The following is a 120,665-nucleotide window of genomic DNA, read 5'->3' on the forward strand; positions in this document are numbered from 1 at the left end:
CATCCCCCCATTTTCCCTTTCACATGCATAAATATATGCAAAGTGAGATGACATGTGGGCTCTGGGCAGTAAGGAGGCGTATCATATGGAGTGGCAGCTGAGGATGTGAGACTAATCTGACAGGTGCAGGCTGAGAGAGTGACAGCATGGGAAGAGGGGGGGGGGTCACTATACTCCAAACAGGACGACTAAGGAGATTAATGGCTCTCTCACTTTATCAGCAGACAGGCTCAGGCAGTACATCATCAATACCATCCTTGTTCTCGTCATCTTTGTTATCAGCAGGGAGAGATTGTGTACAGAAAAGGCAAAATCATTACCCTATCACACATAAGTAATCTCAACAAATTAATTTGGAAGAACGTCACCTCACCAGTGAATTTACGAGGTGTATTTACATGAAGGTTGGGCCGAATTACTGAATGTGGAGCTTTGAAGATACATTTCACATTTTGAGATTTTGGTAAATTCACTTTTTCTGTTTCCTACTGAGAGTTAAATTAGTAGTAGTTAATTAGTAGTTAAAACATGACTACCAGCACCTCTAAACCTCACTAATTAAAGTGGCAGTATATTTTTGGCATCATTAGGCAAAAATTCCATAATAACCTTTCAGCATATTGTAATTCAAGTGTTCTGAGAGAAAACTACACTTCTGCACCTCCTCATGGCTCTGTTTTCAGGCTTTAAAAAATCTAGCCTGTGACGGAAGACTTTGACCAATCACAGGTCATTTTATTGAGAGAGCGGCGGCATCACAAACTTTCTCCTTTTACAGCTAAACCGTGCACTACAAGATGATTCTGAAAACATTTGAGGAGAGAAATAGGCATTAACGTAACATGATATTGATTCATATTTGATCAGCGCTGCCTAGTTTAACAGGTTCATGAAATAAGTCATAGTATAGTATGCCGAAAAATTTCATGTAAAAAAAAGTCATTGTATAGTATGTCGAAGTATTTCATGAAAAAAAGTTGTAGTATATTATGTCGAAAAAATTCATGAAAAAAAGTTTTAGTATAGTATGTCGTAAAATTTCATAAAAAAGTCATAGTCATAGTCATAGTATTTCGAAAAATGTAATGAAGAAAGTCTCAGTATGTCGAAAATATTTTTGAAAAAAAGGTCATGTATGTCTAAATATTCCATGAAAACAAATTGGATGAAAAGAGTCAGTTTTTTCAAGAATGTTTTCGATATACTATGACTTTTTTTCACGTAACATTTTTCGACATACTACGACTGTTTTTCATGAAATTTTTCAAAATACTATACTGCGACTTTTTTTCATGAAATTTTTAGGCATACTATACTATGACTTTTTTCATGAAATTTCTCGACATGCTATACTATGATTTTTTTTCTACAGGAAATTTTTCGACATACTATACTACGACTTTTTTTCATGAAATTTTTAGGCATACTATACTATGATTTTTTTCATAAAATTTTTCGACATACCATATTACGACTTTTTTTCATAACATTTTTTGACATACTATACTTTTACTTTTTTCATGAAATTTTTTGAAATACTATAATATGATTTTTTTCATGAAATTTGTAACACATACTATTCTATGACTTTTTTCATGAAATTTTTACCACATACTATACTTTTACTTTTTTCATGAAATTTCTCGACATAATATACTATGACTTTTTTTCATGAAATTTTTCGACAAACTATACTACGACTTTTTTTTTACATGAAATTTTTCGACATACTATACTATTACTTTTTGTCATGAAATTTTTCGACATAATATACTATGACTTTTTTTTCATGAAATGTTTTGACATAATATACTATGACATTTTTACATACAATTTTTCGACATTCTATACTATGACTTTTTTTAATGAAATTTTACAACATACTATATTATGACTTTTTTTTTACATGAACAGCGGGTGACGTATCCTGTACAGATTGTAAAGCCCCTTGAGGCAAATTTGTGATTTTGGGTTATACACATAAAATTGACTTGACTTGACTAGTATGTCGAAAAAATTTATGAAAAAAGTCATAGTATAGTATGTCGAAATATTTCATGAAAAAAAAGTCATAGTATAGTATGTCGAAAAAAAGTCTGATCTCAATTAGACTTCCTGAATAAATCAAGTTTACCAACTTCCCTAACAAAGCCTGCAAGCTGAAGCATGTGTTTTGGTCACTGAATTCCTACTTTTTTGTGGTAAATATTCTTGACGTTTATCAAGCTCAGTGGTGGCGCAGCAGCGTTTTAACAGATTGTTCCACTGCATGTATTCATTCATATCTATGATCATCAGATAAAAGCAGACAGCGGAGAACTCCTGCTTCAATATTTATAGAGGGTGACAAGTTACCTCTGTATCAGTATGATCATGAGTGGGACTCAGTAGCTGACTAATATAGCTTTACAGACAGGCAGCAGACTAACTTTGGCTCTGCCTGGTGAGTTATTGTCCTTTAATGAGGAGAGCACATGCTCTTAAGGTGTCATGTGTCTACAGGAACAACAGTGTCACAGGCACTGTCATGTTTCCTATGGTTTATGCACTATATATGCATGTAAAGACTTTTTCTATGTTAAGTCTCTGTTCCCCGCCATAGATTGGTCTCTGTTTATGTTCTTTCTTTCCTCTCTCTCATCCTTCCCTCATTACATGCCCCCCCCCCGTGCTGCCCGGAGGTTGACTCACCTTGTTAAGAGCTGAAACACAATGAACCACAGAGCGACAGCAGGGTGGCCGACATACAGGCCGCACGCTGCATCTGTTTCCAGTGACAAGCATCAGGATGAGAGCTTATGACCTCACAGGATGTATTAACTATGCCAGGATGCAGGTGTCCAAAATTAGCAGGAAGAGTCTAATTTTAAAGAGCACTTTGTTTCCAGACACACATCCCATTTTAAACTCACCGGAGGTGGAGGATGTGAAGCGCGATGGAGCTGAACAAGTATTTCGATGTATAAATACAACAAATACTAGTGAAATGTGTCGACTTAAGGTTGTGTGTTTAGTGGGATAATCCTGAACTCATCTGTTCATCACATTGACTTAAACCCTCCGCCTGTCACCGGCCGCCCAGAATACTGAAAACCTGCAGAGGTCGTGACCTTTCGAAGTAGCACAGCCCCACAGAAGGACGGTAGATAATAAAGGTCATGTATGCAACCTTGTCGGGTGAATTTACAACAACCTATAGCTATGTAGATTTGCATGTTCTGTATCTGCAGGACAGGACACATGCACCCACAGAGGTCTTATCTGACCACTTCAAAGACCGCCACATGGTAGCGTAGGGCACTCGTTTTTTATTCAGCGAACCTTGGAGACCTTTTCTGTCTGTCAGCTCCTCGGGTTTCTCAATGGCTCTAAACAGGATTTAACCCTTGGAGGGTCAGGGTGAGGTCAGTGGAATAAAGGCAGCTCCAGGATTTACCTTCCACCTCTGTCATCCATGTCCGCATGCTTAAAGTGACATGTTGTTTTTAAAGCCCGTCTCAAGGACAGAGGTGGATAGAGGTTGCTCTCTTTTATCGGCAGAGCAGACATGTCACCTAATACAGAAACGATGAAAGGGGGGAAACAGGAAAGTCATCGGAGATCAAGGGCCTGTACTACGAAGTGAGTTCAACATAACCAGTGTATCTTCTCATTATCTGGCTTAACGAACCCTAACAAACGAGATCCTGCTAAATGGTCCTACGATGGTGGTTATCAACTCGGTAAGTCAACCCCAGGGTTTCTCAATCTGGCTACGAGCGGGTTCACATGAAAGGGGCGGTGTTTGCAGCACATGACCAATCACAAACATGGACAAGTCTACTGACTTGCAGACAGACAGGCAGAGCAGCACATTTTACAAACCAAGAGCAGACCATATTAGACAAATACGAAGAAGTTAAACACATAATCCAGACTAAAATTAACACAGTTGAAGCTGCCAGATGCAGGAAGTACAGCTGGCAAAAGAAAAAATTGCAGATGTGTGAATGTGAAAATTAACAGACTCAGGATGAATAGATTACACTTTATTATGCTTTTTGTAATAAGACAACGTGTATAAGTATTTCAGCCTTCTTTCAGCTGAGTCCCCGACTCCGGCGGTGTGAAACAGACTTCAGAGCAAATATAAAAATAAATATAACAACATAATTGAAAGCGGTAAACACCCACAGCATACAGCCATCTGTCCTTCCTGCATTTGTCAGTTTAAACTGTGTTGTTTTTAGCCTGGATTATGACTTAACTTCTTCATATTTGTGTAATATTATCATAGCGCACCGAGCTCTGATTGGTCAGTAGGAGGTGCTTTTATACGAGTTGATCTCTTATCTGGAACATAACCTGCTCCGGAGCAGGTTAGCTGTTCAGCATCAGTTACCATGGCGATCTATCCCGGTAAGAAGTGTACCACCGTCGTAGGACGGAAACCCTGAAGGGTTAACCCTGAAGTTACCTCGCTAACCTCAAATCCTGTGTGCCCATGTATGCATTTATGCAGGTGTTTTCATCAGGATGGGGATATTTATTTCAGCGCTTAGCAGACCTACCGAGTGCACCTTTCAACACCATGGACAGCTCCTCAGCAGACGAAAAACTAAATGTTTTGTCTCCCAAAATCCACTAAACTAAACTAGCTGAATTAATTCAATTAGTGTTCATTTAGTGTATATTTTTAAGTAAATACTAATGGCTTCTGTAGTGTCACCAAGTGGGACTTATTGTTGGCAGATATTCCTGATATTTCAACCCAGAATTACAAGTTGTTTTCTTCTTACTCGACTCTAATTAGAGGAGTTAGCATGACTGTAGACTCTTAGTCTTGTCAAACAACTAATTTAAGGGGGGAATTCGACTACAGCTGAGTTATATAAAAGTCTACAGCCTGTCTCTCTCTTTCTCCTGCAGCCACTTCATCTCAGTCCAGGCCCTAACCTCTCGAGGTCCTGCGTTACCTCCACCCTCCTGCACAATTACCCAACCGAGTGGAAGCTGCTCTGGCGTGGGGCAGCGTTTGAGACGGGGTGGGGTGACTGCAGAGCCCTGAGTCCGTGGAGTCCTGAAGGGAGAAAAAAGATTGGGGGATTTTTGGGGAATTATTGGGACAAGATCACAGGCGTGCCTTCACAGATACTGGAGCGCTCATGACACACATTGCACGAGACTTTAACTCCGTCAATCTGCCTTCCACGCTCAGACATACTGCCAACCCCCTGCGTGGAATCAGACACCACACAGACAGATAATCCCTCCCAAAATCTCTCATTTGATGTCCCCCCCCTCAAAGACACAAATAAGCATACTATGCATACAAGCACGGATGCACACACTCACACACAGAGTAGGGAGGATTTGCAATCACAGCATGCAACTACTTTTTGGGGGGTTTTGGGAGAGTAAAGGATTATTGATTTAGTAGGACACTGGCCAGATGTACCCCACACATCGTAGTAAAATTCAACTATTCGCAGCAATCTTGTCCAGAAATACAAGTATCATTTGATTTGTGATGAGTGAAAGGGGTTTTTGCATTGAGTGCTTTCACTTCCCACCGTCAGTAATGGCCTCGCTAATGTTTCTCTCCAGGGCCTTTTCATTCATGTCTAATATACTGTAGGTCCATCAATCCGTCCACACAATGACGGACTCCTTTTCTGCGTCAACATCGCAAATCCCAGATCTCTCGCTCTGTCCCTGCTCTTCATCTACAAGCCATTTTCCATCTCATCATCTCTTTCTCTGCCTGTCAAACATCTCTCACTCTGTCCCTCTTTACCCCCTCTCCTGCTATATTTATTTCCCTCTCAGCATTCACGTCACAGCCTTATCTCCCTATTTTAGGTTTAATTCAGGGAATAGAATCAATCGTATGCAGCTGATCTTTGATATTTAAGTGATACATTAACACAGCCTGAATTCAGCAGCTCAGAGCGCACAGTTTAGCTGCTACCTTGCTCAGAGTGTGTTTATGTGTGTCTCCGTGTATATGTAAGCTTGAGCATATAAATGGAGCTGGCAGGACCAGAGAGCAGCACCAGACTCAGGAAGGAAGGAGCTCCTCTCAAATTAATCTCCACTGGACGGCCCAGCAAAAGGAGCACAGCCATTTTTGGGAGAAAGGAGCCATCTCCTAGGTGAGCGCCATGGCAACAGCCAACGTGGGCCCCAGCTTTCAGAGCTGTCCTTTTCAAGCGCCCGATCAGAAGTGGCAGGCCAGGTTTTTTTTTGTTATGTGGCGTCTCTTACTCTCTCTATCTCTCTCTCTCTCTCGCTCTCTCTCTCTTGCCCATTCTTCTGCCTCTCCTTTTCTCTTCCTGCATGACACGGTCCTGGCCTTGTTCACCAGGGAGGCTGTGAGAAGACTGCAGAGGGCGAGTGTCTGTGGGAAAATGTTGCCAGACAACACGGCGGTATGTGGCGGTGAAGGCAAGCTAATATCGTCTGGGACACAAAGGGACTAGTTGAGATACATTTTCAACTAGTTATATTAAGCTTATGAGAGCTGCAAGTCTGCACGTTTTAACACATCATCCACTCAAAACTTTAATCCCGCCAATACTTCGGTTTATGACACAGTGTTAATTAGAAAATGTTAGCATGCAAACACACTAAATGAAGAAGTAAACATGCTGTGTATTCCAATACCCATATGACCATACTTAGTATGCCAGAAAAAGATTTAGTATGTCCCAATACATAGCATGATTGCATGCGAAATTCCACACTAACAAGCTATTTAGTACACTAAAACAGTATGTGAGATATTTTAGTATGTCCGAAACCTTAGTATGAAACAAAGAGTACACTAATTGCATACTATTTCCAGTGAAATATTACAGTATACAACCACAACGCTGGACACTACAGTAAATATCTCACAATGCAATGCAGTATGGACGACAACATTCATAACGGACGTTGACGGACAGCTCTGTAACATCAATAATGCTTCAATTTAACTGTAAGTATAAGATTTCACTTTGCTAGTGCGTAGTATATATTTTTAATTAATTCAGAATTTGATTCTCACAAATCATCTTTTTGGTCTCACATGAGGTTGTCACAGGTTACCATGGTTACACGTCTCCAACCGGCAAGGAGGCCCTCAGGAAGAGACGACGTAAATTACAGTTCAGTGCGTCCGAAAAGATACATACTACTATTTATTCACACAAAGGTATGTTGAACGATAGTACACATATTGAGTATGTGATGCATAGTATGTGATTTCGGACGAAGTATGCAGTATGCCAAAAATACCAGGATGTCCTACTACATCCGGTCGCATTTTGCAGTATGCAAGCCAGCATGCTTTTCTGGCTATTCTGACCCACAATCCTCTGTGAAGTGGATATACCGTATGAGCAGGAGGGTCAAAGTTCAAGGCGCAATATGAAGAAGTAGTATATCCTAATTGTATGCATATACTGCATGCAACAGTACTTTGTAAGGACAGCTGCAGTACGTACTAAAAGTAAATGATACGAAAAAGTATGCGATGTGGATCATAGCCATGGTAAACATTATACCTGCTTAAGATCAGCATGTTAGCATTGTCGTTGTGAGCATGTAGCATGCTGACATAAGCACTGGATCAAAGCACCGCTGTGCAGCCTCGCAGCTGCATGAATGTACGTCTTGTTTTCTCTACATTTGGAAGAATATAGGTTTAATTTCTATTTGTATCACTATTGACATTATTTTACTTAGTGTGATAGTTATTCATTCCTTTTACATCTTAGTTTCATGCAGATGATGCTTGTGATGAGGCTGTAGTGAGTGAGCCCTTTTGTTTTTAAATATTAGTTTTGATTCTTTGTTCTGTTGTTTATTTGTTATAGATTATTTATTGTCTGCTAATGGCATGTTTTTGACCATAAATCCCTCAAAAACACAATGGTGCATCTCAAGGGGCCCACAACTCAAATTTTATAAATAAAAAGTTAAAATAAAATAAGTCTTATGAGCCCTGTGACATCTACTTATAATATCTCCTGATATTTCCAAATTATTCCTTAACATCTTCCAAGAAAAACTACTGTATTCCTCCTGAAACAATGACAGAACTGACATTAGGTGTGTTGTTAGGGTTTATTACATTCATAGAACAGTGATTACCAGTGTTACAGTGCACAAGTGTTAAAGTAGTCGCTAAATAGCACATCAAATAAAGGTTATTAAAAAGATATGTCCACGTTACAAAACACATGCTAAATAATTCACTGCATTTCTTGCTGCTTGTGATCCTCTGGTTCATAGATAAACGTACAGAAAGTGCTTCTCTGTTTGTGTTAACAGAGCGCCACCTTGTGGATAAATGAGGAAGTGCACAGAGACAGATGGGAAGCAATAACCTACATAGAGACTATATGGCTACTGTAGTTTTTCCATTAGGAGATTATTAAAAGACAGAAAGACAAAAGGTTGAGCTAGAAGCCCTCAATGAAAACGTTTATCTGATTCCCTGTTTTTAATATGTATTCACCTGCATTATAATATATTTTCCATAACCAATAACCTCCTTGTTCTCCCTGACTACCCCTCCTAACGTGAACCCATGAGAGGTCGCAGCCAGCCGAGGTAGCGCGACACTTTCTGGAAGACGTAACCTTGGCTGCAGTTGGCCCCCAGCGGCCGGCTGACGACCCCAGTGAGGAAGAACACCTTCCTGTACAGGGTGAGCAGGGGGCTGCCGGAGCTCATGGTGCAGTCGGCGTTGGCCCGGGGAGTGGTGCAGCCCATTTTATTGGTCATCAGGGTTGGGTGAGTCTCCACACACTGAGGCAGGCGGTTGTACGCGAGCTGGTTAAGTTTGAGCGAGCCCTCGAAAGCAGATCCCGAGCTGGGTTCCTTCCAGCCGGTGACGATGGTCGGGAGCTCTCCTGTCATCAGGATGCTCTCTGCAAAGTCTTTTTCTGGCACACAAGCAGCACTCACTTCCCTCGCAAAGGTGATGCGGTCGCGGAGCTCAATCACAGCCACGTCGTATTCGGGGCGATCTGCCACATAGCGCGGGTGGACGTGAACTAGTTTTACATACAGCGTCCGCTCTCCAACTTCAGACCTCACAGCGTCGCTCCTGCCTGAGGAGGTGCAGGTAAGACAAGACATTCAGGATGATGATGGTTCTCAAGCTCATGCACACATACTGACATGTAGAGCTGTAGAGTTGTAGCAGTAATAGTGGTAAAAGAATGATTTAATGTTTCTTCACTACTCACCGACCACCACCTGGAAGGAGCTGTATTTGTTGGCACACTGAGCTGAAGTCAAGACCAGGTTCTCCTTCAGAATGACACCACTACAGTAACCATCCTGGGACTCTGAGTTCTTCAGAAGAGCCTGCAAACAACACAATGACATGCAGAAATAAGATCCTGGTTTATTGTGACATGTAATGCGTAACAGTGTTGAGTGTGTTTGTGGTCCTACCTGCCAGGGACACTCCGTAGAAGTACAGCTAAGTCCTTCAAAGTTGCTGCGGACGTTGCTGGCCAGTCTGTTATCCCACTGACTCTGAGAGCTCACCTGACCGCAGGGATATCTGCCTGAAAGACGAATGTTTTTGCAGTCAAAAATAATGTAAAATTTGTGTTTTTAAATGCATTGTTAATAGTGTTTTATCATTTAAAGGAAGAAAGAAAAGGGAAATATCAGAAATGCTCCTTTTCGTCTCAGCCGGCTGAAGGGCGTGTCTGTGTTTGACTGACAGCTGCCGACAGTCTGAGCTCCAGTGTTGTGTCGGAGACGGTTTCCCCGTCGGTAAGTGTTTCCCTTTACCTAAATCTGAAACAATCCTTATCCATAACCCCAATCAGTTGTCTTCTGAGATGCTTAACCTGACCCCAACCTTACCCTAACCATAACCAGCCATCCCCGCTAACCTCCCCTAAGACCTAACCCCAACTGCAGAAAAGGGAACGGACTTCAACACAAGACGTGCGATGGCAACGGAACAAGAGAAAACGTAAAACAACTTTCGCTGTATCTTACAAGTTATGAGCAAGTAACATGCTGTTTAATATGCTGCAGCTAAATAGCCTGCAAATTGAAGGTAGCAGAGCACTTTTCCCGGTGGTGAATGTGGCTCGTTCTAGCCCCAGTTTGTACCTCTCATGTATTAGCATACATTTAGGTCAGAAAGGCTGTTTAAAAACACTTAATGCTGTTCTAATGGTAGTATCAGAATCCTCAAAGACTCTTCTAACCATCTGGATGAAAAAAATATTACGTCCACTGCACGTTAATAAAGATTTTTTTACCCATTTCCCAAGTTGTGTCTCCGTTTGGATCGTGTCAAGACCCCACAATTTGTGAAACTCTCGCCAGATGGTTAAAGGGTCACTTCGGTATTTTTCAACCTGGACCCTATTTTCCCATGTTTTTGTGTCTAAGTGACTAATGAGGACAACACTTTTTGAAATTGGTCCAGTATTGAGCCAGAACGCTGCAGCAGCCAGCCGCTGAACAAGCTGTAATGTAATCATTTAGGGGCAACCTGGTACCATCAGTTTACGTTCACTAAAAGTGCTTGTTTTTGCCACTGAAGCTCAGATTGTTATCATAAGTGTCTGACGACATTACGGAAAGGACCCTACAGAGAAATGAAACGTTTCATTGTTTCCAAATCAAAAACAAAGATGGCAGCCCAGATAGGCTACCTAGATAGGTAACAGATTCATTAAAGGCACAAACAGACTCGTTCAACAAGCTACTGTGCAGGACAAGACTTCATGTTTGTAAGATAAGAAGGAGACTATAGCAGGAAAGCTATTGTGGGTTGCTGTCCAAAGTCTGTGGCTCTTGTGTTGTGTAGCAGGCTGTTAGTCAGTGCGAACGTCTGCTCAGCGTCTGATAGAACGCTGACGTTACCGCTTTATGCAAAGATGAGATTGGCTGTATGGACACAAGCTCTCCGTCCACGTATACGGAGAACATGTGATTTACAGAGCAGATGTGTATGCTGTAGCATAAAAACACATTTGATTGGCAGTTGGACTCAAACACCGGAAACAGACGTACCTACAGGGTCACACTTATTCTTGTCTGTGCGGCTGAGCTTCCATCCGATGGCGCAGGAGCACTCGTAGGACGTGTAGCCCGGTTTGCAGAACTGTGAGCAGCCCTTGTCCTTTTCCAGGGGGCACAGAGTCTGGTCTGCATCGTGGAAACAGAAAGAGGAAGTTTTGCAGCACTCACACACCAAATGAGAAGTGAATTAACGACAACGATCACGCGGCAACTTGCCGACACCTCCTCCTCCTCACCTTGTTCACAGTGGACCCCTGTGAAACCAGACTTGCAGACGCAGTCGTAGCCTCCCACGCTGTCAGAACACATGGCTCCATTCTTGCAGGGGTTCTCTGCACACTGGTCTCCGTCTAAACACAGACAGCAGGTCTATGAGAAGATGTAATGTACTGCTAATGATGGAAAATCATTTTAACGCAGCACTTACCAACGTAGACGGCCCAGAAGATATCCTGCGGGAGAAAATATGCATGATAAGTGCACAGTCGAAGCTGCACAAGCCTGCACGTCATTTCCACAGTGCATTCATGAAATAGAGGGAAAATATAGACAAAGCAAAGAGGAGGTTTGAGGTGAGAAAGAAACAGGGAGGGAGTTGACAGTGAAGTCCTGGAGCTCACCGTGCGGTACGAGTCCTGGAAGAGCTTTCTGGCCTCCTCGTAGGTGCACAGTTTCTCCATGCAAACCTGCTCCACGTTGGCAGACGGGTTACTGCCGTCGACGTTCCTCTTCTGACGGGAGATCAGCGAGCTCGCCTGCTGCTTGTCCAAGAACACTGGAGGAACCGTTAATATCTCAGCTGGCTCATCCACAACAGACTGAACTACAGTGTGAAGTCTATAAAGAGGCTTGAAGCTGCACAGATCTTGTGTGATTGATTAGCAACTACAGTTTTTGAGAGTTTTATAAAATAGTAGCATTGACATTCTCACCATTTTGCTGATTTACAGATACAAAGATTTGTTTGCTTATTTCCATTTCATAGCATTAGAAAATGAATTATTTGCCACGGTTACCGTTTTACTTGGTCTCTGGAACTTTTGATGGGCATACAGTATATTCACATTGAGCTTTTTTTTACCAGAAATTTAGATTCAGATTTATTGGTTTAAAGCTATTAAATATTGATTGATCGGCAGAAAAAAACTAATAGCTAACTATTTTGATAACACAACAATCACTTTTTCACAATTTCTCAAGTAAAAATGCCCTAAATCCTCTAGTTCCTGCTTCTCACGTGTGAGTATTTGAAGCTTTTCTGTTTTACTTCATTGTAAACTGAATATCTTTGGGTTTTGGACTATAAACCAAACAATGAATTGAGAAAATAACAAATTTATTATGAAAATAATCATCACTTGCTGTCCTACATTTATTTATTTATTTATTTGATAGGGCTATTACATGTAGGCATTGTTGCACTTCTTTAAAGTACAACCGATGCAATGTATATAGGACTACTAGCCGTAGCTAATTTGCAGACCTTGTCCCTGGTTTGATTTTTAAGAAAAAATAAAAACATCTAATACCACATCGTACATTACAATCAATTTACACATGCATGTTCCCAATCAATAATCAGTGATCAAAGGTTTGGTTTGATTTCAGCCAGTGTTTCACCTTCTCATTAAACGTTTTTAGGTCAGGTCGTATTTTAAACCTAAGCTTTACTATCCAACAACATAAGAAAAGGTTGTGCCGTGAAACAAGACAAAAATAAACAAATCTGCAACCAATAATCAGAACTAAACCAAATCTCATCCACTGATGTTAAAGCTCCTATTTGATAAAGCCACCACCAACACAGCAGAGAGACTCTGACATGTCATTTACTCAGCACGCTGCCATCTTGACCTCCTTTTAATTCCTCACTTCTCTTTCCTCTCTCTAGAGCTCAGATTACACCGCTGTCGAGCTCTGCAGCCCCATCTGGCTCCACGTCGACTCTCTCACCTGAGTTGGGGGTCAGAACGGCTGCCGCGGCCGCCGCCAGCAGACACAGCAGAGCGCCAGATGTGGTCCAGGAGCTCATGGTGACACTGAAGCGTGATCTGAGTCAAGATGACGGTGCAGCAGAGATCAATGTGTTCTCCTGCAAATATAACAAACAGAAGAGATGTTTTTTTTACACATAAAAGAATGATCAGTCACTTCCACAGTGAGGCATACAGCTTATTAATTAAACACTGGTGTCGGATTGGTACTCGGTATCAGCAGATACCCAAAGCCCAGGTATCGGTATCGGGACTGAAAAAGTTGGATCAGTGCATCCCTAGTTTTAATCCTCCTGAATCTATATGTTTTTTATGTAAAGTATGTATGTTGTTGTCTTTAAGGCCGCAACTAATGATTATTTTCATTGTCAATTAATCTGTTGAATATTTTCTCGATTAATCGATTAGTTGTTTGGTCTATAAAATGTCAGAAAATAGTGAAAAAGTGTTTCCCAAAGCCCTAGATGACGTCCTCAAATGTCTCCTTTTGTCCACAAATCAAAGATATTCAGTTTACTGTCACAGAGGAGTAAAGAAACCAGAAAATATTCACATTTAAGAAGCTGGAAAAAAAAAAAATGTCCTTCTTTTTTTTTTTACACAAACCGATTCATTGATTATCAAATTAGTCAGCGATTAACATAATAGTTGACAACTAATCGATTAATCTTTGCAGCTCTAATTTTAGTTATTATTTTGGTATTATTTTGGTATTATTTTTTAAACACATTAAAAATCGAGTGTTTGAAGCCGACGTTATAGGGGAAAATATTCAGATCTAGTTGCCATACTTTGTTTCTGAAGCAAAAAAATAAGACATTTGTTTTTCTAATAGATTATCGTGCGATTATACTATGATATAAATTATCATAAAGATATATTTATTATTGAATGGCATAGTCACGATACTTTAAGCCAAGCATCAAACATATATTGTAGGCAAAAGCCATTTTAAGAAAACAAATAAATCTGTCTCAATTAAACACTGGTATTGGATCGGTACTCAGTATATTGGCCGATACCCAAAGCCCAGGTATCGCTTTCAGTATCGGGACTGAAAAAGTTGGATTGGTGCATCCCTAAAAAAATGTTTGCAGAAGGTCTGACATTCATCACTTTACTTCAAAACATCTAGAAACACATTATCTCTATTTTTCATTTTAAAGAATCTGCCTAACATGCTCAGGTTTATGGAGGACAGAACCTGCCAAAATAAAAAATAAATGAATAAATTACTTGATAAATAAATAAATAAATAAATAAATATATCATTAAATGCAGCAAAAATAATATTAAAAAATAAATGTGCTAAAGCTACCAGCTATATGAGTCAGTATCGGCCCAATATAGGATCCAGTATCTGAATGGGTAATACTAATATAAAATAATAAATAATATTAATTAAAATGTAAGCCAATTCACACCGCCCAGCCCCAATGACATGTAATACCATGTTGTAAATGTGACTAAATCCTCATTATTATTATTATTATTATTATTATAGTGTTTTATTTCATTAATAATATATGAGTACCCAGTAGATGACCTCATGCTGTTTTATCATCAGTGATTGTGCAGTTTTTTTCTGCAGCTGCCATATTGAATGGGCCTTTTATTTGTTTACACATTGTAAACAAACACAGAAAACCAATTAAAGAATCTAATTAACGATTTCAGTATCGGAATGGGTAATATTAATATAAATAATAAATAATATTAATTCAAATTTAAGCCAATTCCCACCGCCTACCCCCAATGACATGTAATATCATGTTGTAAATGTGACTAAATCCTTAATATTATTATTTTTTATTTCTGCAGCTGTCATATTGAAATGGCCTTTTATTTGTTTACACATTGTAAACAAACACTTGAAGAGCAATTAAAGAATCTAATTAACGTTTTCAGTGCAGACAGTCAGCAGATCAGCACAATGTGTTCATTAGATGCTTTCTGTCTATCTGCGTAGCTCAGCCTGGTAGCATCTAGCTTAGCTCATGTTGGGCTGCAGATCAGAGGAGACAGAATCCTCTGTGTGATGATCAGAATGTTGCTTCTCTACAATCTGCAACAATGTTTCATCATGAAAGCGACAAAAGATACATTTAAATATTTACATATGCGACTCTGTTTTCAGGGCGGGTCCAACATGTTTATGAGTAACGGTACAAAACAATAACAACAATAACAATAAGAGGTGCTCGGTACCTACTGGATCAAGGTACCGGTCTGGTTCTGGTTCTGGTTCTGGTCCCTCTCTGCCTACAGCCTCCTGCACGGATCCGGCCAAAGATGCTGTCTCTTGAACGGGCCTATCGATCCAGAATAATAAAGGATGATGATGATGACCACATCCGAGGCTGCTAACTGTTTGTACTGACTGAGAGGAGCCATCAGAGGGAGCTGTAACACTGAGCTGAGGGTCACTGTGCAGGACAGGATGTTGACCAGTGGAGGAAGGAACCTGATCAAATAAAACATTAATTAATACATCAATTAATTAATCGATAAATAAATAAGTCATTATGTATAGCAAAAATAATATTAAAAAAATAAATTAATAGATAAATAAATTACTCGATAAATAAATAAATATGTCAAAGCAGGTGGCAAAATCATATTAAAAATTAATATAGCTATTAATTAATTGATAACATTTGACATAAACTGATATTTCTGTTTTAATTTGATTCTTTAATTAATTAAATAAATTTATCATTGTATTAATTCTCTTATTTATTTACTCTTCTGTTTAATTTTCCCTTTTATTTATGTATGTGTTTATTTTTATTAACTTTTAATTTTATTTATTTATTTTTGCATTTATTCTTTATATATATATAAAAATATGATAAAAAAAAGTTATTTTATAAAACGGTCGCTATACATGAGACAGGTAATCTGATAAAAATAATCATTGCCAACTGATGCTTTAATTCCATTATTTATATATGTATATATATATATATATATATACATATACATATATATGTATATGTATATATATATATATATATATACATATACATATATATATATTAAACGTAATGCACAGGACATGAACAGCAGTCTCCTGGATGAAAGCCTTGTGTTTGTTGGACCCAACCCCCTCCCCTCCCACCTGCCATGTGTGTCTCTTTTGCTCTTTAAACTACGTCACCACAGCACTTTCCCAGAGCGTTTAATATTGACGCGGATGGGTTTACATTGTAGTTAATGGAAAGCCTACTGCGTCTCATACCGACGCAAAAGGGTGTCTTGTGCGTTGGTATCTAACGCCGACGGCCGTGACAAAGCGTCGGTATTTGACGCCCTGGGAATGAGCTGTGGGGTTCGAAGGGATCCCAATATAAATCTGAGGGGTCACCAAGTGATTACAGGAATTATTTTTTATAAAATATTTTTTCTTGTGAAATATGGATACTTTCACCTCTTCGGACATTTGAAAAACCTCGTCATCTGTATTGAAAAACTCTGGTTGAACTACTCATGACTTCACCCACATAGAGGCCATAAACTGTGATGAGGAGTAGGCTATTAGTTTGGAAGCTGCTTCATAATCTTTAGCTTTGGTTTAGCATATGTTTTTTGCAGAAATATACGCATATTTGCTGTAAAACCATTGCTAAATTCCTCCACACTGTGATCAGAATCAGGAACTCCTCTGATGTGCACACTTGATCAAACAAAATGGGATGCTATCTGCTGTGATCAATAGCTTAATCTTAAATGCAAACAAACACACTCAAGTCTAGACAACTGCAAACAGCCAGCGACCAGATTGGAGCTCTACACAAATCAGCTAAAGCAGACAAAGTGGACCTGAGGATTAGATGGAAACTGTTGAGAAACTGAGGGCAGAGAGGATGAGAAGTTTTTGGCACAATGAAGAAGAGTCTCACATCGACTATAAAAGCTAGACGATTTATAAAAAGGAGTTACGACTCAGTATTTAGAGTTGTTGCATATTTAATGTCAAACTTTGTGATTAGCGATTCTTGGTGATCAAACACACAAATGATGAGAGCTGCAGAAACTAGGCCATCAAGGCGCCGCTTTCCAAACCCAAAGTCCCTCCTCAGTGGCCTTATTTCAATGGGATTGTTTGCGAGAGCAATGTAATTTGCAGACAGGGCCGTGGGGCTTTAGTCTCAGCTGCATCCGTGTTAAATGTCTCCATTTCCCCAAGTCTAATAACGGAGGTATTATAAAGAACCTGCTCGGACCAGCTGGTCCCCGGTGCTGGACAGGGGCAGGAGCAGGACTGCCCGGTCCAGGGAGACTCACCCAGGGGTGGGGAGAGCGGATGGAGAGCCAGCCCTGACATGCAGAGCTGTAGCTATAGAAGTGTAAATGATTAAGTGGTAATTTCCCTTGTGATTGTGGTCTGAGGTGAAATCCGATGTTGTTGTTATTGAGTACACGTGTTCATACATGTGCAACATTTACTGTTTGCATGCACTGGAAGTGGAAAGCTCCTCCAATCGTCCATCCATCTTTTTCTCTCAGTTATGTTTTATTCAACATCCTCCTCTTGTATTGTCTCTCTCCTTCTCTCTTGCTCCTATTTCTTCCCACTCCTCTCATTATTCTTTGAGTGCTGGCTCTAAATTGGAGGGAGGCAGGAAAGAAAGCGCGCCGCGGCGCTCACATGTGACCTCGCTGACCCATACCTCTTCAAATCCGAGGTCCAATTTTACAGGCACACTAAACAAACAGCCATCACAAGGCATGTATTATTAATGTCACCCGCTACCTGACAACTTTCTGAATGATGTAACAGGCTGGAGACGAAATCCCCGGGACTCCCTGCATCCTGGAATCTCGATTATTCTCCTTGCATCTCATTACCTCCTTCTGCTTTTCATCACTTCTTTCTTTACTTGTTAGTCACATTAGCAGCATGGTAATGTCCGTTGTTTGGTCAGACTACCACTGGTCCAGACTGAAATATCTCAACAACTATTGGATGGATTGCTATGAAATTTTGTACAGATATTCATGGTGCTCAGAGGATGAATTGTAAAAACTCTGGTGATCCCTTTGGCTTTTCATCTAGCGCCACCATCAGGTCAAATTTATGGCCAAATACCCAAACTAATGACATCAGCCTCAGCTGTACTTTATGTTTTGCACTAGTTAGCCTAGTTGTAGTAGTAGTAATTTATTTTGGTCCTCATTATATCAAGATACTGTATGTATCAGAATAAATAAATAACAATAAGGCATTAAATTAAAGGGAAAACTAAAAATATTGACCGAAAACCCTTTTTACATAATAAGCAACCCTTTGACGACTAGGTTTAGGCTACAAAAACAAAACAAAACAAAAATAAAATTTCAAATGTTACATACACAATAATAATCATACCTCAGTTTTCTAAACATTTACATGCCGTGCAATGCATTCTGGTAGCGTGGCGGTGCGATTCGAGAGACTGACCGTCACGCAGCACGCTCCACATTTGCATAAAGTTGAGGTCTAGGCTACTTTATGGAAATCACGGGCGTCCGACGCGACTCGCCGCCTCTGGAAACTCCCGAGAAACTTTTAAACTAAGCCTTATCGATCCAGAATAGAGACAGATTCATCAACTGCATGGCTTATTTCTCGCATAAAATGTTTTCAGAAACACATTTCGGTGAACTATTTTCGTGAAATCTGAGAAGAAGGTTTCCAAACGAGCCGCCATGTTGGTTCCAGTTTGAAAGCTGGGAGCAGCAGCCTACGAGGGAAAGCGTTCGTCCAATCAGGTGCCGAGTGCCTTGAGTCTAGTGGCAGCCCATCAAGCGTCCAATGCTGGGAAGCGAGGCGATCCCTCGCGATAAAAAAACGCCCCTGTGGACATGTACCATAAGCCCCATACATGTCAGTCAGTTGCCTACTACACCCACTAGTAGGTTTTATCATCTATTGACATGGTAGATCACTGAGAGAAGGTATAAAAGAACACGACAGCGACCTCTAGCGACCGTAGTAATTATGACAGGAGCAGAAGTCAGGCGCTGTAGTATATGAAACTCCATATAGGGTGGAGGTTGGCGCCCATGTGAAACCAACAACGTATAGTTGTCTTTTTGTTTGTATATTTAAGCCAAAACAATGTTTTACCCTAAACTTAACTAAGTTTTTTTTTTTTTTTTCCTCAACCTAAAACAGTTCTGTTGCCTAAACTTAAAGAAATCTTTTTGTTTGTGTTTAAAATGTAACATTACATTCGGTTTTACAACATTTGCTTAGGTTCACTTTTACAAAGCAGAAGGTGTAGCAGACTCCTACTGACCCACATCTATGGTGCTTACTAATAGCGACTGATAGCGATGGCCTAATTAATGGCCTGATAACAGTCGAAACGGGGTGGTCTTGTTGCCATTTTTACAGAGTTCCAGATATTCAGCGACTCTCATACGCGAACATCACACACCATAAACCAAAGTAGTTTCAAAGCCACATAGATCAGCTTTGTGCTGCTTAGTTACTATAAATGTCAACACGAGGAACATTTTTGTGGCGTTTGAGCCAATAACACGAGTTTGGTTTTGCACGTTTGTGCACGTCCGCATGTGATTGTTCAGTTTGGTGACGGTGTGAGGCCCCCAGACAATGTGCGTAATGATGATGTAATGCGTTAATAACACACACACACACACAGACACTCTAATGACCAGCACAGGCCTTTGCTACCACTAACCTCATACACATACAGAAAGCTGTATTACTGCAGTAGGTAAAGAGGTCAGGTGGAAGTATGACCACACTACATAGCCAACAATAGGCTTACATAACAACCATCACCTGCCCTGGTTTGGTTTGCAGAGTGTCACCACATTATAGTTGCACATGAACACATGTACAGTGTCTGTTGTCCTGTGTTGAATCCAACAACCCGCACACAACACAATCACGCCGATATCAAAGCGCCAGAAGATTGTGTGTAATCGAGTTTGCGTGACAAGGACCAATGATGATGTTGTATTAAGTACTGGAGAGCAGGCACGCACTAACCCTGTGGGGGTCTTTCACAGCTACGCTAGCTACTCTTGAAGAATCACCTTCCCCTGTCCCACATTTCTCCGTGATCAATTCACGTCAGCTGGTCATATTTTATTTAACACTTAATCGTGGCGCTCCCCTCCCTGCGTTCCCCCCAGCAGCTCAATTGTTCACATGTTGGAGAAAAGAATTAAGAGCACGTGATTGCTCACCTATACCCCTCACTCCTTCACACCTTTCCTTCACTTTCCTGCACCTGATTCAAGTGGCATTCAGGAAAAAAACAGGTCAGCCATTATTGGACTGTTTCTGTAATGAATTCTTCCTTTCATACGGTGCCCTCCATCTGACGGGTGGAGGAGGGCTTAAGATGCTCATAATTGAAGCTCCAAGCAGGTTTTAAGATGGTCCTTATCCTCTTTTGTGATCCCCCTGCTTTGTGACTCATGAGTTTTCTTTTCTTCTCTCTTTCTTTTGTGTAAAACTCTTTAATCTGGTCTGCCCTCGGGTCCTTGTCGCAGCCACACGTGCTACCTTTTTAAATGATATACTGTATCTCACTCAGACAGCAGAGCAGAGCGCGGTTGTGTTTCCTCAGACCTGTGGAGACGTGGCGTATAGGCCTTGATTGTGCTGAAGAGGCACAGCGAGAGAGAGAGCAGAAACACAGCTGACAGCTCTCTAAATGGACATGATGTTTTATCGTACATACTCATGCCTAAGCTGCTCTGATGTCTATACTTTCTGCACATATAGCAGCTCCCTAAAAGCCCGGAGGAGTCTGCAAATCACTGATAGTAAGAATAATGACTACTCTGCATCCATAAAAAACACAATATTCTTCATGTTTTGGATGTTTTTCTTAAATCCTGTCTCACAGTAGTTCCTGTAGTGAGAAAGATGAAGGCAGAGGAACACAGAAATGTGTTTTCATTGGAGGAATGTGAGAGCTGAGAAAAATACCTCAGTAGGTTGGGTGTATGAGGTGTGGTTATAAATCAATGATGGAGGTAAAATAGCAATACAGCAGAGTAAAAAATACTCCATTAGGCTACAAGTAGAAGTCCTGTATTCAATTACTGATAAATACAAAAATATATATTTTCAGCAAAATGTAATAAAGCTTCAAAAGTAAAAGTACTCTATACGCAGATTTGTTTTTAATAATTATGAAATATCAATTATTACTATGGTTGCATTAATGTATGAGCAGCATTTTTATGTTGGTGGAGGTGAAGCAAATTTTCAGTCTGTCCAGGAGATCCTGTAGAACCTGTTTTATTTTGAAAATATAGTCATGAAATGGCAATAAAATAATGGTAATAATCTACAAAACTTTGCAACATAATATCTCTGTCTTTTCTGTGCTGCTATCTGCTGCTCCAACAACAAACTGAGACTTTGAGGGAAAAAAAGGGAAAAATTACAAGGCTCTGCTCCATTTTACTTTCCTAAATCTCCATTATTATTGAAACCCGCATTCTAAGCAGCTAGCCGGCACGATACCGACCATGAACCATCAAAGAGCAGGCCGATGGTGAGGCGCCAACTACCAACACATATCTCTTGCTGTAAGCAAACTCCGGGTCTGAGAAGTGAAGCCAATGCTGAAGTGCCTTAAACCTGCATTCTCTCTAACAGCCTGCAGGGGGCGACTCCTCTGGTTGCAAAAAGAAGTCTGATTGTATAGAAGTCTATGAGAAAATGAGCCTACTCCTCACTTGATTTATTACCTCAGTAAACATTGTAAACATGAGTTTATGGTCTCAATCTGCTAGTTTCAAGTCTTCTTCAATACAGCATGATGTTCATTTAGTAAATTATGGTTCCATTTAGAGTCAAACAGACCATAAAGCAGGGGATGCTTTAGGGCGTGGCTACCTTATGACTGACAGGTCGCTACCACGGCGTTGTCCGGTCTGGAAGTTGTCCGTGTTTTCGTCTTACAACTTTAACCCTTTCATAGTGTGTTTTCAGTTCATGAAAGTTAATTAGAACATTTTTGGTCGACTAAAAATGTCTTATTCAGCGTTCGGTTGTACTTAGCTCCATCCTTTCGTGGCACTTCTGGTTGCAAAAAAACAAGATGGCAACGGCCAAAATGCCGAACTCAACGCTTGTATTGTGTGTTTCCCATTTTAAATAAACAATGCATTTCTTCTGAATACAATCCAAGAAATCATGGAGTGTGTTTATATAGTATAGTAAGCTATGTTTAGTAAGCTACATGTAAGCTAAATCATGAGCAAGCAGTAAACCTTCCTGGTTTAATTAGCTGCTCGAGTATTAAACACTTTCACATCCAGACTGTGAAGGACGGACAGAAGTGGTATGTTTTTGTCCCAAAGCCTGTGTCATAATGACTGATAACAGAGTAATAACTTGCAGGTATACCTTCATCTGTCGGAGGGGGGATGGGGAGGGGACGACTTCACACCGTGATTAACTCAGACATCTCTGCTTCAATGTTAATGTGTTTCTCTCTGCCTCCGCAGTAATGACGACTGTGCTTGAGAGTACAACACATAAATCATCCGCTGGATTTATCTGTAAAGCATAAAATGGAAAAAAATAAAAATATAAGTACCTAAAAAATTACTTAATGACATTATCTGAGTAAATGCACTTATTTACACTCCATCACTGGACTTCATTTAGCATAAGTTGATTTTTTTTTTACCATTAGACAGACTAAAAAAGCAATTTTAAGACTTTACTTTGTGTCATTATTTTTTTTCATTCTGTAGACTATTGAGAGCAAATTAACAAACAGGTCCCACAACTCCTCTCCCGCATTGTATTCCCCAAACAGTCTCAGCCACATTGCCTTCATTAAATCAATGTACTGTTGCTGAAAATGTTTGGGGAATAAACAGTTCATTAATTTGATTTTTATGGACTTGCATCGGTTATGCTTACGTTCACAATGGTCTGCGCATTTCAGTGCAGTCATAGAATCAGAAATTGCATTTTTCAGACTTTAAGAAGGGACGTGTTGAGGAAAATGGACAGATTCATCTGTTGCAGCTCTGATAAACCTGGAGAGACTGGAGTGTTTCTTAAGAAGGAATACTTGTGTCTCTGCTCATTAGCACATCTTAGCTGGAGATTCAGACAGTTCACACTGCATGGCAAATTAGATTGAGCAGCCAGTACCAACCCCCACTCCCACACACACACGTATTTATACTGTATATGTAACGTTTACGATATGCAAATAGGATTGTGGGTACGTGTTTGGACTCTGCTTGTGCACTCATTTGTGTATGAATGGTCAAAAGCGACCTTCAAGTTACTGAATATGAAGCAATAAAGAGACGCATTGACAATATGAAGGGCAAACATACTCTATCCTTTTCGACTTAACCCTCCGTTTATCTTTTCTGTCACATCCTCATCAGTTTGTCTCTTTGTGTTCACTGCCCTGGAGGATCCCCCTCTTTCTCTCTCTGAGCATCCCTCAGCCTCCCACCTGCCGCCTCCGTCTCCCTCACTTTCTGCTCTCTAGCGTGCCCTTGCTCTCCATCTACCTTCCTCCCTCCTTCCTTCTTTGCCTCCCTCTCTCCTCCTCCTCCTCCTCCTCCTCCTCCTCCCGCCGCGCTCTCGACTCGCTCTCATTCCCCCTCGCTCACACACTCAGGCAGCATCCACCCCCCTCTCCACTTCTACCTTCATACTCACCTCTTCACGCCTCCCTCTCGCCGCCTTCCTCTCCATCACCTACTAACACATATCATCTCTGGCATTCCCCCGTCTGTTGTCCCTTCCACTCTCTCCTCCATTCGTCCCTCTTTCTCTCACACACACTCAACCTTGTTGCCTCACGCGTGCACACACTCATGCTGATTGGCACCCAAGGACAGAGCACCCTCTCTCCCGTACCGGCGACCAGGCGGTTTGCTCGCGTGGCCAGGCTTCTTGACACTGAGCACAGCTGAGGAAGAGGACGAAGAAGAGGCCATGGAGCACAGCCACATCTTTCCTGTTTTTCCCCCAAATGGCAGCAATTGGAGCCCGGGGCAGCATCCCTCTGAGTTTGCCCAGGGATGCCCTCTGGGACCACTGCCTGTCATCTACTACAGCGTCCTGCTCTGCCTCGGCCTGCCCGGTAAGAAGTGTGTGTGTGTGTGTGTGTGTGTGTGTGTGTGTCTCATCACATGCACGTCTCATTCTGTGTTAATTTACTCATCGCTGGGTTGCAGGAGTCTCGCTTTGCATCTTGATGTTGTTGTGCACTTATCTGCAGGTTTGAGTGAGTGTGTGTGTCGTGCACAGCTGCTCCAGAGTGTCACTCTTTGCACACACACACACACACACTGTTGATTTATCATCCTGACCTTGTGGCAATCACTTGTGCATGTACGTTGTATGCATTTGTCTGTTTGCAGTTTGTCTCTTTAGTTGGAAATATGCAAGCATTATTTAAACAAAAGAGGAACTAACTGTATGTGCAGATTAAATCCGACTATTAACCCTCGAAACGGCACCTTTTTTTTGTTAATCTGGAGTTGCCCTATAGCCGATGTGTGCACGACAGATTATGTGAGTAATGACTCTGGGTTGCCCTCTGGGACAAGTGTGCGTTATGTGGCTCCTCTTGATGACCTGAATTAATGACACCTCCTTGTTGCGTCTTTACCGTTGACTGATTAGTCCATTCACAGGCACTGTTGGACCCATTTACTGCCTCTCTCCCACTGCGTGATCTATGAGCGCTGACCTATAGTCTCACACAGAGAAGCAAAGTGGTGTGTGCACATGTGTGTGTGTATGTGTGAATGTGTGTGTGTGTATGTGTGAGAGAGAGAGAGGCAGACAGAGACAGAAAACATGGAGGTCAGATGAAAGAGAAAAAGTGTGGAGAGAGATTGGGGTTCAGATGTTGAAAGGCCTCTGGATGGTCAGATACACATCTACTCTGCTGCAGCCCATCACCAAAATGCTTCTGTGGTCACGTAACATAAAGGATAATTTGATGTTTTACAATTTGACCCAGATTTTGATGAATACAATCAGTGTCTTTTCTTGTCTTTATTTGTCCTCATACATAAGATTAACGTATCTTCTTAAGCTCTGCACTCCTTGATAAAGACTGGGAGTGAGATGTTATCAACAACCAAAGCTGTTCTGGTTCAAAACAAATCTGCAATGCAAAGTGAAAAGCTTTTGCACGCCAAGACTGCAGTTACTCCACAAGATTTGCAGCCTTGTAAAAAAAAAAAAAGCAAAAGTCCGTCTTTTCTGATCAAATCTCGCCTAATTATTTCTCCTGGATTTGGCAAATCGAGTCTTGCGCGAGCAATTCTCTCTGCTGTCGTTTAAAGTTTCTACCTGCCAGAGAAGTTTTATTCACGTCGTCTTTTACAAATGTGATTGAGGCTGTTTGTTTAATCACTGAGTAACAATAACCTGGGGAGTGTAATGCAATCTTACAGTGGTTGTCTGAATTAATGGCAGACTCGAGTGCGGCGGGCTGATACTTTGCAGCAGCAGAGTTCGACTTATTCAATCATTATGACGTTCCACTCAAGCTGAATCATGAATGTTTCATGAGCGCGGCATGTGTGAGTAGTAGCGGCGTGACCTACAGACCCACACGTATTTAACTCTCTCGATGGATTTGAGGCTGTTGCCTTGATTACCAGCCAGTGTTTCGGTACTTATAACAGCAACAGGGCTTCAGGGAGACGTCATCATGTCCGTAAATCTCTTGCAGACTTTGACCTTTAAGCTGCGGACGGTAGAAGGGTCACATGGAGAGCACGGATTTGAGGATAAAAAGCGAGATGGCGGAAGGTGATGAGAAAAAGGGATTACACAAGTCAAGTGGCGGGAGGTGATAACTGCGTGACCTAGGGAAATGATGAACCAAAAACCTCGGGATAAAACAAGACGGAGGAAGACAAGGACACCCAGAAGAAGGAGAGCGGAGTTAAGAGAAAGAGATTAATAACAGCAGAGCCAGTGAAGTAGCACCTCTGAGCCCTGAGTGGGGGAGCCACAGACGACGGAGCTGAGACGAATTGCCACATTTTTAATTAATCGCTAACTCACTCTCTCTCTCTCTGCTCACCACACCACACTGCTTGAGACAGAACAGGCGTGTGCTGGCATAGCAAACAGCACAATGAAGGAGTCGGTGCTTTGCCTCAGTCTTTGACATGCTGGGATCACACAAGTGAGGCCTGTTCTTTGTACGGTACAGTACGTCTCAAAACACTCGCAGCTAAGACACATGCAGTACAGTGTGTAGAAGCTGGGAGACATAACTGAATGTCCGAGCCAAGACAGCTGCTCTCAATGCTTTGTCGTTTCCGGTGAACATTTCTTTACACGATCAGTTCCTTATGATGGGGTTTATAGACTTTTTACCTGCACACATACATTTTAAATCACACCTGCTCCGGTGTTTACGACTCAAGGTCACTGTTGATGCCTGAATATCACCTAAAGAGGCCCAATGTGTTAATGTTAATAAGATGTCTCTGCAAGAGGCCACAAAGCCACTAAGTGGATTAAAGTTAATGATGTTTAATATGACCACAAAGATACACAAAATGACCACAAAGAGACACAAAACAAATACATAGACACAACACAACTACAAAGGGACACAAAATGACAACAAAGACACACAAAACAACTACAAAGAGATACATCCGACTACAAACAGACACAAATTGACAACAAGGTGACCACAAAGGGACACAAAACAACTACAAGGAGACACAAAATGACCACAGAGACACAAAACGACTACAAAGACACACAAAATGACTATAAAAACAAACAAAATGACTACAAAGACACACAAAACAAGTACAAAAAGACACAAAATGACTACAAACAGACCAAAATGACCACGAAGTCACCATAATGAGACACAACACGACTACAAAGAGACACAAAACCACATAGAGATGCGTAACAACTACAAAAAGACACAACAAAAAGAGGCTATACAACTATAAAGTCTGTGTGTTTTGCTCCTATTAGAGGTAGTGGGGCCTTTTGCATAATCTCTGCATAATGTCTCATAATCACCCCATGATACATGACAACCAGTGATTGTATGGCGCGGAGCTGTGTGCACATTGTGTGAGCAGAAATGTGTCCCTCCTCTACCTGTGCACACACACATATGCATGAACTCACATACTCCACAGTATGTTGGTGCGTTCCTTCCCTCCTTCCTTGAGGCCTCTCACAGTTTGTGTGGCTGTTTGACAGTCAGCGGCGTGACTGGCACATGTGGGGGATGAAAACCCTCCTCCCACTCCACCTCATCAACCCACCCGAAGGGGAAAAGGTCGGGGATGTTCATCGCTAACAACCCTCTGTTCCACGTCGCAGTGTCGACCAGGTGTCAGCCGCTACTTAATGAAGGGTAGGGCCCCAGCGATTCTCAGTTTGGACTATCGATCGGTCAATCCGCACCAGCAGACAGGGCACCCGTGGTGGAATGGGGACTTGCTAAAAGATACTATCGCTCTCAAAGTGGAGTCTGAGATTAGCTGGTGTAAACTGGACGAAGAGGAAAAGGCACGTGTTGAAGCAGCGGAGGGGAAAAAGATAGTGAATATTCAGTGAATCAAATGTAAGAGATTGTTGAGCTCTGGTTTGTCTCCAGTCGGAGAAAAGGAGAGGAAGGGAGGGAGAGACGTGGGGAGTGTTGTCAGCTTGTCATGGGGGAGACGAGCCAGAGAGGGCGAGGGAGGACAGAAGAGGCCAGAGAGGAGGGAGTGTGTTGTTTGAGGCAATAAATCAGTGATGTTGTTGATGCAGTGACAGAGCTGACTTTGTTTGACCAGCTGACAACAAAACGCTATCACTTCTGCTGAAAACCCCAAATCTGTGTGTCGTTTTTGGACATTTTTTTGGACAACAGTAATACATCAATCTGAGGGTAATTATAGTGCCACGATCTGGACGTCTTATTAATGTTTCATCCTCTCTCCTCTGCATTTAATTCTCTCCTCTACCCTCTATCTCACTCCAACTCACTTTCACCTTGTTTTTCCGAAACCTCGTAAAAAAGAACATTTGGAGACGATCCAAAAGCACATTATAATTGTTAGTATTGTTTATGAACCCTTTAAACTCAGTCTGCAGTGTCTCATCACCGGGTTAGCCTCGATGTGAGGACAGTCATCCCCAACAAACTTTGACTCACTGTGGCCTGTCTGTAAAAACGAATGGCTGTAAGAGGTGAGCAGCGGCAGAGCACTGCAGCAGCATCAATATCATTAGCAGCAACTGAGGCCTCTCTCTCTCTCTCTCTCTCTCTCTCTCTTAATATTCCCATTTTCTTTATTGCATCTTTCTTTTTCTTATGAGCTTCCTCTACCCTTCCTCATTAACTCTCAGATCACACACATGCTCACAATAAAATGTGTTTGATATTATCACATTTTCACGGCATTACAAGCCAGCTTTTCCATGCAAATTAATAGACAGATTTCACATCTTCAATATATGTTGTTTTTCTTTTGTGGCTTTGCAGCAGGGATGTGGTCCTGGTTTTCGTTCGGGGGAATTAAGGAATCGCCCTGCTTTATCTCCGGTCTGACACTTTGAGAAGACAAAAGGGAAATGGTTGTCATCAGGAACAAAGTGCTTATGACCTTTGAAGCAAGCTTTGATATTCAGCCCCCTCCTCTCTGTCTCTCGCCTCCCTTCCTTTCCTCCCACCGCCTCACCGCTCTCCTCTACACCTCTCTCTCTCTCTCTGTCTCATTCTGTCTTTCCATCTCCTCCATTCCCGCTCTCTTGTTTAACTCTCTGTGACCTTCCTCAGACCACACTTTACCTCACCTTCCATCTAGTTCCCCATCCCTCTTTTCTCCACTCTTCTTATTAGCCTCCGGATAAGTCGTCAAAGCCTCCAAATGACAAAAAAAAACAACTTTAATAGCAATAGCTCACTTTCATTCTCTTTTCTTGAGGTATAATTTCCGTTTTATAATGTTCTGTGTGTGATACGAGGCCCATGAGAAATCGTAACGACAAGTGTGCAGCATGTTTGCCATCGGTACCGAGGGGTTAAGATGCGCAGTTTCGTTTGTCGACAGCCCGCCTGAACACGTCCCTTTAGTGATGGGATGAGTCAGCCTCGTTACACACCTCGGGGAGCACGCTGTGCCTTCTCTTTTCCCGCTAAACAACGTCAATGGCCCTGTCCCTCGTCATATTAGGGGAGCAGCAGGGGGAGTGCAGACACAAAAGCACTCCCACGCAAACAGACAGAAAGGGTCACCCGTGCAACACACACACACAAGCAAATAGTAGACAGACGGACAAACACACAGCAGCCCATTATCTTGTCCTACAGGTCATTCTAATCCCCTCTCAGCTGGAGACACTTATAAGAGAAAAGATGGGGACACTTTGCATGTGCCTCCACCTGAATGTCCAGGCACATGTCTCTCTGGTGGATGCCTCTGTGTATGTGTTGTCCTCATGTCTCTGCTCTGTGTGCAGCTCTCCGACCCGTCTGTCCCCCCCCCCCCCCCCCTCCCTCCCCGGCCCCCGAGACAACGCAAAGAGCAGGAGTCAATTGAAATGAATGGGCAACCCAGTGCAAGCTGGCTAGAGCTAAATGGAAATGTCAGGCTCGCTACGGATCCCTTTTGTTTGTCTGCAGAAGGCCGCGTCTCACCGGGGGAGCCCGAACAGAATAATACCCGGTGACAGTCAACGCCTCACTGTTTCCATTTCATGTTGCCCCTCTCTGTTCAGCAGTATGTGGACGGAGAAGGTGGGAGAATTGACAGGCAGAGGTACAATAGAGGAAGCAAGGCGATGGATTAAAGGGGACATACATTTTGCAGGGTTGGTAATGGACCTCCAGCAGGAAGTTTATGAGCTTATAGCAGCAAACTTTTCCTGGTACAAAAACACACAAACACAGATAAGATCTCTTGGATAAACCAGATGAGAGTCTGCAGGTGTGTGTACAGTACACACAGACAGATGTGGCTATATGGGAAACGATGTGTACAAAGAGTCAGGGTGACCGGACGGAGACAAAAGAGATTGTTGAAACAAGCCGTAAAAAGAAACATAAAATCAAGTAGCTCAACAGATGAGCAGCAGATTAGTTTTTAGACTTTCATTTCTTCTACAATGACCTCTAAGGAGGTTTATGGACATAACAGACATAACAAAAACAGAAGAAAAAGAAGTGCTACAACTAACAATGATTGCATCATTGATTACTCTGCCAATAATTTTCTCGATGATAGTTTTTCTCAGAAAAAATAGTTTCACTTCCGATTTAGCATTGCACTCCTAAAACACACGGTCAGACTCACGATGGACACTTTTCTATTCCACGCATTGTTCATCCTTGTCAAAACCTGGTGCCTACATTACCCATAATGCAACAATTTTACTGCATTCCATTTACCTCAACAATCAGAGGTCGGAGCTGGTAATGACGTCACGCCCGAGTTGACCGTGTTCCAGTACAACAAGTTAGAAAACTTACTGGGGTTTGCTCCAGCCAGGTTAGCCGTTGTTAGCAATACCAGTTGATAACAACGCATTACAACTGTATTTTGGGCATATTAACACCTTAGCAACATGTCCACAGATAGAAGTTGGACAGTACCGTGTGTACGACAGATTTAATGAGACACAAATAAGACGGAAGTGCTAATAAACAGTAGTTACTGCAGCTTTTTTACTGTTGATGTGCGGAGCAACCATGTTGGATTTTGAGGTCAGGGTTAGTGAGAGTCGGAAATTCGACTTCAGGGGGCGTAGGCTACCAGTTCAAATTTCTGACTGGGAACTCGGAAATTCAGACTTTCCAGTCCAAACGGAATGCAGCATTTGGTCAGAGATTCGGCAAAGAACGTATATTGCCAAGAAGTGAAAGTCAATTGCAACATCAGCGCCAAGCAGCAAAGCTGCGCTTCTGCAAGTTAGTAAAATGTCCACCTACAAAGTGCCATACAAAAGTCATATTCCACTTAAAAATGGCCTGTGTTGAACAATAAAGTATTATAAACATAATAAGCGTTTTCAGTCCAAAATGGCGACATCGACTGTTGTCAAAACAACACCAGAGTTTCGTCTCTTTGCTTCTATACTCTTTGGATTCAGGCTCGTAATGCTTGTAGCGGATAATGTAGTCTTGAGTCGCTAGCCTCGATCAGAGATGAGGAGTGGACTACAGAGGTCTCACTTCTTTCTGACTCCACACCCCCAGATTTTTTTTGCATTTTCAAACTTGTAGTCTTCAGCCCCGACCAACACTGACTCAAGTCACTTCAGATCATTTATCAGACTTCGTGCAGCTCCTTGAGACACAAAAGGCTTTTTTAACATTTGTAGTAGTACTCCCCAAAGACCTGTAAACAGACTTTAATGGGTAAAATCGGTGGAGTTTCCCTTTATTAGAAGATTAGTAAAACCATTAGACAATGATACTCGTCATCTTGATCTTGAAACATAATGTACACGGTGTTGGAACATGCTGACATTAATATCTCTTCTGTTCTGTGCACAGGGCTGAGCTAAAAAAGATATATTTCAAACACAAAATAAGTCTTAAAAAACCCTGCAGTTATTACACCTAATGCTTATTATGGAGATCCATATCCTTGAGCCCAAGGTTAACCTAAAAATGTAATGTATTCTGGATTCATTTGTTACGCCCGCGGACCAAACTGACCACCAGAAAAGAAGAAGAAACAGACAGAAAGTACAAGACCAGAAGCTGAAAACAGAGAATCAATAACACAGTCGACCAAGATTCGACATGAAAGCAATCTAACTTGCCCGTGCAGAGGGTGACTGTGATGGTGGAGGGGGTGTGGTGCAATCCAGCACCCTGACATGTGCACATATATTGGCTTGTCGAGTCTTGTAAACTGCTTTGACATCTCATTTATGTTTATTGATAGATTCTACGTTAACGTATTGGCGCATCCCTAATGATCTGTGTGTTTGCGTGTGTGTGCATACATGTGTTAATGTGAGTGTGTGTCTTCTGCTGCACATCCTCCGGTCTGGCAAGGACATCTTTAGTCATTATCTGGAGCCGGCTTTGTAATTTGTAATCAGCTGATAGTGGCTGAGGCTGTGAAGTGTGATGTACCAGACTTCTAGCTGCCATATTTAATCCAATCCCAGATCTATTACTGCAGAAGGGGGGACAGAACCACAGAACACACACACACACAGACGCTGTATGGACAGTGACAGCTGCTAAGTGCATTGATGTCTCAGTGATGCTGCGATGCTGCAATGCAAATCAATGTCTGACTGAGGCATCTTCGTCTGAGGAAGCAGATCGGGCATGTCTTCACGCTGCACCAGCAAGTTTCCCTGAACGGGGTTGGTTAGCAACAGTAAAGGACGGATACATTACTGTGTGTTATGTTAGTTTATAGAACTAGCACAGCATGAAATAGAAAAAGTATAGATTTTCGCCTCTGAATTTTACACTTCATGTCACTCATGCATTGAATGTTCTTAATATGCAATGTGCTAACACACTATTGTGTCCTTGAAGAAAAATAAATACCATATGAGAGGCTTTTCCAGGATTAATATCATACTCTTACAAAAAAAAAAAAAAAAACTGAAAAAACAATTCACATTTATTTCCAAAATGTCAATACCAGCTTTTAAGGAAATAAGAAAAATGATCTTGCACATTGAAGTTCATTCAAAATAATCTTAATTTAAAGCTGAAGTAGGCGAGATTGGAGCAAATATGATTTAAAAACATTACTTTTATAAAACGGTCGCTATATTGTGACAGTAGTACATGAAACAGGTAACCTGAAAAAAATCATGTGTCTCTGTGTCCTCCGGTGCTCCTAACGGCATCTGCAAGATTTCACAGACCGGAGGAAAACAAGCAGTCAGAGCTGATCTGAGGTCTGCTGTCCAGCTGCCGTCTATGAGAGCCGGCTGTCAATCACTATCGAACCCCGACCAAACGGTCAAACTAGGCAGCGCTGATCAAATATGAATCTATATTATGTTACGTTAATGACTATTACTCTCCTCAAATGTTTTCAGAATCAACTTGTACTAATGAGAAAGTTAGTGACGCCGCCACCATTGTGAAATCTGGTGAAGGAACGCCAAGTACCGGTCACATAACCGGATCACAGCCAATAGGAACGCTCTCTCAATGAAATGACCTGTGATTGGTCAAAGTCTCCTGTCATGGGCTAGATTTTCTAAAGCCTGAAAACAGAGCCATGAGGAGGTGCAGAAGTCTAGTTTTCACTTGAACACTTGAATTACAATATGCTGAAAGGTTATTATGGATTTTTTGCCCACTGATGCCAAAAATATTCTGCCAAATTGAATTGAATTTATTGAAAGGATAGGATAGCCCCCTTGAGATGTAGCATCTAATTTTCGAGGGGGTCCAAATGCCACTTTAAGGTCCATTAAAAGGTACCATGTGCCGTTTTTGGCCCCTAATAGAGCTATGCATAATTATGCTTTTAAGTGTGAATCCTCAGTATGTCCTGCATGCTGATGATGTGGGAAATAGTCCTGCTGATTGTCTCATGCTATTCAACTAGTCAAAAGTTGCATGTAAACATGTTCTAGTAGAAATCCAAAATACAAGTCTGCACCTGAAAATGAGCATAATAGGTCCTCATCAAATCATTATAAATTATCAAATTATCTAAAAAGATAAAGTTCCTTTACACGGGAGAACATGTTTTTTTGTTTAGTACTTCAATACTTTTAATATTCAGGAGTTCTCTGTACCGATAATGACAACGATTCCTTTAACTGAACTTATTCTTTTTACATCCAAACAACAAGTGAAAGCAAAGCCGGTATCTTGTTTACTGTCTCCTCCAGGTTTGAGCAAGCTCACAACCTGTAAACTCAACGCTCAGATGATGGGAATCACCTGGGAATAATAAGCACACATGGTGACAGGAGGGAAGCAGGGAACAGAGCAGGACAACAAAGGAAGAAGACGTGTAATGAGCCTGTTCAGTACAATCACCAAACTGCAGTTCCACGTGAGAGAGAGAAAGCTGTGCTCCTCCTGTCTGATGCAGGCGCACAGAGGTCAAGCTTTTGGTAGAAGCAGCGGTGGAATAAATCACATCCAGGCCTTTGCGTCCACGTTCTTTTTAGCGAAAAATGAAAGAGAAGTGGTCTCCCCCTTCCTGGGCTATTCAGCTGTCCTGTTTGTGAAAGAAAGCGATAGAGTTGGAATAAATAAACCAGAGTGGTGAGGGAACCATTTAATAAGGCAACATGGAAGAGAAGGTGTGACGGTATCTGTCGTGGATGCGGAGTAAAGATTGAGAAAGAGAAGCAGACGGGGAGAGATGGGGCGTCCTTGTGCTTTGTTTTAGGAGCTAAACTGCCGGCGGCAGAGAGAGGCAGGCAGTAGTGAACTCAGCAGATTGCCTCGGCTGTGATGCTGCACGTCGCTCTCCTGTTTTTGTTGTGGCTTTACTCTTTATTAGAGATAACTATTTGGCCAAAGGCAGAGGCAGATGCTGCTGGAATTACACAGCAGGTGTAGATAAAGAGGAAAAGGGAAGGTAGCAATAAACAGAGGAAGGATTACACAGTAGGAGAGCTGGTTAAACGTGGTACATACTGACTGGGGACGATAACAGATGTGAGGATTTTGTTTGCATATAGCAGGCTGAAACTGAAAGGAAATGTGCACTTGGTGCTGTTAGTGGTACTGTGTTTGTGTTAGTGCAGGTAAGGCCTTTATACATTGGGGTGTTATTAATTAACACATCAATATATGTTTTTGAACTGTTGTTTTTGTCATGAGTACTTTCACACAGAGTGAGAATATTTTAGGAAAAAGGTTGATTTTTCTGAGCTTTTTGCGCCGCGAATAAAGGCACCAATCACGTTGTGCGGAACGGACATAATCAATACGTACACTATAGAGTACAACAACTCCGTAGTCCGAACATAGACGGCAAACTTTATTATTCACAAAGGCAGAGCATACCAGATCCACTCCTTCAGTTCTTACCTTTCACAATAAAAGCCCTAGAAATACACACTGCGTAACTTTTTACCAGAGGCCAATTCAATCAGAGCATTTCGCTAAAAGGAAACTAAAATAGCTTACAGTAGTTTAGGCTATATAACAATTTACCTCAGACAGACTACTAGACGCTGCTCTAGATCAATGGGATCCCCGTTTTGGCCTCTGCCTGCGCAAATCTATTCGAACCTTTTAGTGAAAAACTGCTGCAACTGTCACAAATTCACATCACTGTTGGCTGATTTCTTTAACGCATTAACACAACTTGTGATTTTTAGTTGTAGCGGGCTCAGTTTTAAAGCTAGAAACTAAAACCAACCATGTCGTACTAGCTTGTTGCAAAGGAGGCCAAATAACGCTCCAAACTTACGCACAATTTTGACGAGGAAAAACAGGCATGTCCATTTTCAAAAGGGGTCCGTTGACCTCTGACCTCAAGATATGTGAATGTAAATGGGTTCTATGGGTACCCACGAGTCTCCCCTTTACAGACATGCCCACTTTATGATCATCACAAGCAGTTTTTGGGGAAAGTCATAGTCAAGTCAGCACACTGACACACTGACAGCTGTTGTTGCCTGTTGGGCTGCAGTTTGCCATGTTATGATTTGAGCATATATGTTATGCTGAATGCAGAACCTGTGAGGGTTTCTGGACAATATCTGTCATTGTTTTGTGTTGTTAATTGATTTCCAATAATAAATATATACATACATTTGCATAAAGCAGCATATTTGTCCACTCCCATGTTGATAAGAGTATTAAATACTTGACAAATCTGCTTTTAAGGTACATTTTGGACAGATAAAACATGTGCGATTAATTTTAACTATGGACAATCATGCGATTAATCATGATGAAATATTTGAATGGATTTACAGCCCTATAGGTTTTACACTTGTGTGTTAGCTGCACCCACAGTATATGTCCGCTGCATCTCTATTACTGTCATGTTTGTTGTTGCCTCTTTTCAATTATTTGCCCACTAACACTCAATTTTTCTGTTTCCTTCCCTTCCCTAACCCATTCCTTTTCCAATCTCAACATACTTTTTCCCTTTCCAATCATTTCCCCTATGTCCTCCACCTATCTACTTCCAATCACCCTTCGTCCTCCTAGCTAACATCCTGACGGTGGTCATCCTGTCCCAGCTGGTGCTGCGTCGTCAGAAGTCCTCCTACAACTATCTCCTGGCTCTGGCCGCCGCCGACATCATGGTCCTGCTCCTCATTGTTTTTGTCGACTTCATATTGGAGGATTTCATCCTGGCCACGCCGCTGCCTCCGTCACTAAACAATGCAGTGCAGGTTCTGGAGTTCTCCTCCATCCACACCTCCATCTGGATCACCGTGCCACTCACCGTTGACCGTTACATCGCCGTGTGCCACCCGCTTCGCTACCATACAGTCTCCTACCCTGCCCGCACACGGAGGGTGATATTTGCGGTGTATATCGGGTGCTTGCTCTCTGCGGCTCCTTATTACTGGTGGCCTGAGCTGTGGCACAGCCTGCCTGGGGTGGGCACTGGTGGCGAAGGAGGAGGAGGAGGAGGAGGAGGGGAGGGCAATAGGAGGACCGTGGCCCAGCACGTCCTGGTGTGGGCCCACTGCGCCACCGTCTACCTCCTCCCCTGCACCGTCTTCTTCTCCCTCAACACCGTCATCGTCCGCAAGCTGCGCAGACGCCGCAGCTGTTTCCGTCTGCGCGGCTACTCCACCGGCAAGACCACCGCCATTCTCCTCGCCATCACCTCCATTTTCGCCGTTTTGTGGGCGCCGCGCACCCTCATGATCCTCTACCACTTCTACTCCCCTCCTCCGGTCTCACAAGGCGCCGGCCGACTGCTCCACATGCTCACCGATCTGGCCAACATGCTGGCGTTGCTCAACACGGGGGTCAACTTCTTCCTCTACTGCTTCATCAGCAAGCGTTTCCGGGGCATGGCAGCCAACGTGCTGCGAGCCCTCGTCCACTGCCGGAAGCAGCCGCCGCCGTTCTACGCCAGCCACAACTTTTCCATCACGAGCAGCCCCTGGATCTCACCAGCCAACTCCCACTGCATCAAGATGTTGGTGTACCAGTATGACAAAAACGGGAAGCCCATTTGTATTTCCTCTTGAGCTCTCAGCCACCAGCAGCCGCCCTCCCACCCTCATGTGGTTGGGGAACGTATTCAGGCATTGTCTCCTTGGTGACCAGCTTTGCCCGCATGGGACTCTTTGAGGCTTGAAAATGTCAACACGCCTGGAGAGCACATAGGTGTCAGTTTAGCTAGCTTTGAGCGATAACAAAGTAGTTGGCTAGCAAAGTGGAAAAGCAAACAGCAGATGCCTGCTTGACAGAAAATGGCCTCATATGTTCAATAAAGCATTCACAAAGCAGCGACCAGCATCAACTAGATGTTGTTTCCACCATGCAAAAAAAAATAAATACTGTAAGTGACTCACAGACTGATAAAAGGATATCACCACCATCTATCAATGACTTTTACGAGCCACAGCGCTAAAGAAGAAACTGGCAACTGAATGAATCATTGGTGAAGCTTCAAACGCCTGACATTGATTTCTTTATGGTTGCGCACTGCCGCCAACGGTGAGGAGCTTTGAACAGCTGCGTCTTTGTCCGTTGGGAGCCGTTTCGAGAGAGCAGAGATATCCAGTCAGAGTCTGGGCACCGAACATCTCACCTCGAGGGGTGATTCACTCAGGCTGAGCCACCGACGGGTTCTGGCTGTCTCTCAAGCAGTGTTAAAGCAGCGCTGTCATTTCCACTTTAATATGCAGAGGACTCTCAAAGGCATGTTAATTTGGGCTTTTATTAAAATGAACAGCCATCCCTGACTTTTCCTCGTGCGTGTGTGTCAAGTTCATCCCAGCAGCGCAGGTCAACTACAAGTCGGCGCTCGCTATGGAAGTTAGCCCACAGGTCGTCGTAGGATGAGTAGACTCTCTGCTTATTGTTGGTGAAATATTTATTAATGGTAGACTTGACTGTTATTGTAGCTTCACAAAAATACAAAAAATATGGGCTCGGCTCCAAGGTGTCATTAATCTAGTAATCCAATATTAGGAAGAGGAAATTTCTGCTATTAGTAGATAGTCCTCTATTAACTATTAATGGTCCTTGATGACTTACTGTTATAGCCATTATCTGGATGAATATAATGAATGTAACATCTCTTTAACCCTTTAGCTTTCTGAGAGACTGAGAGAGGAAAAAGAGAGAGATAGAGAGGACAGGAAAGTCTGCACCTCCTTTCCATTTCGGTTTGTTTTCCCTCGTCCAAGGTTTTAGGGTCCCATGATGCCGCAGTGAATTTGGTCTCAGGGCCACAGTGACACATTTCAGCTCTGCTCATTCTGCTGCTAGCTGATGGCAATCCAGTAACATTTCACACCGAAACACAGTCACGTACATCAACTCTGTCTCAGTGCTGCCCGAGTCCTGCCCGGTAACAAACCATAAATGTTAACACACACACACACACACACACACACACACACACACTCTACGCTCTGTATCGCCCACAGAAAGAGCTCGCTGAGATCAATGCACATCCATTCTGCAGACACCTTGCGGCATTAACAGTGTTCATCTATCTAGCGAGAATGGAGCCGCGCCGAAGGGCAGATTTCTGCTAATACCTGCCTGGAGATATCAGACACATCAGGCCTTGTTTTTAATGGACGAGGCTTTAAATCTGATGAATGTTAGGCGCGTCTGTCATAGCTGGTGTCATGCCCTCCAAACTCTTGTTCGACACTCGAGCATCTGAGACACTGCAGGGGTGTCGTTGCTCTTTCTCTCACCATAGCAACTGTTTAAACAAAAAATTGCCTGAAAGTCAAGGCAATGGGTTCATAGTGTTGGCCATTTTTCAAGTCAGTTATAATAACATTTAACTGAGATATATGGGACCATGGGGACGCCGCGAGACACGTCCTTTAGAGCGAGGAGTACGAGTGATCAGCCTGTTTTAAACAGCTTACCAGTTTATTGATATTATCAAACCAGTTTTTTAGATATAGTAGATGATTCTTACAGGCATTTTGCACATTTATCTTCTGGTTTTATAATTGCATTAAATTGGGATTTATCACGACAGTAACTTATTATTTTTTTATTTATGATTATTTATCTTCACCAGGACTGTGTGCTTGCATAGCCAGGTTCAATTGCTTTGCGTTTCTGCATTTGTTTTTCTGCTGCCAACTGGACTGGCCTCATTTAAATGAATGAGGTGGCTGCGTTATTTCACGCAGAGCCTAATGCAGCCATATCCTACTTAGTGCTTCATGTCTGCCAGAGTTTGCTTTCAAGGTAATTAAAGATTTAACAGATTTTTTTTAAGTCAAAAACATGAAAATCTTTCACATCTCTACCTTCCATCCTATTTGAACATGGCAATAGCGTTATGGTCATATGGTTTTAGACCATACACTTCTATATACAGATGGACTTCCTCCCACTGTACAAAAGTGAAGCCAAAATAGCCCGGATACGAGAGCTGCCATCTTGAGATTTGACATCATTTGGAGCCAGAGTATGCGCAGTAGTGATCGGGGGGGCTGGAGCCGCGGTATCGAGGTCCACCTAGCTGCTACGTAAGCACCACGTTGTCTTTCTGTTTGGCTAGAAAGACAACAACTAACCAAAATATCGCTATAACTACATTCATGATCAAACTGACTTGTGACTTATATGGAAAGTTAAAGTTACATCTCCTCTCTCGTACAATTCCCAGGCATCCAGCTGGACGACTACTTCACTCAGAGCAGCTGTCAATCAGAGTTGTCAATCATGACGTCACGCCACCTTTTTCATAGCATCAGATATCTTATTAAGATGAAACTTATCAGAAAAATGAACACTTGAACACACAACAGTGTGATAAGAACTACCTAAAAGGACAGAAACCATCTTTGGGAAAAATGTATTTGACGTGTACTTTGACTTTTTAGTTTTGCCCATCCGCTAACATGAAGGGGGCGAGATTTATGAGCTACACTGCAGCCAGCCACCAGGGGGCGATTCAGATGTTTTGGCTTCACTTTTGGGGAGCTGTCATGTCGTCCAATCTTTATACACAGTCTATGGTTTAGAACAATCCAATTATTGAACTGTTACAGAGGCAAGGAGTGTCTCATGATGAATGTAGCTGAATATTTTTCCATTAAAAGGAAAAGTAATTAGTAAAGAGAAGGACAATGTGCCTTTTACTGCAAGTGTGCCATAATGAAAATGCTTTACAAAAACAGTCGGGGAAAGAGAAAGAGAACAAGCAATGAAATTAGAAAAGCACATAAATGATGGATTTATCTAATATATATCTAAGAGCTTATAAAATAACACTATGAACCTGTTGGTGCATGCACCTCACAATTAGGTAAAGTTTTGGCTAAATCCCCGCTCTCATCACTAACTCATAAAATAGGAATTAAAGCCCAAACTACAAAGAACCAGGTTGTTACTTTGCAGTCAGAGCTACATTAAAGAGGACCTATTATGTTTATTTTCAGGTGCATACTTGTATTTGGGGTTTCTACTAGAACATGTTTACATGCTTTAATGTTCAAAAAACACTTATTTTCTCATACCGGCTGTGCTGCAGGACCTCTTTTCACCCTCTGCCCAGTCTGCTCTGATTGGTCAACCGAGCCAAACTCTTCGGACTCTGCTCCAGCTCCGCTCTAATTAGCTTTGTTTGAGTGCGTGCCAAACTAGCCACTAGGCAGGTATTAAGCAAATGTGTTACTTGGTGACATCACCACGTTATGGAAAAAAAGGCGAGACTTTAAGCAAGGCTTTTCAGGCAGTTCAGGAGCAGTGTTTCTGTGGGGGAGAGTAACTCCCTTTGGCGTGGACTTCGTAACTTTGCAGACCTTTTACATGCACAAAAAAATCTATATAACACACTAAAGGAAAGGGAAAAAGCACAAAAGCATAATAGGTCCCCTTTAAAACCAAGTGCTTTAACGATTCCAGCTTTCCAATTTCTTTTCCCATCAAAGATTACTTTAACTGGAGTAAACCCATTTCTCCAACTTCCAAACTCCCTCCTTTTCAGTTCAGTTGTGCACTCAGACCATAAGCTGGCTCCTCCACTCTCAATTCCCATTTCTCTGTTCCTCACAAATTGATTTTCTTCAAAATTGCGTGTGAATGAAGGGGCACCGATCGCCACTCGCTACTCGCCCCCTTCGCTCTGCACTCCTCCCACTCCTCCCTCTTTCCTCCCACTTTATGTCAAATGCACCCGCTCAATGTTAATTTCACAAGTGTCCTTTTTCCTCGTTAACTGATTACCATGAAGTCTTTTTGTGCCACATGTGCATGCCGAGCATGTCGCTCAATCATTTCTCATCAGAAAATGGATCCATGCGGATAGGGACCTTGAGGTGAAGCTGGCGGATGTCGAGCATTATTTAATGTAAATGAACGCCCGAAGGGGTCGATAACCGGTAATCACTCAGCGAGCTCCTTGATTCAAAATCCATCACTCATCCCCAGCGGGACGCTGCATTTCATTTAGTGTAAAGGAACTCAAATATGTGCTTTAATCATCAATCAATACTGCCTAATGATCCAATCTGGGATCATTAAGAAAGTAAGACCACAAAAAATGATTTGGGGCTTCAGCCTGAGGAGCTCATGCCAGATCAATGTTGCCATGACATTCATTTCACGTGTTAACCCCGTCCAGTGTTTCAGGCGATGTTAATGTGACATTTGCGGGAGAACCGGCGCCTCGGTCCCCGCGCAGCCTCCTGGGAAGGAGGCAGGCATGCTGGGAAACCAAATGGATGAGTGGGGGGTGTTGAAAGAGTGTCACATGCAGGTGTCTCTTCGTCTCCCACGTGAGGCACTCGGGAGCAGGTGGGAGGGTGTGTGTGTGTGTGTGTGTGTGTGTGTGTGTGTGTGTGTGTGTGTGTGTGAGAGGGAGGGGAGTAAAGCCAAGAAATCCTCCCTATTATGATAATATCTATATTTTCTTCAGCCAGATATTAAAAAGATAACCAAACATAAATCAATCAGAGGGTGAAATTGTATTTTCTCTCTCACGCCTCCCCTGTTTCCTCTCCGTCTCTCTCTACCTGCTTAGCTCTACAGTGCGTGTGTGAGTGTGATTTTGCGAATGTGTGTGTACATAATGTCCGTCTTAGACAGGAAGAAGCTTTAAAAAGTGTTTGTGCCATAGGACCTTTAACGTATGAAATCAAACATGTATTTATACTCAATCATGATGAATATAATTACATACAGCACAGTATTATAACGATATATCCATGAATGTACAACTGACGCTTTTGGCATTTTTGTTGGTATTTTTCTGATATAGTGATTTTCTACACAATGACCTTTTTTGAGTATATTATACCTTTCTCCATGGCAGTGTTTCAGAACTGTGTTTTTCTCGATTGTACTGGAGTAATTATAGGCTTGCATACTTCTGTTTGTTTTCCTCCTAATGAATGTATTGACTGTATAAAGAGTATGTATTACTGTGCTGTGAGAAAGTATGCAGAAAAGTATTGGCTAATATCAATATTTTTTGATTAAAGAAATAAAGAACAGTATCTCTAAGGACTGAGATATAGTGCTGCTGATGATCGGTGTCTTTTTTCTGCATGTGAGATCACACTCTGAACTCAAAGTTAACACCTACCCATCACAAATTGATGGGATGAAAGGGATAGTTTGGGTGTTTTGAAGTGGGGTTGTATGAGGTACTTATCCATAGTCAGTGTATTACCTACAATAGATGACAGTCGGCACGCCCCCAGCTTGGAGAAGCAGACAGGAGTTACCACACAGAAGCAAAGCAATGTACTGCTGTGGATGGGCCGGCTGAAAAACTTATTTTAGCCACCTAAAAGAATCAATATCAGTTGAAGTGTACGCTATATTTTGAGTATCACCACTTTACCTTGCTGTGAGACAGCTCTACAGTCTATGTTTCCGACGGGGAACTGAAGCCGTTATCTATGCTCTTGCCAAAGCAACCAGACTCCATTGAAAAAAACAGTAATTTTACCTCGCAGAACACAGGGGTTGCTGGTCTACCGCTGCCTCGATCGGTTAGTTTGTTTGTGTTATTGTGTGACTTTGGTTAGTTCGAATTCACAAAAGTCACACAATAGCACAAACAAACTAACTGATTGAGCCGGCGGTAGACCAGCAACCCCTTTGTTCTGCGAGGTAAAATTACAGGTTTTTCCAATGGAGTCTGGTGGCTGTGGCGAGAGCATAGATAGATACAACAGCTTCAGTTCCACGTTGGAAAGGGCTGTCTGACGGCAAGGTAAACCGGAAAAAATATTCTAAATATAGCATACACTTAAACGGATATTGATTTTTTTAAGTTGGGCCTTTCTTTAAGGTGGCTAAAATCTGTTTTACTGCTGTCTTCTTCCACAACAGTAGATGCTTGCTTCACAAGTGGTCACTCAAGATGCATGTGCCAGGTGTGAACAGACATACTCAGAGGTGTCCACTTGTGATCGGATCGCGGAGGACGCATGTTAATGCCAGGTCTGAACGGGGCCGCAGTGACCACAGCTGAACTAAATATTCATATGACCTCACATCTTAGACAGAGTTTCTCTCTTCCTTGTTGACATTTCAAAAACTGACCCAAATCCAACTGTTTGCACAGCATTAAAATGATGTGAGCTACACGCCAGGGTATTTGCCACCATCTGTGAGTTTTCCAGCAGAAGATGAGTGTCGATAGATGATCACTGAGAATCAACATGTGCACCGTGACCTGACTTTTAAGCATCCTAAACACACTGCAGAGCCCTCACAGCAGCGCTGGCTATGTCCATCAGTTCGCTGCTGTGTGGTCACAGCGTGTGTGATACCAGTTTTGTAATAATTCACTGTGCAAAGCAGTGATAAACAGGGATTTGTTGATGCACAGCACTAGCAGCTCAACTGTAACAATCCAGGTGATAATCACAAGCTCAGAGAGATTCAGCCGTATGTGTGTGTGTCACTAATTAAAGACTCGACAGCAGCGTTGACTCAGCCGACAGTTTGTCCCTGTCAAGATAAGTGAGAAGCGTACATGAGAACGCACACACAAAGATTTTATCCGCCTATAATCACCTCTGGTTGAAGTTAAAGCAACACCAGTGTGTCAGCTTTCAAACTCCCCCTGGTTACATCAACAGGCGCAGCCAGCCAATCACTGTCTTGCTCACGTTCACAGTCTACCAACCAGTTGTCAAGACGCAGCAGAGCTCACGACAACACAATTAACACCACAAAAACACTCCTGCCAAAATACGGCTCGCTGTTAACTGTCATATCTCTGCATAAACTATCAGCAGCTGCAACTAAAAGGATCACCGTGTCTCTTTCACTTAGACAACCTGCAACTGGCCTCCTTCAATAAATCACCTCACTATATATATAAGCGGAGGTCGCTGCACTATACATCTATAGCGTGATATAAAGTGGGTCTGTCTGATAAATGTCCTGTCAGCCCTAAAGCGCTTCTCATGTGAAGCGTATGCAACAGACGAGGAGAGAAACAGAATGAAAATGAGAGGATGAAGACAGAAAGATGGAAGGACAGGGTGAAAAGAAAGTGTGTGTGCTAAGTGTGTTCCGAGTGTGAGTGCTGCAGTGATAAAGATGGATGAGTCTGTCTGCTGCTGCTGTGATTGGGCTGCTGCTGATTGCGAGTGTGTGCATATGCAATGGTTTATTTATTTATTTATTTGGACCTCAGGCTGGCGTGTGCATCGTAGAGTCAAGGAAAAAAGCAGAAAAAAAAACGAGTGAAAAAAAGGTGAGAAAAAAACATTTCATTCTCTGAGCGCCGCAAGAGAAGGACAAATCTATGTCAAGGCTATTTATTATATATGTCTGCCAATAAACCAAAGCAGGGACTATGAATCATGCAATGTAGGGACAAGCAGAACTGTTCTTTTTGTGGTATATGTTTCCATTGAGCAGCGTACTCACATCTACTGTTGCTGCTCAATTTAAAATATGTCAAAGGACGTGTTTTAAATGTATATCCACTGACATTCAAACAGTAAGTGAGGGCAAAAATTGAAATAATCACATCCTGTCACCCTATTTTACAAATGTTCCCTGTCCATCTTTCACTTATATTATCATAATGTGATACTGTGAAATATTGCAAAGGCATAAAATATACATTGTCTTCTAACTCCAAGCTGCAAGGTTGTTAATTAGGGGTTGTCAAATTTTAAAGAATAAAATTAATAATGGCTGAATTCCATTTAACTGCTTCAGTTTCAGGGTCTTGGTGTTCATGCTGGCTCGCTGTCATATATATTGTGCCATATCCATCATTAATGTTATTAGTAACACGTATGATTTTCCTACTATGACAAGTCAAAATGTCTGCTGTGAAAAAGAGCTTGTTCTTTTAAAGAAAATATCCTATCTTCTTTAAACGTAGGGTGATAGTTAAAGGAGCTAAATACAATGTTTACCTGAGGGCAACCGGAGGGTGGATGCTACGCTACCCCGGCGGCACCGGTGATCGGGGTGGTGTTATCAGCTGTAACCGCTGTATGAGAGCAGTGCAGAGCGACAGCTGTGTAGCCAGTGGGGGGCGGTCGTGTCTAGAAGGGAACCTGCAAATTGCGAAATCTGATCGGGGATCTGCAAAAATGTGCCAAAATTCTCACGAGACTCACTGCCCGACGACCTATCGTAAACCTAACTATTCGAGGTCAATGCCTAACCTTAAGAATCTCGCAAGAGTTTCCCCAGTTTGCTGGTTTCCTTCTAGACACTACCCCAGTGTGGCACGCTCACATGCACGAACATGCACTAAAATGCACGCGCAGCCGCCCCGGCGATGAAGCTCTGATTACAACACACACACAGAGGGAGAGAGACTTAATTCTCTGCTCACGTAGACATTACTCCTCTATATCTTCACATAGCAAATAGTTGTTTGCTGCTGTATTAATGCTCTGAATATCAATTTAGCACCTTTAAGTCATCTAGCTACATTTTAACAGTAGGTTTTCTTCCCCTATGTGAGTTGTTTTCCCGCTAAAAAAAAAAGATCCTTTAGGCGTTGAATGAGATCTGAGCGATCGATGGTATCACAAGCAGCACTGAGATCAAGGAGGATTGGGTTGGATCGCTGCCCAGTGGCACCGGCCAGCTGTAAGGATGTAATTTCAGCAAAGATGTCTACGTGCTATGCTTAAAAAAAAGAGCTCTTGTCTGCTTGATACCTCTGACGCTTGGCATTTACCCTCAAGAAGCTGCAAACCTGGCCCATAAAGACCTCTAGACCTGGCTCCCGGTTCTTAGTGTGATAACAAAACCCTCTCACACTACACTGAGTCATTTGATTTGATGCTACTGTAATGCCATAAATTTGCTTAATGGAGTTTTAACACAGAACTTATAAAGCCCGAGCAGAAGGCAGCCGGTTTCTAAGACATTTTTATGGATTCAAATAAAGTTCCAGGATTATTATGATTACCATTTATACGCCGGGCAAAATAATTTGCTCTGGCAGTCTTTACTGCATTACAGTTCTACGTGAAACACTTTGTGCTTTTTCCACTTAAAGTCCCAGTGAAACAGGAGTTAGAGCATCTTTAGCTTCTGCACTGCGACGTATTTCACAGTGAAACTGAATATTTGAGCGGTGTAAAGTTACAAGAGGGATTTAAATAAAATCTTTTGCATTTGACTGGACCGCTAAAAAGTGGACGTGCTTAGAATGTAGCATGATACTGTCGCTAAAAGTTGCAGATACATTGCTGGATGGATGTCATGATATTATTGGTTGAAATTGGTTGGTACTAGTTTACGTATAAGCACACGTCATGTTTTGTTTTACAGGAAGAAAAGATGATTGGATTTTGATATAGAAATACAAAGAATCCTTTTGCATATATTGTTAAATAGTTGCACAATATAACCAGGAGGTGATCTAAAAGGGTTAAAAAGGCATTTTTCATTTCATCTCGACTGTAAACTCAGTTTTTAATGGTGCACACACGTCCACTTAAAAGGTACAACATGTAGGATTTGACGACATCTAGTTGCGTGTTTGCAGATTGCAACCAACTGAGCACCCCTGCGCTCACTCCTCCCTTTCCAAGACGGTAAACGTGAGCTGCCGAGTGCAAAACCGTAGCAACGCCGTTTGCCGTCGGAAGAAGTCAGATGGCGGCTGGTGGTACCACGGTTTTGCACTCTGCGGCTCACGTTACAGCAGCTTCACAAATGTGTCGGAGAACTACAGTGGCCTTCAGGTAACGTAAAAAACATGAAAGTCTCTCTCTAGAGCTAGTTTTTGGTTTGTCCATTCTGGGCTACTGTAGAAACATGGCGGAGCAACATGTCGGACTCCGTGAAGAGGACCCGCTCCCTATGTAGATAAGGGCTCATTCTAAGTTAACGAAAACACAACAAGTCTTAGTTTCAGATGATTATACACTAATGAAAACATAGTTATGAATCCATTTCTGCTAATAGATCCCCTGAAATGTTACACCCTGGTCATTTAACCTTGAGGAGGAACTATGAGGAGCTTTTAAAGTGCTTGGATCATAAATTGCTAATGTAAAATACAGTTTATCTACAAGAGGGTGGACACAATAACAGCAGTAAAATGACCATGCAACAACGACTACTGACTGCATGGTAATGTTCACATGTGTGGCTCTGTTGTACTAGACTGCATTATACTTCCTAGCACATAGGCAGCACATTGGTGTTCCTGATATTTTCTTCCCAAAGGTTGAATTCATTGCAGAGCTGTTCTACTAGATTACATTATAGTGTTATTGCTTCCGCCCCGTATCTGTCTGTGATGTAGGTGTCTGTGTCTATGACCGCCGCCGGCTCTCTCTCTAAAATACTCAACTCATCTTCTTTACTGAGCAATAACCGCTATCATCTTTTGTATAGTCGGACTAAGTGTTTGGAATTGGAAAACTAAATAAATAAATAAAACAGAATCAGGCAGGAGAGACGGTAGCGCTCTGTCTTGTGACTCAACTGACGAGGTGCAAGTTCTTCACGCAGAAGAAAAAAGGCAGAAAAATTACCAGCAATTGATTTTCAAACAAGTCTCGCCGTGCAAAGATAATTGACTGACACGGTAAAACACATCAGTAACAATTTGGATCTGCAGAAATTACAGTCACAAGTGTGTCGCACCTGAGCCTCTTTCTGAGTGCAGCTGGTGGAAAATTGCTAAATTATACTCTGGGGATGATGACGCTTCGAAGTGGTTCTTAAACTGGAGTTTTATATTCAGGGACACTTCGGGTTAAAGTGACACAGGCAAACAAGCAGCGTTAAGTATCGTCAGGTTGGTAAAATCTCCTTATCAAACCACTCAAACGTTGTTCAAGCTCACAGAACTTTATGTTCATTTCTAAAGGGGATCTCAAAGTTCCCAAATATTTATATTTGACGAAAGAGTCTGAGATTTGTGTTTGAATATTTCACTCATGATGTAAAAATCAGATATCTTTAGCACACAAGTTAGAACAGTTATTTTAGGTAACACTTCATTTTACAGGTCCGCAAATTAAATGGTAATTAGGTGATAATTAGAAAGTAACCTATTGGAAAGTTACTTGGAATTGCTGCCAAATTACCCCAATATTTACCTCAAAATGTATCAAAAAATACTTTATCATAAACACGACTTAATAATTATATGCTAAAATAGCATATTCAAATCGGGCCCTTAGCTGGTAGCTAATATAGTGATTCAGTGAGTTTTTTTAAGAAATCTCAAAGAAGTTATTTGCTAATTATTATCTATTTATCAGCAAACATGGAAATAAAGCACATCAATTAACTTTGTATTATTTTCCTGGAAATGTATTAAATAAATTGCCAGCTATTTATTACTGTTTATTGGGAAATAGCGGAATATAATTATTAAATAATGTTTATAATAGATATAAAATGATAATAATAAAAGCCCAGAATCAAGTCCCAAGTCAAGACAGCCAAACAAAGTATTTTCTGATATTTTTTTAGGTAAATATTGGGGTAATTAGGCAGTAATTCCAAAGATACTTGCTAATTATCACCTAATTACCATGAGATTTGGCTGCTTCACCTGCGGTGTGTGAAAGAGACATACAGCAAGTCCTTCTTCTGCTGTAACACTTTACATCAACATATAATAAAGGATTATCTGACCTAACGTGGACAACCGGGGAAAAATATTACTTTTCGACCGCAGCCCATGTTTGCTAGCTTGCAGTCTTCGTCTTTCTTGCTTTTGTTGGTGTAATGCCATGCTTCTTTGTGCACAACTGCCGCCAACTGTCGATCAGCAGAATAGCACAAAACCGGCGGCAGTAATGTGCATCAAGTCCCCGCGTCTTTATGCACACACACACTACTCGAAAAACACTGCTCAATAGCGCTACTAGTGGTCAAAATACTCCCCAGGGTACCTTTAAGGAAGTTCTTATTTTAAGCTACTTACTAACCAATGGGTCAGGACCTAAAACATCAATTCCAGTCCAATCAGTTTCTTTATACGATTTCATTTTGCTGTATTGCATCATATTTACACTTTTGTAAATCAGTGAAACACTACACACAATAAGTCTATTGCTGATCATTTGAAATGTTGTAGGCACTGGTGATTTGTTGTCACTTTGTGCTACTTTAACAAACCTGCCGAGCTCCTCTCCTGACAATCGCAGAGTCGCTTCATGTGGCACTCTGTGACAGAGAGAGATGATGAATCCATGCTAATCCCCCCTTTCATCACACCTAGTCCTTCTCCCCAGCTGCCTTGCTTGTGCTTCTGAATACCGGCTGCATGTTTAATCATGTATTACCCGCCGTGCAGCCCCCTCTGCTTTCATCTAGCTAACCACACCACCTTGATGTTGGAGTAGTGTTTAATTCAGGGTGGTTAGAGCATCAAACAATCTGCAAGTCCAAACAAATACAGACACAAAAAGGTCACCTGTGAAGTTGACGCCGGCAGTATTGTACGGGTGAGATATTATGCACATGCACCTGACGATTTTGTTAATGTTTGCATCATAAAGGACTTGTTTGGTGAAGGACCAGTTTGATCATTCTGCTGCAACCATTAAAACTAAATGAAATATGAAAGATCCAAAGCTCTTTTTCTGCATGAATTCCTCCCCTTGGTTTAAAATAAATCAAGCAAGGTTTAACGAGTCCAGCAGCTGACATTAAAGAGAACGGGCAGAAAAGGCTTTCCCTTCCTTCCTCAGGGACACATTGTGAAGCGATGGAAAACACCAAAGGATGGTCACAGGTTTAATGAGACAGAGGAACTCCTCTTGTTGCCACCCCTATTCATCCTCTCTCTGTACTCTCCTCCTCTTCCTCCAGTCAAAAGGTCTCCTCGGGGTCAGACTCCCACAAAGGTGAAACAAATGAGGGGGTATTAATGATGACTTCTCCATCCTCCTCCTCCTCCTCCTCCTCCTCTTCTTTATTCTATCCTCTCTCAAGAGCTGTCACTAATCCTGCTTCGGCTTTTCGCCGTCTCCCTCTCTAATCATAACTCAAACAGTGCATCAAAATGCAAGAACGAATGGCAGCAACGGCAATCCATCAAAACACTGGAGCCGCATGCATATCTGATGAGGAGTACAGTAGAAACAACACAACTCAACAGCATTTTGCTGATCCGGTCCATTTTTCTTTTTTTCAAGCTGTAAACCCACTGACCCAACTTTTGAACATTTCTACACTACTTTGTTATCAAAAGTTTGACTGCAGCGGCGGTGTTGCTTCATTAAGATTGAATGTGGGAAACAGGCTGATTGAATATTGAAAATTCAATCAGTGTCCATAATGAAGTGGATGATCAACAATACAGCCTGGCTGTTGGGCTTCATCAACAGAGATGTACAATGTGCAAGGAGCAACATTGCTCCTAAATCATGACTGTTTGTAAGTATATGGGGGCATTTATTGCTTAAAGGTTAATAAATTATAAAAAGTGAGATTTTCGATGTCTTTTTGTTTTTTATAAAGCAGGTTTAAGTGCTGTATAAATACTGTGAAAGTATCAAACTGCTCAATCCCTGGAGAAATACACACAGAACGTATTCAGAAACTGTGCTTTTCAAACAAGCTGTCAGGATTTCTGTCCGTTTGTGATGTCACAAATATACAATATATTTAGTCCATTTCACAGTTTTAAACGTAAATATTCTAAATGTGTCCCAGTTTATTTCCTGTTGCAGTGTATGTGAATGACATCAGCTGACAGGATGTAAACTTGGACCCAGGCTGTTGCCTAGCAACGCAATTCTGTTTAAATGCACTAAAACTGAGTGATTCAGACAGAGGACAGGTATACAAGCAGACAGAATGAGGAAAATAAAGTATGAACATGAAAATGAGCATGATATGGGACATTTAAAGGAATAGTTTGACATTTTGGAAAATATATTTATTCAGTTGTAGATGAGGAGGTTGATACCACTCAGGTCTGTAAGGTAAATATGAAGCTAAAGCCAGTAGCCGCTAACTGAGCTCAGCATGAACACTGGAAACAAGTGGAAACCATTGTCCTAAGGCAACAAAATCTGCTCACTAATTAACATTTTGTATCTTGTTTCTTTAATCAGTAAAAAGTAAAAACGACAATTAGACTATATCTTGGCTAGGACCTGTTGCCAGGCGACCAGCGGAGGAAACTAATCCCATCCAAGAAATAGTCCAGTAGCTGTTAAAACGGAGAATTGTCGTTTTTAATCCTAAGGTTTTGTATTAAATTAACAAACTAGATACAACTTGTGAATCAGTACACTTTAGAGGTGCTGGTAGGTGGATTTTGTTACCTTGGCCTCCATGTTAAAGGCCCTTACACACGGGGGGCGTAACGAATAAACAACACGAAAACTCGCCTGGGAATATTACATTTCTAGAACTTTTATTGTGAAAGGTAAAAAAGGAAAGTGTGAATCTAGTCTGTGCTGCCTTTGGCAAGACTAAGAGGAGTAATTAAGTTTGCCATCTCGGTTCGGACTTTTACAGTCTTTATAATTATAGGCGCAACTCAACCCGCTCCGTACAACGTGATTGGTTGATGCCTTTATTCGCGGTGCGAAAGCTCAGAAAAATCTACCTTGTTCCAAAGAGAAAATGCCTCTTTCATGCTGCATAATATTTGCGTTCTTTGTGAAAGTATGCATGACAAAAACAACAATTAAAAAAAAACGTATTGACGTGCAAATTAATCGCAATTAACTCGTCTCTCTGCTAAGCTAAGTTAGCTAGCTGCTAGCGTCGTACTTATTACACACAGAGATCAGTAATCTTCCCATCTAATGCAAACTTTGTCTTTAAACATACAACATCTCTCAGAATTCTGTATTTTGAACTATGTATATCCTACTAAGTGTACTCTGTACTATGTCTGCAGTGATGCTGCTGCTGCTGTTGTTAGTGAGCTTATAGAGGTTTACAAGGGCTCTGACTCCGTCCTCCGCAACGCCCTTTACCACCCTCCAGGGAGCTCCCTTTGAGCCTCTCGCTCTACCCAGTCAGGAAGACAGGAACCGAAAGTCCCCCCCACCACCCCCATCCATTAGGCATAATGACAACCACTGACAATAAGGACTATCCTATTTGACACAGGGCAGACTCCAAAGACATTTTGTTCTCCTGTGGCCAGCTGTTGGCCCAGCATCTTCAAAGAGAGGTGAACAGAGTCGGGTCTGGGAGAGAGAGAGAGAGGGGAGGTGGATAGAGATGGATAGCGTGATGGATAGGTGTGGGTATCGAGTGTGACAAGTGAAACACCAGGTCCCTCTCAATTTCTCGTGAAACACAGCAGGTGTTGCAGCTTGCCAATGAGGCAGGTATCTGCGGGTCCACAGTACGACAGGACACATCCTCAAAACGGTCTCAGTTTAGTTAGGTTTAGGCACTTTTAGCCATCAAAACTATTTTGTTACTTGGTTAGGTTTAGGAAAAGCATCATGGCTTGGGTTAAGATAAGTACGTTAATCCCGGAAGTTATCTCAGGGTGCGTATTGTGTAGCCTGCAAGACTGCAGATATACCATAGACTGTATATAAGAAGTGGACGTAGTCACCGTGACCTCACCCATTGGTTTGTGGACTGCCGTTTTGAAGCCTCGAGTTTGGCATTTTGGCCGTCGGCATCTTGGTTATTTGCAACCAGAAGTGACACGAGAGGACGAAGCTAAGTACAACCGAACGCTGAATAAGACATTTTTAAAGACAGGTTAAAGACGAAAACACGGACATCGCCGTGGTAGCGACCTGTCAATCACAATGTAGCCACGCCCTAAAGCATCCCCTGCTTTATGGTCTATTTGCCTCTAAATGGGACCATAATTTACTAAATGAACATCATGCTGTATTGAAGAAGACTTGAAACTAGCGATTGAGACCATAAACTCATGTTTACAATGTTGACTGAGGTAATAAATCAAGTTAGAAGTAGGCTCATTTTCTCATAGACTTCTATACAATCAGATTTCTTTTTGCAACCAGAGGAGTCGCCCCCTGCTGGCTGTTAGAAAGAATGCAAGTTTAGGGCACTTCCACATTGGCTGGATTTGCCCGCTGAGAAAGACCTTTCTCCAGTAAGGGACAGACGCCAATGATGCAACATATGATATCATTTTAGAGGCCAAACAATAGGTGGACATGCATCAGTCAACATGGAACCACAGGGGATTGCCGGCTACTTTACGCTCCTCCTCTCTCAGTGATTAGTTTTTACAATCAGCGGATGCAAATTGGAATTTACTGACAGCCCATCAATCACATCCCGGCTGCAATATGTTGAGCGACTCTCGCCACATGCCAGCAGACGTATCGTACAGTCGATTTGCTCTCAGACACTCAGATATATCTCTGCACCACAGCTATATGGGACACATTAAGAACATTCAATTTTCATCTACTCTCAAGTAGAGGAGCTTTGTCACAGGAGTCATTTGTCTCGGGAGGAGCCATGAAACAACTCTTCTCCGTCTTTGTTCAACAGGAAAAGTTTAAAATATTATATGTGGCATATTTTAAACATGTTTGGTGAGCTGCAATCACATCGTTTATGAAGTTAAAATATTTTTCTAATGTGAGGTTTATGGAGAAAAATAACAGATTATATTATTTTACACTTTCTGGTTTAATAGTTGAGCTACAAATGAGTATGTGCTGTTTCAGATTAAAACAAGTAATATATTTTTACCAGTTGTTGCCTTTTTTAAAGTACAAACTTAATGCAACCTAATGATGATCGTATTTGATTTGCTTGACATTGATTACTTCAAGAAGTGATAGATAATATTGAGTTCAGCCAGGTTAACACTGTTGCAGTGCATTGCATAACAACACTTTCACAGGTACATTAAATTGTTTTGAACTTTCTTTTTCATACATTTTTGATGCCGTGATGTCATCTGAATAAAATCCATAATAGTTTTAGTTGTGGAAGATCTATCCATCCATCCATCCATCTTCAACCGCTTATCCGGGATCGGGTCGCGGGGGCAACAGCTCCAGCAGGGGACCCCAAACTTCCCTTTCCCGGGCCACATTAACCAGCTCTGACTGGGGGATCCCGAGGCGTTCCCAGGCCAGAGTAGAGATATAATCTCTCCATCTAGTCCTGGGTCTTCCCCGTGGTCTCCTCCCAGCTGGTCGTGCCTGGAACACCTCCCAAGGGAGGCGCCCAGGAGGCATCCGTGCTAGATGCCCGAACCACCTCAACTGGCTCCTTTCGACGCAAAGGAGCAAGGACTCTACTCCGAGTCCCTCACGGATGACTGAGCTTCTTACCCTATCTCTAAGGGAGACGCCAGCCACCCTCCTGAGGAAACCCATTTCGGCCGCTTGCACCCGCGACCTCGTTCTTTCGGTCATGACCCAACCCTCATGACCATAGGTGAGAGTAGGAACGAAGATTGAACGGTAGATCGAGAGCTTTGCCTTCCGGCTCAGCTCTCTTTTCGTCACAACGGTGCGGTAAAGCGAATGCAATACCGCCCCTGCTGCTCCGATTCTCCGACCAATCTCACGTTCCATCGTCCCCTCACTCGCGAACAAGACCCCGAGATACTTAAACTCCTTCACTTGGGGTAAGGACTCATTCCCTACCCGGAGTAGGCAAACCACCGGTTTCCTGCTGAGAACCATGGCCTCAGATTTAGAGGTGCTGATTCTCATCCCGACTGCGTCACACTCGGCTGCGAACCGATCCAGTGAGTGCTGGAGGTCGCAGACCGATGATGCCAACAGGACCACATCATCTGCAAAAAGCAGCGATGAGATCCTCAGCACACCGATCTGCAAACCCTCCTCCACCCGACTACGCCTCGATATCCTGTCCATGAATATCACGAACAGGATTGGTGACAAAGCGCAGCCCTGGCGGAGGCCAACCCCCACCGGAAACGAGTCCGACTTATTGCCGAGGATCCGAACACAGCTCTCGCTTTGGGCGTACAGGGATTGGATGGCCCTGAGAAGTGCCCCCCTCACCCCATACTCCCGCAGCACCCCCCACAGTATCTCCCGGGGGACCCGGTCATATGCCTTCTCCAAGTCCACAAAACACATGTAGACTGGATGGGCATACTCCCAGGCCCCCTCCAGGATCCTTGCGAGAGTGAAAAGCTGGTCCGTTGTTCCACGGCCAGGACGGAATCCGCATTGTTCCTCTTCGATCTGAGGTTCGACTATCGGCCGAACCCTCCTTTCCAGCACCTTGGAGTAGACTTTACCAGGGAGGCTGAGCAGTGTGATACCCCTGTAATTGGCACACACTCTCTGGTCCCCCTTTTTGAAGAGGGGAACCACCACCCCGGTCTGCCACTCCTTAGGCACTGTCACCGACTTCCACGCGGTGTTGAAGAGACGTGTCATCCAAGACAGCCCCTCCCCACCCAGAGCCTTCAGCATTTCTGGGCGGATCTCATCAACCCCCGGGGCTTTGCCACTGTGGAGTTGTTTGACTACCTCAGTGACTTCCACCAGGGTAATTGATGATGGTCCCCCATCAGCTTCCAGCTCTGCCTCTACCATAGAGGGCGTATTGGTCGGATTCAGAAGTTCCTCAAAGTGCTCCTTCCACCGCCCGATTACCTCCTCAGTTGAGGTCAACAGTGTCCCATCCTTACTGTACACAGCTTGGATGGTTCCCCGTTTCCCCCTCCTAAGGTGCCGGATGGTTTTCCAGAAGCACTTTGGTGCCGACCGAAAGTCCTTCTCCATGGCTGCTCCGAACTCCTCCCACACCCGCTGCTTTGCCTCCGTCACGGCAGTGGCTGCTGCTCTTCGGGCCCGTCGGTACCCTGCAACTGCCTCCGGAGACCTCCGAGATAACATATCCCGGAAGGCCTCCTTCTTCAGTCGGACGGCTTCCCTGACCACCGGTGTCCACCACGGTGTTCGAGGGTTGCCGCCCCTTGAGGCACCTAAGACCTTAAAACCACAGCTCACCGCCGCAGCTTCAGCAATGGAAGCTTTGAACATCGTCCACTCGGGTTCAATGCCCCCAACCTCCACAGGGATGCCAGAAAAGCTCCGCCGGAGGTGTGAGTTGAAGATCTCTCGGACAGGGGCCTCCTCCAGACGTTCCCAGTTCACCCTCACTACGCGTTTGGGCTTACCAGGTCTGTCCAGAGTCTTCCCCCACCCTCTGACCCAACTCACCACCAGATGGTGATCAGTTGACAGCTCCGCCCCTCTCTTCACCCGAGTGTCCAAAACATGCGGCCTCAGATCAGATGATACGATTACAAAATCGATCATCGACCTTCGGCCTAGGGTGCTCTGGTACCACGTACACTTATGAGCATCCTTATGTTCGAACATGGTGTTCGTTATGGACAATCCATGACTAGCACAGAAGTCCAACAACAAACGACCACTCGGGTTTAGATCAGGGAGGCCGTTCCTCCCAATCACGCCACTCCAGGTGTCTCCATCGTTGCCCACGTGCGCGTTGAAGTCTCCCAGGAGAACTATGGAGTCCCCTACTGGAGCCCCATACAGGACTCCATTCAGGGTCTCCAAGAAGGCCGAATACTCCGAACTGCTGTTTGGTGCATACGCACAAACAACAGTCAGAGTTTTCCCCCCCATAACCCGAAGGCGTAGGGAGGCGACCCTCTCGTCCACCGGGGTAAACTCCAACGTAGCGGCACTCAGCCGGGGATTTGTGAGTATCCCCACACCCGCCCGGCGCCTCACACCATGGGCAACTCCAGAGAAGAATAGAGTCCAACCCCTATCCAAGAGTACGGTTCCAGAACCGAGGCTGTGCGTAGAGGTAAGCCCTACCAGATCCAACTGGTAGCGCTCCACCTCCCGCACAAGCTCCGGCTCCTTCCCCCACAGAGAGGTGACGTTCCACGTCCCCAGAGCCAGCCTCTGCCGCCCGGGTCCAGTCCGTCGAGGTCCCTGGCCTTCACTGCCACCCGTGTGGCAGCGCACCCGACCCAAGCGGTTCTTCCCGCAGGTGGTGAGCCCACAGGATGGAGAGGAGGGGGGTGCCACGTTCCTTTTTCGGGGTATCCCCGGCCGGGCTCCGTGGCAAGCCCGGCCACCAGACGCTCGTTGACGGGCCCTCCGTCTGGGCCTGGCTCCAGACGTGGGCCCCGGGCTTCCTCCGGGCCGGGTAACTCCTCCTCTGCCTCGTGTCGTCTCGTTGTGGAAGATCTAGTAACATTTTATTTTATCATGTACCTCGGAGAATCAAATTAAAAATCTCACTCTCTTTAACAGCTGGTCTTTAATTTTCTGGACAAAAGCTGTGCCCCAAATCCATACTACATATAAATAATGATTTTTTTGTTGTTGTACGTTATTGTCCACAAGACAATGCACGAAGGAAATGAAGGAGCTACTCACAGCTGCCCCAAAAAATAATGAAATGAAATGGTGATGAGGAGACAGCTCGGAAAGAGCTGGGAAAACATAGAATTAAATCTTTTGTTAAACAGTAAAGTATGTATACTATGTACATACTTTATATCCAACCGGTCGAGGCAGATGGCCGGGTTCTGCCCAAGGTTTCTACCTGTTAAAGGGGAGTTTTTTCTCGGCACTGACACCAAGTGCATGCTAATGGGGGATCTCTTGTTGGGTCTCTAAATTATAGAGTATGGTCTAGACCGGCCCTGACACACTAGGCCAATTTTGGGCCGTCAGTGAGCGTCTGCTGCCCTAGTTTTTGCGGTGTGTCCCGCACCGTCAGCTGTAGTCTGGCCATGTCTGAGGTTTTTCAGGCCGACTCAGCATGTTGAATCGGCGGCAGAGCCCGATGATGAGAGAAATCACTCTGATTGGCTGTTCAGATTAAAAGAACCAGTGCACGAGAGGAGAAACGGATGTGATGAAAGCAAGCAAACAAGTAAAGTCAAGAGGAAAAACACAACTCTTCTCATCTTTCATCTTCATCTCATCTGATCGTTCCAATACACGGATATTTTCACAACGACATCTGGAATGAAGCTAAGTGGTGAGTGAGAGTGGTGTGAAAATGGTCGTCATGTACGTATCATAACAACGGCTCGTATATACGCCTTCCTCTGTCTTCTGGTTTCCATTTTTGAATGACAAATACAGACGATCGCCGCCTGCTGGTGTGGAGAGTTATTTCATCTCACGCAGGCGCAGGATGTATGTGGTAGTTGGCCGTCGGCTGTAGTCTTTGCGGTGTGTTCAAGTGCAACTTTTTCGGGCAACGTGAGGCGACGCAACAGGCGGTCTTTGTCTCTACTAGTTCTCTGATGTCGGTTTGGTGTGTCTGGGCCTTAACAGAAGAGGAAATCACAAACAAATACATATTATATTAAACACAGTTATGATTATTTATTTACACTTTGCTCTTTTTTTCTTGTAAATTACTGAATAATTTTAATTCTTCGAGACTAAAAAATAGGGAACTGCTTGCAACTGCAAGACTTACTGTATACAACCTATGATGAGGAGTTGCAGGTAGACATTGTTTTAGTTAAAGGGGTCACAAACCAAAAAGTGTGAACCACTACAATAACTCCAAATGCAGTCAATCATCATTTTTAAATAGACATACAATTAGTAAGTAGTATGGAGCAGATCAGTACAACTATTGACTGTTTGGCCACCGGCAGTTTGCTCTCCCAGATGTTTTCCAGCTGTGACAGAAGATAAAGCCTAAAAAGCTGAGTTGAACATCCAGGTCGATGTGTGGTTAAGCATGGCAGCAAGCAGGCGGTAAGAGTACAGGACAGACAAGTGGGGAAATGAGGTGTAATATGATGTGAGAGAGTCATAAAAGTAATAGCCTGGAGTAAAAAAAAAAACAGGACAGCAGAAATTGGGAATTCCTTGTCTTGTGTGCATAAATACACAAACTGCACACTCACCAGCCTTGGTTCACTGAGTTCACTGTGTTTAGCAGTCTGGAGAGCGGTGGATGCAGTCTCTCTCTTACCAAATCATTCCTCTGTACTCAATACAAAAAGAGAGTGATTAATTAGTACGGCCCGCAGCTATAAAGGCTCCAAATACAGTAAGTTATCATCAGCGGTCCCGGGGGTGTCTCTTAGGGTCAACACAGACCACAGTTTCCATCGGAGTTATGTGCCCACATACATCTAATGCCATCCAAAACTCTAGGGGCTAAACTTAATTTGTGGGTGGCCGTGGCAACTCATATCTTTGATTGAAGGAGTAATCGGCGGCGGTGGTGAAGTTCAGTCATTTAACATTCTGATCAGCCTCACGGAGAAATCTGGCGGTCGCCATCTAATAGCAGCACAGATCAGATGGGATGAAAGTGTGGTCATTATTTTTAAGGAGCAGTTTCAGTGTGACAGCTGTGAACCCCCTCTACTGGATCGCTGGAGAAATACTGCTGTGATTTCCCTCATGTTTGTAATCTGAATATAAGGGACATTCAGAAAAGTATTCTTAATCCGTGGCTAAAAGTCGCCCCAATTTTAGTCACCTGAGAGAAGATAAGAGAGAGAAAGACGGCCTCCTTTAACCCACAAACTAATCATTTGATAATTCATCACCTGTCCGATAAAGACGATTGGTGGTTTATGGCGTAATTAGGCAGAAGCAGAGAAGGCAGGCCATGACATCCTTCATAATTAGTGGACAGAGGTCCTTAAATGACAATGAGTAATATGCCGGAGAAGATATGTGGATGCTATCTTGGCACTGTTATGATCTGTAGCAGGAAGTCTCCGCATCAGAAAACAGCTCTTTATAATTGCAACTATTACCAATACTGATGGTGCTGTTATTTCTTATAATCACACTAATAATGAGCTGTGCATATAAATTACGATTATACTGATGTCAAGGTTGTGTGTTCGCCATTAATTCAACTACTGTGCAGTGCCCATTGCTTGGCCTATGGGGCAGACTTCACCATTAGGCGATGTTGGCAACTCCCCAGTGCCCCCAGCTAAAGGCCCCTCACAGCTAAAGATTTATTTCGACATTTATATACATGTTTACAATTAATTTTTAATAGTTTTACATCACAAAAAAAGATTTAAGTAGCCTACTTCTTCTACCACTGACAATACCAACAATCCCAACCAGCAAACATGTGACGTCAGGAAGACGTTCAGATCATGTCTGTATAACGTTCGTCAGTCCAGACCCACTTTTATACGTCTGGTGGACGTGCAAGTTGGGTTCAATGTTTGAACGTGTGGTTAGGGGGCCTTGTTGGACGTCTGTGGACGTGCAAAATGGGTTCACTATCTAGACGTCTGACTAGGACCCCTTTTGGACGCAACTAAGGTTGACATCAATAGTTGAACGTTAAAAAGACGTTTAAAAAAGACGTCGCAAAAACTTTAATTCTGGCTCCTCAATTGGATGTCTTTTGGACGTGTCTTTGCTCAGTGGGCAGTAAAACAAAGGGTGAAAAATAAAGTAAGACAACGTTTACCTGTGGCCCCCAAATCACTAAATCCACCCTGACAGGTGGAGGTGACTCCTAGTCAGAAACATCTGTGATATAAATACATTTAACAGCCATAATTCCCCAATAGGTGTTGCTTTGACATAACCACTGCTGTTATAAAGTAGAGCATGGATTTAATTTACGGAGGTAGCCTGTTTTGCTGGCGGTAACATTATTAGTGTTATAAGTTCAAGTCATACAAACAGGAAGTAGTCTTACTCATGGGGGAAAACAAAACACAGCCATGTTGGTTTACTCACAGTCTGAACCAGCGATGAAACACACTAGTTTGATTCTGATTCCAGTTATCTGCTCGTGTTGACGAAGAAGAGTTCAGTTGTAACATTAGTTTATCCAGCATCCAACAGTAAAAGTGAAAAGCCGGCTGTGGACCCGACATGCTGGATTCAGTCTGCAGAACCCGGATACTGCACATCCGCAGTGTGCTTGAAGTAGATTGGATGATTGTAGATTGGATGCGTTATATGCGTGGGACACACGCACAGGCAGTGTTGCCAGATCAGATTGACAGTCTCCAGCCGCTCATCGGCTGATGAGATTTACATAATTAATTTGATTATTATCTGAGTAAAATATTATATACATAAAATGATATGGCTTAAAATAATACCCTCCTTTTAATTTTAAAATACTGATTTTAAAACATATTTGACCATGATTGATGACTTAAAACTCAAAAATTCTTAATTGACTAAAACTATCCTACTATATGCAGCCCAACAGGCAACAACAGCTGTCAGTGTGTCAGTGTGCTGACTTGACTATGACTTGCCCCAAACTGCATGTGATTATCATAAAGTAGGCATGTCTATAAAGGGGAGACTCGTGGGTATCCATAGAACCCATTTTCATTCACATATCTTGAGGTCAGAGGTCAAGGGACCCCTTTGAAAATGGCCATGACAGTTTTTCCTCACCAAATTGCAATTAAAGAAGGCGTTAATTTCTTTCCCAATAATTTAGAAAATACTTAACTTGAATATGATATATAACAACACTGAAGCAATTCCTTTGCAGAGTAAAGCTCCCAGTCTTGTGCTGAATCATATTTGGTGAACAGTAGATGGCAGCAACAATACCCACAAGCCTTTTAGAGTCTCTCTACCAGGAATCCAGAAGAGGAAGAAGGAGGAGGAGTAGGAGGAGGAAGAAGAAGAAGAAGGTGTGTTTCTGAAAAGGGTGTTGCTATACTGTTGGAGTGTAGGAGGCAACTCCCGGACACAGATTCATATGTTGTGAGCTGAGAGCCAAACCGGGTTTACTACATTGCTCAGGTTTGTTAACTTTGATTTCAGAAATGTTCATTTATGGTGTTTTACAGTACAGCTGTTTAGTTAAGGCTTGTCTTCTGTTACAGTCACTGTTGCTCACTTGAATCCTTGAGTCTAAACTTTGATTTTAAAAGAAGAAATGCACCAACTAGCTGTCAGGCTGACTCAGTTTTCTTCATGTCCTGCTGTCTGCGTAGATGCCAAAGGAGATGCAGCACAGCAGCAGCAACAACGGTGTGACTGACCTCCAGCAGCTGTGGGGACGTTGGAACACAATGTTGAACAGCTTTTATGATGACCCCAAGGTAACACAAAACTAAACACCTGCATCTGTCAAAAAATATGTTTGCTTTTCCATAAGCAAATCTGTAAATGACAGCTGCTTTATGTCTTTCTCTGTTTAACAGGTAGCACAGGTGATGAGCACCAGAATGGGGCAGTACCTGAGCAGCCACCCTTTCCTCGCCCTCACATTGTTGGTGTTCGGCTTCATGTCTGCAATCCCTGTCGGACTTTTCCTCTCTTTTGCTCTTGTGACCTTTATTATGTCGGCAGTAGGTTTGGTTTTCTTTGAAGGTAAGTGTAATCATGTCAAAAACATGTTTCCTATCTCCTAAAAGCTGAAATGAACTCATCTGACTGTACTTTTTATTAACCAAAAATGTGTTATTTCTCTGTGTGTGTCAGTGTTCCTGTTGTTTGTAGGAGGGTTGACCCTGCTGAGTGTGCTCTCTGGCATCGCCCTCTTCTCTGTCATGGTTTCAGTCATCTTAAATGTGCTTTATATCACCATGTCCAACATCCGCATCCGCTATTACCCGCATCTGATAAAGGTAATGTACTGTAGAATCAGCAAGAGGTGTTTGGTGAATGCACACCAGGGATTCAGAGTGTATTTTTGAAAAGAAATAGATGAAAGCACACATGATTTTATTGTCTATTGTGGTCATGGGTTTCATACACTTTCTGTAATAAAACATCTAAAAGCAAAAACCGTATCAGATGGGGGACCCTGGGGACAAAATCTTATCAAATGGGGGTCCGTGGTCTAAATTGTGTCAGCTTAGAGCTTTGGGAAGCTTTGGGAAGTTTGGGAACCACTGGGGTAATATTTACTGAAACGTCAGTGATACAATAAAATCAATGAAGTTTAGTCATCCTCTATTGTAAAACGGTAATTCATAGGCGAGGCAAGTTTATTTATGTGGCACATTTCATACACAGAGGCAGCTCAAGGTGCTTTACATCGTGAAGGTTAAAAAAAGGTTAAAGACAAGAGAAGAGAAATAAAAGTGCCTAAAACTTCTTTTAACATAAAGAAGTTTAAAAAGACACAGTTAGGAAGAATAAAAGTGTATAGAATAAATAAATAAATACAAATAACATGTTTAAATAGGCTTAAATAAAATAATAATAATAATAATAATAATAATAATAAATAATAGTAATAATAAATATAATTTTAAAAAAGCAAAATAAAGGTGCAATTTCAGTGCAAATCAAACAGAGTGCATTTCAATATTAAAATCTGTGACATTGTTTCCACACTGTATTTATTTTTCTTCTCTGTTGTCCTTCATTTCTACCAGCAAGGTAAAGTCCAGGAGGAGGAGAGTGAATATGAAACTTCAAAACTGAAGGAAACGCAGTAGCTCGATTCTTCTTCTTCTCTCTCGATGGTCAACTTTCACACGGAACAGCTCAAAATCACCTTAAATCATCAGCACTACTGAAGTTCGGCGGGATTCAGAGGATTCCGACCCTTGAATGCAGCTTACTGTACTGTATGTAACTGATTCTCTAAGCACAAAGACTCCCTGACGGTTACTGAATGTCTAAATGAATGTCTATTGTTACTACATATTTTTCTAGAGTCATTATCGCTATATTTGTAGACATTTTATACAAGTATAAAGCATCTACATGGATATACTAATCTTGCCTTAATAGTCATATACAAGACATTATTTTATTCTACATTTGCACTACACACAAATCTTGAAATGGCGAACAATGTTGACTCATCCAAATAAGCCATGCACTATTTATATTCTGTTTTTCAGCCTGTGTATGTCTGCAGATATCTGATGCACATGCCTACAAAAGAAATGCACTACCAAATAACTGTTGCATGTTTATGTTTGCTGTTACATTTTTCAAAGAGCACAATGTTGTACGTTTGTAATGCAGCTTTGAATAAATGCTCATCAGAATGAACATGTGTTGTTTGGTCTTCTGTCTAAACAGAGGTGGAAACATTTCTTGGCTTTAAAATATAATGGATCCAAAACAATGTATTGTTAGTGATAGATTATCTGTTGTTTGGCACACACCAATTGATTTATTATTATTATGTAGTATAACTATTATACATTTTTCTTTATGAGACAATATCCTCATGTATTACAAAGAACATGAGATGAGTTTGGTAATTAACTGTCTATCCTTAGTATGTATTTTGGTTGCAATAATCTTTATCGGAGTAAACTGAGTTTACTAAGCATATGTTCTGTGTAACGTGTTATGAGTAATAATAATATGATATAATATTTAATAGTATAACAGTCACAGGGGACATTTTTCTGCATTGAGTACTTTTACTATTAATACTTTAAAGGTGCTAAATGCAAGATTGGGGGCATTTCTATTGCCTCCGTACGGCTCTCAACATGCTATTGACTGAGCCGGCGGTTCGCAGCTAACGGTGCCAACAGTGCTAACAACAGCAACACCGCTAACAGAGATTATAGTGTTAATCTGGTGGGGAACTGGAGGGTGGGTGCTACGCTACCGCAATGGCGCCATCAGCTGTAACCGCCGTATGAGAGCAGTGCAGAGCGGCGTTGTGAGCTAGACAGTGGGGCACACCCACATGCACAAAAAACATGCGCGGTCGGCCCGGCTCTGTCAACAAAGTGAGGAAAATCTCAGATTACAACACACACAGAGGGAGAGTGACTTCACTCTCTGCTCAGGTAGACATTACTCCTCTATATCTTTACATAGCAAATAGTTATTTGATGCTATTAATGCTCTGGATATCATATAGAGCACCTTTAAGTACATTTTCCTGATTATAGTTACATACTTTTACTTAAGTAACATTTTCAAGCCAGGATATTTACTTATTAATTGGGTATTAATACTTCAGCCTCAGTAAAGGATCTGAATATTTCCTCTACCACTGTCCACAGCGCTACTAGTGGTCAAAAACTCCACAATGCACCTTTAAAAAAAAAAAAAGGTGTGGGTCTCATCTGTGCTTGTATGATTTAAATAATCAAACAGCGACAACAGAGGGTGATTCTCATAAAATCTTTAATGGAGGTGATATCATGCAAAAAAAAAGACATAAAAAGTTGAAATAATCCTTTAGGAACGAGTAATTTGAAAAAAAATTTAAAATTAACATGAGGCCTTAAAATGTAATAGAAATGCACCCATTGAACACTGATCACCCCTACTCAATTATAGACCAGCACCATGTCAGATCTGTTTAATTATCCAAACTTCAGACATACAGTTAACATTTGAAATGTAACAACCAGTCAAAGTGCTGGAGGATTTACATGCCAAATATCATCATTTAGCCACTCCTTATTGCTTTACTCTTGACTTCAACCTCGAGATGACCGACATGTCACTGTTTGAAGGTGTTTGTGAGTTTGTTACGGGGTGCGATGCTAGCAGAAACAAAGTTTGTGCTCTATATACATCCAAAATGTGATGTAGCGTTGTTTAAAGATTGTGTGAAATCTACATTAAAGCTATAAAACAACTGGTGCATTTTATTTTCTTAAATACAGTCAGCTGAGGAAAAAAAAAAATATCAATAAACACATGAAAGGTTTAATTCCAAGTGAGATAGCCACCATTTGAAAATACTGACGTCTATGTCCAAAAGACTGCTGGCAGTAAAGTAATTTATTTCATTGGTTACTTCTTAAACTTAAGATGAAACTACAAATTCTCTTATGAGTTCTGTTTACAAAAAGTTTCAGATTTATAGACGAGTTAAAATGTTGTTTTGAGCAATTTTAGAAAGCAATGTTTTTACAAAATGCACGTGTGTGTTGGCGTGAAAGTGTTGCTGTTGGCATCTTTAAATATTCCCATGAGAAGGTTCATGTATTACAGTTTATGCAGACAAAAAAAAGTAAAAAATAAAATACGGTGAGAAAGCGGACACAATCCCCATCAGGCACTCAGATACATTACCTCTTTATCTCACTCTTTAATAAGACTGTACATTTGTGCATTTCATTACCAAGTCAAACAAGGTACTTCTCAGAGTCGACCCTATTTGTGACATTATAAAAAAATAAAAAACAAGCGTATACACCTCACATGTAGAAAAAAAAAAGCCTTTCCTCCTATTTGAACAGCAATGAAAAGAAGTTTAAGGCAAGATGCTGAACACAGAAATCCAAAGGTTGACCTGGCATGGTTTTTGTTCAGCTCTGGTGTTTGTTGGCATTTACCAGATCAATCAGCGATCATCAAGAAGACTAGTGTTTTTCCCCACGATAGTTGGCTCTCTGTCTCAGGCATCTTTTGCTGTAGGTCACGAGATTACATGATGTCATCTCCACACCCCCCTGAGTCTGCTGGGAGTCTCCGTCTCCTTCTGTGTGTTTTACGCCGGCAGGCTCAGCTTCTTGCCTTTCAACACTGAGGATTGAGATAGAAAGATAGACTGTCAGAAACCATCACAGGACCGGTATATGTTCATGCTGCCATAGATGATTTAAAACACTTTGATTTGATCGTTTGAAAGAGTTTCCTTTTTCAAGGAGCTTTTAATCCATTGATTTGTGTTCAGAAGTATCCCCCCCTGTGGTTGCCCCTTTCAACGAAACACTTCCAAGAAGTAGAAAGCTTGAAGAATTAAACTAAAAGACCCATGTGCACATTCCTGTTCCAACCCCATCTAAAGAAGTGTGGGGTGTTCTTGTGTGTTTGAGACACATTTTCACACAGAAGATCCAACAAAGAGACCTATTGTTCTGATTCTTCTGTGTTTGAATGGAAGGAGAAACTCAGAGGTGGAAAAGGAAACTGAAAACTCCAAATGTCTGTCTCCAAAACAATCTGCTGAGTGTTTTATGCATATTTATTTCTGCTGTACAACATAAAACAAATGGCAACTGCTTGTTTCTTTAATGTGAAATTTCTTATGTTTTTTTAATTCTGTTATTCTTTTATGTGAAATTTGTAAAGGCCCTGACACACCAAGCCGACGATCGGCCGTCCGACAGTTTGGGGCCGTCGATGAGCGTCTGTCGCCCTAGTTTTTGCGGTGTGTCCCGCACCGTCGGCTCTAATCTGCCCGTGTTTCCCTTTTTGAATGATGAATACAGACTACCGCCGCCTGCTGGTGTGGAGAGTTTTTTCCTCTCACGCAGGCGCAGACTGTACGTGCTAACAGGCCGTCGGCTGTAGTCTTTGCGGTGTGTTCAAATGCAACGTCGACCAAGACAAAGGCGATGTGAGGCGACACAACAGTCGGCCTTCATCGCCGCTAGTTCTTTGATGACGGATTGGCGTGTCTGGGCCTTAAGAGAAATGCTAAATCTCAAGGGGAAATTAAAGGTTAAATAAAATGGAAAAAAACATGTCTTTTCTCTAGAGTTCCTAGCCCAAAAGACTTTTGGGGAGCCAGGAGGAACGGAACTTAGATTCTAGTTTCCTTTCTCCTATTCTAATTTTATATGTTCAGTGTTTTATTTATTGTTTTAATGGCCAATTTTAACATCAGGCCGAGGGACAACAGTTGAAAATCTGCCTTTTGGTTAACACTAGCACATGTGCAGTGACGTTAATCAATGTGCAGTGCCCCTGAGAATAAATAAATAGTTTGTGCGGTGGAAATGCAAATAAGTGTCTTGCGTTCATTTATAAAGGTTCCTGGAAAAGGTCCTGTGGTGGGAACAGGCTGCATGTAACAACCACCAAATCAATTAAGAAGTTGAAAAGTTCCTCAACTAGATATTGGCTCAAAGAAAACCACTGTATTGACGTTAATATACAGAAATAAGTGGCTCTAGTAGCAACAAATGTTGCACTAGAGTGAATAGTTGCCGTTTTGGAAGCACTGCGACGTGACTGAGGAGTGTGTTTATTGGTGAAGGAAAAGACCTTGAACTGTCTTGACTTTACTCGCAAGCGGACTGTAAGAAATAGGGGACACAATCCACAGTCCTGGTTTTGTAAGTAATGGTTTGTGAAGTTCAACCGATGCTAATATGAGGCTTCAGCAGACTGGGTTAACCAAATCAAGTGCGTACTTCCAAACTGACAATATTTTTCAGCACAAAATCCCCCTTTGTGTGTTTCCTGGGAGAGAGTTTCCTTGCAGTAATAAATGACGTAATTTTGTACTAAAAAGACCACTTGATTCATAGAATTCACACCGCTAAAGCCTCATTAGTTTCAGTTGAACCTTAGAATGAGGTTTTATAAGGAAGGACTGTGGCTCTCCTTCATCGAAGTTACTTTATCGCTACTCGATCGCGTCACGGCCAGGAGGATAGAAAAAAAAAGTGAACCAGTCCTTTATGCTTTTTACTGTAGCTGAATAAGAAACATAATAATTGCTCATTTAGAAATATTTCATGTGTAAAACAAATGTCCTTATATAGTAAAAAAAATAATAATTAATAATTTTGTTCCCCAAGTATTGCCGGATAATTACTCTCTTATTACCTTAGTTTGAGCTGTCTAATGACATAAAGCCGGAAACCCACCTTTGGTGACATAAAGGTAGAAGAAGTCACAGTAGAGGACAGTCTGGACCAAACCGGCCACGATGGCGATCAGGTCGAAGAAGCCTTCAAAGTAGAAACGCCAGATCCAGTTGAAGAGATAGAGAGCCCGATACAGGCCCAGGCAGAACAGGTAGTGGGTGGTGATCGTCTCCGCCTCGCCAGTCTTGCTGATCATGAACAGCTGCGGCAGGATTGCCACCGACTCCAGGTAGATGGAGAACGTCCACAGGATCTGATGACGGATACATTTACACATAAATGTGCAGGAATACAATGAACTTTTAGATAATTAATATAATTCATCCTGCAGTGAGATTAGACAACATAGTGGTCAGCTTTTACGTCACGCTCTGACAACAATACAGGAGGTTGAACCCACCTCCAGGAGAGCGAAGTCGTGGTTGATGAGAACAGCAAGACCCCCGACAGGAACGACCAGGAACTCCACTCTGAAACTGTCATGGTTGCCATCGTAGGTGGCCCTGAACTTTGCATAGATCAGGTAGACGGTGGCATACGCACAGCCGATGTAGATCACCTGGTAAACAACAGCTCGTCATTGAAGGTACCAGGGAGAAATACGTGACTTGTATGAAAGGCTGCTGCCTCAGAGAGCTGAGGTGTGACTGGTGTCTTACCTTCATGCATGTGTTATAGAGGGAGATGAAGGAGGTGAGCAGATCCAAGTAGCGCGCGGTGAACACTATAGCAAACAGGATTTGGCTCTTTCCAGAGATACCTTTAAGAGAAATATAAAGCAGATTTAACATTTATGTTGAGCTATCACCAACTTCAGAACAAGTAGTTTAGATAAAACATGAATCATAACTGCTTTTCCTTGTTGAACGGTGACATCTACTGGAAACATGATGAATATTTATCAGGAAAATCTCAGCAATCTCAGACCTTTTGAACTTGTTTTTATAGGCAGAAATAATAACATTGCATGTATAGTAGTGTAGAAGAAATAAATCACCGGCACTCACAGATAAAGACTCTTTATCTGTGAGTGCCGGTAATTTGTTTCTTCTGTTCTTACCACTACCTGGCACCCGATACTGTTCAAGATTTGGAGATGTGCTCACTGTTATTTTATATTATGTGTAGTAGTGTCCCTTATTTACAGTCAATCTTACTTACTTTACTAACTAATGCTATCTTAGTGGAAGTGCACAAAGCGATGACCTCTCAGGTTGGCAGAGGAGCAACTCATGGATTTGTGTTCTTGAACTTAAACAGTACAGACACCACAGGGCATCAACAGAAAACAAGTGGCCTGTATGCATCTCTGACCTGATCACAGCAGCCTCTTACAACAATATTTTTGTTCCAAGGACATGGACATCCTTCACACATCTTTCCCTGACCTTTACCATGCTTAAACATTACAATGTTTATCTTGCAAATAAGCTTAACATGCTTTAAGATGCACACAGAGCGGCAGGGTGGTTAACTAGCACAGACGCCTTAGCAAAAAGGTTCTTGGTTTGAACCTGCCAGCCTTTCTGTGAGGTGTTGTATATTCTTTGCGTCTGCTTGGGTTTCCTCCCACAGTCTCAAGAGATGCAGGTTAGGTGAACTGGAAACTCTAAATCAAATTGATTGATTGAACTGAACTGTTGTATATGTCAGCCCTGTGATAGCCTGGCGACCTTTCCAAAAATGTACCCCTGGTTCTCAGTCTAATTCATGCTAGAATAGGCTCCAGGGCCCCGCAAAGGGTAAGCAAGTCCTTTATGCATCTTTGCTTATACCTGTTCTCACATGATATGTTGTCTACTACAGTGTAACTGCTTCATCCTCTCTTAGCATCTCCGTCTCTTTTCTTCTGCCCTCTGTGTGAATGATATCTTGAGTTTTGTCTCTGCAGTGTATGTATAGTATGTACTCTTTACTCTGTACTCCAGGTCTTCATGGTACAGATGCAGTTTTGGGGTCCTACCAGTGCTTGGCAGAACTTTAACGTTGATCAATGTCTTCTCTCTGCACTTTATTTACCTAATATTGTCATTCTGTTTCTCCATTGTGTAATTATACTATTGTTATTTCTCTCTACTATACACGATTGCATTTATGTCAGTCCTAGAAGAGGAAGCTTTTTGTATTTTTTCCCCCTTTTATCTCATTAAAGGCAAATGTATGAGTTGTGACTTTAGGCTATAGAAATAAAATTAACTTGATTCACAGATTATGGACTTTCTAAAATAACTCTCTGTGAGAAACATTTTAAACTTAATATATAACTTATATGTAAATACAACAAGGCAATATCTGTCCATGTTAGCCTAAACTATACACAACAATACCAACTCTTAGCTGCAACCTAACATAACCTTTGAACCTTCAGTCAGCAATCCAGCTTTGCAGACCAATCATGACACTTCTCCTCATAACTAAAGGAGGATCCACCAATGTGTCCTCTTGACTTTACACCTGAATTCACTATTATCTGTGTAAATAATGCATACAGTTAAATGTTTTAAGAGCTATGGAAACTAAGCATGGTAAGTAACACAAACTACTTTAGCAGATTACCCTAAATTATACATAACAATACCAACACTTAGTTGTAACCTAACATAACCTTTGAACCTTCAGTCAGACCTCCAGCTTTGCAAACTAATCATGACACTTCTCCTCATAACCTCTTGACTTTACACATGAATTCACTGTTATCTGTGTGCTTCAATGTGCAGTTTAATACATAAATAATGCATATACATAAATGTTATAAGAGCTACAGAAATTAAGCATAATAAAAGAGAAAGTAACACAAACTACTAAAAGCAGGTTAGCTACCAACTCTTAGTTGTAACCTAAAATAACCTTTGAACCTCCAATCAGCAATCCAGCTTTGCAGACCAATCATGACACTTCTCCTCATAACCAAAGGAGGATCTACCAATGTGTCCTCTTGACTTTACACCAGAATGTACAGTTAAATACATAAACAATGCATATACATAAAATGTTATAAGAGCTATGGAAACTAAGCATGGTAAGTAAAACAAACTACTAAAAGCAGGTTAGCTACCAACTCTTAGTTGTAACCTAACATAACCTTTGAACCTCCAATCAGCAATCCAGCTTTGCAGACAAATCATGACACTTCTCCTCATAACCAAAGGAGGATCCACCAATGTGTCCTCTTGACTTTACACCAGAATTCACTGTTATCTGTGTAAATAATACATATACATAATTGTTATAAGAGCTATGGAAATTAAGCATGGTAAGTAACACAAACTACTTTAGCAGGTTACCCTAAATTATACATAACAATACCAACACTTAGTTGTAACCTAACATAACCTTTGAACCTTCAGTCAGCAATCCAGCTTTGCAAACCAATCATGACACTTCTCCTCATAACCTCTTGACTTTACACATGAATTCACTGTTACCTGTGTTCTTCAATGTGCAGTTTAATAAATAAATAATACATATACATAAATGTTATAAGAGCTACAGAAATTAAGCATGGTAGAAGAGAAAGTAACACAAACTACTTTAGCAGGTTAGCTACCAACTCTTAGTTGTAACCTAACATAACCTTTGAATCTCCAATCAGCAATCCAGCTTTGCAGACAAATCATGACACTTCTCCTCATAACCTCTTGACTTTACACATGAATTCACTGTTATCTGTGTGCTTCAATGTGCAGCTTAATACATAAATAATGCATATACATAAATGTTATAAAAGCTATGTAAATTAAGCATAATAAAAGAGAAAGTAACACAAACTACTTTAGCAGGTTAGCTACCAACTCTTAGTTGTAACCTAAAATAACCTTTGAACCTCCAATCAGCAATCCAGCTTTGCAGACCAATCATGACACTTCTCCTCATAACCAAAGGAGGATCTACCAATGTGTCCTCTTGACTTTACACCTGAATGTACAGTTAAATACATAAACAATGCATATACATAAAATGTTATAAGAGCTATGGAAACTAAGCATGGTAAGTAACACAAACTACTTTAGCAGGTTAGCTACTTCCCTAGCGCCCTCTAGAACGCCACGTCAGAAGCCAGACCAAAAAAATCGAGCACCAAACTTCAAACTAACAGAGCAGGAGTGAATCGATGAAGTGGAGTTTAGTGTAGAGAAAACAAAAACAAAACAGTGAAACTAAAGCAAGAAAAACCCAAATTAATGAATGATAAACGTTGTATTAATAAAGTATAATTTGCTCAGTGATCTAATAAGCAGTAGGCACCTGAGTGGCTACCTAAATCCTTTCAAAATCAGCTGATGCTTAGCTATATTTGGACATTATTGACACTAAATTCAATATTTTAATATAAATATAGCAGATACAGGTGCAGATAGGTGTTATCAGCAGTTAGCTCATTGCATGCTAAAGCTATTAGCCTTAGAGTCTAATGAATGGGTGGGAAACGTTAGCATGAAGCTAACTAGCTTGCTAAATAAGAAGATATAGAAGGTAAAAACGAGCAGTTTGCTCTATATAAAGAAAGGCAAAGTGAATCAGTAATGTTAGGAACACACTATTATAGCATGTGTAGTTAAATATATACAGTTATGGGTTTACCTGCACATGATCTGCTCTTCCATATCTTGAGCAGCAGGATGATGATAGCAGCCAGATGAGAGAGGTCTCCTGTCAGTCTGAACACGTTCATGGTTGCAGGATGAGTTAAACAGACTCTAGCAGATGTTTTCTCCTTTAGTTAAAGTTTCACACTTAATGCTGTTGTGTGAAATAGTCTGAAATAGCAGTAAACCGGGCTGTGGAGCTTCACACAGAGGATGGAAATATGGCGAGAGTGCAGGTCGACGTGGAAGGGGGCGGGACGAAAACACACAGAAGCGTTCTGATTGGTCTAAAGATGTGACTGACAGCTGCAAGAAGGATCCGCCCACAATGAGCTGAACGGAAGGAGAGTAGAACTATTATTATATTATTATAGAGTCCTGTGAATGCATGAGGTGGGACATTATTACACAGGGTGGGACCATGGATGTATTAAAGGGTGGGACCAGACAGTAGGCTAGTTAAACAGCATAGTTTTGATATTAGCACAGCATAAAATGGCCCAGTGTAATGGGACAGATAGATGATGAAGGCTAATTATACATCACTGGGTTGGGTTGTCATTACTGATCGACGTGGAACTAATTCTAACAACTTTATATACTGTAATCTGAAACTATATATATATATATATATTTTTTTTTTTTTTTTTTATTTAACCAGGTTAGTCCCATCGAGATTAAGAACCTATATATACAGTATATATATATATATATTATATGGGTGATGATTTAATGGTGAAGCTGGTCGACGTGGAGGTAATTCTAGCAACTTTATATACTGTAATCTGAAAAAAAAAAATATATAAAAATAATATTATTATATATTCATATATATATGTATATATATATGAATATATATACATATATATATATGTATATATATTTTATTTTTATTTATTTTTTTATTTAACTTTTATTTAACCAGACTAGTCCCATTGAGATTAAGAACCTCTTTTCAAAGGGAGACATGGAGATAAAATACAATTCACAAACACTGAAAGCACTTAAATTTGCATTAAAAGAGAACTATATATATATATTTATATATATTTTAACCTTTATTTAACCAGGTTAGTCCCATTGAGATTAAGAACCTCTTTTCCAAGGGAGACTTTGAGATAAAAATACAATTCACAAACAGTAAAAGCACATTAATACATACATATTAATACATTAACCTGGGACCGTGTAATAGAAGAGGAATACTGTAAATAAATTAATATTTTGTGTCAGTATATTCAATATGATTTCACTGTGTATATATATAGTTTGTATCAAACCAGAGCTAGATATTAAGCTTTTAGATTAAGTTTGCACACAGCCTTTTAATGAACAACATTATACAGTCTCAAGGGTATCATTGTTTCTCTACATTACTTCTAACCACACATAGGACATTTTCCTTTTTCTTTAGATTGCTCCATCGACTAGACACAGAGATGATGGTTCACTTCTTATCACTTCCTACAGAACATGTTAGGCAATAACAGGCTGATGAGGCTAATTTGTGGTTTCCTGTTTATAATGGCACAACATCTTTCAGTGTTCTGACTATGACCTTCTTCTGTAAATCTAGTTGCACTTGGTATGATGAATACCATTGTTATCATGTCATGTTACTATAAAAACCTCTGAAATGCCTCATTTTTATGAAAATCCACAGCGTTACCACTCAGCTGCAAGTGGGAACTAAGTGTTGAGGAAGTGCAATATACCCACTTCCCATGTTGTCACCCAGTTAGACAGCATCATGCGAGGAATGATAAGATCACTCACAAGCTGTCAAGCCTCAGACATGGACCGGTTGTTTTGGTTTTCTCTCCTCCTTACCTACCTGCCAGTAACAGGTAAGATGTCTGTGTTATGTCTTTCTTAGCATTATGTACATTAGTGCTTTAGGGAATATTGTTTTCAGGGAATCAGCTTCTATTCAACAGTGACTGTTTCTCTGGATCATTTTGGGCTAGAAGATACTGATATCTGTTAAATGTCTCTGTCTATTCATTCCAGAGAGCACGAAAAAAGAGGAGAGCTGCTTAATACAGCAACACGAAGTGGGGGGCTATATAGGACAAATTGCTGTTCTCAACTGTACCGTCAGATCAGCCGAAAACTGTTCAGCCGAAGGCCTGTATTATGAGTGGTTTACTTACAAGAACCACAGCCATATTCGACTCAACCTGAGTAGCAATTCTCACAAGTACATCCTGAAAGGAGCATTTTTACACATCAAGTCGCTTCACACGAATGACAGCGGGGTCTACTACTGTGCTGCATCAAGTGGTGACCCAGCACCCGGCGCCCAGCATGTAGGGTTGGGTACACCTCTTCAGGGTAAGAGTCTGATTTTAAAGGCGAGGAGCAGATTTTTGGATGTGTTGATTGAGATGACAGACAACTTTTCTTTTGTTTTTCAGTACACATTAAAAGAAGACCCATTCTTATGTGGGCATTGTGGGCATTGTTTGTCCTCTTGGCCATCTACAACTTGGCAGTAGTGATACTTATTATAAAGAAGGTAAATTACTTATATATATATATTTATTTTATGTATTGTTTAGATCGATCAGAGTTCATACAAACAAGACTGAAAATATGCTGATATGAAATGTTCCTCTCTGTTCTAGTATGGCTGCAATATGAACGTCGGCAAGAGGATGTGCAAAACTGAGGTTGTAGACAAGTGTCTGATTTTCTGTTTTAAATTTGTGTTTCATGTGTTTACTAAACGGGGAAAAGCCAACAGAAGTGAAAAGGGGAACAGGAAGGCCTCTGTACATTACTGGCAAGAAAAGGCTCTTACAACATCACAAATGATGAAACAGTTGGCTTTTCTTAACCCCACCAAAAAAAAAGGGAAATTTCAAAATATCTTTATGTTTTCTAACAAATTTCTTCTTAACTTTCCAAACAGAATAACTCGACTAAAAAAGCACAATTCAGTAACGTGCTGCAAGAAATGTACAGCAGAGGGAACTTGGGCGGAGGCAAAAATACTGTGAGCAGAGTTCAATCCGAGGTAAATTCTGTTGCAGCATGTTACGGTTAGATAGTCAGATTGAGTAAGCATGGAACTTCTGTGTTGCAGCATGCATGTAGTTTTTACTATCATTTTCATATAGACTTTAATCTCGTTGCAGGCTGCAAGCACCGACTTCAACTGCTCAAATGATGACATCTATCAAAATGTCTAAGTGTCATTCAAGAACTTTAAATGACACTCAGACCTCCGTCATCCAGACTGAGGAAATTCCAAAAGCATGAAACATCTGACGGAGGACGCGGTTATGTGACAGAGGAAATGAGCAAGTCAGTGTTCTCATGAAGTGAGACAGTTTAACAGTTTTCAGTAGGGATAAACAGACTGCTGCTCTTAGACACTTGTAGTTTTATTTATGTTCTTTTGATTGTAATTAATATGGGAGCACCTTCAACAAGTTCAAAACCAACGCAGTGTTTACATGGGGAAAGAAATAAAGAGTTAAAGTTGCAGTAGGTAGAGTTGGAGCAAATATGATTAAAAAAAGCTATATTTTTATTTAAAACGGTCACTATATCCTGACAGTAGTCCATGAGACAGGTAATCTGAAAAAAACCATGTGTCCTCCGGAGCTCCTAATGGCATCTGATTTCACAGACCGGAGGAAAACAACCAATCAGAGCCGAGCTGGAGCCTTGCCGTCTCTGAGCAGCTGTCAATCACTCACGAACTCCGATCAAACGGTCAAACTAGGCAGCGCTGATCAAATATGAATCAATATTTTGTTACTGTAATGCCTATTTCTCGCCTCAAATGTTTTCAGAAACATCTTGTAGTGTACTGTGAAAATGAGAACGTTTGTGACCCGGCAGCCATGTTGAGATACGTTGAGGAAATACCAAGCACCGCCCACCAGCCGGAGCACAGCCAATAGGAATGCTCTCTATCTCTGAAATGACCTGTGATTGGCCAAAGTCTCCGATCACGGGATAGATTTTCTAAAGCCTGAAAACAGAGCCATGAGGAGGTGCAGAAGTCTAGTTTTCTCTCACATCACTTGAATTACAATATGCTGAAAGGTTATTATGGAATTTTTGCCCAATGATGCCAAAAATATTGTGCCTACTGCAGGTTTAAATTCAGAAATGTAGCCGCGTCACATGATTTTAATTCATCAATTTAATTTATAAATCGTTTGGTAGAAAAATAAAAATAACTTTTTTGAAGATTTTATTTTCAGGAATAGAGTAGAAAGCAGCACATGTAATTTCCATTTTCAGGAAACACAGATCACATAGTTCACTTGTGAAAGTCGGAAATCAGAAGAGTGCAACAGTGCAAACAAGGCTGCTAGAAGACAACCCTTAGGAGCATTCAAAGTAATATTTTGATAATATGATTCTCTAATTATTGACCCAAAACATTCTCGACAAATCACAAACTTGCATCAACATTCTGGGAATAGTTGCGCACAAACACATTTTTAATCAAAAACTTCGGAAATAAAACAGAAAATGTTCCATTCAGATGCAATCAGATTATAAATTGATTATTATAAACAAAGTAATGACAGAGTTACAGATGACTTTACATACAATGCAGTAAGGCTTACGGTAGACATTGTTACCTTAAAAAAGCTAAAAGGTTGTAATGTTTTGGTGCTGAAGTGGCGTTTGTTCTGAAAAATTACCATCGACTTACAATGAACTTACAGTAAGGCAACATTTAAACAACCTGATATGTTTGTGAGGCATCATGTTGTGTAATATTCTGTACAATAACTGTATTTGTTCACTGCAAATGCCCACAGAAAGAATCCAGCCATGTTAATATTGGAATTAACTTTATAAAGTGGATGCTTACATGTTTATGTGCATTTGTTTTACACATTAAAAGCTGTGATATGAACTTTTGGACTTATGCCATTCACTCAAACATCTTTTGTTCTGTGCTTAAACAGTGTGAACCATATTAACATTTCAGCTCTAATGTTACTCAAGCACTGGTTGTAATTTACAGTGAAACACAGACCTGTTTAGGGCCCCACAGATGTAAAAGTATGTCAGAGCATCAAGTTGAATAACTGTATAGAGCGCTGCAGGAGTGAATCCTTAAACCCAGAAATGAGTCAGCATTTTAACACTCCTGGTTCCCTCGTCTTAAAGTCAATGGGTTTTTAGTTAGATGCCTGAAATAAGGTCTGTAGTTAACACGAGCTTAAGAGCTTTTAACGTTTTGTTCTTTTTTATTTCTGTATTCCACTCGTGAATTTTGAAGCCTTTATGTGTCTTAAAAAAGGCGGTTGCTAACAAGCGGCTAAATGAGACGACTAAACGCCATCACGCCGTCATCACGCCTTTACAGCCTCGTTGTTTATACTCACACTCATGCAACCGTGGTGTAGTTTGTTTATAGCCTAACGTTATCTTTTTACTTCTGGCGATTGCATTCACACTTCAAAAATCATAAAAGTGGTGTTCACTTGTGGAGATCATCTTGCTGAACAAAACGTGTAAATATCATAAACGTGTGTTTACCACAGAGCTTATTTTCTGCAATGATCCAAAAGCCAATGGAAAAATCCCACTGGCTTTTTGTCGAGGGAACCAGTGTGATGCTAACTTCCTGGTTTGCCTACAAAAATACGTCATCCCTGCACCGCTCTATTCTGGAGCATGGCTGGAATTAAAGCTGCAATCAGTAACTGCACTTATTCGTAATGTCTGATGTAATAATATTTGTGGTATTTGTTTTGTTGTTTGGTTAAATGTTGTGTTTTGTTATGAATGTGAAACAGTGTACGTCTTCAGATGCAAGACAAACTTCAGAAAAACATTTTGACAAAGAGAAATAAATTTAGAATATTTTCAGTCATAAGTTTCATTTTCAGTTCAGTTCCCCGTCGGAAAGGGCTGTCTGATGGCAAGATAAAAAAAATAAAGTACCTCATACAACCCCACTTCAAAACACCCGAACTATCCCTTTAAGTTGCGACATTTACAATCTCTTCCAATATTTGGATTTTTATCTACTTGGTGTCCAGACGGTGCCAGACGACAAAGTGCTTTACAGTTGTTGCATTTGCAGTTTATATATTCATAAGCTGCATCAGAACAGTATAACCCTGGATTCCTTCAAATATACAATGACAGAACATAATCTCATACTTATCAATAAAGAAAATCCGCAAATCCCATTTGAAGAAATATCAACAAAAAATGCTGAAAATATTGAAATTAGCTGTCAACGTACTTTGAGTCAACTGTGTGGCTGTTGCGTATGGAAAACTGCCTCCATGCAAGGGCTTGCAGAGCAGCGATACACAAGGGCACCAGACACACCAAGTAGAACATGACACTGTCGAGGCTCGCCGAGGCGCTGCAAGCAAGGAGGACTTTTGTTACAGACAAAGTGTTTGGTATGTTTACATTCATCTACAAATGTAGTGATTTAGGCGTCACCATCTCATGTACATTCTCACTCACACCCTCACACTTAACAACCTGTATGGAGGACACATGTTGAGTGACAGCCCCTCATTTGCATAATGAGGCAGAAATGCATAAAGAAATGTGAAAAGAAACAAATACAGAAATAAATAAATTTGGGGAAATAAATAAGTGGTGAAATGCAAAGGGAAAATCTTGAATAAATAGATAAAATAATAATTAATAAAATAATAAATAAATGCATTAGTACATAAATAAATACACACATTTAAAAATAGATATAAAATAAACTTAAATAAATTTAAAAATAAATAATTACTAAGTAAATACATAACAATAAATTAATTAAACATTTAATAAAATAAATACATAAATAAAAGGGAAAGTTAAACAGAAGAATAAATAAATTTAATTAATACAAAGATAAATAAATAAGCCAATTAAAACAGAAATATCAATTTATGTCACAATTTATCAATTAATTAATGGCTACATTAATTTTAATGCATTTAGTGATATATTTATTTATTTATTTATCTAGTCATTTATTTTTGATTTTGGCAGGTTCTGTCCTCCATAAACTTGAGAATGTTAGGCAGATTGATAATGTGTTTCTAGATGTTTTTAAGTGAAGTGAATGTCAGACCTTCTGCAAACATTTTTTTAGGGATGCACCGATCCGACTTTTTCAGTCCCGATACCGATAGTGATACCTGGGCTTTGAGTACCGAAGGATACCGAGTACTGATCCGATACCAGTGTTTAATTAATAAGCTGAGTGGGATCATTCTTTTATGTGTAAGACAACAACAGGGTTGACTTAAACATGGCATTCCTAACTTTATAAAACAAAATGTAACAAATAAATACATAGATATAAATTAACTGAATTGTTATTTATTATTAAAATAATAAATTGTGCTTCAGCAACTTGTTTATTTTTCAAGTCTAGGGTAGCAAACAAATATTACTTGATAGTGAATTAAAACTACTGTACATCAAATCCTAACACAAGTTTTAGTTAGACTTATTTGGGCTATTTCGGCCTCAAGTTTTGACCTCGAAGTTGAGAAGAAGCATCTGTACCTTGGATCTGAATCCTTTCCTGCGTCCTTCAGCTGTTGATATCCAAACTGGTTGAGGATGGTAAGCACCATCATTGGGGCCAGAGACTGAGCCGGCTTAGTGAACAGAGCATTCGTCCCAAAGACCATGGAGGAGAGAGGGGTACTGTAGAAGGAGCAAAAATTATACAATATTATATCACCAGTCAAATAACAGGAATACGTTTGATTATAAATGAATAAAAACATGACAAATGGCTTCATTAGATACATCTATACATTAGGCACTGGTTGCAAAAGTGTGCCGAATTCCGTTTTTTTTATGCGGTATTGTCAGATGACATGATGTATATTTGTATGTGAGGAATGACAGAGTTAGCGCAAATGTGTTTGTTTTACCTCCGCTTGTACTTCTGCATGTCTGTGTCAATGATGTCAGCCACTGGCAAGTTAAAAAGACTGAAGGATGCTTGGGTTATGATCCTGCATAGAAGATAACGGAGAGGGCGAAGGTACAATTCAATCAAAGTGCATTGATTATATAGTGCAATTGTAAAAAAAAAAGTGAAAGAATACATTTATACATATTAGCGGTGAGGAAAAATGCCAGGATATAGTAGTGCTGAGGACCGAGTGCGAGCATGGTGGCTGCCATTCCAGCCTCTAAGTAGAAGGTGAGGAGGAAGATCCTGTAGTAGCCAAAACCATGGAGCAGACTCTGACAGCTCAATACTAACAGCTGGGATGGAGACATGAACACAAAGCAGCATATTAGAAAGTAGTACATCAAGCATTTTCTTGTACAGAGCTCTGACATCTGAGTGAGTTTGAGAGAGAAAAAAAGCACTGCTTTCATGAGCTATGTTGTTAGTAACAGTCAGAATGGTCCTTTGAGGTAATGAGAGGACACAATACCTGTGGACAGATGAATCCCGCTCCGTACATGATGCTCTTGGCCAGTGATGGAAGCACATCTGGAGGAATCAGGTGCTCAGCAAATATCATGGTAAAATTATTTAAGAAAGCTAACAAGAAAACTTGGAAGAAGTTCATGAACACAAAAAGCCGGAAGTCCCTGATGCTTATAATTTGCCACGTCAACGTTTTCAACGTGGAGAAGGAAAACGCTGACTGATGCGGAGTCTGGTCAGCCATCTTCAGTGAATCTGATCCTTTGTTATCGAAGCGGCTCTCAGCGTGGAACCCCGTGTAGAGCATGCAGACACAGCCCAGGATAGCGATCAGTACTGTGAAGCCTTGGAAGGCCGCAAAGTCGTTCATGTTATTGGACAGCACACCACAGAAGAGGACGCTGGAGGAGCCAATGAGAGAAGCCACCTGGGGAAATAAAGGGAGGAGGATATGAGAAGGATAAACCCCGTTGGCTTAGGGGCGTACAGAAGAAAGATGGCAGTCCTTACCTGGCTGTACTTTATAAGTCTTAGTCGGTTCTGATGGTTGCTGGAAATCTCTGCAGACAACGCGCAATGTATCAGCAACACAAAAGTCAGCATGCCATCAAAAGCACACAGCGCCACCGTCAATTGTACGCCGCTCAACCAGTCGCCGGGGGCGTAGGTCCGCCACGGGAACCAGACCAGAAGAAAAGCCAGCGAGTAGAAGGGAGCACCATACAGGATGAAGAGACGTCGCTGAGAGCACCAGGCCATCCTGGAGTTATCTTGCACGTAGCCAAAGAGAGGGTCATTGATTGCATTCCACAACATGTACACCACCTGTGGAGATATTGATTAAAATGTGTCAAGTAGTGCTCAGACTATTAATTGAGTAGTCAATCGATTATTGTTGTTATTGAAGCTCGTTCCAGCTTCTCAAACGTGAGGATTTGGCGCTTTTCTCCAATTTACACGATTGTAAATTGAGTATAGTAGTTGGTTGAAAACCTATTTTTCAGCTCTTCAGAGTAGCCCCTCTTTGCTACTGTGATCTCCTTCGTTAGCGTGTTTCTGGTCTGGCTGTACAGGGTCCTGTCCCCCCAGGGCCACCTTAAAACCATTGTGATGTCTGATGTGTGTTGCGGTTCACGGTGCTATGGGTTAGAGTTCTGGGGGGTTGAACCCTATCCCTAGCCCTAGAGCGGGGAGGGGGCTCCAGATCCAAATTTGGACAAGAACCGGCCCTGCTGTCCCCCTCCTCTGCAGGCCTCCTCCTTGGCCTGGCAAACCTGCTTGAGCTGAACTGTAAACCGGTTTTAATTGACACACACGCCCTCACACAACATAACATTAATGATCAACAGTAAAATGAGTAAACAGATAATGAAAATACGAATAAGTTGCAGCCCCTTTTTCAAAGGAAAAGTCACTTTTACTCTCGACTACAGCAGTGTTTTTCTATTATTATGATCTACTATAATTGGTATACATTTGCATACAAAGAACAGCAGTATGTCAAGATGAAATACTCACTTGTGATTGGTGGAACGCTCCCTCTGATATCTTGAACTTATTGAGATAGAGTTTGACATAGTAGAAGCTGAATATGTTGTTTAACATGCCAGATCCCAGTGTAGTCATGGCAAAAGCCAAAGCTACAGGATTGAGCCCAAAGTTCATCAAGAGTCGGGGGAATCCGATGACATTCATTTTTCCGGAGGCAGGTTTCTCCGCAACGATCATAATAGTTCAGGTAACTTAGGTAACAACCAAGTTACCAGGTAACTAAGGTAACAACCAAGTTAACTTAGGTAACTACCAAGTTACCAGGTAACTTATGTAACAACCAAGTTACCAGGTAACTAAGGTAACAACCTGGTTACTAGGTAACTAAGGTAACAACCAAGTTGCCAGTTAACAACCAAGTTACCAGGTAACTTATGTAACAACCAAGTTACCAGGTAACAACCAAGTTACCAGGTAACTAAGGTAACAACCTGGTTACTAGGTAACTAAGGTAACAACGAAGTTACCAGGTAACTTGGGTAACAACCAAGTTGCCAGGTATCTTAGGTAACAACCAAGTTACCAGGTAACAACTAAGTTACCAGGTAACTAAGGTAACAACCAAGTTACTAGGTAACTAAGGTAACAACCAAGTTAACAACCAAGTTACCAGGTAACTTAGGTAACAACCAAGTTACTATGTTATGCTGTTATTGTGTAGCATTGCTAAAAATTACAGCTAACAGCAAAACAACTAGTGAAGTTGGTCAACACTCCAGAGCAAAAGCATTCAGCTGTCAGTACTGAGCTGAGTTCTTGTTCCAGCTGTCTCGTTCTCATCATGTCCACATGTTACGAGTTTTATTCCATGGGTTTATAAAGTTTCCTCCGTGTAAAGACGCGAACTAAATGTGTAAAATGAAGCGGTGTCACATGAAAACAAAGTTCACTGAGATCCTGTTAGACTCGATTTCTGTGGCAGCAGAGCGGGGCGGGGCTTCTAGATGACGAACAATCATCTGATTGGTCAGAAGAGTTCTCTGGTTCAGTTTGCTGCTTCGTGATTGGTCGACCAAAATGACTGTGAGCGGAAGCAGGAAGTGACGACAACGCAAACATTTAAAAACATAAATATTTATTTATTTATTTATTTTGTAAACCTTAGGTTGTGATTAGTATTAAGAGTTCATTTAAGTATTTGGTTAAAAACAAGATATTTAAAAAAAAAAAAATTAACTTTCTAGACAACAAACAATCATCTGATTGGTCAGAAGAGTTTTGTTTTTATTATTATTATTATTTCAAAATTACAGTATCCATAGTTACTGCAGAAAACATAAAAAATTGTACATACAAAATAAAAATAGTGAAAACATAAACAAAGAGCTGTGCCAAACAGAAATGGACAACAGAAATGAAACAAAACCAACATAAAATAAAAAATTAAGAAAACACAATAAAAATAAATAAATAAATAGATAATAAAAAAGACAACGCGAGAATATGACAATAATTTAACTTAAAAACTTTAAAGATATTGCATACATTCATTGTTTTCACTGCTTTTTTATTTTTTGTGAGGAAGAAATTGTTGACAGATATAGATCCTAGGTTTAATGTGTTTCATTCTGAGTTTCTTTCTTACATAAAAGCCCTTAAAGTCATGAAAAACAAAAATGCATTGAAACTTCTTAGTATAATAGAAGAATATGAATTACAGGTATACCGCTCTTATAGCCCTTAATTTAATTTATTATTATTATCATGTATAATTTTACATATTTTATTTGTTCTTGTTCTGTATGCACCTTGTCCTTTTATTGAATGCAATGATCTATGAGCCATGTTGTTTGTAAATTTGAATATGTTTAATAAAATTAAAAAAAGATCCATTTCTTTCAAGCAGGAAGTGACGACAACAAACCTTTGTTTAAAACATATTTAATTGTAATTTATTTAAATCGTAGGTTGTGAATAGTAGAGTTAATTTTAATATTTGGTTAAAATGAAGTGATTTAAAAAAATTTAAAAAAATCGAAATATTGTAGTTTAATCTGCCACCTGCTGGATGTTGGGGTGAACTTGCCACGTTGCTGCAGACAACAGACTTAAACGCCTCTCACACACCGGGAGGATGCAGTTTACTCTTCTCCACACACGGTGGAGGACGGAGGACCAGCTGCTGAACACACACACACTCACACAGACTCACCTGTGTGTCAGGTTTCTGTCAGGTGGAGCAGCTATCAGACTCTCTCATCCTGCGGCTTGAAGATGTTAACTGATGTGATTTTGGAGGAAGAGTTTGACAAGAATGGAGAAGCTTGGTACGACCCACAGGACCTGGAACACGGTAAGAGAGCTGCTGGGGTCGCACCCTAAACTGTCTGTTATTACTCCATAGACAGTTACACACACAGACAGCAGAATAATGTAACTGAGTTATTATCACATCATCAGCTATTAGTTGGTGATCATATATTATATATTATTATTACCACATATATTATATATTATTATTACCACATATATTATATATTATTATTACTACATATATTATTATAACCACATATATTATATATTATTATTACCACATATATTATATATTATTATTACCACATATATTATATATTATTATAACCACATATATTATTACCACATATATTATATATTATTAACACATATATTATATATTATTACCACATATATTATATATTAATATTACCACATATATTATATATTATTACCACATCATCAGCTATTAGTTGGTGATCATACATATATATGTGATCATACATATATTATATGTTTTCTCTGCACTGAAGACTGATGATATAAGCCCAAACAAATTGTCTCAGAGATGAATTGAGATTTAATACTTGTGATACAGAATCACACCAGTCATGGGGTGAAAAGCTGATGTCAGGGTTGCCTTGAGGCTGTCACAGGTCCTGCATTGATTTGTTTGCTTCTCATGCATGTTTACGCTGCTGACAAGACCACAAAGAGATAAAGAGACAGATATCTGTAGATGGAGTACTTTATTAATGCACATGATACAGGCAAGTAAGTCACACAAATGGAAAAAACTAGGAGAACATAACTCTCTAATATGTGCTCTATGTCAAGGTCCTGTGTTGTGCTTGCATACATAATATAATTATTTATAAGTTTAATATGCATTGTGTATATACTCAGAGGTAGAGGTGTGTTACAATACAGGGATATGAGATAATAAAGAGATGAACCAGATGGTTGGAAGGTGTGAAAAGTGCGAGAGAACAGTGGAGAGTATTGGAAGAAATTAACAACAGATCAATTATAGAACTTCAATCATTAGTCAATTAATCAAACATAATAATAAAAAACTACCTTTCAAGGGAAAACATTAGGACTGCACAATTTAAAAAAAATATCTAATTAATTTGACTAATATTGCATTTGTGATATGATTTGCAATAATAGAGGAAATTATCATTTTTACATCATTATTCTCATTTTCATTGAAAAACATATTAAAATGATTATAGTGTGATTCCTGCAGGGATCTGTACCAAACAATGTGATTTATTATGATGTGTTTTAACCAACCTGTGAAGCTGGAGGCACATTTTCACATTTATGGACAATAAAGATTATTATTATTATTATTATTATTATTATTATTATTATTATTATTATTATTATTATACATCACCTCGGCATCTGGCAAATTATGCTGGCCATTCTTTACTATATTTATATAAAAATAATTGGCAGATTAATCAATAATGAAAAGAATTGTTAGTTGCATCCCTAATTAATTACTATCATTAGCAAATTGATGATTGTACAAATAAATGACCACGTGAGCAGTCCGTCCAAGTTGTAGGACAAATATCTTCGTGGGCATAAGAGTCCCGATACAGAGGCGGCTCGCTGTGCAGAGTGATGGCAGCAGGAAGGAAAGACTTCCTGTAGCATTCCACAGTGGAGCTGAATAAAACTGATTTACTGTTTGCAGGTTTAGACTAACAGTTTTGTTCATTGCATCGTTATTAAAGCAGTCCCACATAAGGCATGCTTCACTTAAGCTCAGAGGACTAGTCAACAATGTTGCTGGACGAGATCCAGACTTTAAGAGTTGGAGAACGGTTCACACGGAGATCCCAAGGCATGCCTTAGATTCCTCCCTGATTCACCAGTGCCAGCTACTTAATAGTGTGAGACAATGAGGTGTGTGTGTGCCCTTTACACACATCTAGCTCTATCCGTTGCCTGTGTTTGGGCATTGAAACTGTCTTGTATCTTGTGTTTACATGTTTTCCTGTGTTTTGACAGACCTCCACTTGGCAGCGGCGCTGGGGAAAACCCTCCTGGACAGGAACCATGAGCTGGAGCAGGCCCTGCAGCAGATGTACTCCACCAACCAGGAGCAGCTGCAGGAGATAGAGGTGATAAATGTTAGGAAGGAACTAATCGGGAGATCTTGAGGCTCCTGCAGCATTAAACTCTCTCTCTGTGAGGACGGTGTGTGAGCAAGGTGTATCCATTTCACCATGCATAACCTGGGTTTATATCCTCAAAAGGGGGGATTCATTGAGAAAAGTCCATGTTGCGCGATCTGAAAAGCTCTTGTCATTGTGAATTTCTCTCAACTTTAAAAATAGGATGGAGTAAAAAGCTAATCCTGACCAGTCTGACCTAGTGAGCCTTCAGTGCAGCGTCTTGGCAGGATGTCCACCTACCTAAATATAGAAAAACTTTCACCAGCTTATTTGCCACCTTTCACCTTTTACTTAAACACTGTTCAAGTAACTTAATTAAGGTTTTGCTTTTTTGCTATTTCTTACTCATATATTCTCTAAATCAATACTAGATCAAACTCTCCGGCTGTTATGTGAGTTGATCTGACATTTTCACCATTTTCTGACATTTTACAGAGCAAACAACTAATCAATTAATCAAGAAAATAATCAACAGATTAATCAACAATGAAATTAAAGTTGCAGCCCTATATGTCAGTCTACCTTAATAGAGCAGAGCATATATTTTGCTTTACTTATGAGTTTTCAGGTAAAGCTTACATATTATATAGTTACAGACCATACCACAAAATATAATAAAACACAAATAATATCAAATAAAATAATCAACGAAACTGAGGAGAACAAAAAATGATAATAAAATAAATAAATATAATAACTGATTACATAGATATCAATTCATAGGATATAGCTGACAGATAAATTCATGTCAGAGGATACATTATACCAATAAAGAAAGAAACAACAACCACGTGGCATTGTACACACATTTCTCCCATCTTTCTTCAAAGATATGAACTTGATTTCTAATTCTCATTGTTATTTATATAAGATCTTTCCATTAATAAACACAATTATGCTACATGTTTCGGAGCTAAAACATTTAATTTTGGCATAAGCAGACAGTGCTGAATGATGTATTTGAGTTGGAGGATGCAGCATTTCAGCAGGCCAACAAAGTTAAGAGCCTTAATTTGTTTACGGCAGTTAGAGGGCCTGTGGCTGGAGGAGTTATTGAGGTTGATATGGTAATCCCCGTACGTCTCTCTGACCCTCATCCTCATGCAGGTCCTACCCACTACGCTAATGACGGTCTCAAAGCTGTGTGTGTGTGTGTGTGTGTGTGTGTGTGTGTGTGTGTGTGTGTGTGTGTGTTACAGGTCTGTGCTGCTGCACTAGATGAAATGGTTGCATCGATTTCTACCAGAGAAAAGTAATTTAGCTGGAAGAAGATAGGGGGTATTGCAGAAACATCTTTGTTGATAATGAGTACATTCCGTGGCCACCATGCAGTACAGCTCACGATAGCTTTTTAAAGGCCATTAACCGGCAGCTCTTTGCTTCTAAGGAAGTCTTTGTCTGTTTGGTAATAAAATGTAATGGCACTGGGATTTAAAAACAAATGTAAAAGTGTGTAAAACTTGCTCCCTCCTCTCTCTCTTTTCTACGGTTCGGTTTAAAGGAGATTTTAAAGGTCTTATTGATGACATTTTTATGTAGATGAATATTTATTTTTTAAATACTACATCTACAGAGCCTGCAAAATAAAAGTATGGCTCTTCCGTAAAAAATATTATGATTATGAATTAATGATTTTTAAAATTTGGGCCTGTCCAAAATTAATGTTTTGTTTATCTCTGTGGAAAACACCTGAAGTTTGGTTCCCATTTCTAACAAGGCCTGTGAGCCAATAGTATAGCGACGTTGGTATCATGTGGTATCTCTGGGTCGTCAGTTGGTGTGGAAAAAAATGGATAAATGGCTGAGATTGACGGCAAATGCCTGGCAACGACTTGTTGTGAAGTGAAAGTAATGGAACGGGAGAGGGAGAATAAGACATCTAGTGGCTGAATGTTATCAATAGCACCTTTAATTAACCTCACGTGTGGCTTGTTGTTGCTGCTCAGCTTCAAAATTAAATGTCCAACACAATTTTCTAGGGCCCAAAGTAACATCTTCAAATGTCTTATTTTGTCTGTCCAACAGCTCAAAACCCCAAATATTCTGATTGCAATTATATAAAACAGAGAAAATCCTCACATTGGAGAAAATAGTGAATACACAACAGTTTTATCTGACCTTTGCAGACTAATTGATTTATACACATGTATAACAAACTTCAAAAACACAAAATGAAGCTAAATCTTTATGATGTCCCTCTCTTGTTCACCAGTACATGACCAAGCAGGTGGAGCTGCTGCGTCAGATGAACGACCAGCACGCCAGAGTGTATGAGCAGCTGGACGTGGCCTCCAGGGATCTGGAGCAAGGCAACCAGAGATTGGTGCAGGACGGCCGCCTGGCCCAGCAGAGGATCCACAGGTCCGTCCACCACTTATCAGCGAATTTGGCTTTTAAATTACATTTTGCATAATTACATATTTGATTCAGTGCAGAACCTCGGGGGCCACAATCTTTCTCAATGTTTCTCATCTTTCCCCTACAGTCTAACAGAGACCATTGATGGGCTTCGGACCTACGTGGAGGACATGCAGACTCAGGTGGACGAGCTGAAGACCGCCCAGGCAGAGCGAAACAAAAGAGAGCTGGCAGAGCAGCGACGCCACCTGGGAGCGCAGAGTGTGTCCTGCCTCAAAGAGCTGTATGATTTGCACCATGACAGGTACTTCCAACACATTCTCATCCCAACTCGTCACATACCGCCCCCTTGGCGTCACATTAGGATTAGTCAACAAAACCACTATAGTTAGGTTTAGGAAAAAACTACATGATTGGGCTTAATACGACTACGTTTGTTCAGGGAAAATGACACTGAACGTTGTGAACAGGAGACACGAACCATCACAGCTGATTGTAACGGGACGCAAGGGACACTAACAGCGGTCTCCTGGTTGAAAGCCATGTGTTTGTTGATCAAGTGCAAGGGAACCGTAAGTGCTAAAATGCTAACTCATTTCTGGGTTTTAGGACTCATTCCTGCAGCACTCTGTACATGAGACCCAAAGAAGTGAAGGGTAGCTCTTCTGAATAGTAAGAGCTCCCGTCCGTCATCTGATAATTTCTTACCCACAATGCACTGCTATCTCAGTCCCTTGTGTGCTGACTGGACACCTACAGGTCATCCAGAGCCAGACGAGACGTATTCCATTAGACATAATCCAAATGAGCAGTAGGTTAATCCTCCACCATTGTCAGCAGTGCACTAATACATACACACAACCGTTGTTGTAGCTCGCTACGTCATGACACTTGTCTGAGCGGAGGTGTAACTTATTGTTTGAGAGTCAACAAAACAAGTGTTACCCTAAAATTTGGTAAAGTACTATGTCTATGTCTATGTTTATGTATACTGACATTTTTTCATGGCAGCACCCAAGGGCGTATGTTTCATTTCAGTAGTGGAAACTATGAAGTCAGAGGTCGAGTAAACAGCATTATGAGTAGAAGGAACATTTGAAATGCTGTTTAAATTGTTGCTCTATAAATGCATTAACCCTGTATTCACGTTTAGTTTCCTTGATAGAAATCTGACACTTTATGATAAATATAACCTTGTATTTCCATCTTTATTAGAAAGAGAACTCTCCTTTGCTGCATGGAAAGCATCGATTAAATGTTTTTTGTTTACCACAAAAGAAGAACAAGTCGAGGAGGTGAAATTAATAGGATTTTGAAAAGTGAGGAGTGCATGCCCCCATCCCCAGTGAAAATTATACCCATGGCTACACCTTTTTATATGTTTAAATGCAACTATTCATGTTTTGTGCATTTATTGACATTTATACATACTACATTCCTGTTTACATTTAGTTTATACACTTAAAATACCGTCTACCACAAATTTACATTACCTATTTCATATTTTAGCCCTATATTTAAACGTGTACTATTTTATGTCTTCTCATTTTGCTTTTACTTGTGTTATTTTCCTTTTTATATACATATTAATGATCATTGTTTTTTGTTTTATTACATTTTATTTTGCTTTTTTTTAAAACCAAACACGACTGTTTTTTGTAACCAGCAACTGCTTTGTTTTAACTGTTGTGCATATGATGATAATAAAGAAACTTGAACTTGAAACTTGATTTCCATGTCCTGGTTCAGGCATCTGGTCCATGATGGTCTGCGCTCGGATGGACTCTGGTCGCCGCAGGGCTCTTTCTACGGCCGAGACAGACGCCAAGACCCGGAGGAGGAGAACTCGGCTCTCCAGCGCTCCGTCCAGACCCTTCAGAGCCAGATAGCTGTAGAGCGGAACCGCAGGGAGGCTGCGGAGCGCGAGACTGAGTCGACATCCAGGGAGAACAGAGGCCTGGAGCAGCAACTGGACATGCTGGACGGCTGCCGAGTCAGGCAGAAGGAACTGGAGGCCGAGGTGGAGCAGCTGCGACTTCTGTGGCGCGCCGACTTTGCCAAAAGGTAGGCCTGACTTATATACAAACTAGATTCAAATTGGTGATTCAACATTTGATATACAGACCTCTAACAGGTGTAATTTCTCTAAATACTTATCCCTCCTTGTCCCTTTCACTCTCACCAGCTTCAGAAGACCGGAGCAGCTGCTGGTGCCTGATACAATATTCTTTGCCTCAGAGGAAAGACCCAGCCCGGGGCAGGACGAGATGGAGGAGACGGTAGAGAAGGAGGAGGAGCAGAGAAGACGCATCCGGCAGAGGTGTAACAGTGACGGCGTTTTGAGATTGATGAACCCAGACGAGATTCGCCGCGATCACGAGCAGCTGTGTATAAGGCGAGCGGAGGCGGTGAAGCAGAGGGGCATCTCTCTGCTCAACGAGGTGGACGCACAGTACAGCGCACTGCAGGTGGCGTATTCGTAGCACGTCTGGTACAATTTATGCTTGATAAAAAGTCAATTAGAGGGTTTGTTGCAGAATTTCAATCAGATTTTTTTTCTTTTCCTCGACTGGTAATGTAGAATATACACTAAAATATGCATTTGTTGTCTAGGTGAAATATGACGAGCTGCTGCAGCGGTGCCAGCAGGCAGACGGGCCCAGCCATAAAGCCATCCAGACGCCCAACAGTTCCATTGCGATCAACCGGACCCGCCGCCGGCGGTCCTCAGTTCTTCTCTCCGATTTGAAGGTGGTTCTTGAGGACGGCCAGCAGCCGGAGTACAAGGCTCTCTTCAAGGAGATCTTCACCCGCATCCAACAGACCAAAGAGAACCTCAGCGACAACAGAAGTCCAGTCAAGGACAGTGACGCCCAGGACTCTCCTAGATGATTTATATCACTCATAATCATGGGACTTGCACTTGTTTTTATCTGTCAAAGTTTTTGACAAAGGAGAAACTTGGAGGTTGCTTTGTTATAAAAAAAATATCCAGAGGGTGCAGATGCAAATAGAGGTAGACCGATGAATCGGCGCCGATAGGACGTTTTTACAATTCGTTATCGGCAGAACTGGGCTCTGATAGTGACCGATGGCTGCACAGACGTACATCACTGTTTTACATGGAGGCTCCATACACAAAGTCAAGGTAGAGGAGCAGATTAAAAGTTATCTCTCGAATACATAACGCAACACTATCAGGTCTTTGTCCACAATACGAGATAGGCAGACAGGGAGGAAAAGAAATCATTCACTGTTACTTTAATTTACCAATTTGGCGTTCTCTCTTCCAAATAATCCAGCCACGTAACCATCCATTCATGAGATGAAATCGCACACTTTAAGATCCTCCTTACCCCGGTAATATGCACGGAAATTAATGGTTTGCATAAGTGGCTACAGAAGTAATCCTGTCCAGTCATACTGCAAATACATAGTACATTTTCCTGTGATTATATTCGCTATCAGTCTACCTCTGGCTACAGTCCTCTTATCTTCTGTCATTGACACAGCTTTGCTTTTGTTAGTCAGCACTGTTCCTTTTTTTTCCGTCCAAAATTAAGTGTTATAAAACATGTTGCATAAAGCAGCTGTGTGATTTGAAGTTGTTCAACAACAAATTTGAAAGAAACAGAAACTATAGATGGTAAAGAGTTATTGTATGGGGAGATATTTATAGTTAGAATAATATATATACTCTCTGATCATCGACTGATAAAAAGTATATTTCAGTGTGCAGTATTATGTCCAACTCCAGCAGTATTCAGTGATTATGTAATGTTAACCCCATGACCATTTGATCATCTGGTGCTTGGGAGAGAAACACACAGATGGATTATTGTTTGTGTGTTGATATAAGTTGGAGATGTGGCCGTTATGTATGATTTATGTAAACAGAAATGTTGGAATGTTGTAATAGGATGAAAAACTGTAGCTATGCATAACTAAAGCCTCAGGAGTTATGATAATTAGCTTAACGGCTAATGTGAGTTGGTTTTGGTAAGTTGGCAATAGTTGTTGGGAGGGTCATTGGAGAGTCACCAGAGAAATATCAGTGGACACTGGAAAATATACAAGTCTGTGCTTTCTGTTTTCATGTCTGCACAGCTTCTGACGAGTGTCTCTACGGCAGTAGGACACATAACAGCTCTACACTTTTTATGACTGAATCACATTTTCCTTTTTATTTATTTTTTTTGAAGATTAAATTATATTTATTTTCTTTGTTGTTAAATATGCAGATCAGGTTGGTCAGCTGACTGGAAGTGAATGTAATTGTACACGGCGGTGCTTATTTTGTGGATGTAAATATTCTGTCTCGCACAGGTGATTGAAAAAAAAATCAGAGGTAAATGGAAAAAAACAAAAGAAATGTTGCCTCGTTTATAAACAATTTCCTTTGCGTCAAATTGTCGGAATATTTCTTCTGAATTGGACATTTCCTGCTCTTAATATAGAACAGAAATTGTGTTGATCAGGTTACCGTGAACAACGGAAAGACTTCAATAACTGGTGTTACAAGGTTGTCATTTTACTTTCACTTTCCATGTGATGCTCATGTGAAAGAAGATGCTTATTATTATTAATGGACAATTCTGATGTACTAAAATACACTTGAGTATACCATGGCATTTAGCAATATGCTGTTTTGAAGCTGTGAAGTTCTAACTAGTTATTAAAAACATTGATGCAAGAGCCTGTTGAGTTTTCACTGTGTCTAAAACACCAATTCAGGCATCATCAGTGCATGCATCTAAAAGCTGAATTGTTGGCGCCGTAGCGAGAGAGATAACATTCACTACATAGTTTGTGTGTGCAGAGATGTTTCAACGTGTCCTCCCTGCAAAACAGTCAAAACACACAACAGCAGTGAAGCCTTTTCTCTCCTGCAGGACCCAGAGGACTCACCATTCTTTGAGACCTCCGTCCCCCAGCGGACTCTGTGGTCCAGCAAACAATTAATGGGTCTCTTTGTCTCTTTTCATAATTAGGTTTTGCATAACTGAGATTTTCCCTACCGTGCTTTCAAATCCAATAAACCTCCAAACAAGGGGATTGCATACCAGCTTGGGACAGGGTCTTGGCAGGACCAAAAGCGTACAAGCAGAAGTCTTACAAAAGCATTAGCATAGCAATCAGCAGAGGTTTGTGTCAAGAGCTAGACCAGACATGTAGTAAAAATGTACAATAACAAGGAAACTAAAGCTGTTAGCTGTCAAATTAATGACATTGTCCCTCATGGCAGGCATAAACAAAGATTCAGCAGTGAAAGATTAAATAACCATCGACTGTATATAAGAAGTGGACTGCCGTTTTGAAGCCTCGAGTTCGGCATTTTGGCCGTGGCCATCTTGTTTTTTTGCAACCAGAAGTGACACAAGAGGGTGGAGCTAAGTACAACCGAATGCTGAATAAGACAGTTTTAGTAGGAACGTGCATTCCAAGCAAAAATACTATTCGAAAATAACTGGGAATTAGTCGATTATTATTCAAAAATCACTGCATAACCCAGCGCGAGCGCGCGCACCACACAAACACACACACACACCTGTACACGCGTTTTACCGGTTGTAATGTTACTAACAGGCAGCGCCTGTAACGGTTAATACAAGGGATAAATAAATATAAATTAACGGCTATTCGAAAAAATCAAAAATCATGACCCATCCCTAATTTTTAGGTGACCAAAAAGGTTATAATTAACATTCATGAACTGAAAACACACTGTGAAAGAGTTAAACAGACCTGCTTTATGGTCTATTTGACTCTAAATTGGACCATCATTTACTAAATGAACATCATGCTGTATTGAAGAAGACTTGAAACTAGCGATTGAGACCATAAACTAATGTTTACAATGTTTACTGAGGTAATAAATCAAATTGAGAAGTAGGCTCTTTTTCTCATAGACTTCTATACAATCAGACTTCTTTTAGCAACCAGAGGAGTCGCCCCCTGCAGGCTGTTAGAGAGAATGCAAGTTTAAGGCACTTCAGCATTGGCTTCACTTTTCAGACCAGGGGGTAGCCGGCTGCAAGGGCAAATGCAGCGTCAGTGTAACTTTACCTCCAATAAAAGTGCTTGTTTTTGCGGTTTCAGTTTTTCTTACCTTTTGCTAGTTGCTTGTTATACTATACCACCAGTCTCCAGAGCTTCACGGCCTTGCCACAACGTCTCTCTCCACGTCCACTCTTTAATTTGTAGGAGCTCTACATCCTCATACACTGACTCAAATGAACACGGGCAGCCATTGAATTCAAATACTTTCGTCCACATTGTCAAAATCATCTAAATATTCAACCATGGCATTGAATCTTTGGATAACACAAAACTAGGCTAGGCTTTCTGAGCTGCCAACACAAAACAACGCGAGATTTCAGAACGATACTTCTCCTTGAGAGATCTGGACCTGAAGGTAAATCTAAATCCTCCACGTGTTCCTCTTTCTCTCTGACAGTGTGCACAACCTCATAGTTTTCTCTAATAATTTACAAAGTTATATTTTATATCCAAAATGATGTATGAATACTGCTAAGCATTAGACAGTGGTGGAATGTAACCAACAATAACAGTGCTAGCCCACTTTACAGTATTAAAATACAGGTTTGGGGTACTTGGGAAGGAGCAAATTGGCCTATAAATCTATATAATAAAAAAATATATATATATGTTTAAATGTGATGCTGCATTTCTGATGTAAAAAGAGTAATAATGATACTTGCTGTAGATAATTATTTATAGTTATACTGTTGCCAGGTCTTGCAGTGGTAGCGTGGCCGAGTGGTCTAAGGCGCTGGATTTAGGCTCCAGTCATTTCGATGGCGTGGGTTCGAATCCCACCGCTGCCAGTCTTATGTTGCATTTTATCACTAAACTCCTAATAAATGCACACATTGAGTCAGCAGACACTTGAGTACGTTAGTTACGTGAACACACGACGCCTTTATGTCTCATTTTGCTGCTACAGATTACCACATACAGCTGGGAAAATCTTTGGTAGTGCAAGTGCGCACTCTTGTGGCAGCATGCAAGTGCACAAAAACACCAGTTTAATCCTCAAGTGTGGCTGTAAATTTGTTTAATAGATCTGGAATTTCAACTAAAAAAATATGCTTTTCATTTAAGTAGAAGAAAAAGGGAAGTTATAAATTAATGCACTCTTTGTAGGCATTCATTGTTAATGCTTTTATTTTTAAAAGTGTACAAAATTACTAATTAAATCACAACAAATCTTTATAATAGAACCTGGAAACATGCTTTGAATACAATCAGAATTTGAATATTTGTAATACAAAGTTATATATATTTTTTTTCCTTTAAATGAAATCATAGTAACTTCAAAGTGTAAAGAAATAAATCACATTCACACAACTCAGGTTTATACTTTTCAGCAGCCTGGTAGTTTCATCATTAGGAAATCAGACACACATCAAGAAGATTGAAGAAATTATTACATAACCTGACTTATTTTTAGGGCATATTTGATTGCATTTGCTCCTGGATTTCATTAACAAGTCACATGTGGCGAGGATAGAATACATAATCAAACATTTAATTACCTAACAAACATGAGCTTATTGTGCTGCTATCCGTTTTCTAGTGAAATTGATTAGTTCTGACAAATTATGCTGGATAGCATCAGCAGCAGCAGGCTGAAGCCCAGCAGCAAGAGGAGGAAGAGGAGGAGGAGGTGTCGGGGCAGCTGGGAGGTCCAGGAGAGGCTGAAGAGAGCCGAGCTGGAGCGAGGCCGTCTGGATTTCAGGTACTGCTCCACAGAGTCCACCAGGCTGTAGGACTTCGGACAGTAACCCAGCTCTCGACGGGCCTTGTCGATCTTGAAGGTGTGGCTCACAGCTATGCTTCTCACCTGTATTGGAAGACATTTGTGTTAAAGGGAGACACCCCAGGTCAGGGGTCAGCAACCTTTACTATCAAAAGAGCCAAAACATTTGAGCATTGTGATGAAGGTAACGCAGTTTATTGTCTAAGTGTATAGTATATAAGTCTAATGCAGTGAGGGCCCAAGTGCAAATGTACTACGGAGTGTTAGGGTCACATTGAGGGAATAATAATCTGAGATTTACAAAATAAAGTCATAATATTACGAGAAAAAAGTCGTAATATTACGAGAATAAAGTCAATATTACGAAAAAAAGTTTTGATATTACGAAAATAAAGCCATAACTTTACGAGAATAAAGTCGTAATATTACAAGAATAAAGTCATAACTTAACAAGAAAAAAGGTCGTAATATTACGAGAATAAAGTCATAACTTTATGAGAAAAAAAGAAAATAACACGTAAAATTACTACTTTATAATATTATGACTTCATTCTCATAATATTACAGTTCTATTCTCGAAATCTCCGATTTTTTTTTTCCCTCAATGTGGCCCTAATACTCCGTCTTACCATAGACCTACAACAATGATAAATAAAAATGAAAATGTAAACAAAACAGTCATTCATTTCCATTTTTAAAAATCCACAGGGAGCCACTGGAGAGTAGCTATAGAGCCACACGCTGCTGAAGAGCCGCAGGTTGCAGACTCCGAATAGGGTTAACTAATAGATATCATCATGAAACTTTCCCAGTTGATTACTTACATTAAGACATATTAAATATGTGCTAATTTACTTACATTTCCAGAACAGAAACACTGGATAAAGCCAGGTTCAACATTTGTGTTTCATTTTGTTGACATATTAAAGTCAAAGGTTTTTACAGACGATTTTTTTATATCTCCTTATATCACTCCATAAATAAGAAAATACTGTCAACACCAATTAAAAAAATCAATTTTCGCCATATTTTTTGGAATAAAAGATTATATGAATCAGGCTATGAATGATATATGAACAAACCCCTCAGTAAAAACATGCAGAATATAGATAGGGATTAAACTGGAAAGTTTGGTGTTGCTGCTGAAGTGGAGATTTCTGGCTCAGAGAAAACAACCTTTAAATATATGTATTGTAAATACATACAAATACATTTTGAAGACAATGCAGGTGAATAGGGTGAAAAAAAGCTAGTAGATATCACCACAAAACTTCCCCAGTTGATTACCTACATTAAGACAATTATTTTTTGTATTACAAGTTTTCTGAAGTCTAATGTTTAAATATGCAAATGAGGCATTATCTAATGCTAACTTTAGGTGAAATTAGGAGAAATCTACAGATGCAAATAGTAAATTGTAGTAAAATAAACACCTAAATGTGTATGCTGGATGTTTTCTTTCCACGATTCTGAAAGAAGACATGTAACGGAAGCAAAATAGCCCAAAATCTTACAATGTTTTTGCCTTTTGTGTCTCGTCTTAAATGTACAAATGTTTCATTAGGACAGAAGTCATCTGTAGAAGCTCCTAAAGCTGCTGCAGAGAAGTTCAGGCCAAGTTAAAGGTCATGCTGCCGGGCTAATGGTTCCCATTAACCTCTATTTGGCAGACTTGGTTTTACATTCTGGTAGCCTGAGAGTGATGGATGCCTCCGGTTACTGCATCTTCTTACCGCTCGGGGATAAGGTGTCTGCATGTGCAGTGATAGTGAGTACAAACAGACACCAGTGAGGCAAGAAGAGTCCCTAAAACCCATCTTTTCATTCTCCCACACGAGCCTTCGCTCATGACGTCAAACTGCTTCAATCAGCACACAAACAGCTTTTACAAAAGCTCTCCTCTGTATGACTCACGCCCGGTTGTTTGTGTTATCGATCTACCTGTATATCAGCATTGTTGGACACACAGCAACCACAAACTGCTGAGTGCTGCTCATCCTGTCTGAGCTGACAGTCACCCTGACTATATTTATCTCCCCCTGGTAGTTGGGACTTTTTTACCACCTTCAGTTTTCCCCCACTTGAGATGAATCAGCATTAAAAAGTAATTCACTATTATCGTACTGAACTCAGGACAAAGTATATAGTTTGTGATGTTGCTGATGTGGTAGTGATATAGGGTGGTACTCACGTTCAAGGTCTTTCATTCTTATTGAAGACATAAATCTTTAAAAACAGTAGTTTTGGCAAACACTACTTAAACAGGTGTAAACAGGGAACTATTTTCAGCTGCGGATTAATATAAAAGTATTAGAGGAGCTCTGGTAAGCATTTAAAGCAGCAGGAAGGTGAATGAGTGATGCAAGTTTAAGGCACTTCAGCATTGGCTTCACTTTTCAGACCCTGGAGATGCCCACTGGGCAAATCAGGCTTTGGCTACACAGACTGGTTACTGAACCTTGATGCAGCTCTCTGCTGTGTTTCAATTGTAGTTGATTTGACGTTAGAAACTGCATCTTCCTCCATGTGTTTCCAGACCTGAAATCGATGTGCGAGAGGAAAAAAACACCTCTGCGTGTCACGCGATGGCTTAACCTGGGAGTTGGAAGGATCATTTGATCTCAGCCAAGATGCTGTCCAACTCCACTCACCATAGCTACAGCCACTGTACTGAGGTCACTTCCTGCAGACTTCATTTTGAACTTCCTGTTCTGGCCCACAGCAGTTTATGTTTTATTCACGGGGCAATCATCGATCCCCGGGTCGGCAGCTGTGTGACAGAGTGAGCTCCAGGTGCAGGCCCACAGGCTCAGCTTTGGTTTCTGTCTCATCACACATTCATGAGGACCTTCCAGGCCGCCATGGAGGCTCCTTAAGATGCATCGTAGAGGTTCCCCCAAGGCAGGATTACTGCTCATTATGATACATTATAATTCTTGCTATTTTGTAATAGTGCTACAGACCAACAGATAGTGTTTCCAGTGACTATGAGAACTTTGGGATTTGTTATTTGTAAATATTTTGAATTCATTAAAGGCTCACTTTGGTTTTCCATAATTTATGCACAAGAGATAGCATCAGACGAGGGAGGGGGGTAAGAAAATACCCGCCCTAATGACGTCTGTCTTCACGGTTGTGGGTGAGACTTAAACAAGAATCTACTAATGAGAGGGCAGGTAACCTATCTCCAACACGAAACGAGACGCTTCTATTCTAACTATAGAGCAAGGAATCCCTGTCTGTGGGTATTTAAGTAAGGGAGTGCTTTGTCGAATTTGGTGCAATTTGGACACGCGACTTGGGTGTGTGATGCAACTATGTCATGGCAGGTGTATTGCTCAGGACCCAAGGAAGCGCAGTGTCGAGTGTGAAGTTGTTTGTATGAGCGGTTCTTGAGAAACACCACAGGTCAAGCATTCGGCCCGTTCTGATCAACCCAGTCTCCCTCCCAGCTCGGGGACCCAAGGACCTGCATTGTCGAAATTGGTGTTTGGACACGCGATACGTTCCGTATTAATAAACTTTGAATACACAAGCGATATCGCTCTGTGTAGCAGCAAGGGCGGGGCTTCAGGGCTCTGCAGACTCAAGTTGTCCCTTCACAGAGGGGCCTTTACAGGCCGCGGCTCATTGACTATAGTTCACTTTTGCTGCTGGATGCTGGATATACTAACAAAGAACATACTGTATATTGCCAAGAAGTGAAAGTCAATCGATCTTTCCATTGAAAGTGACTACTGGACACCAGTAAAACGTCTGCCTTACAACTGCCGTTCGAGAGTAAAACAAAATAAGTTCTCTTCTATTGTCATATTCTGGCCTGTGTTGAACGATAACATATTATAAATATAATAAGCGTTTTCAGTCCAAAATGGCGGCAGCGGCTGTTGTCAAAAAACTGGAGTTTCGTCTCTTTGCTTCTATACTCTTTGATACTAACGTTACAACCAAACTCTTCTTCACTTCTCTGGAGTCAACTCCACTAGTACTTTCAGTTAGGGAGGTACGAATGCATGCGTGTGTTCACACACAGCTACACAGAGTTGTGTCTTTCAACACTATAAACATTATCCAGAATGCACCTCACACCTAGTTCATTCAAATCAGACGGCTAAAAGAGCTTATTGAGGAAGCTGAGTGAAGTCTGAGAGAAAAAAATTAAAGATTTAAAAGAGCCAGAAGAGGCAGAAAGAAGAATAATTACCTCACTTCTGGTAAAGAGGAGAGGCACTCCCATCACAGGTCTCAGAACGACATGCACATATTCCACCAGGATGGCTGAAAATAGGAGAAAATATACAACAGACAGTTAGTGTAACAACTTGCCAATATAAGGGATATCTAAAAGGTGTACAAACTTTAGAGAAAGAGAGATGAGCTACCTGCTGAATAGACGAGTGAAACAGGCAAGTTTATCAACGGTCTGCTGTAGCCCAGCTTTTCAAACTGCAATGGTAACATGAAAAAAAGAGAGGTAACTCTTAAACTGTAAATATCCTTGAAAGTTTAAAGGATAAGGCAGGATTTATTCTTATTTTTCTTGGTGTCAACAAATCCAGTGAAAACTAACAACTTTCTAATTTCCCTACCCAGTTTGTAGCACTCAGCCTCAAGCCAATTCATTCTCATACGTGGATATAAATCTTTAAAAACGGGTCATAAATATATAATTTCATTTTTTTTAAAAAGGCTCAGTAATTTCCTAAAACAGCTGGGTAATGTAGTTTTTAGCAAGCGTTACACAAACAGAGGTCAATAGTGCATTTGCTGGGGACTATTTTCAGCTGTGGATTAATACACATTTGGAGCCTGTGAGTGTTTACAGCAGCAGGACGGTGTGGGATGTGATGCGGGATTTAATGAAAATAAACTACATGTTCGTTATATACAGACAATACTCGTTAGTAGGATCAATTAATTGTTGGTTGTGGTGTTGTCATGAGATTTGTTGACAATTACAAAAATATAGAATATCACCCACCTTCCTTATCATTTAACTCACCAAAGGTGTCAACCACTCAAACAGGTTGACTGAAACTCCATCATTGATGAAATAGGCCTGACCACTCTGCAAAAGAACAGAAAACAATGGAGACACTGTACATTATCTTTATTTAACCTATTCATTCAACAACAAAACGAACAGGCTCCTTCATGTGGCTCAAAGGTGTACTGCAGATATAAATGTTGAATACAAGACTATGGAAGAAATTCTGCAAATTGATTTGGCAACGCTCATAAAATCTCCTGTCACCCGGCTGTGGATCCCGACCCAGTGTTTGGGAATGACTGATTTAAACTATACAAGTAATAATACTAGCTAGCACTAACATAGTGTACACACACTTGACTGTGTCCTATATTTTGTCTTAGTTAGTGATGTGAAGAACTGAAAATTTGACTATAGCACGACTAGATGGACTAATCATATAATAATATAATATTCAAGTCATAAATCAGTTACAGACACCAAAAAAGTAAAGTTTGGAGGTTTGTTGCATGTTTTCAGTTTGTCTGACTCACAGCGACACAGCTCTTCTGCAGTTCGAGAGCCTCGGCTGCCAGCGTGTGGGCCAGCACCAGGTTATCTACATGCACCCAGTTCATCCTGGCCCGGGGGTCACCGAACCTGAAACTGAACAACCTGCGCTCCACATTCATCTGAGAGAGAGAGAGAGAGAGAGAGAGAGAGAGAGAGAGAGAGAGATATGAGGGACATTGTTTTGTGGTTAATGTTATACCACTTCCTTTTACAAAACGAATGCCTGGTTCATTGTGTCAGATTAGGCATTATGAAAGTTATAAATTCATGTCGTGATTTTTCCGAGAGACTTGACAGACTACACGTCGGCTCCTGACCAATCATCGCTGGTTGTCTTTCACGACGTGCGTGATGTCATCAGGAAGGAAGCTCAACGCTAGCTGAAGCTAAGCTCATCATATGAAACTAGAAAAAACCTAAGGAACATTTTTCAAACTTTTTTTTTCAGACTTTTTTTCCAGACTTTTTTTTCGACTTTTTTTTTCAGACTTTTTTTTTCCTGACATTTTTTCAGACTTTTTTTTTCCAACATTCTTTAGATTTTTTTTCCAACATTTTCCAAACTTTATTTTTCAGACTTTTTTTTTTTTTTTTTACCTTTTTCAGACATTGCTTAGACTTTATTTTCCAACATTTTTCAGACTTTTTTTTCCAAAATCTTTCAAACTTTTTTTTTAAACATTTCTTTCAGTATTTTTGTGACTTTTTTTCCAACATTTTTCAAATTTTCTTTCAGACATTTTCGATACTTTTTTTCCCAACTTTTTTCAGACTTTATTTTCCAACATTTTTCAGACTTTATTTTCCAAAATCTTTCAAACTTTTTTTTAGACATTTTTTTCAGTATTTTTCTGACTTTTTTTCCAACATTTTTCAAGCTTTTTTTCAGACATTTTTTTTTTTTTCCCCAACTTTTTCAGACTTTTAAACATTTTTTTAGACATTGTTTAGACTTTATTTTCCAACATTTTTTCAACTTCTTTTTCCCAACATTTTTCAGACTTTTTTTTTTTTTTCAAACATTGTTTAGACTTTATTTTCCAACATTTTTCCAACTTTTTTTCCAGACTTTTGTTTCCCAACATTTATTCAGACTTTTTTTTTTTTTTTCAAACATTGTTTAGACTTTATTTTCCAACTTTTTTCCACATTTTTCCAACTTTTTTTTAGACTTCTTTTTCCAACATTTTTCCAACTTTTTTCAGACTTTTTACATTTTTTTTAGACATTGTTTAGACTTTATTTTCCAACTTTTTTCCAACTTTTTTTTCAAACATTTTTTAGACATTTTTTTCAGACATTTTTCAGACTTTTTTTCAGACTTTTTTTTTCGGACATTTTTTCAGTCTTTTTTTTCCAACATTTTTCAGACTTTTTTTCAGACATTTTTTTTTTTTTCCAACTTTTTCAGACTTTTTACATTTTTTTTAGACATTGTTTAGACTTTATTTTCCAAAATTTTTTCAACTTTTTTTTCCCAACATTTTTCAGACTTTTTTTTTTTTCAAACATTGTTTAGACTTTATTTTCCAACATTTTTCCAACTTTTTTTCCAGACTTTTGTTTCCCAACATTTATTCAGACTTTTTTTTTTTTTTTCAAACATTGTTTAGACTTTATTTTCCAACTTTTTTCCACATTTTTCCAACTTTTTTTTAGACTTCTTTTTCCAACATTTTTCCAACTTTTTTCAGACTTTTTACATTTTTTTTAGACATTGTTTAGACTTTATTTTCCAACTTTTTTCCAACTTTTTTTTCAAACATTTTTTAGACATTTTTTTCAGACATTTTTCAGACTTTTTTTCAGACTTTTTTTTTCGGACATTTTTTCAGTCTTTTTTTTCCAACATTTTTCAGACTTTTTTTCAGACATTTTTTTTTTTTTCCAACTTTTTCAGACTTTTTAAATTTTTTTTAGACATTGTTTAGACTTTATTTTCCAAAAATTTTTCAACTTTTTTTTCCCAACATTTTTCAGACTTTTTTTTTTTTCAAACATTGTTTAGACTTTATTTTCCAACATTTTTCCAACTTTTTTTCCAGACTTTTGTTTCCCAACATTTATTCAGACTTTTTTTTTTTTTTCAAACATTGTTTAGACTTTATTTTCCAACTTTTTTCCACATTTTTCCAACTTTTTTTTAGACTTCTTTTTCCAACATTTTTCCAACTTTTTTCAGACTTTTTAAAAAATGTTTAGACATTGTTTAGACTTTATTTTCCAACTTTTTTCAAACTTTTTTTTTCAAAATCTTTCAAACTTTTTTTTTAGACTTTTTTTTCAGTATTCCTCCGACTTTTTTTCCAACATTTTTCAAACTTGTTTTCAGACTTTTTAAATTTTTTTTAGACATTGTTTAGACTTTATTTTCCAACATTCTTCCAACTGTATTTTCATTTTTATATGGAAGTTTGTAGTAACCGAAAGTGTTGCAACCAGGGCTGTCAATCGATTCAAATATTTAATCGCAATTAATCGCAAATTAATCACATTTTTTATCTGTTCAAATGTACCTTAAAGGGAGATTTTGTCAAGTATTTAATACTCTTATCAACATGGGAGTGGACAAATGTGCTGCTTTATGCAAATGTGTATATTAGGGCTGTCAAAGTTAATGAGATAATAACTCGTTAACGCAAATTCGTCAACATGGCATCATATGAAACTAATAAACCTGATGAATCCATCGGTACCAACCATGTCATACTAGCTGGCCATGAAGGAGGTTAAATAACGCTCCAAACTTACACTAAATTTTGGCGAGGAAAAACTGGCATTGCCATTTTCAAAGGGGTCCCTTGACCTCTGACCTCAAGATATGTAAATGTAAATGGGTTCCATGGGTACCCACGAGTCTCCCCTTTACAGACATGCCCACTTTATGATATTCACATGCAGTTTGGGGCAAGCCATAGTCAAGTCAGCACACTGACACACTGACAGCTGTTGTTGCCTGTTGGGCTGCAGTTTGCCATGTTATGATTTGAGCATATTTTTTTATGCTAAATGCAGTACCTGTGAGGGTTTCTGGACAATATTTGTAATTGTTTTGTGTTGTTAATTGATTTCCAATAATAAATATATACATACATTTGCATAAAGCAACATATTTGCCATTAAATACTTGACAAATCTCCCTTTAAGGTATATTTTGAACAGATAAAAAATGTGCGATTAATTTGCGATTAAATATTTTAATCGATTGATGTTGAAAACAATTGTGTTTTTTTTATCAATCGAATCAGCCCTAATAAAAAGTCCACCGCCTTGGCCACTTGGCCGACAGTAATCCCAGAACATAACCAACCACATGGAGCCCTTCAGCAGACTGTACTGGATGCCTGGAGAGCTCGATCACTAATGTAAACTCTTCGGGCAGAAACACTTTCTGCCAGGGAGACTTCACATACTGCAAGATGTATATTTTTTTCCAGTGCCAACACAAAAAGAAATGAATTTTTATCATATGGCGATATGTTTTATGTATGTGTGAGTCTCTCACCATCACTCTGTGGAGGTGTCTCCTCTCCTCCGGTCCGTAGATGCCACAGGGACGCAGGACGCAGGTCCGAAGCAGACCTCCACCTTCACAAGAGAGGATTCAAACCTTCACTGAATATATGCATGGATGTGTTTTATTTTAAACATGATGGTACGTAATTAGGAGTGCACTCATATTTTTAGCAAAAAAAGGCATCCTCACTGATGCTGTTATTTCTCCTTTTCCATTGTGTATCATATACATATGCAGTACATGTATATATACTGTATATATATATATTTATATGTGTGTGTGTGTATATATCTTTTATTTAACCAGGTAAAAGTCCCATTGAGATTAAAATCTCTTTAACAAGAGTGACCTTTGTTGTATGTCATTTGGAGCAGAGCCAGTGCGTAGAGTGTGTGTACGTGGGAAGTGAGTGGTGAAGCAAGAGAGAGAGAGTGGTGGTGACTGGATCGAGTAATGTTATCGACTCCGGCCCAAGCTGTTCTCTGTAGAAAGATGGCGGTGCAACATGGTGGACTTCCTGAAAAGGACCCGCTACCTATGTAGATATAAACGGCTCATTTTAAGGTAACGAAAACACAATGATTCTTATTTTCAGGTGATTACACACTTAACAAAACATATTTATTAAAATTGTATTCCATTTCTGTCAATAGATCCCCCGAAATGCTACACACTGGTCCTTTAACAGACATTTATTTAAATGAAAATCTAACGTAAGCCACATCCTCCTGTAGCAGATACATGACCTTTAACCTGCAGTATACAATGAGGCAGCTCGTAGCTCTAAGCTTAATTGAATTTATAAGGTGATGGCCACTGATGGGGTGTCGGGTTACTCTGAAGGAGGAAATGGGACGCTTCACATCTGTTAATGTAAAGAACGTAGAGGAACTCGAAACTCATTAAAATGTATTAGGAAATAGTAAAATAGTCACGTGACTGCTGCACTACAGACCGGCACTGTCCTGTCCAACTCTAAATTAAAACAGGTGTCACTGCTGTTGTATTGGATGACTGAGTTTCCATGGCAACCATTCAGTGCTTCAGTGTATCTCTTTCACACAAACATTTTTACACACAAACCAGAATCTTCGGTTGCAATCTCCTCTGATTGCACTCTTTTCATGAAATACTGTGATTAAGCTGCCCACACTGATCGTTTCACACCTTTCAGGGAGCATCCGTTGGCAGAGAGGACCATCCGCTCTGCAATCGCTTTAGTTCTGCTGTAGTGGTCGATGTGCTGCAACAGAAAGAAACATGTTAAAAATGTATTATTGTTGTTGGCAAATGTATAGGACCTTTACACTTTTTGGTCTTTTGTTGGGTTCTAAGTTTTGGTGATACATCGATGGATGGGACAAAATGTATGGGTAACATATCAGTTGATATGGAAGAAGTAGGCTACTCAGATCTTTTACTTACAAAAGTAAAAGTCCTTAAAGTGGGGGGTGTGACCGTCGTCTACTGTAGGTAATACACTGACTATGGATAAGTAGCTCCTACAACCCCACTTCAAAACATCCAAACTATCCCTTTAAGGAAAAGTATTAGCATAAAGATGTACTCAAAGTATCAAAAGCAAAAATGCTCATTATGCAGAAAAACCCATTTCAGAATAATGTACATTATATTATTGGATTATAGGCTACATGATGCATTATATGTATATCACTTTAATGTTGCAGCTGGCAAAGGTGGGACTGATTTCAACTGATTATTTGGTAGATTACAGTCTACTATAATAAAACATCATCATGTATTAGTTTATATTTATTTATATACATTATATACAGTATATTATATACATATATATATATATATATATATTATATGCATTTATTTATTACATGTAGTGGAGTAACAAGTACAATATTTCCAACTGACAAAAGTAAAAAGTTAAGTAAAAAAAATATATATAATAAAGTCAATAGTATAATATAAATGCATAAAGTAACATAAAAGTAGCATGAAATGGAAACACTCAAGTGAAGTACAAGTAAGTCAAAATTGCACTTGTGTAAAGGACTTGAGTAAATGTACTTAGTTACATTCCACCATTGCAATAAATATACAGTATATTTTTATTTTTATTTATTCTTTTTTTTACTCACTACGTCGTGGGGCACATACGGCACTGAGGCCTCATCTCCCTCCTCGATTGGTTTCCCAGCAAACACCACATTGATGGTACTGGTGTACACCAGCCTGGGGATGCTCCTCTCCTTACACACTGAACGAGAGCAGATCACACACATCATTACATCAGAGATTACCAGGATGTTTTATGAGGGGGTGAAAATAAGCTTTTTTTCTGGCTTCAAAATATCAAATTAAGCTTTGCTACAGTAATTGTATTTATTATTTATCATTTAATTAAAAAAACACAATAGACCAATTAATGTTCACATCACAATTAAGAATGTAAAGTGCCCTTTTACCATTATTTATATGCATCTACAGATTTCAAATCATAGTCAGAAATCAAGAAATGTATTCCTCACAGTGTATGTGGAACTATGACAAATAAAATATTTGCATGGATCCTTACCATTTATAACATTATTGGTTCCTCCAACATTGACTGACTCCACCTGCTCTTTCCTCAGCTGGCAGACAGAAAGAATAACAATGAAGATAATACAACCCTTTTTTTCCACCTCCTGTGTCTTTATTTTCTCTGCTGTAAGCAGCTTACATCTAAAAAGTAAAAAAAGAAAATGCCAGAATTTGAAAATACAGTTCACATCCTGCAGCTTTACCCTCTCTGTGCTAAGCCCCTCCCACCAGACGAGCACAGACACATGCACACACTTCATAAAGGTAACCTGTACGAGTATTAGAAATTCATTTCAAACAATATCTCGAACATCATTGTGATCTTGTGAGTCGTTATACAGTATAGCGGCAATTCTATGATAATTACCGTCCTGTTTTCTTTGAAAACGTGTGGGTCTGTAAAGCCCTTTGAGATGACACACTGTGATTCGAGGCCCTAGCGAGCTACAATATCGGCGGATATTGTCCGTCTTCCTTTTTTAAGTTGCTTTGCAGTAAAGGCAATTGTTGCCAATGCTAGAATAGCAACTTTTCCTGCAGGATATTCCACCGTTGATTCAGGCTTTCATCGAAGAGACGTGCACGCACATCTGCATTTGTAGAGCAGCCAATAGGAACGCCCTCTCTCTGAAATGACCTGTGATTGGTCCAAGTCTCACGTCACGAGCTAGATTTTTTAAAGCCTGAAAACAGAGCCATGAGGAGGTGCACAAGTCTGGTTTTCTCTCAGAGCAATTAAAATTACAATATGCTGAAAGGTTATTATTATTATGGATTTTATGACGAATGATGCCAAAAATATATTGCCTACCCCAGCTTTAAGTGGTCAAAAGATGCTAAAGAGAAGAGATGAGGTAAGTCACCTGTTCTGGTCCAGACATGCCGTAAGACGCTGTGTGGAATATACAGTCGATCCCTTCACACACCTTATAGAGGGAAGAATAGTCCCGGATGTCACTCTGTAAGAAAGCAATTAATCAATATGTTATCTTTATATGTTATCATCACTTGCACATACTGTGTAAATGATGCCTCTCATTCACCCATTCACACACTCACACCAATGGCAGCATGCTACCATGCAACATGTTGGCAATTTGGTGTCTTGCCCAAGGACACTTCAACATGTGGACTGCCAACCCTGCAATCAGTGGACAACTCACTGGGAGCTTTGCAGGTTCAGCGACAGAGTATTAGGTGTGAGTCAATATCTCTCCCATGAAAGGACAGTTGTAATTAAGGTAAGTGTGCTACGAGGCCTGCAGGTGAAACCTGAATCATGTCTCCATCTTCTCTGAACCAGTCAGCAGCTGGTGCTCTGAGGCAGATCACTCACCTGTGTCTATTTCCAGCCAGACTAACCACAGAGGCACTCTGACGCTGGCTGAAGCAAGGAAATACTAGAGCTGATTTTCAACACGGAGCAGTGTGAAGTTATTAGAAAAACTGATTCTGTGTGTTTCATGTAATGTAACCCAAACCAAAGCTAGAAGTAAAACATCTGCAAGCAGGAATGTTATTTACTGCAAGATGCCAGACACACATTGAATGAGTTTATAGTTGGTTTAGTTTATTTGCACAAGTCAAAACTTTGACTGCAGGAACTTTCCTCCAGCACTAGAAACCTTTTGAGGAACTCTTTGAGTTTCGACCGCAGGGACCAGGGTCTAAATTAAGTTCAGGGGACATTTTACGGAGACTTTTTAACCCCCCCAAAAAATTAATTTGTATCAAATATACTGTATATGTTGTGACAAAACTTGATTATAAACCATATTTTGGTAAAGGAGGTTGCACTTCATAAAAAATGTGATAGGGTAGCACATCCCAGATTTCAAAAGCAAGGAGGACAAAATAAGAGCATTTCACTTGTTTAACTGGCTCACATCACAACAGACATACATATGTCATTTAAATGGGTAAAATGCAGGGAAAATTGGATTTCAAGCTAATACACAGGTCTCTCTACACTGTGCCATACCTGATGGAAGATCGCTCCGTCAGGGATATCACAGGGCGGCTTGTTCATGTCCAAAAGGACCACCGACATCCCCTGACTGGCCAGTTCTCTCCCCAGCCTGAACCCAAAGTATCCCCCTCCTCCTGTCACCAACACCTTCCCTGTGGAGACGCCTCGGGCCAGTGCTGCCTCCTCTCCCAGTCTGGAGACCGCACACTCCGGATTGCTGCAGCTGGCCGCCATGGCTCCATTTACCCTATGGCGAAGGGCCACGGCCGGGCTGGAGGCGATAGCCGGGGATGGGTGGTTGACCCACGGCTGGTGGGGGAGGTTGAGCATGTGGTGTCCAACGGCCTGCAGGCGACACAGGGGGACATTGTGGCAGGGGAGGTGCTTCATCTGGCAGAGAGAGCCTCCACTCTCACTCATGTTGGGACCGCACAGCTCCATAAATGTCCTGATGGGCGGAGGAGGGGAATTATTGATTAATCATTGTTTTAGTATAATTAAAGTTTGACCTGTAAAGAGTAATCTTACACTGCCTGACAATACCATACTGACACAGTGTAAACTGTTTACACTGAGTAAAGTCTTTTGCATCATTTTATACACATTTCCCTAAAGTTTAGCAAGACATATTTGATATGGGGCAGCAGCATCTCGGCTGCGGACAGGAAGAGACTGGACGGAGTGATCAGGAAGGCCAGCTCTGTCCTGGGATGCCCCCTCGACACAGTGGAGGTGGTGGGAGAGAGGAGGATGATGGCTAAGCTGTCATCCATGATGAGGAACGACTCACACCCCATGCAGGACACCATCTCAGCACTGGAGAGCTCCTTCAGTGACAGGCTGCTCCACCCAAAGTGTGTGAAGGAGCGCTATCACAGGTCCTTCCTTCTTGCAGCTGTCAGACTCCACAACCAGCACTGCTCCCAGTAGACCACTTACACTTACACACCAAATACTGACAATAACTGTACTATACTGTATACTGACTGTGCAATATCAATACTACTCAGGTGTAATTCATACTGTGCAATATTTTCAGGTGGAATTTCATTTAATTCTCACTGTGCAGTATCATTTTTCCACTTGTGCATTTTTTTAATAGTTTGTTTATAGTCAATACTGTATATACTTCTCCTATTATTATACTTCCTTCTATTTAAATGGTTCATATTTTGTTACACTTTGTTTAGCTCTTTTTTTTACTGTGTTAGCTGATGCTTCTTGTTTTTTCCACTATCTCCCTTTGCTGCTGTACACTGCAAATTTCCCCACTGCGGGACTAATAAAGGAATATGTTATCTTATCTTTAGGTCACTGTATAACTTCTGAATTACTTGTCATATTAATCTAAACCTCTTCTGTATTTTTCTCCAAAACGAATCAACTAATGTGACATTAAGCATTCAAAGTGATGAATAAACGGTACGAGGATCATATTGCCATCATGTGGACACTTTAAACTTTAAAATTAATACTCACATTGATAAACTTACCTTAATATTACTTTCGACCTCTCACATCCATACCTGTGCCGGTTGGCTCCTGAAACTATCCAGTCTACAGCTTCCTTTTCCTCTCGTGGTGCCTCCTGATGTGTCACATCCCTCGCCGGTCGGTCACCTGCAACTTTACCTGATGCCTCTCCTCCTACCGTAATGTCAGGATGCAGCGCACAGCCCCGTGGCAGTGAGGATCACGTTTCCAGGAGCATCAGGTGGACAAGCAGCAAACTCTCCTAACCCCTTTTTGAGTGCCTGGAATATAAACCCCTGGTTATTGGCAGTAATCAACTTTTAGTTGTTACATAGTTCATTCAGTGTAATAAATTAATGCTGAATACAGCAGTCTATTCCGATATGAAACCAGCAGGCTACTCTATCAAAAAGCAAGCACAACTACAAGCCAAGTATACCTTTCTGTAGGCCTATAAGGCAAGAATACTTAATTATACTTTTCTTAAGTATATCTCGATCAAAAGATTAAGTACAGGTAGGCCGATAAGCCAAGTATACTTAGACTTTTCTGTATATCTGTCAGTATAAGCCAAGTATACTTAGACTTTTCTGTATACTTGTCAGCATAAGCCAAGTATACTTAGACTTTTCTGCATACTTGTCAGTATACTGGAAGCCAAGTATACTTAGACTTGTCTGTATATTTGTCAGTATAAACAAAGTATACTTAGACTTTTCTGTATACTTGTCAGTATGAGACCAGTATACAAACAATAACCAAATACAATCATTCACTGACACCACTACCATCAGAACAACTTAGTATTTAAGTACAATTTCCTTTTGTGAATGAACACATGCAATCTGTTATGGAAGAAAACACAAGATCATTAATCAAAGCTCAGGCATCAAATTATATAAGTGATGTATCTCTGACATGACGATAGGCCAGGTAAACAGCAGCAGTCACTTCCTCAGCAGTGTTTTTGGAAAGCACAGAAATAGACGCTTCATATTTTATTAAGCAGACAACAGACAGACTGCCAAACCTGAGCTGACAGTTAAATGCACTACACGTAATTAAAGAGGGGGAGAAAAAAAATAAATCGTAAACAGCTACCAAATGACTGGAGCTCTTTGGAGATAAACTTCAATAAAAAAAAGGGCTGACTTGTAGTGCACGTTTTTGATGTATTAAGAAGTGTGTGCTCAATTGTAAATAATAATAATAATCCAAGATTTTGAGCTGGTGCTCTTAATTTATGGAGCCGTGCAAGTCACTGCATTTTCCACAACACTGTCCTGCAAATAGTTCAGAATAAAAGACTTGTGTTAACAAATGAAGGAATTCTGTCCAAAGAAAAACACTAAAGGGCTTTTATTTTGAAACGGAAACAGAAAGTGTTGAGTTAAAAATATTTTTTTTTACTTTTAATCATGTCTATAACATACAGATATAAACATTAAACTGTACTAATGTCGCTGGTATGATGTCAACATACTGTCAAAAGATCATTTTCAGTGTCATATTTCATATTGAGCACCTTTAAATCAATTTGAGCTTGCTTTAATATTTTTTAGAGCAGGGTTCACAAGATAAATCTCAGGGGTCATTAAAAGACAAACAAACAGAATAGGAATTTCTTGATATAAATTAATTGATAATCTCCTTATTATGCCAATAAATACATAAAGATAAATCAGCCTTAATCTTCTTTTCTTGTGATGTTAAGTTTGCCATTTGTTTTGGCTTCACTATAAAACTATAAAAACACTTATCCGATCAGTTCTAACCCACTACCTCCTTTCTTCTGCTGCTCATTTGTTATTTCAGCACTCGGAGTGATAAAAGGCTTGAGTTACTCTCTCATTAAATGCTGCCAGGCACACCCGTGAATCACAGTCAACAGGGAGCCGTCACCTTGTCTGACCTGCTGCAGCGGCGAGGGAAAGGAGAGCTGTGGTAACAGGGCAGACCTCCCTTGTTTACAACCTTGCAAAGCCCTCCCTCCGAGGTGAACATCGCTGTGAAGACTGGAAAATAGGACGGGCAGCTCGCGGTGACTCCCAGCGCAGTGTGGAGGGCGCCCCGAGCCACTGCGATGATCAAAGACACAAGGAGAGATGTGGAAGGCGGAAAAAAGTGCAAGTCGCAATGTAAAGCAGGGCTGCCTCTAATGGATATTTTAATTATCATTTGAGCTGATTATTATTTTCTTGAGATCAAATAACTATCTGTTTTAGAAAATATCAGATATGAAAAATCCATCATAAGTTCAAATAGCCCGATGATGTGATGTCTCTAAATGTCTAGAGTAGCCCCAAACCGAAAGATATTCAGTTCATGGTTATAGGAGAAAAAGAAAAGCAGGACGTTTTTTGACATTTTTGCTTGAAAATTAATTGAGTAATTACTCAATTATCAAAACACTTGGCGATTAATTTCCTGTCCTTATGACTAATTAAATCAGCTCTAGTGTAAATGCATTAAATCTGCCAATAAGCTAACAGCCTACCTTAATGTGCAGCAGTGGAAACCAACGTAAAATTTATTTAAATTTATTCAAGTTTCAGTTATTACTGAAACTTTGGATTTAATTATTTTGCATGCAGGCCACAGTGCAGTGCATCAATATTTCCCCCTTTTCAGCGCTCCAGTGAAAGCATCGCCCACCACCTTGTGCCAGCTTAGTGACAATAACAGAATAATCAGAAATATAATATTAATAATGTACAGTATAATAATACTTATATAATAAGTAGGGCTGTCAAAGTTACTAACGCAAATTTGTTTTAACGCAACAAATTTCTTGCTTAACTTGCGATTTTTAGGTTGTAGTGGGCTCAGTTTTAAAGCTACTTCTAAAGCTATTGAAGATACTGGTATCATATGAAACTAGAAAAAAATAAGAAATCCCTTGGTACCAACCATGTCATACTAGCATGCCACGAAGGAGGCTAAATAATGCTGCAAATTTACATTACACTTTGGCGAGGAAAAACTGGCATGGTTATTTTCAAAGGACTCCCTTGACCCCTGACCTCAAGATATGTGAATGAAAATGGGTTCTATGGTTACCCACGAGTCTCCCCTTTACAGACATGCCCACTTTATGACTTTATGACACACTGACAGCTGTTGAGTTTGCCATGTTATGATATGAGCATATTTTTTATGCTAAATGCAGTACCTGTGAGGGTTTCTGGACAATATTTGTCATTGTTTTGTGTTGTTAATTCATTTCCAATAATAAATATATTCATACATCTGCATAAAGCAAGCATATTTGCCCACTCCCATGTTAATAAGAGTATTAAATACTTTACAAATCTCCCTTTAAGGTAAATTTTGGACAGATAAAAAATGTGCGATTCATTTGCGTTTCATTGCAATTAACTATGAACAATCATGCAATTAATCACGATTAAATATTTTAATCGATTAACAGCCCTAATTATCAGCAATGCAATTACCAGTGGCTGCTCTGATACAACAAGTGGACAGTTGTCTCTCTCGTTTCTCAGGACTGAGATGTGTTTTAACATCACAACATTCTGATAATAAATGTAAATCCAACGCTGAGTCTCTTCCCTCTGGGAGAAAAGAATACTACTCTATATACCACTAGAAAAGAAACAAATTATAGTCTTGAACTTCAGTCCTGGTCCAAAAACCTCAGTGCACTTGGACTTAAGATCAAGAGAAACAAGAATAAGGATCCGGCAGAGATGATCAATGGGCAGAAGGGGGCGCCAAACAACAGCATTTGAATACACCATGAGCCTCAAAACACTGCAGATTTGTTAAAGGTCAAAAATGGTTTTGTTCTCTCTAATTCCAGGTGGGCTAATCTAAGGTCAGTATACCATGATGATGCTGGATCAGTTTCTCCTGGTCGTCTGCAGTCCTCTGGTAAGGATGCAGAGACTTTCGCATGCTCCGATTTTGGATGTTTCTGAATCTGTTATGTTCACTGCCGTTAGTCTAGAAGTTCCTTTTGTTTCCTATGTTTCCCTGTCCTTTTGTCTCTTGTGTGTTTTCCCCTGGTGTGTCTAGTTTGTCAGTGTGTCGGAGGTGTGGCCTTCCTTCTCCTCCTCCTCCTCTGGGCGGGCTCGGCTGGAACAGCTGCGACAAATCTTCATCACCTGCAGTATATATACCCCGGTTTTCCTGCTACTCGTCGCCAGATCGTACCGTCACCCACAGTGGTATAGTAAACCAAATCAGGCTCACTAGTAATTTTGACTCTCGTCTTTGAAGTTGCTCTCGTCTTGAAATTCTTGGACTCATCTCGTGTTTTTGTTTGCTCTGTGCTCAGGTCTGTTACCTGCCAGCTGTGGCTGCTCCAACCTGCCTGCTCACTCCTGAACTCGCCTCCTTGGTCTACCTGGAATCTCGTTTTTGTTAAAATAAATATTCTTTTGTTCATACCTTAAGACTTCTCGTTGTGTGCTGCATTTGAGTCCACGCTTTTGTTACTCCAGAGCATAACAGAATCAAATGGAGAGAAAAGAGGTTCATGCTCCCACAGGCTTCAAAATACTTTCATAAATCAAAGAAACACAGGCTGATGGAGACTTATTGAATTATATTATATTGATGAACTCCACTTTCATAAGGATGTAAGTTCATGTACAAAAGAAATAACACAGAGACAGAACTATATACTCCAAAATCCAGTGACACCTTCAGTGGAGGATTCATGACCGACGAGTTGGAAAGAATTAAGCGTAGAAAACGTGTGAAGTCGGACTCTTGACAGCTGAGAGCAGTTGAAGGAGCTCTTGAGGAGATACTGTATATTGAGGGAGAAACTGCGACGAAGAGCTGTCAAGGCAGACCCCAAAAAAAACACTTTGCACGCAGCAAACTTACATGCACACTGGATGACAGGGCCTCGGTCCCAGGTGGGTGGAAGGTTTTTTGAGGTAAAGGAGCCATCTATTTTCACACAGTCATGCTGAAACCCAACCTGTCAGAAAGAGAGAAAAGAAGACACGTGACTGACAACTAAGAGACCAAAGAGATACCAAAATGTGTTCTTGAAAGAAGGGCAGGAAAATGTGACAAAATAGCTTTACACATTACTAATAAATGTCCTAACGCTCAGTGTCACGCTGTCACAGGCAATGAAAAATGCCACTTCAAATAATATTATACATGCTTTTAAACACCCTGAAAGTTACTGCAAAACAAATTTGATGTCGGCAAGTATATTTTTTCGTTGAAATGAGTAATTGAAGTGGATTAGTCATCTAATTTCATGCTCATTTTAAGAAGCGGGAGCTCTGAGGTCACACTCCTGAAAAAAAGGCAGCCTGACTTGCTAATGCACTGAGAGGATTTTAAGCCAAATCAATTAGTTTGACTTTATGTATAACATCCCCGAAATCACTTGTGTGATAAAGTGGGACGCCGAGAGAAAGGAAGCTGCACAGTGAGAGGAGGATAAGAGGCAAGGCGGTGAACGGCTTTTATTCATCCAAGTAACTGAATCAAGAGTCTACAGCCATGCAAAGGGGTCGTGTCTAGAAGGTAACCTGCGAGTCTGGGAGACTCTGGTGAGATGGTTTCGGTTAGGTATTGATCTCGAATAGTTAAGGTTAGATGTTGACCTCGAACAGTTAAGGTTAGGCATTGATCTTGAATAGTTAAGGTCAGGCATTGATCTTGAATAGTTAAGGTTAGGCATTGATCTCGAATAGTTAAGGTTAGACACTGATATCGAATATTTAAGGTTAGGCATTGATCTCGAATATTTAAGGTTAGGCATTGATCTCGAATAGTTAAGGTTAGGTATTGATCTCGAATAGTTAAGGTTAGGTATTGATCTCGAATAGTTAAGGTTAGGTATTGATCTCGAATAGTTAAGGTTAGGTATTGATCTCGAATAGTTAAGGTTAGACACTGATATCGAATAGTTAAGGTTAGGCATTGATCTCGAATAGTTAAGGTTAGGCATTGATCTCGAATAGTTAAGGTTAGACACTGATATCGAATAGTTAAGGTTAGGCATTGATCTCGAATAGTTAAGGTTAGGCATTGATCTTGAATAGTTAAGGTTGGGCATTGATCTTGAATAGTTAAGGTTGGGCATTGATCTTGAATAGTTAAGGTTGGGCATTGATCTTGAATAGTTAAGGTTAGGCATTGATCTCGAAAAGATAAGGTTAGACGTTGACCTCGTATAGTTAAGGTTAGGCATTGACCTTGAGTAGTTTAAGTTAGGTATTGATCTTCAATAGTTAAGGTTGGGCATTGACCTTGAATAGTTAAGGTTGGGCATTGACCTTGAATAGTTAAGGTTAGTCACTGATCTTGAATAGTTAAGGTAAGGATAGGTCGTCGGGCAGCGAGTCTCACAAGAGTTTTTGCAGATTTCAGATCAGATTTCACCTTCTAGACATGACAGTGCTAACATACTAATGTTAAAAAGGTGCATGTTCGCCATTTCAGTTCAGCATGATAGCAACATTTACTAAACACAAGTACAGCTGAGGCTGATGGGAATTACATAGTTTTGCAGACATTTGGTCGTAAACCAAAATATTGGACAAATTAAAGTTTTGACCTGATGACTAGATACAAAGTGAATCACTTTATCCTGAGGGGGGATGACAGTGAATGTGCGGTGGCGCTGGAGGAAAAGTCAGGGGGTTGCCAAAATAATTAAGATTAATACAGAATCAGCTGTACAAAATTTCATGGCAATCTATCCAATAGATGTTGACATATTTCAGTCTGGACCAAAGTGGTGGAACGACTGACTGATAGACCGATACTGCCATCCCTAGAGCCACGCCGCTATCATGGCTGAAAAAGCATCAAGAAAAAGCAGCATTACTCTGTTACAGTTATCATCCAACACTAAGAGGCTGATGTGGTAGAAACTGTGGGAGTCTCTGGGTTTTATCCACATTTACTCAGCTCATTAACTGTTCCCACACACACACATATTGCTAAAGAGACACAAGAGATAGGTGTGAAAAGACGGTGGGGGACAGAAGGGCTATGATTTGCAGGAAATAAAAATGTCAGTAGTGACTATTATTTTTCCAAAAGAGGAAGTGATATGTTGATATAGGAGCACTGCTTCACTGGTAAAGGTTAATTAAACTCTTTACCAAAAAAATTAGCTTTGGAGTTCTGCTCTCTCCCCTAACGCACACATTTAATAAATAAAAAAGTGCAGCATAAGGGCTGTCTGCACTGCAGAAATGAGACAGGAGGAAAGAGAAGACAGAAAAGGAAGTGTTCCTCAGCGACCTTCAGTCAACCTTAAACACAGCGACGGAAATTACAATCAGCCACCAGTCAAACTCTTGACCGCGGGTGACGGGCAGCCAGCCAGAAATCATAACACATTTTCTGAAAATACCCTGAAAGCATACTCAGTACTCAACGAGTATACTCTAGTACACTACAGTTATAGTACATTGAAACATTGTATTAAAAGTTGTACTTAAGTTGAGGTCTGATATACTGCCAAAATCAGTTTGAGCT

The 120,665-nt window shown here is 40.6% G+C and overlaps 8 protein-coding genes, 1 long non-coding RNA gene and 1 other non-coding gene across 15 annotated transcripts; 5 read left to right on the forward strand and 5 right to left on the reverse strand.

The window, feature by feature from the left end:
* Positions 1–8,076: 8,076 nt before the first annotated feature.
* Positions 8,077–15,424, reverse strand: proza (protein Z, vitamin K-dependent plasma glycoprotein a). 2 transcript variants are annotated; one of them, XM_074656731.1, is made up of 9 exons: positions 15,238–15,424; positions 12,985–13,123; positions 11,652–11,806; positions 11,459–11,483; positions 11,268–11,381; positions 11,023–11,157; positions 9,433–9,548; positions 9,222–9,342; positions 8,077–9,083 (listed from the first exon to the last, which is right to left on the reverse strand). In XM_074656731.1, exons 2-9 carry the CDS (start codon positions 13,061–13,063, stop codon positions 8,545–8,547), a joined length of 1,284 nt encoding a protein of 427 aa, XP_074512832.1. In that variant the 5' UTR covers positions 13,064–13,123; positions 15,238–15,424; the 3' UTR covers positions 8,077–8,544. The 2 variants fall into 2 exon arrangements, with proteins under 2 accessions (XP_074512832.1, XP_074512833.1); XM_074656732.1 differs by having other exon boundaries at positions 15,234–15,416.
* An 8,152-nt stretch (positions 15,425–23,576) lies between these two features.
* On the forward strand, positions 23,577–42,650 carry gpr139 (G protein-coupled receptor 139). Its single transcript, XM_074656696.1, has 3 exons — positions 23,577–24,127; positions 36,155–41,941; positions 41,973–42,650. The coding sequence occupies exons 1-2, from the start codon at positions 23,980–23,982 to the stop codon at positions 37,153–37,155; spliced, it is 1,149 nt and encodes a 382-aa protein (XP_074512797.1). The 5' UTR covers positions 23,577–23,979; the 3' UTR covers positions 37,156–41,941; positions 41,973–42,650.
* A 15,502-nt stretch (positions 42,651–58,152) lies between these two features.
* On the reverse strand, positions 58,153–61,595 carry LOC141781175 (uncharacterized). The gene is made up of 3 exons (XR_012596789.1): positions 61,234–61,595; positions 59,412–59,491; positions 58,153–58,816 (listed from the first exon to the last, which is right to left on the reverse strand). It is a non-coding gene; the product is annotated as an uncharacterized LOC141781175 (long non-coding RNA).
* A 518-nt stretch (positions 61,596–62,113) lies between these two features.
* Positions 62,114–64,482, forward strand: LOC141781161 (lipid droplet assembly factor 1-like). The gene is made up of 5 exons (XM_074656698.1): positions 62,114–62,268; positions 62,463–62,570; positions 62,673–62,841; positions 62,953–63,098; positions 63,855–64,482. The coding sequence occupies exons 2-5, from the start codon at positions 62,463–62,465 to the stop codon at positions 63,915–63,917; spliced, it is 486 nt and encodes a 161-aa protein (XP_074512799.1). The 5' UTR covers positions 62,114–62,268; the 3' UTR covers positions 63,918–64,482.
* A 1,082-nt stretch (positions 64,483–65,564) lies between these two features.
* Positions 65,565–73,853, reverse strand: LOC141781160 (ER lumen protein-retaining receptor 2). Its single transcript, XM_074656697.1, has 5 exons — positions 73,593–73,853; positions 69,671–69,771; positions 69,412–69,570; positions 69,012–69,264; positions 65,565–66,936 (listed from the first exon to the last, which is right to left on the reverse strand). The coding sequence occupies exons 1-5, from the start codon at positions 73,681–73,683 to the stop codon at positions 66,902–66,904; spliced, it is 639 nt and encodes a 212-aa protein (XP_074512798.1). The 5' UTR covers positions 73,684–73,853; the 3' UTR covers positions 65,565–66,901.
* Positions 73,854–75,334: 1,481 nt separating this feature from the next.
* Positions 75,335–78,485, forward strand: LOC141781174 (uncharacterized). Of its 2 annotated transcripts, XM_074656735.1 has the most exons (6): positions 75,359–75,444; positions 75,608–75,931; positions 76,015–76,115; positions 76,225–76,269; positions 76,512–76,616; positions 76,738–78,485. In XM_074656735.1, exons 1-6 carry the CDS (start codon positions 75,393–75,395, stop codon positions 76,789–76,791), a joined length of 681 nt encoding a protein of 226 aa, XP_074512836.1. In that variant the 5' UTR covers positions 75,359–75,392; the 3' UTR covers positions 76,792–78,485. The 2 variants fall into 2 exon arrangements, with proteins under 2 accessions (XP_074512835.1, XP_074512836.1); XM_074656734.1 differs by having other exon boundaries at positions 75,335–75,444; positions 76,225–76,616.
* An 818-nt stretch (positions 78,486–79,303) lies between these two features.
* Positions 79,304–84,476, reverse strand: mfsd13al (major facilitator superfamily domain containing 13a-like). Of its 3 annotated transcripts, none has more exons than XM_074656722.1 (8): positions 84,040–84,476; positions 83,520–83,983; positions 82,512–82,826; positions 82,006–82,428; positions 81,675–81,829; positions 81,490–81,573; positions 81,113–81,256; positions 79,304–79,955 (listed from the first exon to the last, which is right to left on the reverse strand). In XM_074656722.1, exons 2-8 carry the CDS (start codon positions 83,727–83,729, stop codon positions 79,814–79,816), a joined length of 1,473 nt encoding a protein of 490 aa, XP_074512823.1. In that variant the 5' UTR covers positions 83,730–83,983; positions 84,040–84,476; the 3' UTR covers positions 79,304–79,813. The 3 variants fall into 3 exon arrangements, with proteins under 3 accessions (XP_074512823.1, XP_074512824.1, XP_074512822.1); XM_074656723.1 differs by having other exon boundaries at positions 83,520–83,861; positions 83,909–84,476; XM_074656721.1 differs by having other exon boundaries at positions 83,520–83,792; positions 83,842–84,476.
* A 984-nt stretch (positions 84,477–85,460) lies between these two features.
* On the forward strand, positions 85,461–95,032 carry cdr2a (cerebellar degeneration-related protein 2a). 2 transcript variants are annotated; one of them, XM_074656719.1, is made up of 8 exons: positions 85,461–85,845; positions 87,813–87,925; positions 90,192–90,340; positions 90,465–90,641; positions 91,068–91,148; positions 92,087–92,401; positions 92,523–92,805; positions 92,951–95,032. In XM_074656719.1, exons 1-8 carry the CDS (start codon positions 85,767–85,769, stop codon positions 93,227–93,229), a joined length of 1,476 nt encoding a protein of 491 aa, XP_074512820.1. In that variant the 5' UTR covers positions 85,461–85,766; the 3' UTR covers positions 93,230–95,032. The 2 variants fall into 2 exon arrangements, with proteins under 2 accessions (XP_074512820.1, XP_074512821.1); XM_074656720.1 differs by lacking the exon at positions 91,068–91,148 and having other exon boundaries at positions 85,463–85,845.
* Positions 95,033–97,103: 2,071 nt separating this feature from the next.
* Positions 97,104–97,185, forward strand: trnal-uag (transfer RNA leucine (anticodon UAG)). Its single transcript has one exon. It is a non-coding gene; the product is annotated as a tRNA-Leu (tRNA).
* A 322-nt stretch (positions 97,186–97,507) lies between these two features.
* On the reverse strand, positions 97,508–112,203 carry sdr42e2 (short chain dehydrogenase/reductase family 42E, member 2). Its single transcript, XM_074656724.1, has 11 exons — positions 111,720–112,203; positions 110,602–110,697; positions 109,731–109,788; positions 109,294–109,412; positions 108,347–108,422; positions 107,168–107,250; positions 103,644–103,781; positions 103,123–103,188; positions 102,503–102,566; positions 102,325–102,398; positions 97,508–98,204 (listed from the first exon to the last, which is right to left on the reverse strand). Exons 1-11 carry the CDS (start codon positions 112,146–112,148, stop codon positions 97,947–97,949), a joined length of 1,461 nt encoding a protein of 486 aa, XP_074512825.1. The 5' UTR covers positions 112,149–112,203; the 3' UTR covers positions 97,508–97,946.
* Positions 112,204–120,665: the final 8,462 nt, after the last annotated feature.

Source organism: Sebastes fasciatus, chromosome 13, assembly GCF_043250625.1.
Source record: "Sebastes fasciatus isolate fSebFas1 chromosome 13, fSebFas1.pri, whole genome shotgun sequence".
Lineage (NCBI taxonomy): Eukaryota > Metazoa > Chordata > Actinopteri > Perciformes > Sebastidae > Sebastes > Sebastes fasciatus.

Coding starts and splice junctions, on each gene's coding strand:
- LOC141781161 (XM_074656698.1), top strand. CDS start 62,463: ATGCCAAAGGAGATGCAGCACAGCAGCAGCAACAACGGTGTGACTGAC. Junction 62,571..62,672: donor GCTTTTATGATGACCCCAAG/GTAACACAAAAC, acceptor TCTGTTTAACAG/GTAGCACAGGTGATGAGCAC. Junction 63,099..63,854: donor ATTACCCGCATCTGATAAAG/GTAATGTACTGT, acceptor CATTTCTACCAG/CAAGGTAAAGTCCAGGAGGA.
- LOC141781160 (XM_074656697.1), bottom strand. CDS start 73,683: ATGAACGTGTTCAGACTGACAGGAGACCTCTCTCATCTGGCTGCTATC. Junction 69,571..69,670: donor TCTATAACACATGCATGAAG/GTAAGACACCAG, acceptor GTTGTTTACCAG/GTGATCTACATCGGCTGTGC. Junction 66,937..69,011: donor CTACCTTTATGTCACCAAAG/GTGGGTTTCCGG, acceptor CTCAATCCTCAG/TGTTGAAAGGCAAGAAGCTG.
- gpr139 (XM_074656696.1), top strand. CDS start 23,980: ATGGAGCACAGCCACATCTTTCCTGTTTTTCCCCCAAATGGCAGCAAT. Junction 24,128..36,154: donor GCTCTGCCTCGGCCTGCCCG/GTAAGAAGTGTG, acceptor TCGTCCTCCTAG/CTAACATCCTGACGGTGGTC.
- mfsd13al (XM_074656722.1), bottom strand. CDS start 83,729: ATGATCGTTGCGGAGAAACCTGCCTCCGGAAAAATGAATGTCATCGGA. Junction 81,574..81,674: donor TTTTTCCTCACCGCTAATAT/GTATAAATGTAT, acceptor TCTTCTATGCAG/GATCATAACCCAAGCATCCT. Junction 79,956..81,112: donor GGAAAGGATTCAGATCCAAG/GTACAGATGCTT, acceptor CCTTGCTTGCAG/CGCCTCGGCGAGCCTCGACA.
- sdr42e2 (XM_074656724.1), bottom strand. CDS start 112,148: ATGGAGCTGTGCGGTCCCAACATGAGTGAGAGTGGAGGCTCTCTCTGC. Junction 109,413..109,730: donor AACCAATAATGTTATAAATG/GTAAGGATCCAT, acceptor GCTCTCGTTCAG/TGTGTAAGGAGAGGAGCATC. Junction 107,251..108,346: donor CAACGGATGCTCCCTGAAAG/GTGTGAAACGAT, acceptor TCTCTTGTGAAG/GTGGAGGTCTGCTTCGGACC.
- LOC141781174 (XM_074656734.1), top strand. CDS start 75,348: ATGCGAGGAATGATAAGATCACTCACAAGCTGTCAAGCCTCAGACATG. Junction 75,445..75,607: donor TACCTACCTGCCAGTAACAG/GTAAGATGTCTG, acceptor TATTCATTCCAG/AGAGCACGAAAAAAGAGGAG. Junction 75,932..76,014: donor GTTGGGTACACCTCTTCAGG/GTAAGAGTCTGA, acceptor TTTGTTTTTCAG/TACACATTAAAAGAAGACCC.
- cdr2a (XM_074656719.1), top strand. CDS start 85,767: ATGTTAACTGATGTGATTTTGGAGGAAGAGTTTGACAAGAATGGAGAA. Junction 90,341..90,464: donor GCCCAGCAGAGGATCCACAG/GTCCGTCCACCA, acceptor TTTCCCCTACAG/TCTAACAGAGACCATTGATG. Junction 92,806..92,950: donor CACAGTACAGCGCACTGCAG/GTGGCGTATTCG, acceptor TTTGTTGTCTAG/GTGAAATATGACGAGCTGCT.
- proza (XM_074656731.1), bottom strand. CDS start 13,063: ATGAGCTCCTGGACCACATCTGGCGCTCTGCTGTGTCTGCTGGCGGCG. Junction 11,484..11,651: donor TCCAGGACTCGTACCGCACG/GTGAGCTCCAGG, acceptor TTTCTCCCGCAG/GATATCTTCTGGGCCGTCTA. Junction 9,343..9,432: donor CTACGGAGTGTCCCTGGCAG/GTAGGACCACAA, acceptor TGTTGTTTGCAG/GCTCTTCTGAAGAACTCAGA.